The 144,179-nt window shown below is 40.2% G+C and overlaps 1 protein-coding gene across 3 annotated transcripts; it reads right to left on the bottom strand.

The window, feature by feature from the left end:
- Positions 1–75,679: 75,679 nt before the first annotated feature.
- LOC124255293 (protein mono-ADP-ribosyltransferase PARP3-like) lies at positions 75,680–142,913 on the bottom strand. 3 transcript variants are annotated; one of them, XM_046689187.1, is made up of 7 exons: positions 142,799–142,913; positions 115,785–115,926; positions 114,373–114,498; positions 98,186–98,362; positions 84,886–85,197; positions 81,318–81,374; positions 75,680–77,117 (listed from the first exon to the last, which is right to left on the bottom strand). In XM_046689187.1, exons 2-7 carry the CDS (start codon positions 115,911–115,913, stop codon positions 77,043–77,045), a joined length of 876 nt encoding a protein of 291 aa, XP_046545143.1. In that variant the 5' UTR covers positions 115,914–115,926; positions 142,799–142,913; the 3' UTR covers positions 75,680–77,042. The 3 variants fall into 3 exon arrangements, with proteins under 3 accessions (XP_046545143.1, XP_046545126.1, XP_046545135.1); XM_046689170.1 differs by lacking the exon at positions 142,799–142,913 and adding an exon at positions 121,171–121,362; XM_046689179.1 differs by lacking the exon at positions 142,799–142,913 and adding an exon at positions 118,710–118,961.
- Between the last annotated feature and the right edge of the window lie 1,266 nt (positions 142,914–144,179).

The following is a 144,179-nucleotide window of genomic DNA, read 5'->3' as shown; positions in this document are numbered from 1 at the left end:
CAGGAGATGTTCTGAAGGACCCAAGACAAAGTCTCAGACCTTGATGGTGGACTGAATCTAAGAGTTTTAGGTTGCTTTTGCAGGCTCCACCATAAACGATGGAGCCATAATCAAGCTTCGAGCGGACAAGTGATCTGTAAAGGTGTAGGAGCGTAGCTTGATCCCCTCCCCACCTTGAATTAGACACGACTTTCAATAAATCAAGTGCCTTCAGGCATTTAGTTTTGAGAGATTTGATATGCGGAAGAAAAGTTAAATGGGAGTCGAAAATGAGACCTAAGAACTTGGCCTCTTTTACAACCTTGATGGGAGTGCCATTTAAAAACAGTTCTGGGTCTTTATGTGGTTTATATTTACGGCAGAAATGTATGCAATTAGTTTTGAAAAGCCGTTTTCAAGACACCATTTATGTATTTTATTTAAACACAACTGCAGTTGCCGTTCTATAGTATGCATATTCTTACCGCGACAAGAAATGTTAAAATCATCCACAAAAAGTGATCCATCAATTGAATCGTTTAAAACCTTGGATAAACTGTTGATCTTAATGCTAAATAAAGTTACGGACAAAATACTACCTTGGGGGACACCCTGATCCTGATTATAATGGTCAGACAGGGTTGAACCCACTCGGACCTGAAATTGCCTGTCTTTTAAAAACTGTGATATAAAAAGAGGTAAACGGCCTCTCAATCCAAAATCATGTAAATCCTTTAAAATGCCATGCTTCCAGGTGGTATCGTACGCTTTCTCAAGATCAAAGAATATCGATACGGCATGTTGTTTATTTACTATTGCATTTTAACAAAGGATTCTAGTCGTACCAAATGATCAATGGTACTACGATTTTCCTGAAACCACATTGAATATTGGTTATAAGGTTATTGGTTTCAAGATACCATGTTAATCTATTGTTTACCATTCGTTCCATGGTTTTACAGACACAACTCGTTAAAGAGATTGGTCTGTAATTAGACGGATCAGTACGATCCCGGCCAGGTTTTGGAATGGGGACTACAATGGCATTACGCCAGGAAGTTGGGAAATTCCTGTAGTCCATATCATATCAAATATATTGAGCAGTGTTACCAAACACGATTCGGGCAAATGCTTTAGGAGCTGATAGTGGACATCATCAGCCCCTGTAGCTGTATCATGAGCTTGCTCAAGAGCGGTATGTAGCTCATGGAGTGAAAATAATTCATTATAATCTTCACCATTGTCGGAGTTAAAATTTATTCTTTTCTTCTCCTGTTGTTTCTGGTGTTTTTGAAACTCAGGGACATAATTTGATGATGAAGAATGTTTGGCAAGCGTTTCGCCAAGTTTATTTGCTATGTCAGTTTTATGAGTTAAGAGATTATCACCATCCTTCAGATGGTGCACAGTAGATTTAGAACCTTTGCCCTTTATTCTTTGGACCATGTTCCACACCTTGGACATAGGTGTACGTGAATTTATTTTGGAAACATAGTTCCTCCAAGACTGACGCTTATGCTGTTTAAATGCGCGTCGAGCCTTGGCATTCAAAATTTTAACTTTGTCTAAATTATGGACAGTAGGATGTTTGCGAAAAACTTTTCAGCTTTCTTCCTACTTTTCTGGCCTGTTTACACTCATTAGTAAACCATGGTTTACGAATATGTGGAATTGCAGAGGACTTGGGGATAGTGTGGTCAGCAATGTCATTGAGCATATCAGAAAACAGCTGTATAGGATCTTCAATGTTCTGAAATAGGTCATACTTCAAACGTTCAACACACAGAGTCTCATACAATGACCAATCAGCCCTGGCGAAGTTCCTTCTTGATAAAGGTGGATCATCACCAGGGTTTATTGTTTTGAGAATGGTTGGGAAATGATCACTCCCACACAGGTCATCATGGACCATCCATTCAAATTCATTATATAACGTTGAGTCGGTGAGTGACAGATCCAGGGAAGAATATGTTCCCGTAGCTGGATGTAGGTAAGTGGCTGAGTCGTCATTGAAAATACATAAATTGTTATCGGAAATGAATTCCTCAAGGATTTTACCTTTAGTATTAATGTGGGCACTTCCCCAAAGCGGGTTGTGTCCGTTAAGATCGCCCATGATGAGGCATGGCTTCGGAAGTTGATCATACAGGTTTTGAAGATCGGATTGTTGGATAGTAGAAGAAGGGGGGGGATATACAAACTGCACAGTGTTAAGGCAATGCTCAAAGTCAGACGAACAGCGACAGCCTGGAGATTGGTATGAAGGGAAACAGGGCTATGGATAATACCCTGCCGTACCAAAATTGAAGCACCTCCAGTTGCTCTTTCTCCTTGAGGAGAGAAACAGTGATAATCAATATATTGTCGTAAATTAAAAGTGTCTGTAGACTTTATATATGTCTCCTGAAGACATAATGCTGCTGGTCGAAAATCCTGTATCAGTAAGTGTATCTCATTGAAATTATTTTTCAGACCTCTACAATTCCACTGAATTAAAGAGTCATAACTCATGTTGATGGTGGCAGTACTGGGGATCTACTTTTTCCAGTCCGAGGCGACTTGCTTCTGTCGCGTGCACGCGAATGAGGGGAGATATCCATATCTTCCAGTATATCATATGTATTATGAACCTCAAGAGAGGAAACATGAGAAGATTCAACATTCTGGAGTGCTCTGATCTTTTTTAGTCTCTTTTTTTCTTTGGCAGTTAACTTTACTGTGTCAGGCTCAGTTTCTGGTTCAGTCTGAGACGAAGATGTAGAAACTGACTGATTTCTCTGGGGGGAGACATCAAGGATAACCTGTTTATCCTTGACCCACGAGATGTCAGTCTGGCACGATATTGAAGAAGTAACAATTCTAGGGGGTGGAGTTGAGGAAGAAATTGCTGCCGAGTAAGTTTTAACTGAAGAAGACGGAGCTGCTGTAGATAGGACAAGTAATTTGGCTTCTGAGTATGTGATGTTTTTGGTATGCTTTATTTTCAAGATTTTTGACTCAAATTCAAAAGTTGGACAAGACTTGGAGGAAGCCATATGCTCTCCTTTGCAGTTAGCACATTTCAAATCATGTGTGCACTCGGAGCTGTCATGTGCTCCACTGCAACGGCAACATACTGCCTCCTTGCCACGACAGAACTTGGCCCCATGACCAAACTTTTGACATTTGAAGCATCGAAGTGGATGTGGTACATAAACATCCACGCCGATATTGAAGTATCCTGCTTTGATACATTTTGGTATAACTGGGAAAGAAAAGGTAAATAGATAAGTATGCGTTTTCACAATATTGCCATCTTGAGTTTTCCTTGTGAAACGTTTGACCTGTGTTACTCCTTGGTTTTTCAGTTCTGCAGCTATCTCTTCCTCGCTCATGTCAGTCAGACAACGAGCTAGATCCCTTACAATGCCTCTGCTCGAGTTCAGTGTCTTGTGCACTGAAACAACAACCTGTGTATTTACAAACTGCTGTAAACCAAGCAGATTGACAGATTGCTGCCTCCTTACACATTCCACTAAAATGGAACCGTTTCGAAGGCGTGTTACATTTTTTTACTTCTCCGCAGGCACTTGGAATGCCTTTGGAGATAGCAAATGGATTTAATTTCAATGGGTTTCCATCCGAAGATGATATCACAATGAACCGAGGCCAAGCATCTGTAATGTCAGAAGGAACATCTTCATCGGATGAAGAAGAGTCTACATGACGACGTTTATTTGTCTTGCTAGAACCAGAAGAATTTGTTTGAGACATGGTGTGGTAATATAATTCAGCATCCCTGCTCCCCACCCGCCACGGAGTGTCAACAAGGACGATGTCGCAGTGGAAACCAGCCTGCAACAACAGGGATACAGAGATGTTATACTCCAGCAAATATAGACGTGAAAAGCTATGAGATCCAAAAGAATATGTGTCAGGCTGGTTCGGCCCATAACACTATTCCCAAGAAATATAGATTGCAGAGGTCTTTATAGCCAGATTGGCCCATGAGCCACCGCCTTCTGGCATGGGACTCTAGGCAGTGTAATATTTCAACAATTTGTTCAATAGAATTCGGAAAAGCCAAACCACATAATCACAGAAAAATGTGCAAAATTTCTTACCATGAACAGGGCACGGCGTGACCAGCCGATTGGTAGAACCGGGCCAGTTCTACCACCCGTCTAGGTGAAGTAAGGGGCAAAGTGGTGTGTTGGGCAACAGGAACACCTGGTCCTGGTTCCAGTGCCCTCAACCACCAGCCTCCCGTCCTCCACCGACACAGGGGCGCAACCCACGGCAAACGGGTTGGTGGACCTAATATCCCCCCGGGTCCACAACGGGGGTTGAAGGGCGCTTAGCGTGACCCAGCACCCACCACGAGGAGGTGGCCCTTCATGGGTGCCAGCGTGCAAAAGCACACATATAAAAATGATTATTATTAAAAGCATGGTGATACATTTCAAAATGTAGAAAATGCGGTTGAACAATAAATGTAAATATATCTAAAATTTCAATTTTTAGTGATGTCAATAATATGCCCCGAACTTATTACTTCGAAATTCTTTCTTGAAACACCTTTTGTAGAGTTTCTGGTGTCAAAATGGCGTCAGTCATAAGCGACACAGTTAAGGCGGATGATCTTTCAAAATGAGATAGACTACGGTACCTGAACCATCTCACCACGATACATCTACTCCGCGCAGCCTTTAATTAACATATGGTATATTTGGGATTACACTTTCTGAGTAAAGTACAACTTCTAGTACTTTTTGAGTTGAGCCCCATCCGGGATTCGAACTCACACCCTCAGACTCAGGCACCTAATCGCCAGCACACAAAGTCAGACGCCTAACCTGCTCATTGTGATTACACAATGCCATTTAGAAAGTGGTCAAATGTAACATATGTTATACTTGGGATTACACTTTCTTAGTAAAGTACAAATTCTAGTACTTTTTGGGTTGAGCCCCATCCGGGATTCGAACCCACACCCTCAGAGTCAGCCACCTAATCGCCAGCACACAAAGCCAGCCGCCTAACCCGCTCAGCTACCGCGACTTCCACAAACACGGAATTCGGACAACTGGTAGTCTAGACTGCGGGCTTTGTGTACCCCTCTGATAAGTGTTAATTGGCACGGCTCCCACGGCCGAAAGCTATGATTACACAATGCCATTTAGAAAGTGGTCAAATGTAACATATGTTATATTTGGGATTACACTCTTTTGTGTGCTGGCGATTAGGTGCCTGACTCTAAGGGTGCGAGTTCGAATCCCGGATTGGGCTCAACTAAAAACGTACTAGAATTTGTACTTTACTAAGAAAGTGTAATCCCAAATATAACATATGTTACATTTGACCACTTTCTAAATGGCATTGTGTAATCATAGCCTTTAGTTAGCTACATAGACAGGCATCTATCTGTGAGTGAGTGAGTGAGTGAGTTATTATTTAACGTCACATCGGCAATATTTCAGCCATATCGTGACGAGAACATTTGACATTGTAATAGAATATATATAGTTATTATAAAAAACCTGCCGACGAAGGACAGTAAAAATACTAGATAATCACAGATATCAATATAAAACTAGCGAACAAAGCTAAAATATTCCAATTAAAGAAGACAATACAATGTAAAAATGGGCTATAGATCGCCAACAACTGAAGGTAGATCACCATACTAAGGCCCATGGGGGCTTACATTACTTTTGCTACCTGCATGGACCCTAGCTGGATTTACACCATCCCTTCAGCCATTGGCGTTTATACTGAGATTTAGCCATACATTAAAATGACAAAAATACTACGATTAAAAACCTGGTAGGCTGAAATTTACTTGAAATGTTTTGGGACTTACGTACCCTCTCAGGAGGACAATAATTTTACGCTACGTCAACCCCCTTTGAGGGCACAGCCACTAACAATCTAAGTTAACAATCTAAACTACCAATCATTAAAATACATCTACTTACAGATCATATTAATCAAAAATCAGTGATCAAATCAATTTCTTTTAAAAAAAAACAAGAATTAAATGAACATGAACAGTGTTAAAAAGATCCTTAACAGTTTTAACATTAAAATATTTATCCCTTATGATGGAGAATTCGACACAGTCAAGCAGGAGATGCTTGACTGTGACTTTCATCACAAGGGATACAAAACGGAGGATCTTCACCTTTCAACAAGTAGTTGTGAGTATACCTTGTATGGCCAATGCGACATCGTCGCATAATGACCTCTTCAAATCTGGACTGACAACCCAAGTAAGTGTAACCAATATAAGGTTTTATTTCATGTAGTTTATTAATACCTACTTGAGTGTCCCACTTCTTCTGCATCAGATCACGGATGTAAGTTCCAATGCAAGCTTTGTAATCAGAGTAAGGAATAAGAAGTGGTGTCACAGATTTGTTGAGTGCTGCCTTAGCAGCAAGATCAGCCATTGTGTTCCCAGAAATGCCAACGTGGCTGGGTAACCAACAAAGACGATGTCGCATTGGCCAGTAGCAAGTTCATTATACAATTCAATAATTTCTAATAAAAGTGGATGCTTACAAGAAAGATTTTAATAGCCTGAAGACAAGAAGAGAGTCAGAAAAGATGATATATTGTTTATGTTTGGGATGTCGTTGAATATATTTAAGAGCCGTTAATATGGCGTTTGCTTCTGCTGTAAAAATGGAGCTGTTATCTGGTATTCTAGAAGATATTGTTCTGGATCCAATGACCGTGGCACATGACACCGCGCCACCGTCCTTGGACCCATCTGTAAATAAGGATTTGTGTGTATTATATTTAGTTTTTAGTTGATTATATTCTTGTTTATATTGTAATTCATTAGTTTCAGATTTCTTAAACTGTGTCAAAGTAAGGTCAACTTCAGGCCTAACCAGTTGCCAAGGAGGAGAAGAAAGAAGACGGGAAGGAGCTATATTTCCCAGCTCAATGCCGGCAGCGGACAGGAATGGCTTAATTCTGTCCCCAAGAGGCGGAACAAGAGAAGGTTTTTTATTGTATAAATCCTCATAGACGGGATGAAAGACACAGTTAAATGCAGGGTTAGACTCGCTAGAATATAGTTTAGTAATGTATTGTAAGGATAATTTTTATCCGACGTTGTTTAAGAGAAGGCTCATCTGCTTCAACATATAGACTATCAATAGGAGAGGTTCTAAAGGACCCAAGACAAAGTCTTAGGCCTTGGTGGTGGACAGAATCAAGAAGTTTTAAGTTGCTTTTGCAGGCTCCACCATATACGATGGAGCCATAATCAAGCTTCGAGCGGACCAATGATCGATATAGGTGGAGCAGGGTAGCTTGATCCCTTCCCCACTTTGAGTTGGAAACAACTTTCAACAAATCAAGTGCCTTCAGGCATTTGGCTTTAAGTGATTTAATATGCGGCAAAAAGGTTAAATGGGAGTCGAAAATTAGACCCAAGAATTTGGCCTCCTTAACAACTTTGATGGGAGTGCCATTTAAAGATAGTTCTGGATCTTTATGCGGTTTATATTTTCTACAAAAGTGTAGACAATTAGTTTTGGATTTGGAAAATTTAAAACCGTTTTCAAGACACCACTTATTTATTTTATTTAAACACAACTGCAATTGCCGTTCAATAGTATGCATATTTTTACCACGACAAGAAATGTTAAAATCATCCACAAAAAGTGATCCATCAATAGAATCGTTTAAAACCTTGGATAAACTGTTAATCTTGATACTAAATAAGGTGACAGACAAAATGCTGCCTTGAGGGACACCCTGATCCTGATTGTAATGATCAGACAGGGTTGAACCCACTCGGACTTGAAATTGTCTGTCTTTCAAAAACCGTGATATAAAAAGAGGCAAACGGCCTCTCAAACCAAAGTCATGTAAATCCCTCAAAATTCCATGCTTCCAGGTCGTATCATAAGCTTTCTCAAGATCAAAGAAAATTGATACAGCATGTTGTTTACTTACTATAGCATTCTTAACAAAGGATACCAAGCGTACCAAATGATCAATGGTACTACGATTTTTCCTGAAACCACATTGAATATTGCTTATAAGGTTATTGGTTTCAAGATACCAAGTTAGTCTATTATTCACCACACGTTCCATGGTTTTACAAACACAGCTAGTTAAAGAGATCGGTCTGTAATTAGACGGATCTGTATGATCCTTGCCAGGTTTTGGTATTGGGACTACAATGGCATTACGCCATGAAGGAGGAAATTCTCCAGACGTACATATTTTGTCAAATATATCTAAAAGTGTCATCAGACATGGTTCCGGTAAGTGAGTGAGTGAGTGAGTTAATATTTAACGTCACATCGGCAATATTTCAGCCATATCGTGACGAGAACATTTGATATTGAAATGAAATATATGTATATTATAAAAACCTGCCGACGAAGGACAGTAAAACAACTAGAATATCACAGATATGTATGTAAAACTAGTAATTAAATCTAAAACGTTATAACTATAGGGGACAACAATACAGTTTGAAAAATGGACTATAAATCGCCAATAACTGAAGGTAGATCACCAGACCAGGGACCATGGGGACTTACAGTACTTTTGCTACCTGCATGGACCCTAGACGGATTTACACCATCCCTTCAGCCATTGGCGACAGAAGAGAAATCTAGCCATAAATTAAAAGCACACATATTCTACGATTAAAAACCTGGTACACTTAAATTGACTAAATGTTTTGGGACTTACGTACCCTCTCAGGAGGACAATAATTTTACAATACTTCAACCCCCTTTGAGGGTACAGCCACTAACAATCTCAGTTACTAATTCAAACTACCAATAATAAAATATATATCTATTTACAAATCACTTAACAAATCTAATTCTTTTAAAAAAGCAATAATTAAATGAACACTGACATTATTAAAAAGATCCTTCATAGTGTTTACTTTGAAATAGATATCCCTTGTGATGGAATATTCGATGCAGTCAAGCAAGACATGCTTGACTGTGATTCTTTCATCACAAGGGATGCAAAACGGAGGATCTTCGCCTTTAAGCAAATATTCATGGGTATACCTTTGTATGGCCAATGCGACATCGCCGCATAATGACCTCTTCAAATCTGGACTGACAACCCAAGTAAGTGTAACCAATGTAGGGTTTTATTTCATGTAATTTATTGATACCTACTTGGGTGTCCCACTTCTTCTGCATCAGATCACGGATATAGGTTCTAATACAAGCTTTGTAATCAGAGTAAGGAATAAGAAGTGGTGTCACAGATTTGTTGAGTGCTGCCTTGGCAGCAATATCAGCCATTGTGTTCCCAGAAATGCCAACGTGGCTGGGTAACCAACAAAAGACGATGTCGCATTGGCCAGTAGCAAGTTCATTGTACAATTCAATAATTTCTAACAAAAGTGGATGTTTGCAAGAAAGATTTTTAATAGCCTGAAGACACGAAAGAGAATCTGAAAAGATGATATATTGTTGATATTTAGGGTGTTTATTAATATATTTAAGAGCTGTTAGTATTGCGTTTGCTTCTGCTGTGAAAATTGAACTGTCATTGGGTAGTCTGGAAGATATTGTTTTGGACCCAATGACAGTGGCACAAGCAACCGCGCCACCATCCTTGGATCCATCTGTATATAAGGATTTATAGGTATTATATTTATTTCTTATTTGACTAAATTCTTGTTTATACTGTAAATCATTAGTTTCGGATTTTTTTAAATGTGGTTAATGTTAAGTCAACGTCTGGCCTCACCAATTGCCAAGGCGGAGAAGAAAGAAGACGGGAAGGAGCTATATTTTCCAGCTCAATGCCGGCAGCAGAAATGAAAGGCTTAATTCTGTGCCCAAGAGGCGGAACAAGAGAAGGTTTTTTTGTTGTATAAATCCTCATAGAGGGGATTAAAGACACAGTTGAATGCAGGGTTAGAATCGCTAGAATAGAGTGAGTGAGTGAGTTATTATTTAACGTCACATCGGCAATATTTCAGCCATATCGTGACGAGAACATTCGATATTAGAATGAAATATATGTATATTATAAAAAAAAAACCTGCCGACGAAGGGCAGTAAAACAACTAGAATATCACAGATATCAATATAAAACTAGCGAAAAAAGCTAAAATATTCCAATTAAAGAAGACAATACAATGTAAAAATGGGCTATAGATCGCCAACACCAGAAGGTAGATCACCAAACTAGGGACCATGGGGACTTACAGTACCTTGGCTACCTGCATGGACCCTAGTTGGATTTACACCATCCCTTCAGCTGCTGGCGATTGTAAGGAATGTTAGCTACAATTAAAATTACAAGAATGCTACGATTAAAAACCTGGTATTCTTAAATTGACTTTGAATGTTTTGGGACTTACGTACCCCCTCAGGAGGACAATAATTTTACGCTACGTCAACCCCCTTTGAGGGTACAGCCACTAACAATCTAAGTTGCTAATCTAAACTACCAATAATAAAATATATACCTATTTACAAATCAGTCAACAAATCTAATTTTTTTAAAAATGCAAGAATTAAATGAGAGCTGACATTTGTAAAAAAGATCCTTCAGTGTTTTGGATGTGAAATAGATATCCCTTGTGATGGAGTACTCAACACAGTCAAGCAAGACATGCTTGACCGTGATTCGTTCATCACAAAGGGATACAAAACGGAGGATCCTCACCTTTTAATAGGTACTCATGCGTATATCTTGTGTGGCCAATACGACATCGTCGTATGATGACCTCTTCAAATCTGGACTGACAACCCAAGTAAGTGTAACCGATATAGGGTTTTATTGCATGTAATTTATTAATACCTACTTGGGTGTCCCACTTCTTTTGCATCAGATCACGGATGTAAGATCTAATGCAAGCTTTATAATCAGAGTATGGGAGCAGAAGTGGTGTCACAGATTTGTTGAGGGCTGCTATAGCAGCAATATCAGCCATCATGTTCCCAGAAATGCCAACGTGGCTGGGTAACCAACAAAGACGATGTCGCACTGGCCAGTAGCAAGCTCATTATACAATTCAATAATTTCTAATAAAAGTGGATGTTTGCAAGAAATATTTTTAATAGCCTGAAGACACGAAAGAGAATCTGAAAAGATGATATATTGTTTATATTTACGGTGTTTATTAATATATTTAAGAGCTGTTAGTATTGCGTTTGCTTCTGCTGTGAAAATTGAACTGTCATTGGGTAGTCTGGAAGATATTGTTTTGGACCCAATGACAGTGGCACAAGCAACCGCGCCACCATCCTTGGATCCATCTGTATATAAGGATTTATAGGTATTATATTTATTTCTTATTTGACTAAATTCTTGTTTATACTGTAAATCATTAGTTTCGGATTTTTTAAATGTGGTTAATGTTAAGTCAACGTCTGGCCTCACCAATTGCCAAGGCGGAGAAGAAAGAAGACGGGAAGGAGCTATATTTTCCAGCTCAATGCCGGCAGCAGAAATGAAAGGCTTAATTCTGTGCCCAAGAGGCGGAACAAGAGAAGGTTTTTTGTTGTATAAATCCTCATAGAGGGGATTAAAGACACAGTTGAATGCAGGGTTAGAATCGCTAGAATAGAGTTTAGTAACGTATTGTAAGGATAATTTTATCCGACGTTGTGTAAGAGAAGGCTCATCTGCTTCAACATAGAGACTATCAATAGGAGAGGTTCTAAAGGACCCAAGACAAAGTCTTAGGCCTTGGTGGTGAACAGAATCAAGAAGTTTTAGGTTGCTTTTGCAGGCTCCACCATATACGATGGAGCCATAATCAAGTTTCGAGCGAACCAATGATCTATATAGGTGGAGAAGGGTAGCTTGATCCCCTCCCCACCTTGAATTAGACACAACTTTCAACAAATCAAGTGCCTTCAGGCATTTAGTTTTTTAGGGATTTAATATGTGGCAAAAAGGTTAAATGGGAGTCGAAAATTAGACCCAAGAATTTGGCCTCCTTAACAACTTTGATGGGAGTGCCATTTAAGGATAGTTCAGGATCTTTATGCGGTTTATATTTTCTACAAAAGTGTAGACAATTAGTTTTGGACTTGGAAAATTTAAAGCCGTTTTCAAGACACCATTTATGTATTTTATTTAAACACAACTGCAATTGCCGTTCAATAGTATGCATATTTTTACCACGACAAGAAATATTAAAATCATCCACAAAAAAGTGATCCATCAATTGAATCGTTTAAAACCTTGGATAAACTGTTAATCTTGATACTAAATAAGGTGACAGACAAAATGCTGCCTTGAGGGACACCCTGATCCTGATTGTAATGATCAGACAGGGTTGAACCCACTCGGACTTGAAATTGTCTGTCTTTCAAAAACCGTGATATAAAAAGAGGCAAACGGCCTCTCAAACCAAAGTCATGTAAATCCCTCAAAATTCCATGCTTCCAGGTCGTATCATAAGCTTTCTCAAGATCAAAGAAAATTGATACAGCATGTTGTTTACTTACTATAGCATTCTTAACAAAGGATACCAAGCGTACCAAATGATCAATGGTACTACGATTTTTCCTGAAACCACATTGAATATTGCTTATAAGGTTATTGGTTTCAAGATACCAAGTTAGTCTATTATTCACCACACGTTCCATGGTTTTACAAACACAGCTAGTTAAAGAGATCGGTCTGTAATTAGACGGATCTGTATGATCCTTGCCAGGTTTTGGTATTGGGACTACAATGGCATTACGCCATGAAGGAGGAAATTCTCCAGACGTCCATATTTTGTCAAATATATCTAAAAGTGTCATCAGACATGGTTCCGGTAAGTGTTTCAGTTGCTGGTAATGTATATTGTCATCACCCGCTGCAGTGTCATGAGCTTGCTCAAGAGCAGTATGTAGCTCATGTAATGAAAACACTTCATTATAATCTTCACCGTTATTTGATTCGAAATTAAGTTTGGTCTTTTCCTTTTGTTTCTGATATCTCTGAAACCCCAGGGACATAATTTGCCGATGATGAATTTTTGGCAAGGGTTTCGCCAATTTTATTTGCAATGTCAGATTTATCAGTTATCAAGTTATCACCATCTTTAAGATGGTGTACAGCTGATTTTGAACCTTTGCCTTTTATTCGCTGAACCATGTTCCAAACCTTAGACATTGGCGTGCGCGAATTAATTTTGGAGACATAATTTCTCCAAGATTGTCGTTTTTTTTGTTTAAAGGTACGACGCGCCTTTGCATTGAGTATTTTAAATTTATTTAAGTTATGGACAGTTGGATGATGGCGGAAATAACGCTCTGCCTTTTTCCTCGCTTTTCTGGCTTGTCTACAATCTGTATTAAACCATGGTTTTCGTACATGTGGAGTCGTAGAGGACTTGGGTATAGACTCATCAGCTATTTCATTTAAAACATCAGAAAAGGTTTGAATGGGATCAGTTATATCACTGAAACAATCAGGTCGCAGTTTCGATTTACAGTTAGTTTGAAATGAAGACCAGTTAGCCTTCGAAAAGTTCCATCTTGTGTACGAAGGAGAATGAGATGGAGTTATTTCTGAAAGGAAAGTTGGGAAGTGGTCACTTCCACAAAGATCATTATGAGCAGACCAATCAAATTCATTCAGGAGGTTAGAATCTGCAAGAGACAAATCCAGAGAGGAATAAGTGCCAGTTGCAGGATGCAGATAGGTGCTTGAATCATCATTAAATATGCACAGGTCATTATTGGAAATGAAGTCTTCAATTATTTTACCTTTAGTATTAATGTTAGTACTGCCCCAGAGTGGATTGTGACCGTTTAGGTCACCCATGATAACACATGGCTTCGGGAGTTGATCATAGAGTGATTGAAGATCAGTCAGATGAAGTGTCGATGACGGCGGAATATACAGAGAGCATAACGTAAATGCTACACCCAGTGTAAGTCGCACTGCAACAGCTTGGAGATTAGTGTTAAGAGTAACAGGGCTGTGAATAACATTCTGTCGTATAAGGATAGTAGAACCTCCAGTGGCTCTATCACCTGGAGAGGAAAAATAATTATAGGCTTCAAACTGACGTAAGTTAAAATTATCTGTCTGTTTCAGATACGTCTCTTGCAGACGGAATGCTGATGGCGTTAAATCCTGGACTAATAGCTGGAGTTCATGAAGATTAGTCTTCAGGCCTCTGCAATTCCACTGAATAATATGTGAAGAACCTATTTCTTCGGTGGGTTTATCGGGGATCTACCCCTTGCTTTCCTTGAGGGCGACGAGCTGTGTGCCCTAATTTGGATGTTTTCGGACACATCCATGTCCTCTAATGATCCAAACTTGTTAAACAGTTGGATTTTGTCATTCGAACCTTTGGAGGCTCTGTCACTTTGACATTTGTGCGAATCATTACTAGTTTTGATTTTACCTTTGGACTGATGTTTCCCATTTTTTTGACATTGATGTTTTGGAATGGACTGTGAGTCTGCTGCTGCTGATGATTGTTCCTGTGTAGATGATGGAGACTGAACTTGAGGGAGTGATTCAGCAGTCTGAGTGGACTGGTTGGGAGAGTATACTTCAGGGTTAGCTGTATCCACCCATGTCAGATCAGTTTGGCACAGTGTTGATGACGTGGACACAGTAATATTAGTTGCTTCGTGGCCGAGTACAGAGGGTGTTCTCGTAACTGAGGCATACGATGCAGTTGGTTCTGTTATTGGAACAACAAGTTTCTTAGCATCAGCAAAACTGATATTCTGTGTGAATTTAATTTTGTTAATTTCCATTTGTTGCTTCCAGAGTGGACATTGTTTAGAAAAAGATGAATGTGTTCCAGAGCAGTTCGTGCATTTTTTAATGTTGTTAGTGCAGTCCTCAGTAACATGGGTTTTCTCACTACAATGGGCACATGTTACAGCGTTTGTGCAGGTATTGACACCGTGGCCGTACTTTTGGCACTTGAAACATCTCAATGGATTTGGAATATAGGTATCAACACTAATATTGCAATATCCTGCTCTAACTGATCGTGGAATGACTGGAGAAGAAAAGTGGAAGAGATAGGTGTTAGTAGGTTTTGTTTCAGAGTGAATCCGGGTTGTAAATCTTTTAACGAAAGTCACTCCTTGCTCTTTCATTTCTGATACGATGTCAAGTTCAGTCATATCAGTAAACAATCGGTCTCGATCTCTGACAATCCCTTTGCTCGTATTCAGAGTTCTGTGTGGAGTAACGGAAACCTGAACTCCAACAAACAACTCGGTTGACAACAGGTTGGTTGATTGTTGTTTCCTGTTACATTCTATAAGAAGGGAGCCTGAACGCAATCTTTTGACATTCTTTACGTCACCTGCGATACCATGTATACCTTTTGATACGGCAAAAGGGTTTAATTTTATGGGTGACTTGTCAAGAGTCTCGATCACGAGAAATCGTGGCCAATATTCGATTGACGTGGACGGTCGTGGTTCATCATCAGTACTGTCAAGCTGACGTTTGTTTCTTTTAAGGGGGGGCTGTGTAGTCCATAGTTAGTTTAATTTGGTTCATCATCTGAGCTCCCCACCCACCATGGAGTATCACAATGACAATGCTAAAAACAAGTGGGCTTCCGACTTGCAGCACCAAGGATACTCAGATGATATACTCCAGCAGAAGAATTATAAATAATTAATCTACTAGATTGGCCCATGAGCCACCGCCTTCTGGGCATAAGACTCTAGACAAAGGTCATAAGATCAAAATTTCAAAATCTAAATATATTAAATGAACAACGAGAGCCAAGACCAAAATTGAAACAATTCCAAATCAAATTTGTGCAATTACAAAGATAAATATATACTCCATGCACAGGGCTTGGCGTGACCAGCCGATTGGTTGAACCGGGCCAATTCAACCACCCGTCTAGGTGAAGTAAGGGTCGAAGTGGTGTATTGGGCAAAGGAACGCTGTTCCTGGAGCCCTTGCCCTCAACCACCAGAATCCCGTCCTCCACCGACACAGGGGGCGCAACCCACGGCAAACGGGTTGGTGGACCATATATCCCCCCGGGTCCACAACGGGGGTTGAAGGGCGCTTAGCGTGACCCAGCACCCACCACGAGGAGGTGGCCCTTCATGGGTGCCTGTTTTCTTGAATTAACAAATGTACTTATCACGTCTGTTTTATTGAATTAACAAATGTACTTATCACGTCTGTTTTCTTGAACTAACAAATGTACTTATCACGTCTGTTTTCTTGAATTAACAAATGTACTTATCACGTCTGTTTTCATTCATTTCACAGCAAGACGTTCCTTTTCAAAAGGAACTCAATACCATAATTCGATCTGTAAGTGTCTCTATTGGGTGTGTGTACAATCTATTCAATACTGTTAGTTATATACACTTAGTTATATATTGGTTGTGCACGTTTGTGATTATTATTATGTTACAGTGCCGAGATATTTTCTTTTGCTAAAATTCGAATTTCGTTCACTGTTGGTTGTTTTAAAGAACATAATGATTGATATGGGAAGTAGTTTACGTTTTTCACGTCACCTGCTGCCTTCTCGGGTGTTGATTTCAGGAAGAAACTCAGAGGCTATCCCCAGTTCAAGATATTGCTTGTTGAACGAGTTGTGTGTATTCACCAGCTGGGGCTTTGTTACATAACCCTTTGCGACAGAGTGGAGTCGTGGCGATATTTCAGGATGGGTTCCATTGTTTCAAGCGGCTGATGTCAGTGTTCTTTAGCCGCCGCACAAGACAACGTCAACTGTCAGCTGGCTACTGACCGCCCCCATTGTCCCAGGGCTTGTTGCCCTGATTGGTCAATGTCCGAGTATAAAACAAAGTTCCCTTGACAGCTACGTCGCGTTTACCGTTCACTTGTGTTCATATCGCATCAATATTCTCGCTGTAGTATCCTCACTGATTCTCCCGCTCTGTCAACATGAACAGATTTCTGTAAGGTTTGGGCCTGATGTCAGACACTCCTCCAGCTCCACAGGCCGGATCGCAAGCACCCCAAGCAGGACCATCGAGCCAGGTGACAAGAGGTACCCCTGTCGGCAACCAGCGACCATCGTCCACCACCTCGACTCCATTTTCCACCCCAATGACGTCCACGCCATATTGTACGCCAGGACAGGGGACTGGGGCAACTGACGAAGTGGCGACTCAGTTGGACGTGAGTGAACATAATACTTTTGTGTAGTCTTTGTAAATTTACTAAATTTACTTTATCACGTTCAAGTTGACATGCATGCTGACTGTATCCATGTGTCTTTCGTCTGTGTTTGTGCCAATTGAAGTTTCCAAGCTAACATTGTATTTTCAAGCCTAGACTTTCCAGGAAGGTTTTACGTTGTTCTAACTATTTCTAAGATGTGAAAAGAAATCAAGCAGTCTTAACAAAATACCGACAGTAACCATGGGATAGAACCCGGCGTGACAAGCCAAAGCCTTAGCCACTAGGTTACTCTGCCGTCACCGTAACAAACGCAATATACAAGTAGTGAGTTAAATTTTACGCAGCACTCAGCGATATTGCAGCTATATTGGGACTGTAATATACAAGTAAGATAGGTTGACACATACCAGCTTCTAAAGGGTGGTTTCACAGTCAATTATTAAGAAATGGGATGAAAGGAAACCAATTTTTTTCAAAATTTTCCACATCATTGTTTCTTTTAGAATTTTATTTTCTGCAACAATGATGAATTCTAAGGTTTTCAGATAGTTATTTAATTTGGGAATCGTATATGGTTTAGTATTTTGTTGTCTTGTGAAGTACCAAACCAGATATTTTGATTTCTTTATTGAAGTATTTATTGATGCTACTTTATACCACTAAATCTACTATATCACTTTCAAGTTTGCATGCATGCTGTATCCATGTGTCTTTTGTCTGTGTTGGTGCTAATTGAAGTTTACAACCTAATATTGTATTTGCAAGCCTAGACAGTACGAGTTCCGCCCGTTCCGAGTTGAAATGTATTCTATATATTATGATTATTTCTAGTGGTTAGGGTAACAAAATATGGTAGGAGTTCCCCCGCAACCACCGCTTGAAATGTATTCTATCTATTATGATTAATTCTAGTGGTAGGGTTTAGGTTTAGAATTAGCATTATGTTAGGGTTAGGGTAGGCTTTCTATAAAACACATCGGAAAGACTTCCTCCCGTATGCCCCATTCAAATTTCGTTAGGCAAAGGTAGATTTTCATACTAAAAGAGCAAAAAGGGGCGCTGTATCATTTTTTATTTTATTTTTTTTTGGGGGTGGTGGGGGTGGGGGTGTTGGAAGCGTTTAATGGTGGTTTAAAAGTTTTTGGGGTAAAGTAAAAAGTTGGGGGGTCGGGCTGTACACAACAGAACCTCTGCATGAACTGCATCTTCCTTTATGCCTCGTCTACCATCTGACCGAACTTTCTCGTCGACAGTCGTCATCTAATTCAATTACTTCCGCCTCCGGGAGTGAGTGGATACTGTTTGCCTTACAACTTCATTTAAATGTACTCACTATTTTTTGCAGATTCTGACGGGATACGGTCCTGGGTCCTCTGTGTCTCGAGTCCTCCGCTTTACCGACGGCGCTACAGCGACTGATGACGTCTTAGAATTGAACTGTAATACTTGCGTTTGATAGTTTGATTGATGGGAGTGTGTATGTTGGAAAAGTTCATGAGTGTCCTTCATGGACAGTGTTGCTGGTACATTTCATGCTTTATAAAGTTGTGGACGATTTTAACGAGATTAAAGGTTTATAAAGTTGAATGAGAGTGTTTTGTTTGTCATTACCATAGCTATGTCTTAAAGAAGGCTGGATTTCTCAGACGATTCGGATTGTAACATAGAACCAAGAAAGTTAAAGTGAAGGTTCCAGACCACAGTTCCTCCTCGTCTTCACCTCTGGATTACTTGTTTGATTCCACATCGGATAGTGATTTACAGGCAAACATAGAGAGTGTGAATCAGAGTGCATCGTTATTCCCCCATCTCGATGCTTAACGATAATGTAATTTACCCTGACATCCCACCTCAACCCCTGGACCCAGTACCCAAAAAACTGTAGGATTGAACTTTTTAACTCTTTGCACTAAGATTTCTACCGGGGAATCATCCAGAAAATTCTGTCAGGATAATTATTTACTACCCAAAAACAGTAGGTGCAGAAATTGCAAGGCCGATGTGAGTAAAATACAAATTGGGAATCGAAAAATCACCGCTTCCCACAATTTCGATTTCAGTGCAATAAGAAGAAATGTAAACAATTTAATAAAAACACTATTCCCCTGAGAAAAAACACCTGGTTTGAAGGAAGCCATATTTCCTTGAGAAAATCACTCCTCCTTTATTGTTTCGCGCAAAAATTATCTTATGAACAGACTTCCAGAGAGACCTCAATTCCCCACGAGGTAGATGGCTATAGCGAGATAACCTCAACAGAAACAATATCGGATTACTTCAATTACATTCGTGAGGCTTGTGTCGAGGACATCGAACTTACCAAATTCTTTTTATGAAACCGGTTTTGGTTTGAAACCAGAATGTTTTTTAAAAATACGCTTGTCAATGTTATGCAGGTAGTGGGTAATAAATAAAACACCACACTTGGTCTCATTATCAACGAATTATAATGCTTGAAATCATACTGTAAGTCGATCTGTAAGTATCTCTATTTGGTGTGTGTACAATCTATACAATACTGAATGTCCTTTGATTATATGTTTGTGCACGTGTGTGATTATTAGTTACAGTGCCCAGACATAATATTTTCTTTTGCTAAAATTCGAATTTCGTTCACTGCTTTTTTTTTTAAAAGAACATAATGATTTATATGGGAAGTAGTTTACGTTTTTCACGTCACCTGCTGCCTTCTCGGGTGTTGATTTCAGGAAGAAACTCAGAGGCTATCCCCAGTTCAGGATATTGCTTGTTGAACGAGTTGTGTGTGTTCGCCAGCTGGGGCGTTGTTACATAACCCTTTGCGACAGATATTTCAGGCTGGGTTCCATTTTTTCAAGCGGCTGATGTCAGTGTTCTTTTGCCACCGCACGAGACAACGTCAACTCTCAGCTGCTGGCTGCTGACCACCCCCATTGTCCCAGGGCTTGTTGCCCTGATTAGTCAATAGCCGAGTATAAAACAAAGTTCCCTTGGCAGCTACGTCGCGTTTACCGTTCACTAGTGTTCATATCGCATCAATATTCTCGCTGTATTATTCTCACTGATTCTCCCGCTCTGTCAACATGAACAGATTTCTGTAAGGTTTTGGCCTGATGTCAGACACTCCTCCAGCTCCACAGGCCGGACCGCAAGCACCCCAAGCAGGACCATCGAGCCAGGTGACAAGAGGTACCCCTGTCGGCAACCAGCGACCTTCTTCCACCACCTCGATTCCATTTTCCACCACAATGACGACCACGCCGTACTGTACGGTCAGGGACTGGGACAAGCCGGTGTGGCGGCTCAATTGGATGTGCGTAAACATAATACTTTTGTGTAGTCTTTGTACCGATACTGCTATTTGTTTTTGTTTATTCCCATAGTTACATATATACAAACATTATTATTGTAACAAAAGTGAGTAAAAACCTTTTTATTTTCTGCAACAATGATGAATTCTAAGGTTTTCAGATAGTTATTTAATTTGGGAATCGTATATGGTTTAGTATTTTGTTGTCTTGTGAAGTACCAAACCAGATATTTTGATATTTTGATTTCTTTATTGAAGTATTTATTGATGCTACTTTATACCACTAAATCTACTATATCACTTTCAAGTTTGCATGCATGCTGTATCCATGTGCCTTTTGTCTGTGTTGGTGCTAATTGAAGTTTACAACCTAATATTGTATTTGCAAGCCTAGACAGTACGAGTTCCGCCCGTTCCGAGTTGAAATGTATAATTAACACGTCACAATTTAATTCTGGACTCACAAAAGTCCAGAAACTCTCCGCACTGTGGGCACTTTCTGACAAGGGATTTGACCAAATTAAACATGCAGTTGTTATGAACATATGCCAAGGATGAAAAAATGAAAAACAATTTTTTCGAAAACTTTAAATTTAAACTCGCTCGCCCATGGGCCTGCCCATGGGCGAACAGTGGCTCCATGGGCCGGCCCATGGGCGAGAATGTTTAATTTCGATCAGAATTCATGTTTTGGAGGTTGTAAATGAATGAGTGTATGTTTATAAGCATCATGTCACAAATTTCAACTCATATTGACTTAAATCGATTAAATTAGAGCGATATTACAAAATCTCGCCCATGGGCGAAAAACATTTTAGCCCATGGGCGAGAATGTTTAATTTCGCTCAGAATTCATGTTTTGGAGGTTGTAAATGAATGAGTGTATGTTTATAAGCATCATGACACAAATTTCAACTCATTTTGACTTAATTCGACTAACGTAGAGCGATATTAAAAAATCTCGCCCATGGGCGAAAGATATGTTGGCCCATGGGCGAGAATATTTCCTTTTACTCAAAATACATGTTTTTACATGTTTTGAAGGTTGTAAATGAATGAGTGTATGTTTATAAGCATCATGTCACAAATTTCAACTCATTTTGACTTAAATCGACTAACTTAGAACGATATTAAAAAATCTCGCCCATGGGCTAAAAACATTTTGGCCCATGGGCGGGAATATTTCCTTTTACTCAAAATACATGTTTTTCCATGTTTTGGATGTTGTAAATGAATGAGTGTATGTTTATAAGCATCATGACACAAATTTCAACTCATTTTGACTTAATTCGACTAACTTGGGGCGATATTAAAAAATCTCGCCCATGGGCGAAAAACATTTTGGCCCATGGGCGGGAATATTTCCTTTTACTCAAAATACATGTTTTCCCATGTTTTGGATGTTGTAAATGAATGAGTGTATGTTTATAAGCATCATGACACAAATTTCAACTCATTTTGACTTAATTCGACTAACTTGGGGCGATATTAAAAAATCTCGCCCATGGGCGAAAAACATTTTGGCCCATGGGCGAGAATATTTCCTTTTTCTCAAAATACATGTTTTCCCATGTTTTGGATGTTGTAAATGAATGAGTGTATGTTTATAAGCATCATGTCACAAATTTCAACTCATTTTGACTTAACTCGACTAACTTAGAGCGATATTACAAAATCTCGCCCATGGGCGAAAATATGTTGGCCCATGGGCGAGAATGTTTAATTTCGATCAGAATTCATGTTTTGGAGGTTATAAATGAATGAGTGTATATTTATAAGCATCATGTCACAAATTTCAACTCATTTTGACTTAATTTGACTAACTTAGAGCGATATTAAAAAATCTCGCCCATGGGCGAAAAAAACATTTTGGCCCATGGGCGAGAATATTTCCTTTTACTCAAAATACATGTTTTTCCATGTTTTGAAGGTTGTAAATGAATGAGTGTATGTTTATAAGCATCATGTCACAAATTTCAACTCCTTTTGACTTAATTCGACTAACTTAGAGCGATATTACAAAATCTCGCCCATGGGCGAAAATATGTTGGCCCATGGGCGAGAATGTTTAATTTCGATCCGAATTCATGTTTTGGAGGTTATAAATGAATGAGTGTATATTTATAAGCATCATGACACAAATTTCAACTCATTTTGACTTAATTTGACTTAATCCATTTTCAACTCTTGTTCTCTTAAAAGTGGCTTTCTATCAGCACATCCCAATCCGACCATCTGTCATTAATTCCCCGCATGAGCTATCAGTTGCATTGAAAGCTCTGGCCTATTGTTTCGTTACTTAATTGTTTCACGGATAGGTATGTACAGCAAGGAGAGTTCTATATGATATCATTTGCTTGATAACGGTGTTAGTAGCTACACCGAAACGTCGCTCATATCATATTAAAGAAGGTGTATATCCATAGAACTCTCCTTGTGGTTCATCACACCACCTTCTTGGTTGGTTGCTTGGGAGATTTTACAAGCGCTTCCAGCGGGGCTGATTTCGCACTTGGGGCTTTACTGAAGGGCCTGAAAATATAAGAAAAAGGGTGATTTTTGAATTTATAGCCTAAAAGTTGGGAATTTTGAAATTTTGAATTTGGAATAATATGGTAGGGAGAGAGGGGGAGGTAAGGAGGTTTGGTATTTAATTTAGTGATTTAGTGATGATTTTTTTTTTTTTTTGGGGATTTGTGGTATGTTTAATTTTTATATATGATTTTAGATACGGGCCAGGAGGCCTGAATCTTTAGGTAGGTGCCTAAGGCTGTGAATATTTGGGTTTGGTTTAGAGGGTTTAGTATTTGATTTATTTCATTTGGATTGATTTTGTTATTGATGAGTGTTGTTTGTAGGATGCTGCGTTGTAGGTTGTAGTGGGGGCATTGAGTGAGTATGTGGGTGATTGTTTCTGGGTGATTGCAGTGTGGGCAGTTTGGGTTGGATTTAATTTTGATTTTGTTAAGGAGGAATTTAGCTTAGTATGGCCTGATTGTAATTTAGTAATGGCCCTATCGATATTTTGGTTTTATGGTATTTTTGTATTTGGATAAGGGGATGGGTAAAATATTTTTGGTGTGTTTGGCGGTAGAAGAATTAGCATATTGTTTTGCCATTGTAGTTTAAAAGTGTCTTTTAATAAGGCTTTTAATTTCCTGTTTTGAGTGGAATATTGGAAGAGTTACGTTGTTTAATGTTAGTCCCTGTTTAGCTGCTGAGTCCGCCTTTTTCGTTACCGAATATACCTACGTGGGCGGGGACCCAGAGTAGTTTGATTGTTTTACCTTTTGGTTTAGGTTTTGGATAGTGTTAAGTATTTGGGAGATAATGTCACTGCGGTTTTGGTAGTTTTGTTTTTAGTGCCTGAAGGGCGCTGAGGGAATCAGATAATATTAATATTTTGTTTTGTTGGTTTATTATTGGTTGTTTAAGGGCTACCAGTATTGCCATTAGTTCGGCCGTAAAGACCGATTGATTATTGGGAAGGCGATGTGATTGTGATGCTTGGGTGGGTTGTGAGAGGTGGATGCCTATTGCTGTGGTGCATGCAGATGGATCCTTGGACCCGTCTGTGTATATGTGGCACCAGTCAGGCCAATTGTGGTGGATGTAGTGTAGTGCAGTTGTTTTGTTTGGTTTGGATTTTGTTTGGTTGTGATGAGGTGGAGGTGGGTGTTGATGTGGGGTGTTGGGAGTTGTGGGATGTAGGGGATGTTTGTGGGTTTGTTGGGTAGAGTAGTATTTTGTAGGTTTGTATTTTGTATGAGGTTGTTTATGCGGATTGAAATGGGGGCCGTTAAAGGGTGTTTTTTTATTAATGCTAGTTTTTGGGGGTATTTTTTTGTTTGAGTATTTGTTGTATTAATGGGTCCTGCGTGGACGCGGCCCAGAAATTTAATGTTAGTTGGTCTCTTCTTAGGTTTAATGGGATTTCTCCCGTTAGCGCCAGAAGGGCTTCTAATGAGGTGCCTGTTTGGGTGCGGGTGGCTACTTTTAGGGCTTGTAGTTGAATTTGGTTAAGTTTTGCGTTTAGGGAAGGTTTGAGGGAGTTATAGATAGGGAGCCGTAATCTAGTTTGGATCTGATTAGGGCTGTATATATTTGCATTAAAAGTTTGTTTGTTTGCTCCCAGCTGGTGCCGGAGATTGCTCGCATGACATTAAGGTCTTTGGAGCACCTTTTTGTTAGATAGTTTATGTGGGGTTCCCACGTTAGATGTTGGTCGAAGATTAGCCCTAGGAATTTTGTTTGTTTTTCGAAAGTTTATTTGTTGTTTTTGAGGGTATAGGTTGGGGTAGATTGGTGCCATAGATTTGTGTTTAAAGACTACGCCTGTAGTTTTATCTGCATTAAGTTTAAATCCCCATTTGTCGGCCCATTGGTCGACTTTATTTAGTGCTTTTTGGAGTAATTTGTATGCTGTTGTTGGGTTATTGCAGCGGACCCATAGTGAGCTGTCGTCTGCGAATTTTGATGTATTTACTTTTGGGGAGACGCCCTCGAATAGGTCGTCTACCATTATATTGAAGAGAGTGGGGCTTAGGATGCTGCCTTGTGGGGTGCCATTTTCGAGGTTAAAGTTATCCGAATGGAAGTTTTCAACCCCGACAGTTATTTGTCTATCTTTTAGGAAATCTTGAATGTAATTTATTATGTTGCCTGTGAGACCTTTATTAAGTAGTTTTGAGATTAGCCCGTTATGCCATACCATATCGAAGGCTTTTGAGAAATCTAAGAATATACCTATGGTGTAGTGTTTATTTAATTGTCCTGTTTTTATTTCCTGTTCTAACCGAGCTAGGTTATTTAGGGTTGACTTACCAGAAGTGAAGCCACTTTGGTCTTGTTTTAATGGATTTTGTTTTAGGTGGTGTTCCAAACGGTTTTTGACCATAGCTTCCATTATTTTGCATAAGTTGGAGGTTAGGGAGATGGGTCTATAGGAGTTTGGGTCGGTTGGTGGTTTGTTTGGTTTTGGGACCGGTATAACTAAAGCCTGTTTCCAGTTATGAGGTAGTTTACCTGCCTGCCATATGAGGTTGTAGAGTTTAAGGAGGATGTTTTTTAGATTAGTGGGTAATCTATTAATGATTTGGTAGGATGTAAGATCCAGACCTGGGGCGGTGCCCTTTTTTTTATTGTTTAGAACAAATTGGAGTTCCTCCATAGTGAAGGGTTGGTTAATGGGTTTATTGTCTATTGTTTGTTTAGGAATTGGGGGGATTTTATTTTTGTTTGTTTTAAAGGTGTCACTATTGTTTTTATTGCTACTGGCTTGGGAGAAGTGAGCGGCTAACATATTAGCTTTTTGTTTGGGGTGTTTTTTATTGTTAATTGGGGGTATTTTGCTACGGCGCTTGCCCCCCCGGATTAGTTTAAGTTGATCCCATAATTGTTTAGAGTTTGTTTTGTTATTGAAGCCCTGACAGAAGTTTTCCCAGTGTTTTTGTTTAGTGTCCTTAATTAATGTATGGACCTGGTTTTTGATTTGCCTGGCTTGGGGTAGTAGGTTTTTGTTACGTTTAGCCTTGTTTAGGGCTGATTTACGTTTTTTGCGGGCTAATTTGATTTCCTCGGTCCACCACGGGACTGAGGGTTTGTTTATTTTGGGAATGGCAAAGGGAATAGAGTCCTTAGCTATTTTAATTATTGTGTTGGTTAGATTATCCGAGAAGATTTGGGGTCTTTATTTTCAAGGCTTTCTGGGTTGATTTGTTTACAGTTATTTGTGAATTTATTCCAGTCCGCCTTGTTGAAGAAGAATTTTGGGTTAGGGGTTTGATTTTTAGTATGTTGGGGGGATGGTATAAGGTTATTTATGTTTATGGATATGGGGAAATGGTCACTACCCCAGGAGTCATCGAATACTGCCCACTCAATATCACTTGCTATATCCGGGGTGGTGATTGTTAAGTCTATTGCTGAGAAGGTGTTATGGTGTGCGTCAAACCTAGTTGGGATATTTGTATTATGGATTACATAATCGTTATTTGTGATCCAGTTGGCGAGTAGTTCACCACTAGGATCGGTTTTATCGTTTATTCCCCAGTTGGGGTGGTGAGCGTTAAAATCGCCTAGGAATATTGTGGGGCCGGAGGTTAGATTTTGTAGGTAGTTTAGGTCCTCTATTTGAAGTTTTTGTGTTATTCTATGGTATATGTTAATTAGGTTTAGTTTTTGTTTTCGTATGTTAAAGTTATACCCTGAGCCTCTAGGTTAGGAGTGTTTACTTCGAAGGTGTTATGGTTTAACTCATTTTGTATGAAGAAGGCTAAGCCACCTGAGCTGCGGCCTGGGCGGATTTTAGGCCTATCTTTCCTGATTGTTGTGTATCCTGGGAGGTTATAATTACTTTTGGGCCCGAAGTGGGTTTCCTGAATTAGGATGACTTGGGGGGTTATTTGTTTTAGCTTGGTAAGGGCTTTTAATTCGTTGCCGTGGGACGGGAGCCCACCCGCGTTCCATTGTATTATTTGCATGAATGTTAATATTAGGTTTATTGCAAGGATTATTTGATAGAGGTAGGCCCTACCCATGGTTTTATTGAATTTGGGCTTTAAGGTTATTTACTTGGGTGGTGAGTTGGTGGGGCACCAGGGTGGTTAAGTTAAGTTTTTTTGCTAGTTTAAATATTTTGCGAGTTGATATATTGGGGGTTGAAGCTACTGTGGCTATGAATATAACTAATTTGTTAGAGGTGGTGTTTTTTGGCAAAGGAGTGAGTGAGTTAATATTTAACGTCACATCGGCAATATTTCAGCCATATCGTGACGAGAACATTTGATATTGGAGTGAAATATAGGTAAATTATAAAAATCTGCCGACGAAGGGCAGTAAAACAACTAGAATATCACAGATATACATGTAAAACTAGTAATTAAATCTAAAACATTTTAACTTTAGGGGACAGCACAATATAAAAATAGGCAATAGATCGCCAACAACTGAAGGTAGATCACCATACTAGGGACCATGGGGACTTACATTACTTTTGCTACCTGCATGGACCCTAGCTGGATTTACACCATCCCTTCAGCTGCTGGCGATTGTAAGAAATGTTAGCCAAAATTAAAAGAACAAGTATACTACGTTTAAAAATCCTGGCAAGTTTTAATTGACTTTGAAAGTTTTGGGACTTACGTACCCTCTCAGGAGGACAATAATTTTACGCTACGTCAACCCCCCTTTAAGGGTACAGCCACTAACAATCTCAGTTACTAATACAAACTACCAACAATATAATATTTAACTATTTACAGATCAGTCCACAAATCTAATTCTTTTAAAAATTCAACTATTAAATGATAATTAACATTATTAAAAAAGATCCTTCAATGTCTTGACATTAAAATATTTATCCCTTGTGATGGAATATTCAACACAGTCAAGCAGGACATGCTTGACTGTGATTCTTTCATCACAAGGGATGCAAAACGGAGGATCTTCGCCTTTCAGTAAATATTGGTGAGTATATCTAGTGTGGCCAATGCGACATCGTCGCATAATGACCTCTTCAAATCTGGACTGACAACCCAAGTAGGTGTAACCAATGTAGGGTTTTATTGCATGTAATTTATTAATACCTACTTGGGTGTCCCACTTCTTTTGCATCAGATCGCGGATGTATGCTCTAATGCTGGCTTTATAATCAGAGTATGGGATAAGAAGTGGTGTCACAGATTTGTTGAGGGCTGCCTTAGCAGCAATATCAGCCATCGTGTTCCCAGAAATGCCAACGTGGCTGGGCAACCAACAAAAGACGATGTCGCATTGGCCAGTAGCAAGTTCATTGTACAATTCAATAATTTCTAATAAAAGTGGATGTTTGCAAGAAAGATTTTTAATAGCCTGAAGACACGAAAGAGAATCTGAAAAGATGATATATTGTTTATATCTACGGTGTTTATTAATATATTTAAGAGCTGTTAATATGGCGTTTGCTTCTGCTGTGAATATAGAGCTGTTATTTGGTAGTCGAGAAGATATTGTTCGGGATCCAATGACAGTGGCACATGCCACCGCGCCACCATCCTTGGACCCATCTGTAAATAAGGATTTATGAGTATTATATTTATTTTTTAACTGATTATATTCTTGTTTATATTCTAAGTCATTAGTTACAGATTTCTTAAACTTTGTCAGAGTTAGGTCAACTTCAGGCCTCACCAGTTGCCAAGGAGGAGAAGAAAGAAGACGGGAAGGAGATATATTTTCCAGCTCAATGCCGGCAGCAGAAATGAAGGGCTTAATTCTGTGTCCAAGAGGCGGAACAAGAGACGGTTTTTTGTTGTATAAATCCTCGTAGAGGGGGATTAAAGACACAGTTAAATGCAGGGTTAGACTCGCTAGAATATAGTTTAGTTATGTATTGTAAAGATAATTTGATACGACGTTGTGTTAGAGAGGGCTCATCTGCTTCAACATATAGACTGTCAATAGGAGAGGTTCTAAAGGACCCAAGACAAAGTCTTAGGCCTTGGTGGTGGACAGAATCAAGTAGTTTTAGGTTGCTTTTGCAGGCTCCACCATATACGATGGAGCCATAATCAAGTTTCGAGCGGACCAATGATCGATATAGGTGGAGGAGGGTAGCTTGATCCCCCTCCCCACTTAGAATTGGAAACAACTTTCAACAAGTCAAGTGCCTTCAGGCATTTAGTTTTAAGTGCTTTAATATGTGGTAGAAACGTTAAGTGTGAGTCAAAAATAATACCCAAGAACTTGGCCTCCTTCACAACTTTGATAGGAGTGCCATTTAGAGATAGTTCCGGTCTTTATGCGGCTTATATTTTCTACAAAAGTGTAGACAATTAGTTTTGACTTGGAAAATTTAAAACCGTTTTCAAGACACCATTTATGTATTTTATTTAAACACAGCTGCAATTGCCGTTCAATAGTATGCATATTCTTACCACGACAAGAAATATTAAAATCATCCACAAAAGTGATCCATCTATTGAATCATTTAAAACCTTGGATAAACTGTTAATTTTGATGCTAAAAAGTGTGACAGACAAAATACTGCCTTGTGGGACACCCTGATCCTGATTATAATGGTCAGACAGGGTAGAACCCACGCGGACTTGAAATTGCCTGTCAGCTAAAACTTGGATATAAATTGAGGCAAACGGCCTCTCAATCCAAAATCGTGTAAATCTCTTAAAATACCATGTTTCCATGTAGTGTCATATGCTTTTTCTAAATCAAAAAAGATTGACACTGCATGTTGTTTATTAATTATGGCATTTTTTACAAAAGATTCTAAACGCACTAAATGGTCGATGGTACTACGGTTTTTACGGAAACCACATTGTATATTAGTTATAAGGTTATTGGTTTCCAAGTACCAAACAAGTCGATTGTTGATCATGCGTTCCATGGTTTTGCAAACGCAACTAGTGAGTGAAATTGGTCTATAATTTGAGGGATCTGTATGATCCCGTCCAGGTTTAGGTATGGGAACAATAATAGCATCCCGCCACGACGAAGGAAAATTTCCAGATGTCCAAATGTCGTCAAAATGTGTAAGAGCGTCTCTAAACATGATTCAGGTAAGTGCTTCAGGAGTTGATAATGTATGTTATCAGCCCCTGAAGCAGTATCATGAGCCTGATCAAGAGCAGTATGTAGCTCATGTATCGAAAAGGTCTCATTGTAGTCTTCCCATTATCAGAATTAAAATTAATAGCTTTCTTTTCTTGCTGTTTTGATATTTTTTGGAATTCAGGTACATAATTAGATGAGGAAGAATGTTTAACCAACGTCTCACCAAGTTTATTAGCAATATCAGATTTATTAGTAAGTAATTCGTTTCCATCTTTGAGATGGTGAATGCTAGACTTAGAGCCCTTACCCTTGATTTTCTGGATCATATTCCACACCTTGGATATAGGTGTGCGAGAATTAATTTTTGATATATAATTTCGCCAAGATAGGCGTTTACTTTGCTTAAAAGTACGTCGTGCTTTGGCGTTTAAAATTTTATATTTGTCCAAATTGTGGACCATAGGATGGCGACGGAAATAGTGCTCGGCTTTCTTCCGTGCCTTCCTAGCCTGTTTGCAGTCATTGGTAAACCATGGTTTTCGTACGTGAGGAATTGCAGAGGACTTTGGGATACACTCATCAGCTATGTTATTTAGTTCATCTGAAAAACATTGTATGGCATCAGGAATGTCATTGAAAAGTTCAGGTTTGAGTTTGTCAGTACAAAGATTTTCATATAAAGGCCAGTTAGCCTTTTTAAAATTCCATCTTGATGAAGGAAGAACATCAGATGGATTCACAGGTTTCAGTATTGTTGGGAAATGGTCACTTCCACAGAGGTCATCGTGGACTGACCATTCGAATTCACTCAATAGGTTGGGGTCAGTAATAGACAAATCAAGAGCTGAATATGTTCCTGTGCCAGGATGTAAATACGTATTTGAGCCGTCATTATAAATGCATAAATCATTATTGGAAATAAATTCCTCAAGTAATTTACCTTTGGTGTTTGTATGAGTGCCACCCCAGAGCGGGTTGTGGCCATTTAAATCACCCATGATTATACAGGGTTTAGGTAATTGATCATAAAGAGCTTGCAGATCGGTTAGTTGTACAGCCGATGAAGGTGGAATGTACAAAGAGCATAAAGTAAAAGCAACCTGTAATGTAAGTCGAACTGCAACGACTTGAAGATTTGTTTTAAGTGGAACTGGGCTATGGATCACAGTGTTCCTCACCAGGATGGATGATCCACCAGAAGCTCTATCACCCGGAGGAGAAAAACAGTGATATGCATTGAAATGACGGAAGTCAAAGTTATCTGTTTGTTTCAGATACGTTTCTTGGATGCAGAACGCTGAAGGTGTAAAATCTTGGTTTAATAGATGAAAATCATTTAAATTATTCCGGAGTCCTCTACAATTCCATTGAATTATAGGTGAAGACATTATTTCTTCGGAGGATGAACGGGAGATCTACCCCTTACCTTCCTTGAGGGTGACAAGCTATGAGTCCTACCATGGCTCTGGTCGGACACATCCATGTCCTCAAGGGATCCAAACTTATTATAAATTTGGACCTGGTTATTTGACCCCTTTCGGGGTCTGTTGCTGACTCTTTTGTTTTCATAGTTAGGTTTGGATGGATATTTCACAGTCGCTTTCGCACTTGTGTCAGATGATTTAGATGGTTGGTTCTGAGATAAGGATTTGTCCTTCTCAGAAGACGCCTTTGACTGAATGATGGTTTGTGGAGGTGTGGTTTGAACACTGGAAGTCACCTTTGGAGGTCTCGCTTGAATTTCGGAAGTTATCAAGGTTGGGGCAGAAGTCCTAGCCCACGTATAGTCGGTTTGGCAACCAACTGAAGTACATGAGACATGTTTTGATGTAGAAGCCTGAACAGAAGCAGAAACAGTGGCAGCATAACTCGGACCTGATTGTTCTCGTGTAAGAACAATCTGTTTTGCTTCAAAGAATGACACGTTTCGCTCATGCTTTACTCGCGAAATTCTTGATTGCAACTTCCAGGAAGGACATTCCTTGGATGAAGAAGGATGGCAACCCGCGCAGTTGACACAAACAGGTGTTTTGTCACAAAGACTACTGTCCTCGCATGTTCCCGCACATCGATGACATGCAGCTGGATTGTTGCAAGACTTGGCCCCGTGACCATACTTCTGACAAGTGTAACACCTTAAGGGGTTGGGATAAAAGCCTCCACCCTCAAGTTGCAATAACCTGCTTTCAGAGATTGTGGGTGAACTGGCAAACAAAATGTAAATAGGTAAGTGTTAGTTTTGATAACTTCGTTATTCTTTTTGACTGTAAAGCGTTTGACCTGACTTACACCTTGGGAGTGCAGTTCAGTCATGATATCAATTTCGCTCATGTCTGAAAGGCAACGTCCAGTATCCCGGACGATGCCCTTGCTGCTATTTAGCGTCCTGTGAGGGGACACCTCCACAGGAACATTTGCTAAAGACTTTGTTTTGAGCAGAATATTTGACTGTATTTGTTTCCTGCACTCGATTAGCAAGGAACCAGATCTCAACTTTTTTATTTCCTTTACGTCTCCGGCCAAACCTTCAATGCCCTTTGATACAGCAAAGGGATTCAATTTTAAAGAGCCACCGTCAGGATCACACATAACTAGAAAACGAGGCCAATTATCCGGATTGTTAGAGATTGCTTGACCGTCATCATCTGAAGACAACGAATCGTCAGATTCGTGTGAGCGTTTTTGAGTGGGGTGCCATGATAGAAATATATATGATTCGTCCTCCTAGCTCCCCACCCACCATGGAGTGTCAACAAGGACGATGCCTCAATGTCTGTGGATCTCCAGCAGACGGCACCAAGGATACTAGGAGGGTATACTCAAGCAGAAAAAATCTTGAAAAGATAAATCCCACCAGATTGGCCCATGAGCCACCGCCTTCTGGGCATTGAGACTCTAGGCAAAGGTCATGATAAACATATTCCAAAATTAGTGTAAAGGAACAAAGGCTGCCAAGACCGAAATTTCAACAATTCCAAATCAAATTTTGTGCAATTACATATAATCAATGCACAGGGCTTGGCGTGACCAGCCGATTGATAGAACCGGGCCAGTTCTACCTCCCGTCTAGGTGAAGTCAGGGCCGAAGTGGTGTGTTGGGCAGAGGAACACTGTTCCTGGAACCAGTGCCCTCAACCACCAGACTACCTTCCTCCACCGACACAGGGGCGCAACCCACGGCAAACGGGTTGGTGGACCAAAATATCCCCCCCGGGTCCACAACGGGGGGTTGAAAGGCGCTTAGCGTGACCCAGCACCCACCACGAGGAGGTGGCCTTTCATGGGTGCCGGAAGGGATGGGGAAATGGGGTTTGGGGTGGGGAGGAGGGAAAGGGTGAGGGTGGGGGAGGGTTATTTTGCCTAGTTTTAGGGTTATAGTTAGGGTATATTTTGGGGTTTAAGACCTTTTTTTTATGTATTTTGAATGGACACTGGCTGCTTGCTGAAGTATGCCCATGGGATTGACACCACCTTCTAAATGCCACTTAAACATGTGATAGGTATGTAGTACTCCAAATTCACCATATGTGCGTGACTGTCCTCTCCGACGTCCGCGCCCACCTCTCAACCTAGCAATCTCGATCCACTTTCTGCTCACTATCAAGCCATCTATAACTTCACCTCTCTCTCCTACCACCTGTCTTCTCAGAGGTCCGCGCGCCTCTCTTTTCCTTCATTATTTCACACCAACTCTACCTGCCAACAACTACTGTCTCCTCCGAGGTCCGCGCGCCTCCAGCCACCACCGACTCCCGCCGCCTCTCAGCACGGTCAAACTCCACGGTCAAGGCTTCCCATAGCCCCTCAATTACTACACTCGCTCAGCCTGCCTTGCCCCCCTCAATGCTCCCATACCACCCCTTCACCCCACCCACCCTAGAAGGACTTACATGGTCCCTTCATACGGTGGCGGTTGGGCACAAATTTAGCCATCACTTAAAAACACAAGTATCCTACTATTATAAACCTGGTATATCTAAATTTACTTCAAATGTTGTGAGACTTACGTGCCCTCTCAAGAAGACAAAACTGTGAAACCCGTGAAGGTCCGGGTTAGAATTGGCCTTCAATAACCCATGCTTATCGTAAGAGGTGACCAACGGGATCGGGTGGTCAGGCTCGCTGGCTTGGTTGACACGTGTCATCGGTTCCCGGTTGCGCCGAACCCGTGAAGATCCGGGTTAGAATTGATCTTCAGTAACCCATGCTTGTCGTACGAGGCGACTAACGGGATTGGGTGGTCAGGCTTGCTGACTTGGTTGACACATGTCATCGGTTCCCAATTGCGCTGATCGATGCTCATGCTGTTGATCACTGGATTGTCTGGTCCAGGCTCGATTATTTACAGACCGCTGCCATATAGTTGGAATATTGCTGAGTGCAGCTTAAAACTAAACTCACTCATCCAACTGCTCAAATCGATGCTCAATTTGTTGATCACTGGATCGTCTGGTCCAGACTCGAATATTTACAGACAGCCGCCATATAGCTGGAATATTGCTGAGTGCAGCCTAAAACTAAACTCACTCGCTCACTCACTCCAAACTGTGAAAATTAAGAACACCTCTAGCTACCAACAATGTCAACAAGAACATAATGGAGTCCCTACATCAATACATCTTCAATACTAAACGAATTGATAAATTATTCTAGACCAATATCTGTACACAAATAATTAAATGTAACTGCAAGTTCAAGGTTCATAAGCACGTCCATTGCACATTTACCCTACCTCATGTGATAATATCTATCTATGATTGATTCACGTGACCTTGAACAAATGGTGGACGGAAAAAAGTCATAGGAAAAAAGTCATTGAAGAAAGGACATAGAAAAAATAACTATCATAAAACATCATGTTCTCCAGTTATTTACTGTGTTTATACTATTTCACTTTCAAGTTAATTATTCCTTTAGTGTGACGCTGTAAGCAATTGGATCTTATCAAAACAGTAGAAATGAACAGATTATTATTGTGGGATTGTGGGATTAAAAGTCACAAGTCACATGATTGTTTGTTTAACTAGCTTTGAGCTTGACGATATCACACCGATTAATGAACTCATGGGATTATCAGTTAATGCTTTTACTCAAATGGCTTCCTTCTAGCAGCTAATATACGACCCCCCTGGCCGTAGGACTGTGATCCAACCTCTTCACGGCATTGGCTGGAACATTCGGTTAAATAAAATATGCAAGGACAACTGACTGATGTAGTGCTGTTGCAGATGAAAGTGTTATGATGACTTTTTTTTGTTGATGTCATGTATTTTACTTGAATGATAACATTAATTTTATATGTTAGGTTCAAATGTGGTAGTGCTGTTGATGATAATATTGTTATGACTTGTTAAATAAATACATTATCAATACTGACCTTTTTTGATTTTATGACTATTTCGCTATGACTTTTTTTCCTACCCAAAGCTTTTACTTTTTTCCATGACTTTTTTCGACAACCAAACAAATTACAATGTATGCCTGGTGCACGGTTGTGCACTGCTTGGGTGGTGTTGTACAAATCATCAGGCAGAATAAATCATTTATATCCCGCCCCATGGGAAAAAAACGGTATCTTCCCATAAGATAGACCTCCCAAAAGACAGACCGCTTAAAACAGCACATTTTATGGTTGGTTGCATAAGGCTTAATGAAGCTGTACCCTTGAAAATATGCATCCACGGCAGTCAGTGAACCGTGAAGCAGTGGTTCAAATCGACTAGTCAGTATCATGTTAGTGAAATATATGACTGAATTTCATGCTATATTTACATGAAGAGAGATTTAAGATATTTTTGCCTAAGGTTATGTATTTATATGGTTTATTAAAAATCTTTCTATGATGTATATTTTGACCCTCTAGATAACAGCGTCTCATAAGCCTGTTAAGGCTGGATGTATGTAAATCATTATGCGTTTATTTTATATGTATTTTATATCTTGTTTACATACATGGGACACTTTAATAAACTATGTCTACCTGTCTGTCTGTCTTTAAACATTCGTCAAGATAAATTCTGTTCACTATTGTGATAACGTGCGTCCCGTTTTATCCACCTAGCCGAAGGCGTCAATGACAGTTTGCTACTACTTATGATAGGAATTAATCTGACGTTTTTGTGTATCCAGTTCTTGTGTATTCTGTTATATTATACATGTGCCGGTGAGGTATTAATAAAAGCAATGTTTTGCTTGTTTACCAAACCAGATTCACTGAGAATATAAATATGTTTAGACCATATGTTCAAAACTGAAATACAATATGAACATGCACACAATAGCAAAATTGAAAGGCACATCTTGCCAAACAAGGTTTTCAAGAGAATATACACATAAATGTGCACGTCTTGAGAAAGGTCAAAGTTCCTATTCCTATCTCAGTAAACAGGGTTGTTCAATCACACATATAAACACATCAATTTTGCATGACAAATAAGTTAATGCACAAAAGAGAATTTAACACCATTTCGACACCTTATAATACAATCAATTCGAGATTTCCTTAGAATGTACGATATTTGGCTGCGCAATAAGCGCAGTCAGTCATTTTTAAAAAAACACCCTCACGAGCACCTGTACATCTCACACCTAGCCCAGGGTGATCAACGGATTGTATATATTTGGAAAGCAAAATACACTTGAAAGTCGTGGCTGTTTAACTCCAATACACAAGACCAACGGATGGGACACAACGGCGCAAATTGTCGCAGGCGCTTTGCGGAAATTACGTAACTGAACGCGGAGATACACTAAACGTCATCGTTCCGCTCCGTGACCTCGTCTTTGCGAGCTACACTGTAATAATCAACTGAGGTGAAACTCAGAATGATGAAATTGGAAATGAGGAAGAAACCAGCTAAATCAACATGTGGATGACAACACAATAACTTGAAAATCGCTCATGAATTCGTATGACAATGCAATATCTGTTGAGACCATGATAATTTGAACAACAGAGAAAGTTATATGGATATACAACTTCTTTATTATAATGTAAGCGGCGTTTCGGCGGTGTACCCCCAACAGGCAGCAGGGGTTACCTGGGATAAGAGGACACACATGAATGAGTGTGCAGGGCAGGTTGTTCCGTGTGTAATATGGTCCAGGGTATTTAGGCTGCCCATAAAATTGACGCTGTGACTTCATTCATTCATGTATTTCAATATACATATCATCATCATCATCATCAATCTCATCAACAGTATTATGAAATACAACCATTAGGCAATATTAGCACTACCATCATGATACAAACATACATTATTACAAAATATCACATTATACACAATATCACAAGCATACATCATTATTCATAGTCCCACAAGGTGAGACACACCGTAAGCAAGTGGAGTCTCGACACCATCTTGCAGCAGTCTATCCTAGCCGTTCTTCAAGCTGGCGATATTTGTTTTTCTTAGGTTTCACACAACCACCACCCTGGAACTGCATCAATGTTATTTCTGTGAAGTTCCTTATCAGATTGATATGTCAACGAGATAAGTGATGTGTTCAGTTTAAACATAACACCAATCATTAATTTAATCACTCACTCGTGTTAGTGTCAGTTCAGGTGAACCGTAATCCCATAAACCCAGTGAGGCATGAAGTCCCACATAGCCTAATGAACGGTACCTACCTAATTGAATAATTTTAGGCCTCGTGGGACGACACTAAAAAGTGTATCACCTGTTGTTTCAAGAGATTAGCATGGTTCAGTGACTTGAAACCTTTGAAAAATATCTGCTGGCAAACTGGGGACACCCCGTTTCGGCGTAGCTGCTAAAACCGTTATCAAGCAAGTGATGTCTACTGGGTAGACCCGTAAGTTAGACCAGAGACCATATAATAGATCTATTATATGGTCTCTGGTTAGACCTTTGGGTTGAGGTAAAAATCCTTGGATGTTTGATGTTGTGATGACGGTGTTGTTTTAAGGGAATAGGACACTAGCTTTCTACCAAATGTAAAATGTGTGTTACATCAGCTCACCCAGGAAACGAAATAAGACACGTGTACCAGAATGTGAGGGAATTTGTAAGTTATGGCAAATGCACAATTAGACTCCAAAGTTTTCCCTACATTTCGTGGTGGAAGATACCTTTGTGTAAATGGTTATATGTTCATAGTGAAAAAGAGGAAAAGGGAAGAATGGATCTCGTGCAAATGCATGCAGAAAGACTGCATACGGATCAACACTCTCAACTGTGTTAACGACATAGTTTCTAAAATGCCAAGAGACCACAACCACGGACCTGTACATAACGAAGTCAAGGTAAATCTTTTCGACTGTAGCAAAATATTGACAATTTTTAAATAGGTAAAAGCAAACTCAATCTTGAATATATTGTGTATTCCTCATTGCCTAATGTAAAGACTACATATTAATACTATGGATATTTTAATGTATAGTTTAAACATGTTTTCTTCAAGTAATCATGACGGGATTGGCAAACAAACATAAACATGCATGTCAAAGCCGCTCCAGAACAATAATACAATTACATAGATAGTGATGTACACTGTGTGCAAAACATAATCAGTTAGACGTCCGATCAGTTAGACGTCCCAGACACGTCAAATCAACAAAAGTTATGGTTGGTTGCACTCAGGTACACTGCACTGTTAACTTTATTGGGTAATGGATTGATCCAAAGTTATGTGCTTAAGAATATATTAAGCGATATAATTAATAGGGCTGTAATGATGCATCAAACTATCGATGAATTGCAATTATTCCGAAAGCAATTAATCGATGGTAGAAATGAAAAACTATCGATGCATCGATAGTATGTGTGACTATCGATAGTTAAGTGATGGTTATTTATTCTTATTAAATATATGTGTTGTTTTTTTATTTTTTTAATTGTTTAGGTGCAAACTTGCAGCTTCATTTAGTTTATGTTTTAACTGTTTACTCGATCTTGGTTTCAAGTTTCTTGTCAGTTATTCATAGGGGGGAGCAGAGGAAGCCCAACAACCCGTCGTATCCACCTCTGTACCTCTGGGAGTAACTCAATTAGTTACATGGGAAATCTATAATCCTGTTTTGATCAAAGTGAACATTATGAACACAAACTGTGAGAAGCCGAAGTCAATAAACATTAGTATTTTGATCAAAGTATTTCTGCACAAAAAGTAACAAGCTCATAATTAGTGTTAAAATATACCACTAACCACTAATATGAAAACATCTCGTTAGTCTATGGGATAGGTCTATTACGTCAGTGGGTAAAACTAGGTTTGTAATCACAGTCACGCCTGATTGATCCAAAGTTGTCTGATAATTGGCGTGTCTGACAAATGGGATGTCTAACTTATGAGAGCAAAAGCATACATGGAATTGGAGACCCCCTTCTTCATCTCGGTTAAATGTGTGTTTAGCATTAATAAATCCTAAATAAAAAAACCCAACTTGCTTATATATACAGGATGTACAGGAGGACTGCAGCTGTCACAATGGATTGACATGAGAGTGACGATGAGAGCTATCGGGATAGGTTTGTATGTTGAGGTACACTATCTTCTTATAAGTTTTCATTACTATCAATGCATCCCACTAATATATGATAACATTCATGATTACAGCACTCCATGTCCAGCTCGTTAAACAACATAATAAAAATACAATTATTATAATAAACTCACTCCCTAAAACCTCTGGCGAAGAATAGCCGTGACGGGCAGATGGGAATTACAAAGTAATTGATCACAAAATATTAAAACGAAACGTGCGAAACTGGGTAGGTACACCTCGCAAGTGTGGGGTTGCCCATGATAGAATTTATTCCACAATGAATACTATGACGACATACCGAATGTCACGTAGAATAAAAACACAGTTTTGATGCTTTTTTTTCCTTTGTGAGGAGGTTTGACAAGGCCTTTAGCTCCTGAGTGGTGACGTGTGACGTCCGAGGCAGGAAGTGACAGTGTATTGACTTCTTTCCTTAATTACCCAGTTGGGGCTCCCTAATTGACCTTTATTTGTTCTGAAGCAGCGTGGACTATTTATTTTATTTGGAAGTGGTTATTGGCAAATGTCAATAGGATTGACAAGACATATTTCAATACAGTTAAAGCTCTCACAATACTGTTTATGTTACAAGAATTACAAATTAAAAGTAATATTTCATATTCAACAATTTCTTAATTTTGATTGTTCCGACGTGTATGTTTTGATAATATATGTTCGTGCACGCATACCATTGACGAGCCACATTTCCATTTGCACTGAGTTATTTTGCATGTTGTACGTTAACAAATTAATAAATAAGATACTGTACTGGGTCTTATCTTGCCGTGATTTCTGAATCAATGTATCATTGAAGCAGTATGTCAGATACAGTTTCCAACACAAGGTAGTACCTTTGCCTATACAATATCACGTCATACTGTAGTTAGATAACTTGTTCCATGGCATTACTTCTAATGTTTTAAGTGCCTAGTGACTACATATGATGATGATTATGAGTTTAACGTCGGCTTCTGGCTGTAGCCAATAACACCGACAGGGTAGGTGGGAGCTAAAGTAATAATTAATATGTTCATAATAAGGGATAAACCACCATACCCCATAAATGTAAATGATGGGGTGTTAACCTAAGTGAATTTTGAATGAAAACGGCTACAAACATGATAATAAATAAAAAGCCGTGATTAGGAAGGGAAAATAAAAAAATAATGTAGTTTGATGTAATTAGATGAGAAGAGATGGGAAATGACAGTGAAGTTTGTTATGGTTGGTGCTGAGAGGCGGCGGGAGTCGGTGGTGGCTGGAGGCGCGCGGACCTCGGAGGAGACAGTAGTTGTTGGGAGGTAGAGTTGGTGTGAAATAATGAAGGAAAAGAGAGGCGCGCGGACCTCTGAGAAGACAGGTGGTTAGAGAGAGGTGAAGTTATAGATGGCTTGATAGTGAGCAGAAAGTGGATCGAGATTGCTAGGTTGAGAGGTGGGCGCGGACGTCGGAGAGGACAGTCACGCACATATGGTGAATTTGGAGTGATTACATACCCATCCGTGAAACAATGAAGTAATGAAACAAAAAGGCGAGAGCAGTCTGCACTCCAGCCTGACAACACCTCTCTCCAGCTCCCAGCCAGAGACCACAGCCAACCGCGCCAGCCTACCAAGCCTCCACCAACCAGCACAACTGCTAAGTATCTTTTTTTTTTCATAAAACCCACTAGGTTAAAACTAAACCATGGAACCCACCATGGGCTCCAAAACCTCCTACGCAAAAACCCTAACCTCTCCCCCCTTAAATCAACCCAAAACAAACCCCACCCAAACTGCAGCAAAAAACACCCAAAATAATGAGGACTACCCTCAATTGCCCCAACAAACTATCAACCCCATACCCCCAACCTTCAACCCCCCATCCAAACGTAAAAGGGCTCAGTCACCTAACAACCCCCAAACAAACCCACCCCCCCCCAATCCAACTCAAACCAAAATCCAACAGTCACACTACTACTATTCGCAATGGTGCAAGGGGTCCTCCTGTCCAAGGAACTATCCAAGGACAGGATTGGTACCTTCTTTGCCAGCCATGGCATAAAACTCACCACAATTAAACCATTCGGGCGAGGGTACCTAATTAAATTTCTAAACCAAACCGCCGCCACACTCGCCCGAACCAAATTTCCAAAATCCACGGCGTCCAAATTTCATACCAAACCCCCCTCTGGGAAACTCAATCCCGTGGGACTATACTGTTCTCCCCTAAGGAGGACGATCTCCAATACTACCTTACCGAAGCAAACAAAATCTCTAACCAACCCAAAATCCTATCGGCATCACGCATCACGCGCACCGCTTCGGAGGGTAGTAAAATAAATACCAGGGTAGTCATTTTAACTTTCGGCACCCCAAACCTACCGTCCCACATTCACTTCGGCGCATACACTAGGTCAGTACAACAATGCGCAAAACGGTTAACCCAATGCCTTAACTGCCTAAAATACAACCACACAACCTCTGAATGCACCGCTCCCAAACGCTGTACCACATGTGGAAGCGGACAGTGTAGTGGCGAGGACAGTCCCAACTGCATCTCCTACTGCATCTTCTGTCAATCCCATGGGCATACTTCAGCAAGCAGCCAGTGTCCATTCAAAATACATAAAAAAAGGTCTTAAACCCCAAAATATACCCTAACTATAACCCTAAAACTAGGCAAAATAACCCTCCCCACCCTCACCCTTTCCCTCCTCCCCACCCCAAACCCCCATTTCCCCATCCCTTCCACACCCCCTCCAGTCCCATCTACTCCCCCCACCACCCCGCCCCAAGCTGGTCGTACCAACCCCCTCCCAAGGTTCAACCAACCCACCGCCAAAACCCAACCCTCCCACCACCACCCGCCCCAAAACCCATCCCATCCCCAAGCCCAACCCCTCCACCCTCCCTCCACAACGTCTAAGCCTTCCTGCTCCCAACCCCGGCTAAACGTTCCCTATCCTACCCCAACATCCCCCAACCAACCACCAAATAACCAACAAACAAAAACAACCAAATCCAAACCAACCTTTAAAACTACCAAACTACTAAGCTCAAAAATTAACTACTCCCCCTTTGCCAAAAACACCACCTCTAACAAATTAGTTATATTCATAGCCACAGTAGCTTCAACCCCCAATATATCAACTCGCAAAATATTTAAACTAGCAAAAAAACTTAACTTAACCACCCTGGTGCCCCACCAACTCACCACCCAAGTAAATAACCTTAAAGCCCAAATTCAATAAAACCATGGGTAGGGCCTACCTCTATCAAATAATCCTTGCAATAAACCTAATATTAACATTCATGCAAATAATACAATGGAACGCGGGTGGGCTCCCGTCCCACGGCAACGAATTAAAAGCCCTTACCAAGCTAAAACAAATAACCCCCCCAAGTCATCCTAATTCAGGAAACCCACTTCGGGCCCAAAAGTAATTATAACCTCCCAGGATACACAACAATCAGGAAAGATAGGCCTAAAATCCGCCCAGGCCGCAGCTCAGGTGGCTTAGCCTTCTTCATACAAAATGAGTTAAACCATAACACCTTCGAAGTAAACACTCCTAACCTAGAGGCTCAGGGTATAACTTTAACATACGAAAACAAAAAAACTAAACCTAATTAACATATACCATAGAATAACACAAAAACTTCAAATAGAGGACCTAAACTACCTACAAAATCTAACCTCCGGCCCCACAATATTCCTAGGCGATTTTAACGCTCACCACCCCAACTGGGGAATAAACGATAAAACCGATCCCAGTGGTGAACTACTCGCCAACTGGATCACAAATAACGATTATGTAATCCATAATACAAATATCCCAACTAGGTTTGACGCACACCATAACACCTTCTCAGCAATAGACTTAACAATCACCACCCGGAAATAGCAAGTGATATTGAGTGGGCAGTATTCGATGACTCCTGGGGTAGTGACCATTTCCCCATATCCATAAACATAAATAACCTTATACCATCCCCCCAACATACTGAAAATCAAACCCCTAACCCAAAATTCTTCTTCAACAAGGCGGACTGGAATAAATTCACAAATAACTGTAAACAAATCAACCCAGAAAGCCTTGAAAATAAAGACCCCCAAATCTTCTCGGATAATCTAACCAACACAATAATTAAAATAGCTAAGGACTCTATTCCCTTTGCCATTCCCAAAATAAACAAACCCTCAGTCCCGTGGTGGACCGAGGAAATCAAATTAGCCCGCAAAAAACGTAAATCAGCCCTAAACAAGGCTAAACGTAACAAAAACCTACTACCCCAAGCCAGGCAAATCAAAAACCAGGTCCATGCATTAATTAAGGACACTAAACAAAAACACTGGGAAAACTTCTGTCAGGGCTTCAATAACAAAACAAACTCTAAACAATTATGGGATCAACTTAAACTAATCCGGGGGGGCAAGCGCCGTAGCAAAATACCCCAATTAACAATAAAAACACCCCAAACAAAAGCTAATATGTTAGCCGCTCACTTCTCCCAAGCCAGTAGCAATAAAACAATAGTGACACCTTTAAAACAAACAAAAATAAAATCCCCCAATTCCTAAACAAACAATAGACAATAAACCCATTAACCAACCCTTCACTATGGAGGAACTCCAATTTGTTCTAAACAATAAAAAGGGCACCGCCCCAGGTCTGGATCTTACATCCTACCAAATCATTAATAGATTACCCACTAATCTAAAACATCCTCCTTAAACTCTACAACCTCATATGGCAGGCAGGTAAACTACCTCATAACTGGAAACAGGCTTTAGTTATACCGGTCCCAAAACCAAACAAACCACCAACCGACCCAAACTCCTATAGACCCATCTCCTAACCTCCAACTTATGCAAAATAATGGAAGCTATGGTCAAAACCGTTTGGAACACCACCTAAAACAAAATCCATTAAAACAAGACCAAAGTGGCTTCACTTCTGGTAAGTCAACCCTAAATAACCTAGCTCGGTTAGAACAGGAAATAAAAACAGGACAATTAAATAAACACTACACCATAGGTATATTTCTTAGATTTCTCAAAAGCCTTCGATATGGTATGGCATAACGGGCTAATCTCAAAACTACTTAATAAAGGTCTCACAGGCAACATAATAAATTACATTCAAGATTTCCTAAAAGATAGACAAATAACTGTCGGGGTTGAAAACTTCCATTCGGATAACTTTAACCTCGAAAATGGCACCCCACAAGGCAGCATCCTAAGCCCCACTCTCTTCAATATAATGGTAGACGACCTATTCGAGGGCGTCTCCCCAAAAAATAAATACATCAAAATTCGCAGACGACAGCTCACTATGGGTCCGCTGCAATAACCCAACAACAGCATACAAATTACTCCAAAAAGCACTAAATAAAGTCGACCAATGGGCCGACAAATGGGGATTTAAACTTAATGCAGATAAAACTACAGGCGTAGTCTTTAAACACAAATCTATGGCACCAATCTACCCCAACCTATACCTCAAAAAACAACAAATAAACTTCCAAAACAAACAAAATTCCTAGGGCTAATCTTCGACCAACATCTAACGTGGGAACCCCACATAAACTATCTAACAAATAGGTGCTCCAAAGACCTTAATGTCATGCGAGCAATCTCCGGCACCAGCTGGGGAGCAAACAAACAAACTTTAATGCAAATATATACAGCCCTAATCAGATCCAAACTAGATTACGGCTCCCCTATCTATAACTCCCTCAAACCTTCCCTAAACGCAAAACTTAACCAAATTCAACTACAAGCCCTAAAAGTAGCCACCCGCACCCAAAAAGGCACCTCATTAGAAGCCCTTCTGGCGCTAACGGGAGAAATCCCATTAAACCTAAGAAGAGACCAACTAACATTAAATTTCTGGGCCGCGTCCACGCAGGACCCATTAATACAACAAATACTCAAACAAATATACCCCCCAAAAAAACTAGCATTAATAAAAAAACACCCTTTAACGGCCCCCATTTCAACCCGCATAAACAACCTCATACAAAATACAAACCTACAAAATACTACTCTACCCAACAAACCCACAAACATCCCCTACATCCCACAACTCCCAACACCCCACATCAACACCCACCTCCACCTCATCACAACCAAACAAAATCCAAACCAAACAAAAACAACCGCACTACACTACATCCACCACAATTGGCCCGACTGGTGCCACATATACACAGACGGGTCCAAGGATCCATCTGCATGCACCACAGCAATAGGCATCCACCTCTCACAACCCACCCAAGCATCACAATCACATCGCCTTCCCAATAATCAATCGGTCTTTACGGCCGAACTAATGGCAATACTGGTAGCCCTTAAACAACCAATAATAAACCAACAAAACAAAATATTAATATTATCTGATTCCCTCAGCGCCCTTCAGGCACTAAAAACAAAACTACCAAAACCGCAGTGACATTATCTCCCAAATACTTAACACTATCCAAAACCTAAACCAAAAAGGTAAAACAATCAAACTACTCTGGGTCCCCGCCCACGTAGGTATATTCGGTAACGAAAAGGCGGACTCAGCAGCTAAACAGGGACTAACATTAAACAACGTAACTCTTCCAATATTCCACTCAAAACAGGAAATTAAAAGCCTTATTAAAAGACACTTTAAACTACAATGGCAAAAACAATATGCTAATTCTTCTTCCGCCAAACACACCAAAATATTTTACCCATCCCTTATCCAAATACAAAAATACCATAAAACCAAAAATATAGATAGGGCCATTACTAAATTACAATCAGGCCATACTAAGCTAAATTCCCTCCTTAACAAAATCAAAATTAAATCCAACCCAAACTGCCCACACTGCAATCACCCAGAAACAATCACCCACATACTCACTCCAATGCCCCACTACAACCTACAACGCAGCATCCTACAAACAACACTCATCAATAACAAAATCAATCCAAATGAAATAAATCAAATACTAAACCCTCTAAACCAAACCCAAATATTCACAGCCTTAGGCACCTACCTAAAGATTCAGGCCTCCTGGCCCGTATCTAAAATCATATATAAAAATTAAACATACCACAAATCCCCAAAAAAAAAAAATCACTAAATCACTAAATTAAATACCAAACCTCCTTACCTCCCCCTCTCTCCCTACCATATTATTCCAAATTCAAAATTTCAAAATTCCCAACTTTTAGGCTATAAATTCAAAAATCACCCTTTTTCTTATATTTTCAGGCCCTTCAGTAAAGCCCCAAGTGCGAAATCAGCCCCGCTGGAAGCGCTTGTAAAATCTCCCAAGCAACAACAACAACGCGAGAGCTTTCAATACAACTGATAGCTCATGACAGGTAATAAATGACGGATGGTCGGATTGGGATGTGCTGATAGTAATAGCCTGGGAAAGCCACTTTTAAGAAAACAAGAGTTGAAAATGGTTTGGCTCAACCGGCAATGGGTATGGTTGAGTGATCGTGTGAATGTGGGTTTCCCGGCAATGCGCTATTAGCTAATCCATGTTACCGTAAATAATGCAGATTTTTAAATATCGCTCTAAATAAGCCGATTTAAGTCAAAATGAATTGAAATTTGTGTCATGATGTTTATAAACATACGCTCATTCATTTACAACCTTCAAAACATGGGAAAACATGTATTTTGAGTAAAAGTTCATATTCTCGCCCATGGGCCAACATATGTTTCGCCCATGGGCGAGATTTTTTAATATCGCTCTAAGTTAGTCGAATTAAGTCAAAATGAGTTGAAATTTGTGTCATGATGCTTATAAACATACACTCATTCATTTACAACCTCCAAAACATGAATTTTGAGCGAAATTAAACATTCTCGCCCATGGGCTAAAATGTTTTTCGCCCATGGGCGAGATTTTTTAATATCGTTCTAAGTTAGTCGATTTAAGTCAAAATGAGTTGAAATTTGTGACATGATGCTTATAAACATACACTCATTCATTTACAACCTTCAAAACATGGAAAAACATGTATTTTGAGTAAAAGGAAATATTCTCGCCCATGGGCCAACATATTTTTCGCCCATGGGCGAGATTTTTTAATATCGCTCTAAGTTAGTCGAATTAAGTCAAAATGAGTTGAAATTTGTGTCATGATGCTTATAAACATACACTCATTCATTTACAACCTCCAAAACATGAATTTTGATTGAAATTAAACATTCTCGCCCATGGGCTAAAATGTTTTTCGCCCATGGGCGAGATTTTTTAATATCGTTCTAAGTTAGTCGATTTAAGTCAAAATGAGTTGAAATTTGTGACATGATGCTTATAAACATACACTCATTCATTTACAACCTTCAAAACATGGAAAAACATGTATTTTGAGTAAAAGGATATATTCTCGCCCATGGGCCAAAATGTTTTTCGCCCATGGGCGAGATTTTTTAATATCGCTTTAAGTTAGTCGAATTAAGTCAAAATGAGTTGAAATTTGTGTCATGATGCTTATAAACATACACTCATTCATTTACAACCTTCAAAACATGGAAAAACATGTATTTTGAGTAAAAGGATATATTCTCGCCCATGGGCCAAAATGTTTTTCGCCCATGGGCGAGATTTTTTAATATCGCTCTAAGTTAGTCGAATTAAGTCAAAATGAGTTGAAATTTGTGACATGATGCTTATAAACATACACTCATTCATTTACAACCTTCAAAACATGGAAAAACATGTATTTTGAGTAAAAGGATATATTCTCGCCCATGGGCCAAAATGTTTTTCGCCCATGGGCGAGATTTTTTAATATCGCTCTAAGTTAGTCGAATTAAGTCAAAATGAATTGAAATTTGTTTCATGATACCCATAAGTATACACGCATTCATTTACAAAATCCAAAACATGGGAAAACATGTATTTTGAGTAAAAGGAAATATTCTCGCCCATGGGCCAACATATCTTTTGCCCATGGGCGAGATTTTTAAATATCGTTCTAAGCTAGTCGATTTAAGTCAAAATGAGTTGAAATTTGTGACATGATGCTTATAAACATACACTCATTCATTTACAACCTTCAAAACATGTAAAAACATGTATTTTGAGTAAAAGGAAATATTCTCGCCCATGGGCCAACATATTTTTCGCCCATGGGCGAGATTTTTTAATATCGCTCTAAGTTAGTCGAATTAAGTCAAAATGAGTTGAAATTTGTGTCATGATGCTTATAAACATACATTCATTCATTTATAACCTCCAAAACATGAATTCTGATCGAAATTAAACATTCTCGCCCATGGGCCGGCCCATGGGCCACTGTTCGCCCATGGGCAGGCCCATGGGCGAGCGAGTTTAAATTTAAAGTTTTCGAAAAAAATTTTTTTCATTTTTTCATCCTTGGCATATGTTCATAACAACTGCATGTTTAATTTGGTCAAATCCCTTGTCAGAAAGTGCCCACAGTGCGGAGAGTTTCTGGACTTTTGGGAGTCCAGAATTAAATTGTGACGTGTTTAATAATTCTATATATTATGATTATTTCTAGTGGTTAGGGTTTAGAATTAGCATTATGTTAGAGTTAGGGTTAGGGTAGGCTTTCTATAAAACACTTCTATTCTTAGGCATAGAATGATAAAAAAACGGGCGTCAAGGGCGGAAATCTTTCCCAAAATATCGCCTACGGAAGTTTGACGTAATACGTAATTGACGTATTTTTACTGACGTAATACTACAAAGATTAGTGAAGGCGGTATGAAACCAAACTCACTCACTACTGATGCGGTTGCAAAGTATGATGATATTAATACACACTATACCATTAAAGTAAACTGGTTCGTCCATCAGGTGATAAGTAAGGTGGTACACTGAAGTGTATCAAGGAGTATCATGTTATTGACATATATCTGACCTGTCTGACATTTCTTTTGTCACAGGCTAACGATGCAGCCGAGTTGAGAAGACTCCGTGAAGAAAACCGAAGACTGAAAGATGAAATCAGGCGTCTGAAGGGAACAGTAAATCAATTGAATTTACTGAGTTTAGGCGTGACGCGACTTTTAACAGTATTTACGTTACAAGACGTTATCTTCTTGCGGGAGGCGTTGATCATGTCGATAATGAAACCGGGCCTTCGACGTGATGAGCGATGAGCACCCTCGAAGTTGTCATGGGAGCAGAGAAACAACTCGTTCTTCGAACTCGTTTCTCTTCTCCCGTGACATCTTCTCGTTCAATACAAAACATCCAAATGTACTAGTATGACGTTCTATATAATTATTTATTAACTTACTGCCAGTGGTGGAATATGTAAACTGACAGAACGTGAACCTTTGGATTTGAGAATACCTTCGGAATATACATCAATTTTAAGTACAGCTGCATGGAAATATTATGTACATTATTGTCCTTACCAATGACACAATGTTGCATGTGAAACCAGACTTGGAGTTATCGAAACATGAGTATACCAGTGCCGCTACTGAAAAGTAGACGAAGTAATCGCGGGTAGTTTGTCAAAACATTTGCTGGCAGTTCAGTATTTGCATACAGGCATTGTAAGGCAAGGCACGGCACACTAGCTACGATTCGGGTGCATATAATTGTTGATCTGGCAACAGAATGTCAGATAAACGACATTACACCAATGGCATGTATTCAATGTCCATGTGTTCTGCAGTGTCACAGTTGTAGTCTGTTTTGTATCATACACTTACAGTTATAATGTCCTTGAAAATATGGTAAACATATATTTTTCCTTATCCTGATTCATATTAATTTGCTTCTCTCTACTATTACCCGAAACGTAGTGACAACCTCTGTGTTCATGCTCCCAATAACTATATGGTAAACATATATTTGGTTCATAGGTGTAATATCATCGAAAATAAGACAATTATAGTTCCAGCCCATAACAGTTGCAATGTCATTGTAATGGTTGTGTTATATTATTGAAAGTGCAAATCTAGTATTATGTATAACGGTTGTAAAGATAATTGAAAATCTGGTATTGATTCGTCATATTGTTTCATAGGATTGAACAGGACTGTGTGAATGCGCTCTATATTGATACTACGTTAGTCACTTAACGTATTCACATTTGTTTTGTCTTTGCAGTTGGACACAACGCCAACTGCAGCACCATCGGCAGCTCCGACAGCAGCTCCATTAGCAACAACAACAACAACAACAGCAGCAGCAGCAGCAGCTCTGACAACAGCTTCATCGGCAGCTCCGACAGCAGCACCATCAGCATTTCCATTAGGCACAGCAACAACCGCAGCAGCACCGGTGACCATGAATGTGGCGACACAAACTCTTACAGCAATGAGTATGCTATTGGAGTTCATCACTGGGAGCTTGGTTTTCACTCGCATTGAGAGGCATGTATCCTCAATAGCTGAAAGTCTTTAGTTTCGCTTGACACAGCTTTGGTGTTTCGTCCGTCCGCACATTATACTTCCGCGCTGATTCTTCAATACGAGTTCACCTTCCAAGTAGGAGCTTCTCAGAAGTGATTTGTTTTCCACACTGTCAAATATATCTGAAGCATATTAGCAACTGTTTACGTTTTATGTGTTTTTATTTCGCTCTGGAGTATTCAAGGACTATGTTCTAACTGATCAAGGCGAACTCTGGGGCTTGTAATGCATATGATATGCTAATGAAACTGCTCTACATTGCTTTATTCTTCACAAAGAATTCTGAGCCCGTTTCACATTGGTACATTAAAGCAGTTCTACCTATTGCATTTCATAACTTTAACAACCCTTCATGAGTCCTTTTCATGTTCTTTGTTTTCATTCAGGCTCAGGCAGATGATGAAGCGAGGCAGAGACGTAATGCTAGGTATAGGCAAAGGGAAGTAAGACAACAGCAACTTCAAAGGCAGCACCAACAGCAACAATGATTTCAACTTCAACAACAGCACCGACAGCAACAGCCCCTACAGCAGCAACAACCCCTACAGCAGCGACAGCAGCAACAGCCACTACAGCAACACCCACGTCTACAACAGCAGCAGCACCACCACCGACAGCAGCAAGAATCCCCATACAAGGAGCTGCTATGTCTTTTCGATGAGGAGAAGAGGACTTCGGTGAGATGTCTTACCTGACTTTTGAGAATGACGATTTTAACATTCCTAAACTGCCAATGCTGGTTGTAAGAGCCCAGACGGCCTTCTTGTTAGTGTACAAGAGGGTGCAGGTCGTTGCTCATCCTATTAATCTCAGAATGCCCTTAAATAGACCTTGTTGACTTCAGCGCACAATAATATTCACTCCTAATTACCAAATAATCTTCAAACCTGGTGATGAAACAATTTTCCTGTTGTTGTGGTTGGTCCTTAACTGTTCTCAGTTAAGCGTCAAAATGTTCCTTGTGTTAGTAGTCTTTCGCTCCCTGGAGACGCAGATTGACAAATCCAAGACTTTCATTTATCCTCAGTCTGACACCCACGATGAAACTGGTCATGTGCAATAGGGAGCACCATATGTTAAGTAGATCCAAGGGTAAAAGTTACCATGCCCCATGGACTGGAGATAATGTCTAAGTATTGTTTGTTTCCTTGTAGACAAGGGGCCGCGTATGGAAGCCAGCCAGTGTCGTCCAGGTGGCGTTGGGAGGAGGAGTGACCAGTAAGTTGAACGCTATGTGTTTCTAATCTTTCTGTTAATGGGTTCTCACATTCGCATTGGGTATATACCATATGAAGTAACACCTATGATGGTGACTATGATGTTTTCATCTTTGTCTCTCCACATGTGAAGAAACTTGTTTTCTTCAGATGTCATTACCGTACAACAACGTGTCTTCATCAGAAAAAGACAAGGTTAGATGTGTCGTTCATCAGGTTCGCCAGCAGTCCTATGTCACCATCCTTAGTTGTCATCCTTAGCTGTCATCGACACCCTGCATCTGCAGCCACTCCCCGAAGTTGGCATTCTCAGTCGACCTGCATTCTCAATCGGTTGTCCCAGTAATCAACTATAACACTGCATCAGTCCCTCCCCGACCGTTGACTACAACACTGTCCTTCTGCTTTATCTCCAGGTATACAGTTGTGATAATCAAACCACATACAACTTTTAAGAATCATTTCCTGAGTGCAGATGGTTTCATCATTTACCTTGGCCGCTGCCTTGAACTATTTTTGCTTCGCGTTCGGAAAATGCTCTAGTCATCCAATATCACAACTTTTTCTCTAGGAACGTTCAAGTTAATTCAACATCTTTAACAAGGGCTTGAGAATAGGACGTATATAGTATTGGTCCACAACAGTTGTAATGTCATTGAATATAAGTATAGCAATGGTTGTGTAAATATCTTTGAAAGTGCAAATATAGTAAAATTTAATTACAATTTCTTGAGTGAATGAGTTAAGTTTTATCGTCACATCGGCCATATCGTGACGAAAACAGTTTACACAACAAAAAGTGAAAACATTTTGAAGATTAAAACCTGTCGACGATGGACAGTAAAAATACTAGAGAATCACAGATATGAATATCAAACTAGCGAGCAAAGCTAAAACATTCCAATTAAAGAAGACAATACAGTATAAAACACGGGCCATAGATCGCCAACAACTGAAGGTAGATCACCATACTAGGAACCATGGGGACTTACATTACTTTTGCTACCTGCATGGACCCAAGCTGGATTTACACCATCCCTTCAGCCGCTTGCGATTGGAGGAAATATAGCCGACAGTTAAAATAACAAAAATACAACGTTCAAAATGTGGTAAATTTATATTTTACTTTGAAAGGGACTTACGTACCCTCTCAGGAGGACAATAATTTTACAGTACTTTAACCCCCTTTGAGGGTACAGCCACCAACAATCTTAGTTACTAATCTAAACTACCAATCTTTGAAATATATCTATTTACAAAACACATTAACCAGAATTCATCAAATAAATGAATTTCTTTAAAAAAAACCCAATAATTAAATGAAAATTAACATTTGTAAAAAGATCCTTAACTGTTTTCACATTGAAATATTTATCCCTTATGATGGAGAATTCAACACAGTCAATGCTTGACTGTAACTCTCTAATCACAAGGCATACAAAACGGAGGATGTTCACCTTTTAACAGGCATTTGTGAGTATGACGCGTGTTACGCAGTGTTCTATAAATAAATATCTCAACACTGTGACTAATCTATATCAACTTTAATTCTGTTTCGTTTTGCACAAATGTATACAGTTGGTACACTGTTCACTGACTGTAACGAAAAACTATTGATAGGCGTTACAGAATGCAGCCTATCAACTGGCGAGTTATAATGCAAATATATAACGACAGGCCGTCTAATATACGACCGCTCGCCAGTCAAGTTCTAACACTATATTTTAGGACAGGTCGTCGAAAGCACGAACGCTAAAGTCCGAAGTTCTAACAAATCTGTTCAAAACTGCTATCGGAGAAACCTCGTGCAGGTTCAACTCCACGTGTTTCACGCAGTGAAATCTTCCGAGAAGTACATTGCGTTTGCGCGAATGTTCGTATTTCAGAAACATAAACGCACGCGTGGTATTCTACGTTTACAAACACAGTTTTCCAGAACAACGCGTATGGCCAATGCGACAGCGTAGCAAAATGACCTCTTCAAATCTGGACTGACAACCGAAGTAGGTGTAACCAATATAAGGTTTAATTTCATGTAATTTATTGATACCTACCTGGGCGTCCGACTTCTTCTGCAACAGATCACGGATGTAGCTTCTAATGCTAGCTTTGTAATCAGAGTATGTGATAAGAAGTGGTGTCACAGAGTTATTAAGTGATGCCTTGGTAGCAAGATCAGCCATTGTATTCCCAGAAATGCCAACATGGCTGGGTAACCAACAAAAGACAATGTCGCATTGGCCAGTAGCAAGATCATTATACAATTCAATAATTTCTATTAAAAGTGGATGTTTACAAGAAAGATTTTTAAAAGCCTGAAGACACGAAAGAGAATCGGAAAAGATTATGCACTGTCTGTATTTACGATGTTTATTAATATATTTAAGAGCTGTTAATATGGCGTTAGCTTCTGCTGTAAAATTAGAGCTGTTATCTGTTAGTCGAGAAAATATTGTTCTGGACCCAATGACTGTGGCACAAGCTACTGCGCCACCATCCTTGGACCCATCTGTAAATAAGGATTTGTATGTATTATATTTACTTTTTAATTGATTATATTCTTGTTTATATTGCAATTCAGTAGTGTCTGATTTCTTAAGGTCAGTGTGAGGTCAACCTGTGCCCTCACTATTTGCCAAGGAGGAGAAGAAAGAGTGAGTGAGTTAAAATTTAACGTCACATCGGCAATATTTCAGCCATATCGTGACGAGGACAATTACTTTTATACATAGAAAGTAATGGTAAACTGTTAAAACCTGTCAACGAAGGACAGTAACATAACTAGATTATCACAGATTCGAATTTAAAACTAGTAATGAAATCTAAAACATTTCAACTATAGGGGACAACACAATATAAAAATAGGCTATACATCGCCAACAACTGAAGGTATATCACCAAACTAGGGACCATGGGGACTTACAGTACCTTTGCTACCTGCATGGACCCTAGTTGGATTTACACCATCTCTTCAGCCATTGGTGATAGAAGAGAAATATAGCCATAAATTAAAAGCACACATATTCTAAGATTAAAAAGGTGGCAAGTTTAAATTTACTTTAAATGTGTTGGGACTTACGTACCCTCTCAGGAGGACAATAATTTTACGCTACTTCAACCCCCTTTGAGGGTACAGCCACTAACAATCTCAGTTACTAATCTAAACTACCAACAATAAAATATTTAGCTATTTACAGATCAGTCAACAAATCTAATTCTTTTAAAAAATCTATTAAATGATAATTAACATTATAAAAAAGATCCTTCAATGTTTTGACATTGAAATACTTATGCCTTATGATGGAATATTCAACACAGTCAAGCAGGACATGCTTGACTGTGATTCTTTCATCACAAGGGATGCAAAACGGAGGATCTTCGCCTTTCAGTAAATATTCGTGAGTATATATAGTGTGGCCAATGCGACATCGTCGCACAATGACCTCTTCAAATCTGGATTGACAACCCAAGTAGGTGTAACCAAGATAAGGTTTTATTTCATGTAATTTATTTATACCTACCTGGGTGTTCGACGTCTTCTGCATCAGATCACGGATGTAGGATCATTGTGTTCCCAGAAATGCCAACATGGCTGGGTAACCAACAGAAGACGATGTCGCATTGGCCAGTAGCAAGATCATTATATAATTCGATTATTTCAATTAAAAGTGGATGTTTGCAAGATAGATTTTTAATAGCCTGAAGGCAAGAAAGAGAGTCAGAAAAGATTATATATTGTTTATGTTTAGGATGTCTTTGAATATATTTAAGAGCTGTTAAGATGGCGTTTGCTTCAGCTGTAAATATAGAGCTGTTATCCGGTATTCTAGAAGATATTGTTCTGGATCCAATGACAGTGGCACATGCCACTGCGCCACCGTCCTTGGACCCGTCTGTAAATAAGGATTTATATGTATTATATTTACTTTTTAATTGATTATACTCTTGTTTATATTGTAATTCATTAGTTTCTGATTTTTTAAACTTTGTCAGAGTTAGGTCAACTTGTGGCCTAACCAATTGCCAAGGAGGAGAAGAAAGAAGACGAGAAGGAGCTATATTATCCAGCTCAATGCCGGCAGCAGTAATGGATGGCTTCATTCTGAGCCCAAGAGGCGGAACAAGAGAAGATTTCTTGTTGTACAAATCCTCATAAAGAGGATTAAAGACACAGTGAAATGCAGGATTAAACTCGTTAGAATATATTTTGGTAATATATTGTAACGATAATTTTATACGGCGTTGGGTAAGAGATGGTTCATCTGCCTCGACGTAGACTGTCAACAGGAGATGTTCTGAATGACCCAAGACAAAGTCTCAGACCTTGGTGGTGGACAGAATCTAATAGTTGCTTTTACAGGCTCCACCATATACGATGGAACCATAATAAAGCTTCGAGCGAGCCGGGTGATCTATATAGGTGTAGGAGGGTAGTTTGGTCCCCTCCCCACTTTGAATTAGAAACGACTTTCAATAAATCGAGTGCCTTCAGGCATTTAGTTTTTAGGGATTTGATATGCGGAAGAAAGGTTAAATGGGAGTCGAAAGTAAGACCCAAGAATTTAGCCTCCTTTACAACTTTGATGGGTGTGCCATTTAAAAACAGTTCTGGGTCTTTATGTGGTTTATATTTACGGCAGAGATGTATGCAATTAGTTTTTGATTTAGAAAATTTAAAGCCGTTTTCAAGACACCATTTATTTTTTTTGTTTAAACACAACTGTAGTTGCCGTTCAATAGTATGCATATTCTTACCGCGACAAGAAGTGTTAAAATCATCCACAAAAAGTGATCCATCGATTGAATCATATAAAACCTTGGATAAACTGTTGATCTTAATACTAAACAATGTTACAGACAAAATACTGCCTTGTCGGACACCCTGATCCTGATTATAATGGTCAGACAGGGTTGAACCCACTCGGACTTGAAATTGCTTGTCTGTTAAAAACTGTGATATAAAAAGAGGTAAACGACCCCTCAAACCAAAATCATGTAAGTCCTTCAAAATGCCATGCTTCCAGGTCGTATCATAAGCTTTCCCGAGATCAAAGAAAATTGATACTGCATGTTGTTTAGTTACAATTGCATTTTTAACAAAAGATTCTAAACGTACCATATTCATCAATGGTACTAAAAAGTTTCCTGAAACCACATTGGATATTTGATATAAGGTTATTGGTTTCAAGATACCAAGTTAATCTATTATTCACTATTCTTTCAACGGTTTTACAGACACAGCTGGTTAGAGATATAGGTCTGTAATTCGATGGATCTGTATGATCTCGGCCAGGTTTTGGTATTAGGATTACAATGGCGTTACGCCATGAAGGAGGAAATTCTCCAGACGTCCATATTTGGCCAAATATATCTAAAAGTGTCAACAGACATGTTTCAGGTAAGTGTTTCAGTAGCTGGTAATGTATATTGTCATCACCCCTTGCAGTGTCATGAGCTTTGTCAAGAGCAGTATGTGGCTCATGTAATGAAAACACTTCATTATAATCTTCACCGTTATTTGATTCGAAATTAAGTTTTGTCTTTTCCTGATATCTCTGACACTCAGGGACATAATTTGCCGATGATGAAGTTTTGGCAAGAATTTCGCCAATTTTATTTGCAATTTTAGATTTGTTAGTTATTAAATTATCACCATCTTTAAGATGGTGAACAGCCGATTTTGAACCTTTGCCTTTTATTCTCTGAACCATGTTCCACACCTTAGACATAGGCGTGGGTGAATTTATATTGGAGACATACTTCTAAGATTGTCATTTGTTTTCTTTGAAGGTACGACGTGCCTTCGCATTAAGTATTTTAAATTAATTTAAGTTAGGGACAGTTGGATGGTGACGGAAATAATGTTCTGCCTTTTCTTCGCTTCTCTGGCTTGTCTACAATCTGTATAAAACCATGGTTTAGATATATGTGGAGTTGTAGAAGACTTTGGTATACACTCATCAGCTATTTCCTTCAAACCGTCAGCAAAAATCTGAATGGGATCAGTTACGTCACTGAAACATTCAGGTTGTAGTTTCGATTTACACATATTTTGAAATATGGACCAGTTAGCCTTTGAAAAAGTCCATCTTGTGTACGACAGAGAATCAGATAGAGTTGTTTCTAACAGGATAGTTGGGAAGTGGTCACTTCCACAAAGGTCATTTTCAACAGACCAATCAAATAATAAGGATATAGGATAGTAGAACCTCCAGTGACCCTTTCACCCAGAGGGGAAAAATAATGATAGGCTTCAAACTGATGTAAGCTAAAATTATCTGTCTGTTTCAGATACGTTTCTTGCACACAGAAGGCTGATGGTGTTAAATCCTGGATTAATAGTTGTATTATATTAAGATTGGTCCGTAGTCCTCTACAGTTCCACTGCACGATATTTTCAAAAAGACCTATCTTTTAGGTGGATTAATTGATTGTGACAGCCCTAGAATGGACGTTTTCGGACACGTCCATGTCCTCAAGTGATCCGTATTTGTTAAATAATTTAATTTTATCATCTGATCCTTTTGGGGCTCTGCCACTTTTTATTTCTTTTAAGAATCTGCCTTGGTTTGCTTTTGCTTTTGACGTTTGTGTTAGATTGAGACCTTTGAGTTGACTGAGAAAATGTGTCACGATCATGAGATGGTTCTGCTTGGATTTGGGCCATGGCAGAAAGTGGTTCCGCAGTTTGTGAAGACATAGCAGGTGACAAAATCTTAGGAGAATCAGTTTTGAGCCAAGTTAAATTCGTCTTACAGCTTACAGATGATTTGGCTATTGGAGGTGTTGAATCACACGATGTTTTGGCTATGGATGCATATGTTTCCTTAATTTCAGATCTTAAGACAAGGGACCCGTGAAGAGCCAACTCCTCGTGCTGGGTGCTGGGTAACGCTAAACGCTCTTCAAGCCCCCGTTGTGGACCCAGGGGTATATTTGGTCCACCAACCCGTTTGCCTTTGGTTGCGCCCCTGTGTCGTTGGAGGAAGGGATTCTGGTGGTTGAGGGCACCGGTCCCAGGAACAGTGTTCCTTTGCTCAACACACCACTTCGGCCCTGATTTCACCTAGACGGGTGGTTGAATGAGCCCGGTTCAACCAATCGGCTGGTCACGCCAAGCCCTGTGCATGGAGTATATATATATATATATGTAATTGCACAAATTTGATTTGGAATTGTTTCAATTTTGGTCTTGGCTCTCGTTGTTCATTTAACACTTTTAGATTTTGAAATTTGATCTTATGAACTTTGCCTAGAGTCTTATGCCCAGAAGGCGGTGGCTCATGGGCCAATCTGATGGAGTATACCATCTCAGTATCCTTGGTGCTGCCAGTCGGAGACCCACTGGTATATAGCATTGTCCTTGTGATACTCCGTGGGGGGTGGGGCGCTGAGATGGTGAACTTTCTATTATTAACCATGGCTCAACCCAAAAAACATAAACGAGCACTGGAGGAGTGTTTGTCCTCTGATGAGGACAGTTCCATAAACCGATTCCCGGATACATGGAGTAGCTTTTTGGTTGTATCTTCTACTGATGGTGAACCACTAAAACTAAATCCATTTGCCACATCAAAGCACTTTATGGACTTGTTGGTGATGTCCAAGATGTTAAAAAGATTAGATCTGGGTTCCTCCTCATAGAGTGTAAAACGGCCAAACAATCAGCTACCCTCATAGCCACAAAACAGCTTGTGAATACTGCAGTTTCGGTTTCACCTCAAGTCTCTGAACAGCAGCAAAGGCATCTTGAGAGACAGAGACCGCTGGCCTGCCGACATGAGTGAAACAGAAATCGTCACAGAATTACAAAATCAAGGAGTGACTCATGTTAAACGGTTCACGTTTAAGAAAATTGAGAAACTCTTTAATTATTTAACTATTTTTTTTTTTTTTCACAACCCCAACATCCAAAGTCTATCAGATCAGGATATTGTAACATCGGAGTGGAACAATATATTCCAAATCCACTTCGTTGTTACAAATGTCAAAAGTTTGGACACGGTGCCCAATCCTGCAGGAATCGTGTGACATGTTACAGATGTGGTGAAGAAGCTTACGAAGGTTCTGACTGTTCCTCTTTTCCAAAATGTGTCAATTGTCTTGGAGATCATATGTCTTCATCAAAGTCATGTCAAATCTGGAAACGTGAATATGAAATTGTCAAAAAACAAAATTCAAAAGAATGTAACCTACCAGGAGGCAAAACGTTTAGTAAATGCAGTCTCACCGCCATCATCAGGTATTACATACTCTGCAGCTGGTGTTCGCCCCCCCTGCTAAATCTGTTATGTCTGTTGCATGTCAGACAGATATCAACTGGGCTAAAGGTGACAAATACACAATAATCACATCAGTTTCTACTGTTGACGAGAATCATGCAACATCAGCGTGTCAGACTGAACCACGAACAATGTCTCCTGTAGTGAAAAATCTTAGCCATAAAGTAGATCACAGGCAGAAAGCTGACAGAGTACATTAGGGCTCACGTGACCCTGTACAAATCTAATACATTTCAAATCTTAGAAGACATAGACCTCTCCCCTCATCCACGTGAGCGAAATAGAAGCAGTTCGCCTCGGAAGGGGAAAAGTAATCCCCAATACTGCCACCCGCTATAACATGAATTATAACCCCTTCATCCAATGGAATTGCAGAGGACCAAGTTTAATGAAGTACAATTACTAGCACAAGACTTTACACCATCAGCATTTAGTTTTCAAGAAACATACTTAAAACAAAATGATAAGTTCGAATTGCATCATTACCATTCCTACCATTCTTTTTCACCTACAGGTGACAAAGCCACTGGTGGATCTTCCATTGTGGTGAGACATAGCATTATCCACAGCCCTGTACCTGTTAAAACCAATCTTCAGGCTGTTACTGTTCGTCTTACTTTACATATAACCATTACTCTCTGTTCCTTGTATACCACCCGTGAAGGTCCCGGGTTAGAATTGGTCTTCAGTAACCCATGCTTGTCGTAAAAGGCGAGTATGCTTGTCGTAAGAGGCGACTAACGGGATCGGGTGGTCAGGCTCGTTGACTTGGTTGACACATGTCATCTTTTCCCAATTGCGCAGATCGATGCTCATGCTGTTGATCACTGGATTGTCTGGTCCAGACTCGATTATTTACAGACCGCCACAATATAGCTGGAATATTGCTGAGTCCGGCGTAAAACTAAACTCACTCACTCACTCACTTCTTGTATACCAGTCCGATCTTCAAGATTTATTTGACCAACTACCAAAGCCCTGTATCATAATGGGTGATCTCAATTGACATAACCCACTGTGGGGAAGTACTGATATCAACAACAAAGGAAAATTCTTGAAGATTGTATCTCTTATAATAATTTATGCATATTCAACGACGGCTCTAACACATATTTACATCCTGCAACGGGAACTTATTCTTCTTTAGATTTGTCAATCACTGATTCAAATGTTTATAATGAATTCGAATGGTCAGTCCATGATGATCTTTGTGGGAGTGACCATTTTCCCACAGTACTTACAACAATTAACCCTACCGATGATCCTCCTTTAACAAGATGGAATTCTTCCAAGGCCAATTGGCCCTTATTTCAGGCTACCTGCCTCGAAAAACTAAAACCTGACCTTTTCATGGATGTTCCTGATCCAAATAAAATGTTTTCTGACAAACTAAAACATATAGCTGATGACACTATTCCTAAGTCCTCTGTAAACCCACACATACGTAAACCATGGTTTAATGCTGAATGCAAACAAGCTAGGAAGAGTAAGGAGGAAAGCAGAGAAATATTTTTGCTGCCATCCTACAGTACATAACTTAAATAATGTAAATTCAGTTATGCTAAGGTTCGACGAACGTTTAAGCACGTTAAGCGTCATACGTGGAAAAATTACGTTTCCAAAATGAATTCCCGTACTCCTATGTTAAGGGTATGGAATATGATCCAAAAAATCAAAGGCAAGGGTTCAAATCTAGTTACTGTAGTATTCAACATCTCAAAGATGATAATGTCATACTAACTGCAAAATGTGATATTGCAAACAAGTTGGGTGACACTTTGGCTAAACATTCGTCTTCCTCAAATTATAATCCAAAATTTCAGGCTTATCAAACACAAGAAGAAAAGAAAAAAGTAAATTTTCAGTCTGATAATGGTGAAGATTATAATGAGGTATTTTCATTACATAAACTTCACACTGCTTTATCACAAGCTCATGATACTGCAACGGGACCTGATGATATCCATTACCAACTTTTAAAACACTTGGCTGGAAACTTTACTTAACATTTTTTACCATATTTGGATAACGGGACATTTTCCTCCTTCATGCAACGCCATAGTTGTTCCTATCCCAAAGCCTGGCAGGGATCATACAGATCCATCTAATTATCGACCTATATCCTTAACTAGCTGTGTTTGTAAAACCATGGAGCGAATGGTCAATAATCGCTTAGTTTGGTTTCTAGAAACCAACAATGTAAACACTTATATACAATGTGGTTTCCGTAGAAACCGAAGTACAGCTGACCACTTGGTTTGTTTGGAATCATTTGTTAAAAATTCTTTTATTAAAAAACAACATGCTGTATCCATCGTTTTTTGATCTTGAAAAAGCTTATGATACCACTTGAAAGCATGGTATTTTAAAAGATTTACAAGCTTTGGGGTTGAGAGGTCGCTTGCCTCAATTTATAACTAATTTTCAGACAGACAGTTTCAAGTCCGTGTGGGATTGTCAGACTTCTGTAATCAAGACCAAGGTGTTCCACAGGGCAGTATTTTCTCTGTGACTTTATTTAGCATTAAGACAAATAGCCTTTCAAAGGTTTTAAGTGATTCACTTGATGGATCACTATTTGTGGATGATTTCAATGTTTCTTGTAGAGGTAGAAATATGCAAACAATAGAGGGACAATTACAAATTTGTCTCAATAAATTGAAAAATGGTCACATGAAAACGGGTTTAAATTTTCGAGAACAAAAACTAATTGTATACATTTCTGCAGAAAGTATAAACCGCAGAAAGTATAAACCGCAGAAAGATCCAGAATTATTTTTAAACGGCACCCCTATCAAAGTTGTAAAGGAGGCCAAGTTCTTGGGTCTTATTTTCGACTCACATTTAACTTTTCTGCCACACATTAAATCACTTCAAGCCAAATGCCTGAAGGCACTTGATCTGTTAAAAGTCGTTTCAAATTGGGGAGGGGACCAAACTACCCTACTACACCTATACAGATCTCTTATCCGGTCGAAACTTGGATAAAATTATCCTTACAGTATATAACCAAATCATAATCAGAGTCTAACCCTGCATTTAACTGTGTTTTTAATTCTCGTTAGGAGGATCTATACAATAAAATGTCTTCTCTTGTTCAGCCTCTGGGACTAAGAGTCAAACCTTTCCTTTCTGCTGCTGGCATTGAGCTAGAAAATATATCTCCTTCCCGTTTACTTTCTTCTCCTCCTTGGCAGTTAGTTAGACCAGAAGTTGACCTAGCGCTAACAACATTTAAAAGTCGGAAACAAATGAATTACAATATAGAAAAGAATATAATCAATTAAAAAGTAAATATGGTACATACAAATCTTTATTTACAGATGGGTCCAAGGATGGTGGCGCAGTAGCTTGTGCCACTGTCATTGGATCCAAAACAATATCTTCTCGATTACCAGATAACAGCTCTATTTTCACAGCAGAAGCTAACGCCATATTTAAAGCTCTTAAATATATTAATAAACATCGTAAATATAAACAATACATAATATTTTCTGATTCTCTTTCATGCCATTAAAAATCTCTCTTGTAAACATCCACTTTTAATAGAAATTATTGAATTGTATAATGATCTTGCTACTGGCCAATGCGACATCCTCTTTTGCTGGTTACCTAGCCATGTTGGCATTTCTGGGAATACAATGGCTGATCTTGCTACCAAGGCATCACTTAATAACTCTGTGACACCACTTCTTATCCCATACTCTGATTACAAAGCTAGCATTAGAAGCTACATCCGTGATCTGATGCAGAAGAAATGGGACACCCAGGTAGGTATAAATAAATTACATGAAACAAAACCCTATATTGGTTACACGTACTTGGGTTGTCAGTCCAGATCTGAGGAGGTCATTATGCGACGATGTCGCATTGGCCATACGCGTTATACGGTTAAGTACCTGTTAAAAGGTGAACATTCTCCGTTTTGTATCCCTTGTGATGTTAGCGTCACAGTCAAACATGTCCTGCTTGACTGTGCTGAATTTAATCGTAGTATTTTTGCCATTTTAATGGATGGCTAACTCTCAGTATAAACGCCAATGGCTGAAACGATGGTGTAAATCCAGCTAGGGTCCATGCAGGTAGCAGAGGTACTGTAAGTCCCCATGGTCCCTACTATGGTGATGTACCTTCAGTGTTTTTATATTTTATTGTCCAAAGAGTGCTATCAGTTTTAACTTTCCACACTAGTTTTAGTTGTAATTGTGATTGTGATATTCTAGTTGTTTTGCTGTCCTTCGTCGACAGGTTTTTATAATATACATATATTCCATTTCAATGTCACGATATGGCTAAAATATTGCCGATGTGACGTTAAACAATAACTCACTCACTCACAAGACCAGCTTTCTGGCATCAGAAAAACTAATGTTTTGGGTGAACTTTATCTTATTGATCTCCATCTGCTGTTTCCAGATCGGACACTCTTTTGAGAATGATAAGTGATTGCTTGCACAGTTGGTTCACTTCTGAAAGTCACTGTCACAATCTTCTGTTGTATGTGTCTTCTCACCACAGTGAGCACACACAACATACAATGTGCAAGTAGTAACACAATGACCAAACCTCTTGCATTAAAGGATTTGGTATGTAGGTGTCAAAATTAATGTGTCAATATCCCGCCTTTACTGATCTGGGAGCATTTGGAGAGGAAAACGAAAACAGGTACGTGTTAGTCTGAATGGTTTCCTGGTTTTTATGTGTTGTAAAACGCTTAACGTATGTGACGCCTTGATCGTTCATTTCTGAAACAATATCAAGTTCAGACATGTTGGCAAACAATCATTCTCTTTCTCTGATGATTCCGTTGCTGGTGTCCTTTGAGGAGATACTGATACTTGAATGCTAACGAATATTTCAGGTTAGTTGCCTGTTGTCTTTTGCTGCACTCAACGAGCAATGCACCTGAACGTAAACGTTTGATATTTTTAATGTCACTGGCAATGCCTTGTATGCCTTTCTGTATTGCAACAGGGTTCAACTTTAATCTTGTGCTATCTTGAGTCTCAATCGCGAGAAAACGTGGCCAGTAATCAATGGATGTGGACAGTCGTTGGTCGTTACCATCTGGATCAGTGTCAAGTGGACGTTTTTTTAAGGGGGGTTTTCGTATGCCATGGTTAGTTGTTAAATGGTTCATCATCCGAGCTCCCCACCCTCCACGGAGTATCACAAGGACAATGCTAAACATAAGCGGATCTCCGACTTGCAGCACCAAGGATACTCGGGTGATATACTCCAGCAGAAAAACTAAAAGATTAATTCTTCTACCAGATTGGCCCATGAGCCTCCGATTTCTAGCATAAGACTCTAGGCAAAGTTCACGATAAACATATTAAAAAAATCAAATGATGTTACATGAACAAAGGGTGCCAAGACCAAAATTTAAACAATTCCAAATCAAATGTTGTGCAATTACATAAAATCCATGCACCAGCCGATTTATTGAACCGGGCCTATTCAACCACCCGTCTAGGTGACGTAAGTGGTGTGTTGGGCAAAGGAACGCTGTTCCTGGGACCAGTGCCTTCAACCACCAGACTCCCTTCCTCCACCGACACAGGGGCGCAACCCACGGCAAACAGGTTGGTGGACCAAATATACCCCCGGGTCCACATGGGGTTTGAAGAGCTCTTAGCGTTACCCAGCACCCACCACGAGGAGGTGGCTCTTCACGGGTGCCAACAATTTCTTGAACAGTTGTAAAGATCATTGAACAAGTTTGTTATTGATTGTCGTATTGTTTCATAGTGTTGAATCTAGCGTGTGTGAATGTTCACTATTTTTAAACGTATGTAAGTCACCCTGTGCATTACGCTTATTTTATTCCAGACTGAAGCAACACTGACCACAGGTGTGACAGCTCCAACAACAGCTCTCATAGCAGCACCAATGGCAACCGTAACGATTATGGTCACAGAAACGCCCTCAACAGCAGCATCGGTGAATATAGATGTGGGGACTCAACTTCTTTCAGCAGTGAGTATGCTATTCCCGTTGATCATAGATCACTGGCAGTTTGGTTTTCACTAACATTGAGATGCATGCATTCTCGATAGCTGGATTAGTCTTCAGCTTCGGACTCTAGTGCATATTTTCAGTTAGTCCGAGAGTACTTTGGTGAGATTTCTTACCTGACTTTGGAGAATGATTCTGCCACTGTTTCTCGTAGCAACCCAATACCACTCGTATTTCGTTCGTGTACCACAAGTGTGGAGGTGGTTGCTGAATATGTGAATTGAAGTGATCGGCGAAAGGGTCTAAGTATTGTTTGTTTTCTTGTAGGAGAGGGGAAGAATACAGAAGCCGGCCAGTGTTGTCCAGGTGGCGTTGGGAGGAGGAGTGACGTGTAAGTTGAGTGAGTGAATGAGTTTAGTTTTATGCCGCACTCAGCAATATTACAGCTATATGGCAGCGGACGTGTAAGTTGAACACCATGTGTTACTACACTTGAAATTCATGGGTTCTTGCATTTGCAGTGGGTATGTGACATATGAAGTAACAGCTAAAATGTTGACTATGGCGTAACAATGCTTACATGTTTGTCCGTATATACGCACTTGAACCGAACCTTTCTTTCTTCAAATGACATTGTCACACAACAATGGGCCTTCCTCAGAAACAGACAACGTTAGGTGTCTCGGTCAGTCATCATTCGCCCTCCTTAGCAGTCTTCCACCGTCAACCACCGAACTTGTCATCCTCTGTTGGCATCCATCACCCCGGTAATCCAATGGTCAACCACACGCTGCCATCAGTCCCTCCATGACCGCAAGCCACTCCCAGAGTGTATGCAAAGTATGGCTTCAATTTTCAATAGTCAGTCGAATATGAAAGACATTGAGGAACACACACGTTTCTTCATCAACAAGAGCTATTATTCTAGTATAATTATTCTAGTCCTAAAAATTGTTTTCGTTTTCTCCCCAGGTGTGTTGAAAGTCCAGAGCTTGTTTGCCGCTACCATTTACCCTGCATCATGTGCAGGAATCCATACCACTTCATACACAATTATATATAAATTTCAACAATCATGGTATCCCATAAAGATGCGAAATCAATCTCCACTTCCTTTTTACATGTCCACGAGGGCTCTTGAGAATTACCTTTTTGGGGCCAAATCAGCCAACTCGTTGATGGTGTATCGTGTACCTACTTATAAGCGGACAGCTTTGAGGTTTTGAGGGGTGTTTCATGTTTCATGGCTCACACTCCTACATGAAACACCCGCTAACACCTTCTAGCTGAATGATGACTCGGTGGTATTTGTAAGCATTGTCTCAGTTGGTTGTATTTGGAGAGCATGTTTAAAGGCAACTGTCAACAGGAAATTCAATACCACTGCCACGAGAATGTGAGATCATACTGATATTTTGTTTACACGTTGAACCGTATAATGTTGTTCGGTTTCTCGTAGTAGTTAACTTATCCTTGATACTGGGAATAGAGGACGGAGTATGATCCTCATCATGTGCGGTCATATGGTTAGTATCATGAAGTGCTTTGCTCATCTTACCTGTCTTATCGGATCCAAATGTGTCAAATGCTGTCTCATCAGATGCAATATGCGGAACACTGTCCCAAGTCTACCAACATTGACAAATTCTAGGGCTTCCACCTGAGATGGTTCAAATCAAAATCTTTGCCAACCACTGAGATATACTTCCCGATCTCCACCAAGCACTCAGATCTATGTACAGATCTAACAAACATGGAAATAATGATGAGACTCTTCCAGATGCTGCAAAACATCACATCTCAAGCATGGATGTCTGACTCCAGAAGGTGAGTTTCAAACTATACATGCAATAATGAATTACCGAACTGTAGTTTCTATATATATGCCTTTTCTTTGTACATATTTGTTCCCAAACGCATCATTCTTTCCATCGCCTTATCTAAAAAGAACCCCGATCACATGGCCTATACCCTACCACTGGAAAAGTGAACTTTGAAACAGCCTCAGGTGTTATATTTCGATTCACATATATTCATCAACCTATCTCAGACTTTCTGACAAGAAGAGTGGCTTCAACTTTCCAATAGTCAACAATATTCAATAGTCTGAAAAGGAAAAAAAGACTGGTTTTAGGCTGTTACTCTGTATCCCTATAATTTACACAACTTCAAATAGCATATGTCGAAATAACCCGCATCGGCCTAACTGGGCGTTCAGTGGGTTGCATAATAGGACATTCAGAAAAGCTGACAAAACTTAGAAAAAAATACGAATAGTTGCTGAAAACAATAGATCACACTATTGATGACAATTAGGTCGCTCAGCCAGATGAGTCGACGGACCGTCGTCATACTCTTCCACTATCTTCTTCGCTACTGTTCTCTCCTCAATATTTGGAATGGCGTAAGCTTCTGTCCATTTTGTGAATGCATCGGTAACCACCAAGATGTACTTGTTACCAGACTCTGTACAATCGAGCGGTCCCATAATATCAGTTGTTAGTCGCTCCATAGGTGAGCCAGTTACATACTGCTTCAAGGGTCGTTTCCGAGCAGTACACTTGTCACACTTAGTACAGTGTTGTCTAATGTCTCTTTTCATGTCAATTCAATAATACGACTGTTGGATGTTTTGGAGAGTTTTCTCCACCCCTAGGTGGCCTCCTAATGGAGAATCATGAATCATGAATCATGAGGATAAGGCGACGTTTACAAGTTGGCTTGACAATCTGCCAGTGCCATCATTGTTCTCCCATCTCCTATGGAGTACCCCTTGTCTAATAGACAATCGATCATATTGTCCCCACAGAGCCTTGCAAGCATTTGAAGTTCCAGACACCTCCTTCCACTGCGGCTTGATATTATTAGCTCTAGCTTTGTAGATGAGTGCAATATCATTATCCATTAACTGAAGATTTTTCAATTCATCGGGCGACAGTTGTTCATAATGAACAGCTTGGGTCATACTCCCTGCCTCTACCAACTTGGACCTAGTCACTGCACCACAAAAGCTTGAAGATGAATCAAGACCAGCGCATTGTTTGCTGCAAGGTCCATTCTCCCGTTTGCATTGAGGACATGGTACACAAGGTCGACGACTTAAGGCATCCGCTTTCCAATGAATGCACCCTGGTCTATGAATCTCCTGTAGGTCATAATTGCTTAGCTCTTGCAACCACCTGGCCATCTGATTTACAGGTTTCTTAATCCGCTTGGCCCAAACCACAGCAGAATTATCAGTTCTAATAATGACAGGCCGTGGGAATACATATGGATGCCAATACCGGCAAGCAGTCACCACCACAAGAAGTTCATGTTGGGTAACACAGTAGTTACTCTCAGCTGCAGAGAGAGTCTTACTGAAGTATCCCAGAACAACTTCCCCACCTTCCTGTACTTGTGATAACACTGCGCCGAGCCCTTCACCTGAAGCATCAGTGTCAATGATAACTTGGCCATCTGGTTGAGGAAAACCAAGAATCGGAGCGGAAGTGAGAGCGATTTTTAAGCTCATAAAAGCTTCTTCACTCCACTGAAACTCAACTAGTTCACTAGTAAGTCTGGTTAAGGGTCTTGCAATTTTAGAAAAGTTTTGAACAAACCGCCTGTAGCAGTTTGCCAAACCCAAAAACCTCAAAACATCTTTTCGACATTTTGGTGTAGGCTATTCTATTACAGCCTCAATTTTTTCAGGTTGTGTGTGGATTCCATCTGCTGAAATCACATGTCCTAAAAAGTTCACTTTGGTCTGAAACAAGTGACATTTCTTTGGCTTAAGCTTTAATCCAGCTGCTGTAAGTCTGTCTAAGACCATTTTGAATCGTTGGAGAGTTTGCTCAAAATTAGTTCCAAAGACAATTATGTCATCAAGGAAACAGAGGCATTCTTCCCATTGTAGACCTCTGAGCACTGTCTCCATCAACCGTTCAAACACACTCGGTGCATTGCACAGACCAAATGGCATAACAGTCCACTCATATAACCCCGATCTTGTGACAAATGCATTCTTTTCATGATCTTTAGAGTCCATCTCTGCCTTCCAATATCAGGCTTGTAGGTCCATAGTGCAGAATAGTTTCGCACCACCTAGACTATCAATACAGTCTTCAATACTCGGTAGAGGGTATGAATCTTTTTTAGTTGAAAGATTCAACAACCGGTAGTCACAACAAAATCTGTAACGGCCATCACTACGTTGCACTAAAACAGTTGGTGAAGCCCATGGACTAGTAGAGGGTGTAATCACACCTTGCTCCAACATCCAAGCAACTTCTTTTTGCTCTACTTCACGTTTTGCAAGTGCCTGGCGTCTAGGGGCCTGTTTAATTGGTTGCGCATCACCTGTATTGATAGTGTGCTTTACCAACCCAGTGCGCCCTAAATCATCATCATTCTTAGCAAAAGTACTCTGATAACTACCCAGGACATTTTTAAATTACTCCTGTTGAGATTCATCAAGATTAGATTTACTTCTGTCATACAGATCTTTCAGATAATCAGGAATCACTGCATCTTTTACCTGAAGCTTTGCAATTCTCTTAATGTTTTTGTTTGAGGACAAAGTAACACCTTGACATTGAGCCAAAATTCTACTAGAAGCCAGAGTAACTGGGTTGTCTGTCACATTAATGAGTTTAACATATGCTGCATTAGCCCTTTCCACAACACTGTTACTCGTGAGAAGACCACATTGTGCTAAAATCTCCTTACATGGCTCTAGAAGAACATTATTGTTCTGTTGATTATTGGGTAATGACAGTTTAACATAAGACACTGACTGTGGTGGAAGCAAGGTATCTTCAGCTACTACTGCAGTTCTGTCAGCTGCAAGAGTAGGTAACCAAACTCCCTGTTACTTGATCCTGTGATCTGCAATATCAACTACAGCACCTACACCAGTGAGTATGTCCATTCCCAAAATACCATCAACTTCGAACGAGTTCTCAATCTCAGCTACAAGAAATTCTTCCTGGGTAGGTTCCATGTCTTCTATTAAATTCAACAATGCCTTGAATATTCCCTTTACAGGAAATGAGGTTCCATTAACGGCCTCCAAGGACAAAGTAATAGGATTCAGTGAAACAGAATGAGGAAGACGCTTGTAAGATCTCAGAGATATCAAAGACACTTGGCTACCAGTATCCACTAACAAAGTAACGTAAGTATTATCCAGTTTGATATTCACTAACTGGCCTTCATCACCTATTTTAAAACAAGGTCTCATCATTGCAATAACTTGCTGAGAATCAGCTGTGAGAGAATTTTGTGGTTGCGCCACTGCTGCAATCACCTCCATTTCCAGCTGACCACTTGAGTGTGTTAACTTAGGATTCAAGTCATCCGCCAAATCCTGATCTAAGTCCCTGCGCATGCTGCGGGGTTGCTCTACCAGTTGACTGACACACACTGTGATGTCCAATGTCCTTGTCTATGACAGATTGAACAAAATGAATTTGCTCTCTTGTCATGCCTAGATGGACTCTGAGCGCTTCGCATGCCGCTATTTTTGGTACGCCCTGGACTGCCATAAGGAGTTTGACTCATTGAACTGTTTTGTCCCTTTGAACTACCACTTTCTTGCATTTGAGACAATCTGTCAACATTTTTTTGAAAGTCTGCCAGCTGTTTCGAAAAAACATTAAAGATCACATATACTCTAGGGGGATACAAATACATAAATCACTAACTGGCATCGCTATAAATGAAATCCCGTCATTAAAACTACTCACTTCGGTCTTTAATTAACTTAAATCGACCTTTTTGACAACAGTGCACAATTCTCACCTGCGAACGAAGTTTCAACCAATCAGAGGGGGCGTCTTTGTGACGTCATATGAGGAATAGATATGAGTGCCGATGCAGAATTCATCTACATTTCAGGGGGTAAATTATCTTGTTTACAGGTTTGTATAAACCTGAAATCGTGACAACTGTTGTAGAAAATGAAAGCTATATTTTATTCTACTGTCGTTTAATTATGTCTCCTGCTTTGCCTAGTTTCCGAGTTACAACTTGTTTTGATAGACGATTCTATCAAAATCGCTTGGTATCGTTAGGCCTTATTTGTATAATGACTGATCCAAATTGATCCCATTTCTGTGGTTTTTTTACCTCGATATTTAATCATGTCATGTAAAAATCTGTTTGTATTCTCAAAACAGTGTTTTCACATGCAACACAGCAATTAATACTCCCTTGTTGTAACCCGTGTTAGGTGGTATAAACCTACACGTTATTTGTCATCATTCACTTGATGGTCAGTTAATGAATTTATAACAGGTATAATTAGTGGTAACACACTTAGATTACCCGACAAATGTTCCCATTTGGCATTTCTTGCGTCTGGAGTGAATATTCAACATTATAAACATCGATCAAAGGATTAACCGATAACACGCTGGTTGATTAATTACTTTTATTTTACACAGCGGATTTGTCAAAAGGTAGTGTTTATGTATGTAGATTTACTAATCTATACTGAATACACTCTGTCGTGTCGGTGTCTGCGTAAAAACAACGTCCTTCTTTCAAAGGATTAACCGGCAATACATTGATTGATTGCTCATTATTGGCTAACTAAATTACTGTTTTTAAAGAAAGGCGGACATTATGCAATTAGTTGCCAGGTGTGCTATCTTGGGTAACCAATGAGACTATACACCAATGTGAAATACCTGAAAAGATTTATCACTTTTTCGCATATTAAACTGTTTAAGACACATCACTTGGAACAGCTGCAGATGAATGGCATATCACTCGTTTATGTGGATCTTGATGGATACATTCCTCGAACAAGGTAATAGCCTGACATTGTTCCTATAACTTTAATCTGTTTTAATTGTAATATTTGCATTTTGTTTTTATTCATTTGTCGTAGCATTCAACAAATCGTTTTTTTCGCTGTGAAGTGTAATGAGACAGACAACATACACTAGGTTGTGTGTGCGAATTATGATTCACATTGGCAAACTATAAAATGTGTAGATATTACAATTCTGTTATAAATTCACTATAAGTATCAGCAGATCGTCTGCTTTTTATTTAGTTTCAAAATGCATACAAGTTTAAACTATTTAGGATTATAAGACCAAATATAAAGACGTACATTGACTAGTATCTACATACTGGTGAGTGGACATTAACCATGTGAATGTAGCAAGAAATTTATCGCGCAGTATTGTGACTTTGACCCCCACCTCGCTTCCGTGGAAGAAATCGTTATGTTTTAAGTTGTGTCATGCAAAATCCTTTTGGTTATGATTCAAATACATATTTAACTACGAGTAGAAAGTAGTTTTGATTTTCTAACTTGATGAAAACAAACCATAATCTCACTAATTCTAACAGGCTTTAGCCCGTCACTTTATGATTTTCAAAAATGGCGGCGCCCTGTCGCGACATACGCCAGTCTGAGGATAAATGGTATTTAGGTTTGTTTTCACCGAGTTACAAAATCAAAACTACTTTCTACTGGTAGTAAAAAGGTATTTGATTGATGGCCAATAGGATTTTGCATAACATGATTATAACATAACAATTTCTCTCGTGGCAGCGAAGTGGGTGTCAATATAATACTATTTACAATATTATTGTTACTTCGACCACAACCTCACTTCCGAGGAAGAAATCATTATGTTACAAGCTGTGTCATGGAAAATCTTTATGGTCATCAATCATATACATATTTTACTACAACTAGTAAGTAGTTTTTATTCTTTAACTTCCGTGAAGCGATCTGACCACAAGTAAGATATCGTTTCAGGCTTCCACAACGCTCGCTTTGCACTCACAAACATAACCCATTTAGCACGAACTGCGGGTCCTGTGGAAATCTGTGCATGGTGACACCATCGTCCAACCCCTAGGAGCAATTGACGACAAAGCAATGATTAGGCACGTCGTCGTTGATGTCGAGAAATCATCAAAATGATGAGCGTGCTACACACTTTCTATACAACTAACTGAAAATCGTTCCTCATATGACGTCACTGCAGTGCTCTGGCGACAGAGTTACGTAACCTGTCTGTGGTTTCGTTGGCAGGCGAGAGTGAAGCAGGTGACTTTTTGGCAAGTTTTTTAAGAATGAATTTTGTGTTTCGCATAAGTCTAACCACGAATCTTTCACATGTAATAGTTAAAAGAGTACAAAAAAACAAAGTTTATTTGTTCTTTAAGTTTATCCTCAGTTCTATCCGGCGACTCAAAATGTACTTTCTTCTCCGCAGGTTGTGTGTATGCAGTGGCTTTCACAGACCTGTGAGTGGTCCGACAGATTGGTCCGCTCAATACAGACTCATACCTTTCTTTAACATCAATTGCTCCTTGTAGTGTGCAAACACTCTGGTCAAGGAACCGGAGATGGAGATCTTTGTCAACTGCTCTTTTTCAGAGCATCTAGCGCCAATCTCTCCTGGAGGCCATCATCCAGGTCAGGATAGGCTTCCTGGACAAGTCGCCAAACATCATCTCTCAAGTCTGCTATTGACTCCCCAGGGTTATGATTTCGGTTTAGTAATTCTTCCTGCTTAACCTCAGGAAAACTTCTACCATATCGTCTCTGAAGGGTATCTGCAAGCCATTGGTAGTCATTGCGACTACGCTCAGGTAACCTGGCATAAAACACCTGTGCTGCTCCTTCCAGAGCGCATCCTAGCATATCAGCACACTGCTGGTCAGTCCAATGTGATTGCCTAGCCACATTCCTAAATTGAGCCTCAAAGGCAGCATAATCCCCCCTTACCACTGAAATTTGGCAAGTGCAAAGAGATCCGCGCCACAGGAGTAGCTCTAGAATCAGTTTGTCTGACATCCATGGCATTAACCCGCTCCGCTAAGCTCAAAACTGTGTTTGAGAGCGGTGCCATGATGTTAATAATGTTCATCTCATTGTGACTGGCCATTTGCTGAGAAGGATGGTCATTCCTTCCAAGAGGTCTGTATGACACATTGTCATACAAAGATGGTGAGCAGTACTTTTGCCTGTTCGAGTCAAGCGACTGCGAATCACACTGAAAATGTTGCTGCCTGCCATGACCCTGCAAGTCGCCTTCACTGAAAGACCTACTCGGATCAACAGCCCTGGCGCGCTATCTTCTCTGGTGGCACCATCTTCCAATGGTCTGCGACATTCTCTCGCGACCTAGATACTGTTTTGATTATCCACAATACATTTGGTACGTGACCTTAAGTTAGTTGCAGGGCCTTCCATTGCATTGAGTTTATCAGAAAAACTATTTTGATAATCATCCATAATTACACTAATAAGCTGAGTTAAATTTCCACATCATATGTATTTATACAAAAAGAGAGGGGGGTGGGGAACGTGGTAGTCAGGATATATTTTATGTCCCATCCCAACCGTCAGTTTTGAAGATATATGTAAAAACGGATTAAAAGAAAATTCTAACAAATAAATAAAGTCAGTGAATCTTTACTCGCTGTTGTTGTTATTTATTTTACAGATGACAATAGCAATTCAAGGATAGGCAACTGCAAGAGTGAATAAAACTTTGCTAGTTTACCAACTTGTCCGTTATGACAGTTCAGAGTACTGTAGATCTATTATTCCTGTAACTTCCAAATTTTCAATTTCACAAGAATAACTTCTGTGCGCAAAGGCAGAGCCAAGAATGCAGCACTGTAGTTATTAGTAATTCAAATATAAAACTCTAATAATGCAAAATTTCCTAGAAAATATCTCGGCCCAAAAACACTACAACTTACGTTGAGTCTGTTGTCTCTCTAACTGCTTTAGAACGAGAGTACACTATATGACGTCATCGTACTTCCGGTAATGCATGTAGCAGAAGACGCCGAACGTTAGAGCGAGAAGAATGCGATCTAAGATCCAAATAAGACGTGACATTAAATTTAATGGATATAGTTTACCAGTTACCACCTCCAGGAACACGCCTGCGTAAGTACTATTTAAATATCCATTTATATTTTAGCAGATTTAATGTATAAACAATCTCTGAATCAACAACACGTTTTGATGACGTAATCGCCTGGAGATCGGCGGACAATTTGAGCATATCTCTGGAGCGAATCATAACCATTAAATCTTACGACAAAATACATTAATATGAACTTGTAACTACAATATACATTGTTTTTACACACAATACATGTATGTAATAAGATGTAATCATGTTTTGAGAAGTTAACAAACATGAACATGATCTCGGAAGCGTGATAAACATACAAAGTCCTCGATCATTTACGACCTGACTATTACAATAGCCCCGTTTTTTAAAGAAGACTGGTCCCAAGTTAACATATTTACATTAATACAGCTAAATAATCCTATTGTTTTCTCTCTCTTGCAGTTTGCCCTTACAGTTAAAAAGTGAGCATAAAAAAACGAACCTGGTTTTGTTGCATAACAATACAATTCAAACAATACAATTATGCATTTCAGATAAATACATGTTACAAATATCATGTACATACATTAATAATTCCTTACCAGGAAATCACAAGAGAAAATATAAGAAGACGAAAAGAAATGTGATAAGAACATCAGAGAAAATGAAATAAAATTGAAATTCTCCACGCTGAGACACAGTATGCACCCCTTGTCTCATTTATCCTATGTGTGTTGGCTGCCACTGCCCTGAGACATGCTTCAAATATAAGCATCAGCTGCGCGACGCTGGTCCAACTGTTGCTGAAAACGCCTCCCCTCAGCTGACTGCAGCACCGCCATCGCCTCCCAGCCTTTGGTGATGAATTCATCCAGCTGGAGCCTGTTAGTTGGGATGTCTTGGCAGGATGGTCACTGCGCCCCAGGCCGAGTAGCAGGGGCCTGTTGCAGGATAGTGATGCGCTCTCGAACAGCTGCAATTTCCATCTGCAGATCAGAGATACAATTACTAATACAGGATTTTAAACCGTAAGCATTATGTCTACAAGAGACATATTTAAAGAATACAGATAACCTTAATTTAAGACAGTACAGTGATTATCACTCCTTTTCTCCTCTGGGAGATAAAGCTACTAGGGGTGCTTCCATTTTAGTGCGGCAGGGTATTATTCATAGCCCTGTCTCACTTAATATGAATCTTCAGACTGTAGCTGTCCGTCTGACCCTGCACATTGCATTGACCCTGTGCAGCTTGTATATCCCTTCTTCTTCTGAAATTCGACATTCAGATCTTCAAAATCTCATGTCTCATCATGGGTGACCTGAACGGACACAGCCGCTTTGGAGAAGTGCCAACACAAATAATAAAGGTGAAATCATCGAGGAATTCATTTCAGATTATAATTTATTTATGTATTTTCAATGTTGATTCAGCCACTTATCTTCATCCAGCTACGGGAACATATTCTTCCCTGGATCCATCACTCACCGATTCAACCTTATATAATGAACTTGAATGGATGGTCCATGATGACTTATGTGGGAGTGATCACTTTCCCACCATTCTAAAAACAATCAAACCTGGTGATGATCCACCATTATCAAGAAGGAACTTCGCCAGGGCTGACTGATCATTATATGAGACTCTGTGTGTTTAACACTTGAATCATGATCTTTTTAGGAATAGTGAAGATCCTATACAGTTCTTTTCAGATATACTAAATTACATTGCTGACAAAACAATTCTTAAGTCCTCTGCAGTTCCACATATTTGTAAACCATGGTTTAATCATGAATGTAAACAGGCCAGAAAATGTAGGAAGAAAGCCGAAAAATATTTTTGCTGACATGAAAAATCGTAGTACATTGATCATTTGGTACGTTTAGTATTCCTTTGTTAAAAATGCTATGGTCAATAAACAACATGCAGTATCGATATTCTTTGATCTCGAGAAAGCATACGATACCATCTGGAAGCATGGCATTTTGAAGGATTTACATGACTTCGGTTTGAGGGGTCGTTTACCTTTTTTCTCACAGTTTTTAACAGACAGCCAATTTCAAGTCCGAGTGGGTTCAACCCTGTCTGATCATTACAACCAGGATCAGGTTGTCCCACAAGGCAGTATTTTGTCTGTCAACTTATTTAGTATCAAGATCAACAGTTGATCCAACGTTTTAAATGATACAATCGATGGATCACTTTTAGTAAGCTTAGAAGCATCAAGCCTATTCATGTACTACTACATTAGATTTTGATTTCAGCATTTGTTGAAATTTTGTTGACTGGAGACAACTCTGTGACTGAAAAACAACAGATTCATTCATGCATTTCAAAATAGAATCATTTAGAATTCTGAACGTTTTGTAAAATATAAGTGTGGAGTGGATGATTTGTTGGTAAGCAATTAAGTTCAATTGAATGTGAAATATTAAATGAAGACTTTATAAACATAACAACATACTGTCAATAATATGTATTTTCATACTAAGAGATTTTGAAACTGAATGAATCAAATGAATGAATGAATGAATGAATACTCTTTATTTCCCCCAGTGATTTGGAGAGTACATTAGATTATATTAGTTGTCAGTCGCACTGACGACAGAGACAATACATATGACAATTCAGTTCAACAGGGTTTTCACAACAAAAGAGAAATATAAAGAGCTGTATTTACATGGTGTGTGACATAATTTCACAGATATAATATACACCTTAAGTTCCATGAGCTGACATTTTTAGCCACGATGCTCATGAATGTTGCCCAGCTGTCAAGTGTCATATCATGGACCACATCCGTAATGGCACCGAGGTATGTCAGGACCTTAGCTTCATCACTAGCAGTGTCCTCGAGTCTGACATAGGTGTCAAGGTTGAGGTTATCAAACAACGTCTCACTTAGCACATTTCTTTGTTCAATGAGGCTTTCACAGTAAAGCAATTGATGCTTAACAATGTCTTCACTTTCGCAGTCACAGAGCAGACATTGTCCCGATGTTACAGGTAATATGCCGAGCATAACCAGGGCATAAACAGGAGGAGATGCGATACCATACCATACACACAGATTCCAGAGACGATGTGGAGCAAGCTGGGTGTGAATATCACTAAACCTATGCATATCAGGACGTTGTTGCAAAGTGTTTCTCCATTTAATATTTTCAAATCTACACACGGTTCGTTTGACTGTGCTTTCCCATATACTTTTACATGGGAATTCTCCGGTTTTGATAAATTTGTCTAGTACGCCTGATAACCCATACTTCTTGGCTACATTTAGTAGATCATGTGTTATGGATCTGGTACTATGTGTGGTAGTGGTGGCATACTGGCACAGTCTCAGATAGAAGATCGGCTTCACAATGGCTGTGCCGGCTGCTCTACAGAGTCGTCCTAGGAAGAGAAGCTTCATCTTGTCTATTCTGCCCAGCATTGTCCTTAATCCAAGGACCTGGATTGTAGCACCTGTAGACGACCTCTTGTGGAGATTCTGGACTCGCCACAAGCAAAGTACCAAGCAAAGTTTCCATTTCGTTGATTTCACAATTGCTGATATTTGGCCAGAGTTCACATGCATAGAAAGCAGATGGGAAGATTACTCTTTGCCAGATATTCGAAGAAGATATTGGGCTAAATCCTCCAGCTCTGAGGCCAACTTCTCTTAGGGAGTTGATTGTCTGTCTTGCTTTAGTACAAGCTCGAGTAGTTCGTCCACTTGCTTTCTCTGTGTGTATCAGAGAGCCAGCATAAATCGTGCTAGTATGGATCGGCAATGTCACGGCTCCAATTTGGAAGACAGATCTATTACATTGTCTTCTGTCGTTGATGAAAGACAAGACACAGCTCTTACTGGCGTTATATGTCAGTCTCCAGCGGAGGGCATACTGGTGGATAGCAGCAAGGGACATGTTCAGTCCATGTGCAGTAGTACTGGCAACAGTAGTATCATCAGCCAATAATACTGAGGGGATGTGCTCCTTACCAACGATTAGCCCGTATTGTAAATCATCAAGTTGGGATATCAGGTCATTGATATGAGACTCTGTGTGTTTAACACTTGAATCATGATCTTTTTAGGAATAGTGAAGATCCTATACAGTTCTTTTCAGATATACTAAATTACATTGCTGACAAAACAATTCTTAAGTCCTCTGCAGTTCCACATATTTGTAAACCATGGTTTAATCATGAATGTAAACAGGCCAGAAAATGTAGGAAGAAAGCCGAAAAATATTTTTGCTGACATGAAAAATCGTAGTACATTGATCATTTGGTACGTTTAGTATTCCTTTGTTAAAAATGCTATGGTCAATAAACAACATGCAGTATCGATATTCTTTGATCTCGAGAAAGCATACGATACCATCTGGAAGCATGGCATTTTGAAGGATTTACATGACTTCGGTTTGAGGGGTCGTTTACCTTTTTTCTCACAGTTTTTAACAGACAGCCAATTTCAAGTCCGAGTGGGTTCAACCCTGTCTGATCATTACAACCAGGATCAGGTTGTCCCACAAAGCAGTATTTTGTCTGTCAACTTATTTAGTATCAAGATCAACAGTTGATCCAACGTTTTAAATGATACAATCGATGGATCACTTTTAGTAAGCTTAGAAGCATCAAGCCTATTCATGTACTACTACATTAGATTTTGATTTCAGCATTTGTTGAAATTTTGTTGACTGGAGACAACTCTGTGACTGAAAAACAACAGATTCATTCATGCATTTCAAAATAGAATCATTTAGAATTCTGAACGTTTTGTAAAATATAAGTGTGGAGTGGATGATTTGTTGGTAAGCAATTAAGTTCAATTGAATGTGAAATATTAAATGAAGACTTTATAAACATAATAACATACTGTCAATAATATGTATTTTCATACTAAGAGATTTTGAAACTGAATGAATCAAATGAATTGTTTGAGGTCTCAACTTTGAATTGGAGGAAGGGGGAAACATCTGTTTTTACGAGTAAACACTTTCTAGTTAACATGTGTGAAGTTTGAACCTAGCATGTAATCTTTAAGAGATAGGCTCCGGACAAAGTTTTGGGATGGAAGGAAGGACAGAATGAACACAATGAACCCCTATTACATCGTAAGCGGGAGTATAAAAACGGAATCCAAATCAGAAATTACATCTAAATAAGGCACAAAGAAAATATTTCCAAAGATGACTTACAGCTGTAATATCCATGACTTTCTGTAGACTTTGAAGCAGCTCGATATCTCCAAGCACCTTAAACCCACATCATAACATACATTAACAGTACCAAACCCTGTCTTCTTTCAGGAGCTGTGGAGGTCAAGGTCATTTGCTGAAGTCAGTTCCTGGAGTTACTCAAAATTTCTCATTAATGAATGTTGTTTTATGTACAATTCCGAATTAAAGATGAAAATGATATGAATTCAGATCATTTCATTCAGATTGTGATAAATTAGCATCATTAATGAAATATGTACACCAAAAACACCATCATAGTTTTACAATGAAATGAAAGTACAATACTCTGAAGAGTCCGGTATCAGATATTTCCACTATCTATATGTAGCCGTGTATTTGTGCAATGGTGATGAAATGAATTTTGTTCAAATGATGGATAAAGCTCTTGCTGAGGGTCAAGCCTGAGAAAGGGAAAAGATGTTTCCATCTGAGCAACAGCAAGTGGAGTCATAAAATTTAAATCAAGTAAATAATTTTAACAAATTTTAACAATAAATATTAAATAGTTTAAAATATCACAGTAAATAATATGTTATCAATTTAAATACCAGAATAAAGTTTTTGCAATTTTGAACAAAAATGAAAGCACATGGTTTCAGCCATGTTTATAATTTACATTAATTGTGAAACTAATATATTTAACTAAATTTATATAATTATCAATTAAATATTACTTTTAATATTATACTATTATTATTATTTCAATAACATTTTGCACCTTTTTATAGGGATTTATAAAGTAATGAGGCAGATGGAAACAGATTAGAAAAATGAGAAAGGGAAAAGATGTTTCCAGCTCAGCAACTGCATGTGGAGTGAGATGGAAAACAGGTGGCCAAAGGAAGTAAGGTCAGAGGACACAATAGCCAAGAAAGTCTTTGATGTGACCTAAAAATAGAAATGGGAAAATCCCAAAGAATGGGCTATCTGGCTAAGAATAGCGAGGAAGTGAAGGGAAATCCTTGTTGACAAGGCTCCAGGAAACAGAAGGTGATGTGAGGTGAAATTGGGTTTTACGTCACGCTTGAGAATATTTCGCTCATATGACGACGTACATGCGTGTGTATGTGTATGTGTATGTGTATGTGCATGTGCGGCAGCTTGTACTAGCCCAGGGGGGAACAGAAGGAAAAGGTGAAGATGTATAGAGGCGGCATTCAACGGCAAGACTCTGACAACATGGAACAAATGAACATTTAACATATAATGATATTTATGAAACATGATGAAATGAATTGTAATGAGATTTAGTTTTCAGGCAATGTTAATAAAAACAGTGCTATATATAAATGACATGCACTTTTATACAAAAAGTCTATTCCCTTACACCTTCTCACTCACACCATCTCGAAATGAAAAAGAGGTTTATTCATCAATTTATAAGGGTCATTCTCAAAATTTGCCCAACTTTTGGTTAGTAACACATTGCTCTGAAAATATTGTTTCAATTTTTTTTTCAAAAATCATATTATGAAAGAAAAATGTATTTTGTTCCTCATAATGATGTAAAATGGTGTACCTGTTTGTTATTTTTGGGACAAAATTGGGTTTTTGTCATCATTTTGAAAGAAAAACCACTGTCAGTGGACAGCGACATTACTTTGCAGTACCATAAAGTTTAAATTCCAGGGTATTTATACATATTTTTTAAAGATTTATAATGAAACACCAATATTAAAAACACATTCCTGCATGAAATATTGAAAACAAAATGAAAATCACATATTTACAATGAAAACAATGACTGTCCAAAATGTCACTGTCAGCGGTGTAACGAATATAAACATGTGACATTAATAATTATCTCGTTTGAGTAAAAAATATGAAACACTAAATGGTCCCTTTGCTGATGACTTTCTTCTCGTGGCAGAAGTTTTGTGGAGGCCAAATTTTATTTTGATGTGGAAGTTTGATGCAGTTGGTGAGTCTACTTCATATCATAACTTTTTATCGAGTCAGTGGTGTAACCTTGATTTCTTATTAATGTGTTCTTTTTCATAACAATGTTTATTTAAAGTACATCAAAGTTGCTAAAACATCAACATTTATGCCAGGTGGTCTGTGGTTAGGGAGCATTAATTGTTATAAAGTTCATAAAAGTGGGAATAGGTCAGTGGTGTAACTGTCAGTGGTATAACATGGGAAAATGTTACGCCACTGACAATTTTTGTTACACCACTGACAAAATGTTCATTTAAGTCACTTGTTCACAAAACTCAACTGCTTTGCATTGTATTTATCCAGTATATTTTATGACCATTAACTCATGTAAAGTCTGTGAAGGTAATTTGTTCTGGTATATTAGTATATAAAGTTCAGAAAAATCAGTGGTGTAACAAAAAATGTCATTGGTGTAACAGTATTACTACAATATGTTCATTTTATATTATTTTAATAATAATATTTTTGAAAAGCCTTTTAAAATCTGAGTGTTCAAAAGTTGCTATTGAGCTGTTCAATTCTATTAATGATCAATTAAAGGCAATTAATTTGAATTTATCGTTGAAGTTAATTCAATAAAAATCAGTGGTGTAACAAAAAATGTCATTGGTGTAACAATATTACTACAATTTGTTAATTTTATTGCTTTTGTATATTATTTTTTAAAAACCTTTTAAAATCTGAGTGTTCAGAATTTGCTGTTGAGCTGTTTAAATCTGTTAATTATCAATTAAAGGCAATTAATTTGGATTTATATTTAGAGTGAGGTAAAGAAAAATCAGTGGTGTAACACAACATGTCATTGGTGTCACAGTATTCTTTGAATTTGTACATTTTAATCTTAACTGTTGATATCATTTGTTTTCCAACACCACATGTTGGAAAGCCGTTCTCCAATGATGATTATTAAGTAATCCAAAGCATCATATGGCTGTTGATTTGGTTTACTGTTCCAGTAAGTTGCAGAAAGTTCAGTGGTGTAACAGGCAGGATATAAAAAAATATCAGTGGTGTAACATGCATATTTGCTAACATTTAATTATTTCAAAAGAATAATTTAACAGTTAGACTGATATTTTATGATAACTGAAAACAGCTTTAATAGCACTGTGTACATAAAACATGATCAGTCTTAAGTATACAAGTTATTTCAGAAAAAAATATCATATGTTACCATTACATTCTTCTCACACCAAGCCCTTTTTGCCAAATTTACAATTAAATATGTGAGAATAATGAAACGATTTAATTTATATTTGAAAATAGAAAAAGTTTGTAAATAATGACAAATGTGAAAAATTTCTTATCTGACATCAAAGTTTGAAAAAAGAATACTTTTATGCTTGTTACACCACTGACAGTTTTTTTCAGTGGATACTTTAAAAAAGTTTATTTTAAAAATATTTTATTACTTTCCTGTGTGCAAATTATCATGACCGCATTCTTTAATGTGTTGACCATTCAAAACAATAATGAGATAATTCAGTATGATGCTTTGTATTTTCATATTTTTCATAGCATGAATTTGGCCTTTTTTTGAGAATGACCCATAAACATTAAGGAAGAACCAGAAGTCACAACTTACAGCCAACATGTCCATCTTCTTCTGAAGAGTCTCTGAGTCAGCAATAGATGGCAGATGAATCTGGCGAGCATAGGCGTGTGGAATCACTGTGTAGAACCTCGACGACAGTTCCCTGAGTTTGTCTGCTGCTTGGTTGCCCTCCAACTCTTCTTCAATCTCATTCAACACCTCAAAGCCTTTAGCTCTCTGTGCCTTGCTCAGTTTACCCAGCGGCATATTCACTCCAGTGTCGAGACTGAGATTCTCCAGTTTCTGTGTAGACTCAACTAGACTGGCTTCCTCTACCCTTCTTCCACTGGTGACTACCACAGGCTGAAACACAGATTCATAGGTAAGAAGTATGTAATTTTCCCTGAAGTACCAAGAACAAACTATGTAAAGACTTGGAATATATGTGACACCTGATACGAGTAAAACTATCTTCCAAAATTTGAACATTTTAACTATACATTTTACATTTATAATACTTATCCTATCTCACGACTTGTACTCTCTCAAGTTTGACAGGTGAGTGGAAACGAACTGCAAACAAAGCCTTTCCTGCCTCCTTGTACCATTTGCCTAAACACTTCCCCATTGCTCCCTTCTGGACAGCTTCTTGAGCCCCTGTGAAGAATGCAGCTTGTCCCTTGACTGACTGACTGACTGACTGAGTTTGGTTTTATGCCGCTTTTAGCAATATTCCAGCAACATCACGGCGGGGGACACCAGAAATGGGCTGTCCCTTGACTGATTTAGTGGCCCCCAGATTGATTGTGTTGGTGTTTTCCTCATATTGGCAGTGCCCTGCCCCTTTTAATCAGCGCCCTTCCCTTTTCATTTAGCGCCCTGCCCTTTCGTATCACCCCATTATCTGCCCTTTGAAAAATCCAATATTTTACAATAAGTCAGGAGTTAGCTCCTTTCCCAGATGTTTTTTGTTGTGTAATAAAACTACCTATTTAAGTCATGGTGATTTCGGCTTTGTTCATTTTCATTCTGATACACAGTGCCAACCACAAGTAAGAGCAAAGAGGAAAAGAGTAGATGCTGTGAAGGCTGAAGCAAGGAAGTGTCGTCGACTTTTGGATTTCTTCACGCCGAACAGGTCATTTTGAACCTAAAGTGTCAAAATTAGAAAACATTTCCATTGTCATTTGTCAACCCAACAAGCTGATTCAAATCGCAATGAAAATAAGACGAACTAGATTGTTCAAATGAAACAAATCCCTCAAACGTTGATTCATGGCCTCAGTTTCTCGTGATCGAAGCTACAGATTTTCTACCGATTAAATTAAACCTGTTTGCCATTTCCAAGGCTATTTCGGGAATTTGTGGAGAGGTAAAAAATGTTACCCGTCTCTGTAGTGGGTTGCTTCTTGTGGAGTGTGCACGTAGGCCATAATCACTAAAACGAACATCTATCTGGTGACCTTTTTGTCGATCTTCCCTTCCAAAATCAATAAAAGCAGGTTATTTTAACATTGGAGTGGATGTGTATGGTCCCAATCTGTTCCGATGTTACAAATGTCAACATTTCGGTCATGAATCGCAGTCAGTTCAGAAGTCTGTGGTGTGTCACCATTGTGGTGACAACCATGAGAATACCACCGACTGTCAGAAAGATTACAAATGTGCCAACTGTAACGGTCCACATTCTGCATCATCCAAGTCCTGTCTGGCTATCAAAGGGAGTCACAAATCATGAAAATTAAAACTGAAAAAAACATCTCTTACTTCGATGTAAAAAAACTATGGAGTCATCAATCTTTAGATCAGTCAACTGTCACATACTCTGCTGCTGTCACTCATTCTGCAGAAATGTCCTCTACTGCATGTCAGACTGACTGGACTTGGGTCAAGTCAGCTCAACCTATTCAACTTCAGCCCCGACACAGACTACCACAGTCACTCGATCTCCGTCTAGTTCCCAGACAGATGAAACTGATCCCGAGACACCATCAGAAAAGTCTGTATCAAAACCAGTGAAAAAGAAGAAAGGAAAACAATTAACAAGAGACAAACTACATACTGTCCCTTCACCTTCAGAGGTTCCAACGGGCGGTGGGGTAGACTAGTGGTTAAAGTGTTGGCTCGTCACGCCGAAGACCCGGGTTCGAATCCCCACATGGGTACAATGTGTGAAGCCCATTTCTGGTGTGCCCCGCCGTGATGTTGCTGAAATATTGCTAAAAGCGGCGTAAAACCAAACTCAGTCAGTCAGAGGTTCCAACACAGAATACATTCGGGCCTCTTGATATGGAGATTACTCTGTCCTCACAGGACAGGAGGAGGAATAGTTCCTCCCCACATTCCCGTGAACGATCGCCAATTGAAGCACCATGACTCAATTGTCGACTTTAATGCAGTGGAAATGCAGAGGACGGAAAAATAACTTTAATGAGATACAATTACTAATACAGGATTTTAAACCGTCAGCATGATGTCTACAAGAGACATATTTAGAGAATACAGATAACCTTAATTTAAGACAGTACAGTGATTATCACTCCTTTTCTCCTCTGGGAGATAAAGCTACTGGGGGTGCTTCCATTTTAGTGCAGCAGGGTATTATACATAGCCCTGTCTCACTTAATATGAATCTTTCGACTGTAGCTGTCCATGTGACCCTGCACGTTGCATTGACCCTGTTCAGCTTGTATATCCATCCTTCTTCTGAAATTCGACATTCAGATCTTCAAAATCTCATGTCTCATCATGGGTGACCTGAACGGACACAACCCGCTTTGGGGAAGTGCCAACACAAATAATAAAGGTGAAATCATCGAGGAATTCATTTCAGATTATAATTTATTTATGTATTTTCAATGTTGATTCAGCCACTTATCTTCATCCAGCTACGGGAACATATTCTTCCCTGGATCTATCACTCACCGATTCAAAAATGCTATAGCCAATAAACAACATGCAGTATCGATATTCTTTGAACTCGAGAAAGCATACGATACCATCTGGAAGCATGGCATTTTGAAGGATTTACATGACTTCGGTTTGAGGGGTCGTTTACCTCTTTTTCTCAGTTTTTAACAGACAGGCAATTTCAAGTCCGAGTGGGTAGTATCAAGATCAACAGTTGATCCAATGTTTTAAATGATACAATCGATGGATCACTTTTTGAGGATGATTTTAATATTTCTTGTCGCGGTAAGAATATGCATACCATTGAACAGCAACTACAGTTGTGTTTAAACAAAATAAATAAATGGTGTCAGACGACTAGACCGCTCAGCCACCGCCGAAAACCGCAGTGGCTGAGCGGTCTAGGCATCTGACTTTGTGTGCTGGCGATTAGGTGCCTGACTGAGGGTGTGGGTTCGAATCCCAGATGGGACTCAACGCCAAAAAGTACTAGAATCTGTACTTTACTAAGAAAGAGTAATTCCAAATATAACATATGTTAAACAATGAGCAAGCTGCAATGAATGTCAATACAGATTTCTATTACAATGCATTTGAGTCACAAATATAAAAACATTAACTCACCAGAGGCTTGACATTTACACTGAGAGCAGACATACTGATTGAAGGTTGTTTACAATGACAACAGCTATGTTGATCAGACGATGACAATGGCAGACAGATGTATAAATCCAGTCATGTGTTACGAAAGCCATCGAAAACAAGACAGTAGGTCAAAACAAACACAAGAGATTGCCCCAAGGGAGGCAATTCTGAAGCACTATAAAAAAGTCATGCCGCTACAAAACTACTGCCATAGAACATATATGATGTGAGATGTGAGCCAAAACCCACACTCAAAACTTTCAACATTGTGACCCTTAATGACTATCACTTAATCAATGATAATACAAATTACAAAAAAACACACTCTCATAACAACTGGGTATATCTGTTGAGTTTTTATTTACTTTATTTCCAACAGTCGGACAGCGGGTCACAGATTACCCTATGTCAGTAGATCAGTTTTCCACCGCAACCTTTGACCTAAGATGAAAACACACAGCTAATCAGGTTTCCCTGTCTCACCCTGATGTACAGAAAGCCCCAGTAAAATTAAAACTTTTTCGACCTTAATCTGGCCCGCCCCTGCTTTGAAACCATCACCAGAGTCACCATCGGAGATGAAAAGGGGAAACGGCTCGGTTTAAGCTCAACTGGTTTATTGTTTTAACGATCTCTTTAACTTTAACTTTAATGCTCAGTTCCGAACAACATCGAATCACCCTTGCTCCTTTGCATAAGCTTAGTCAAGGATGTATTCAGCATCTTGGGAGCAGAACACATCGAAATCCACTGGCATTTCACTCTTCCCTGATGAGATTGTTTATTAGAGTAGAGGACAGCAAGCATGAGTGTTGATCATCTCTGCACTGTAGTACAACACTTACTTCTAAGTCTATGATGAAGTCACGCAAGGTGCTGGAATTAGAGAATAACCAACTCGGTATGAGTGATTATGGGAAATATGCCTGAGTTGAAATAATGTTCACGATATTAACGTTAACAATATTTCAATGATGGCACATTTCCCATAATCACTCGTACCGAATTGGTTGTTCTATTTATTACCCATAATGTAATTTTAAAAGAAGAACAACGAAATAAAAACCACCCAGAGACAGGAGTTGTGACCTCAAACAGCTGATTCGTATTCATGTGCATATTAAACTTCTTCCAGTGGTAATAACATAACTACTCTATGGAAAATATTACCTTGTAAAATCACTTTAAAATACAACAACAAAAAATTTATGGAATAATTTATCAAAAATTATGTTTTAAATGCAATATCATTGTACTTAATCACAGCTCAAACGTTATTTGATCAAGTCAGTGCCGCTGAACATTGTTCATTCACGACTGACATGTGTCTTGTGACAGATGACGGTGTAGTGTTGAAACACGCAAAAACCTGTCAATTTTTGGGAAAGTCAACGGTTAAAAGTTGGGAAAGACAACCATCACACGAATACATCTTGATAAAGTTTTCTGTCAAGAAACACCACAAGTTTGAAGATTAAACAACAATTTGTTCTGTGGAAGGCGTGTTACAGTCAAGTCATTGGTCCCAGTAGAGTACAGCAGTTCCAAGAAGGAATACGCCTCTTTGTAGCAGATGGTCGACTGACAGAGGAGTCATTCGAGATGTCGAAGTGGAATACACAACCATAAATTCGACCTGAGAATAGTGTATGTACAGAATGAAGATTTACAGCATGCAACAAAGACTGTGACGGACTCAATTGTCACACTTTCAGGTAACATCTTTTGTCGGTATCTTGCTGCTTTTATTTCCCCGAAATCAGTTTTAACAACAAACAGGTTGTAGGAATTCCAGGGCTCTAAAATTCTTATCACTCTTCCTATTAGGTCAGGGCAGTGGGGTAGCCTAATGGTTAAAGCGTTGGCTCGTCACGCCGAAGACCCAGGTTCGAATCCCCACATGGGTACAATGTGTGAAGCCCATTTCTGGTGTCACGTGCCGTGATGTTGCTGGAATTATTTGCTAAAAGCGGCGTAAAACCAAACTCAGTCAGTCAGTCAGTCCTATTAGGTCACCGTCAACTTTAACTAGGTCATTGACCTTGATCGGGGTTAGCCTAATGGAGGCCATGTGTGTTTACAAACAATGCAAACGATTGTGTGTTTCTTTAAGGTTATTTATTAAAAAAAGACAACTATTTCTAACAAAATTTTATTACAAAATATTAATGTCTAATGAAAAATGTATTCATATTCTTTAACCTTTTCTAAATCTCAAAATGTGTGCATGAGTACAGCACATTCTAGTTATCAATGAAACAGTAAAAGCTTAGCTGACCAATCAACGTTGAGAATCACTGAAATAATCACCTGTGTATTCAAGCCTGTTTTGGTAAAAATACCCTAATATATAACTAGTTGAGCAGATCTGGTGCCCAAAGGAAGTAGAACGAACATGCAGTGGAGTTCACACATCTCTATTCGGTATTTACAAGGTAACAACAAATCTGCAAGCGGATGAGGTCCCTCTATCTGGATTTTCAGGCCGAAGACAGCTGCTGTGCCAGTACCAAAGGACCCTCGACGTCAGTGAGGGCTGAGAGGTCACATAGGTAGTCGGAAGTGAAGACAGTGGCGGAATTCCAGAAGCATCCTTCCATGATCGCAGCCAGAGAGCAGTTGCTGTGGTGAGCCATGGTAGACACTAACGCCCAATTCTCGTGAGGGTTTGACACAGCTCGAGGAGGAAGCTTGCAGGATGGTCGATCTCATCCAGTAGGGTGGCGTTGTTCGTGAGACTTTTGCTTTAGAGGCTGTAAATATTGGGATGAATAGACACTTGCATACTCTGACAGTCATGCAAGGCAGCGATATAGATTTTCAATGCTGTAACTGGGCAGGGCTAGAGATCTTCGGTGTTGTCAGGATGTTGGAATCGTGGCAACTAATTCTTCTCTATGAAGTCCCAGCGGAGACCGAGAAAAACCTTGCCATGTTTCTTCCGCTCAAACTGAACCTGGTTGATGTCAAGCGCATGGAGTTCTGAGGTTCAAGCAGCAGTAGCCAAGGCTACCAGAACAAAAGTTTTGAAAGTGATGAACTCGAAGTCTTTATTGTCAAGTTGTTCATAATCATTGGAAACATTGAGGTTGCAGGATGACGGAGAGGTCCCAGGCTAGAGGTCGAAAACTCTTCGATTGGTCAGCCAGCTTTAAGAGTGCAGTAGAGACTGGAGTTTGGGCACACTTTATATCTTGACTCCCGTAGCCTTCGCTATCACATTAATGACAGTAGCTAAATACGTGGCTAGCATGGATGCCTTCATTTTCTTGGACATGCGCAGATGATGAAGGTACTCTGCAACGGCCTGGCCGATGCAGTATTAGGAGAAGTAATGCCCTTCATTCTGCAGTAGTCTTCAAACGTCTTCCATTTATCATCATAGAGTGATTGTGTGGAAGTGTGATGCGCCATAGTGATTGTTGTAGTGACTCTCCTAGAATATCCTTTAGTGATCCAGGATTTTTGCAGATCCACCAAACGTGCACATTAAGCATCCATAGAGTCATTCAGAGTGTGGGAGGACCAGTATGTCAGCTTGACTGGGTAGAGCTACTGGGGTGGGATTGGCGAATCCTTGTAGTTTACGAACCAACTCCGGACTGGCCAATAAGGTGAGACCAAAACCAATGTTATCTCCTTGGTTGACCGAAGCTTCTGTAGCACTCTGGGAAGGAGAGCTGGTGGTGGAAACACATAACCATTTAGACCCTCACATGAGATTGCAAGAGCGTCTGGCTCCCATGTCATCTCATCTGGGATGGGAGACACAATCTGGGAGTTGGTTGTTGAATCTGGTTACAAACAGATCTATCTCAGAATTGGTGATTGGTAGGCAGGTAGATCTGAAGATCTGTGGAAGTAGTTTCCATTCGGTTAGAACGGGAGAGAACGGCGGTAATGACGTTCCTAACCTCTGGTATGAGTCTGGCTCTTGCTGTGATGCTCAGGGAGTCTTATCAGTTGAAAAAAATAGACAGCCCACTCCAGGAGGTGCAACTAACTGGTTGACCCCATCTGGTTGATGTACCAGAACATGGCTGAGGTGTCTGATTGAATCAGAAGGCTACTGGACTGAAGGTCTTGTGACCAATATCTTATGGCTAATATGGCTGCCTTGAACTCAAGTTCATTTATGTGAAGGGACTGTTTGTTTGTTGACTACAGCCCTGCCACTTGAATATTGAGTAGATGAGCCTCTGAGTGAAGTATCTATGAGCAGGTGATGAGTGGGTTTGGACGGCATCAAATGGACATCTCAGCAAACGTTCAGTTCGTCGAGCCACCAACGTAGAAACGAAGATTGATGAAACGGTGTCTGGGAATCATTGATCCTCAGATATAGCCATAGAAATCTCTGGATCGGTTGAAGTTGACCTTTGTGAGGGCCTGTGCTCGAGTGAGTAATCCAAGTAACTTTTGCCATTGGTGCAGAGAACTCTACTTAGATAGCACCTTAGGTATCATGCATTGAATCTTGTTCCACCTGTCTTGGGGAACGAACATCTTCCTCAGACGAGTGTCGAATACTGCTCTGATGAACTGAAGTTGCTGGGTTGGTAGCAACTGGTTTTTTCTGTTGAGGTTTTCGAGGTTGATTATGCACCCTAGCTGGTTAAGTGAGGTGAGGTGAAATTGGGTTTAACGTCGTGCTTGAGAATATTTCGCTCATATGACGACGTGCATGCGTGTGTATGTGTATGTGCGGCTGCTTGTACTAGCCCAGACTGAAGCTGGTTTTATAGTGCTAGCCCACTGAGATACCATGCCGCAGTGAAGCATGAATACCCCTCTCAGACACATTATACTGACTCCGAGCCGACCAGTCCTTGTTGTACCCATGAATGCCGAGCGCCAGACAGGGACCAACAAGTACCATATTTTAACGTCTTTTGGTATGACGCGGCCGGGGATCGAACCCGCGACCTTCCGCTCTCCGGGCGGACGCTCTAACCACTACACCACGGAGGCGGTCAGCTGGTTAAGTAGTTCGGTGGTGAACTGCAGATGTTGAAGTAGGAATCCCAGATCCTGTTGAGTTTGAATGAAGTCGTCTATGTAGGCCTCGAACAAGATGCCTTGGCAGTGTAGGTGAGGTGAGGTGAAATTGGGTTTAATGTCGTACTTGAGTATATTTCGCTCATATGACGACATGCATGCGTGTGCATGTGTATGTGCGCCTGCTTGTACCAGCCCAGACTTAAGCTGCTTTTATACTGCTAGCCCACTGAGATACCACGCTGCAGTGAAGCATGAATATCCCACTCAGACACATTACACTGACTCCGAGCCGAACAGTCCTTGTTGTACCCATTAAAGCCGAGCGCCAGGCAGGGACCAACAAGTACGATATTTTACTGTCTTTTGGTATGACGTGGTCAGGGATAGAACCCGCGACCTTCCGCTCTCCGGCAGTATAGGATTATAGGAAGCAAGTGATGGGCTTCGTGATGTTAGTAAATAGACACTGGTCCGTAGAAATGCTAAAATGAAGGACTTTCCACTGGTAGTGGATGCCCTCAAAGATAAACGGAAAGATCAGGACATGCAGGTAGGTGTCTTGGTGATCGAGGTTGATCATGAAGTCTCCTGTCTTCAGAATGGTTCATAAGAGGCTGACCGATACCATTCTGAAGTGCGGCTGAAGGTACTGAACGTTAAACATCTTCATGTTGAAGATGAGACGAAGTTTGTACGAATCCTTCTTGGGGACAGGAAAGATTCGGAGAGTAGAAGCTGGGAGTGTCAGGTGATGGGCCGAGACGTTCGATCGCTAGCTTCTCTGTGAAGGTACCAATGGTAGTTCGAAAAGTTGTCATCTGTGCTGCTGGATAGGTTCAACGAACTGGATCGGTGGTCAGTGGAGGGGATCCCAAGATTGGTAGCTTGTCCCCAGGTTGAGTGTAGCTAGTACAAAGGGGTCTGCTAAAAGAGTCCAATTGCGAGCAAACAGGCTAATCTTTCTGCCTACTGGTGTCTTTGCAATCGGGACGACTGGGGATGGTTGGGAAGATGTCTGACAGTCACTGCTTGCCCAAACCGGCGCCACAAGCTGAGTTGGGCTTAAATGCTTGCTTAATGGTGGTGGATCTACCAGGTAACCTTGATCTGCCTCGAAAAGAACTGTTGGTTCGAAAGTATGGTTGCTGGTCTGGATTAGAGGGCGTATACTGAGCTGAACGTCTGTTTGAGACATTCTTGTAATTTTTGGAGTTTGAGTAGCTCCACAGAAACCTGGAACTGAATCTTCTGATTCACCTTAACAGAGGCCTCATGGATAACACTGTTGAAGAGATACAGGGCTGCCCAAGTCTGTCTCTGGATCCCTTTAGTGTTTGTCCCACATAGTGTGATTTAAAACTCCTCTTGTTCTAACAGTTAGGATATACCCTAAGAAGTGCGAGATCTGATTCAGGACCGTCTGAAACTGCTTGTGAACGATTCTCATGGCTCCTCTGATGTAGGCTTGGTTGTTCGTCAATGCATGTTCAACTGCCGAAGCTGCCCCATCAATGGTGGACAAAATGAGGTTAATGGCAGCTAAGGTGCAACGAATAGCCATATCCATGTGAGCCAATTGGTGATCCTCTATGAGAAATGGCGTATTGTTATGCTTCGGACACAACGTTGCAATATCCTCGTCCATGCCCGGAGAAGTAATCAGTTTGGAGAATCCGTGTACATAAGTCGTTCATAAGGAAAATCTCAGCATGGAAATCCATCTTGGACCCTTTTCAAGTACTACGGACTGATGTACACCTCTTTGAAGCAGTGTTACCCAAGCCGGTAGGCAAGCTATTTTCGTATTAGAATTCCCATAAGTTGTTGGATCAAAGGAAATTTTCTTTTCGTCAAAGGTGTTTCTGATAAATGTGTCATTGATTTGTTTTTTCGAGTCATAAGCATAACAAAGTTTGAAGCAGTAATTTTCCCCTTCCTGGCTTTGTACCACACATCAGACTTGCATTGAGACATTGTATTTTTTTCTAAATTGTGGGACTCGTCAAGTGAAAGTTCCAAATCTTGTGACTGATGTTTTATAACTGCAATTGCCTCCAGTACGGGTAAGTTGCCATTTTTTTGGAATGTGACATCACCTCACCCGTCCTCCATCTTTGGAGCCACTATTGGTCTAATTAGGGGTTTGCCTGTAAAGCGAAGCAGAAGTTTATACAAGGGGGTTAATAAGATGGTTTTACTTTCTTAAGTCTCAAATTGAAAACAAATGTTGTGGGCGAAGTGTGTTTAGCTTTAGGACAACATAAACCAATTGGAACCATATTCATGCTTGCAAACTGTTTTATATGTTTGCTATGCATAAATAAATGTCATGCTGAAATCTACCTGTGACCCTTAACTTCTTTTGAGTAGTATATAATTCAGAAGAAAATACATTTACATTATTCTATTCCCGCTGTGCATAATAACGGATATTATATTTACCACATAAATTTCTATCTAGAAATAAGTTCTTAAATAAATGTAACATAATCATGCGGGATAACATGGGATAACTCACCCACATTTGCAGCTACAAAGGGTGTCAGTGAACGATTTGTGTATTCTGTCAAGGGATAAGTTGATTACATGAGGAGATTCGTTTTTTTTGTAGAGTTCTATAAATCCTCCCACAAATCGACACGATAGTATCATGAAATGAATCAAAAGTAACGGAATGAAGGTATGAGGCCGAACCAAAAGCCACACCAGATTGTTTTTGCCTCAAAGTCGGTTCATTAGGCAAATATTTCGGGCCAATGTCATCAGGAATGTCTCGAAACGATATCACGACTGCCATTTTAACAGTTGGTTTTGAAAGCCGTGTTGTCAGACCTTTCAAGAGTTATCTCCCTTACTCTTTGGGGCCTGGTTAACTCTCCACTGGTGATCCGTTAATTAACAAGGGATTAGGTCTTGGGTTGTACAAAGAACATCACCCAACAGTTATCTAGCCTTGTGGACATTTCCAAAATTGTAATTTTTTGTAAATCTCGTAATTTCCAAAATTGTAAATGTCTTGTAAACCTCATCTGTACAAGACATATACAAGATTATAAATGGGGACTTGTTTTCCAGTGTTTTGTCCCAACTGCAAAGTCCGGGACAGTCAGTACATGATGTGTGTGGGTCTGATCAAGATAAAGTCTCTCCGTATTGCTTACAGTATTTTTTATTTCTTGAAGAAGAATCTTTTTATCCCCCTCAAAGCGTTTTGCGGGGGGTATTAAAATGGACTCCGTCCGTGCGTCCGTCAGTGCACATTTGTCTTTTCCGGAGCATAACTCTAGAACCCTTCAATGTTTCTTCACCAAACTTGGCACATAGATAGATCTGGTGGTGAACTGGTGCCTTTTGGTAGTTTGGGATTTCTGAATAAAATATTTTTGGCGTTTCCATAGCATCAAGTTCGACTTTGACTGAAATTGGTGGTTGTGCTCTTTTCCGGAGCAGAACTCTAAAACCGTTCACTATTTCATCACCAAACTTGGCACATAGATAGATCTGGTGGTGTACTGGTGCCTTTTGGTAGTTTTGGAATTCTGAATAAAATATTTTTGGCGTTTCCATGGCAACAAGTTCGACTTTGACTGAAATTGGTGGTTGTGCTCTTTTCCGGAGCAGAACTCTAAAACCATTCAATATTTCTTCACCAAACTTGGCACATAGATAGATCTGGTGGTGTACTGGTGCCTTTTGGTAGTTTTGGAATTCTGAATAAAATATTTTTGGTGTTTCCATGGTAACAAGTTTGACTAAAACTGAAATTAGTGGTAGTGCTCTTTTCCGGAGCAGATTTTTAAAACCGTTCACTATTTCATCACCAAACTTGGCACATAGATAGATCTGGTGGTGTACTGGTGCCTTTTGGTAGTTTTGGAATTCTGAATAAAATATTTTTGGCGTTTTCATGGCAACAAGTTTGACTTTGACTGAAATTGGTGGTAGTGCTCTTTTCCGGAGCAGAACTCTAAAACCGTTCAATATTTCTTCATCAAACTTGGCACATAGATAGATCTGGTGGTGTACTGGTGCCTTTTGGTAGTTTTGGAATTCTGAATAAAATATTTTTGGTGTTTCCATGGCAACAAGTTTGACTTAGACTGAAATTGGTGATAGTGCTCCTTTCTGGAGCAGAAACTTTCAAAACCTTTCAATACTCTCCTTCCACTTTTCTATATACACACCTAAATATTTGACATAATCATAACTCGTAGACATAATCATGAAGAGTATTTTGCCATTGCGGGGGATATTGATGACTTTGTCTTCTTGTTTGCCCATGCTTGTTTCTCTTTCAATTTCAAATTTTTCCCCTTCAATTTATAGTATGTCTGCACTTCTGTGCCACAATGACCAGACAAAGGGGCCACTAAATCAGTCAAGGGACAAGCTGCATTCTTCACAGGAGCTTAATAAGCTGTCCAGAAGGGAGCAGTGGGGAAGTGTATGGGCAAATGGTACAAAGAGGCAGGAACGAACGGCTTTGTTTGCAGTTCGTTACCACTCACCTGTCAAACTTGAGAGAGTACAAGTCGTGAGATAGGATAATTTTAAAAATGTTGTGTTGATCATATAACAGATGCATAGATCAAAGCTCTTGCGGTCAATCCCTGGATTTTCTGGTCCTGGTTTGTAGAAATCCCTCATTAATGAATATTGCTGAATTTGCTTTTCAATAACAAACAAGCATTGTATGTATCATGGTTTCCTGTGAAAGCCACATTAACTGAACCTGAATGCCGGCAACACAGACTGCTTCATGAGGGATACAACATCATCTACATGAATTACTTACAACATCTTCCTCCTCATCATTTGCCATCTCAATGAGAGTGTACTTCTCTGGCTTGGGCTCGAAGCTGTGGCGGTTGGCCCATGTGTTCTTGGTTTTTTCTTTGAACTTTTCCTCAAAATCTGTCACTGCTGCGTCACGGTCCTTGTGTGGATTTAAACAATTTCGATTAGACTCCCCCTTTAAAACAAAACAGGAAAACTCCATCACTTAAATTACTCTCCACTCTTCAACAAAAACAGGGAACACACACAGCATGGAGAATTAATAACATGAGCTTTTAAAAGTGTATTCAATAGTTTCATAGCAATAAATTTTACATTGGTTTTACACTGATGGTGTACCTAACAGATCACAGAACTTTCAAAGGGTGAGCTAGTAGTAGAAGTAATGGGGGTATGAGATCACTTTCAAGAAAGGTCGCTGTAAAGCTTTATTTCATTAATAAAGCTTTGTCAGGCCCTTAGATCTCGCCCCCATCGTGCCTACTACTTTTGAATCCCCAGTTAACTTCCCGACCCCACGTGCCACTTCCTGATCACGTGATAGCTCTATGCCACGTTGACAGGAGGTAACATTGTGCCGTACGGTATGATCAATAATTCCTCTCTAACGAGCCCTCTCCCTGGCCCATCCCTCAAGTAGTATAAGTTCGGCTCGTCGGCTTTGATGTCCACTTTATCTATGTTGTAAGTTTTGACTGACCATATCAGATCGGTGGCTCGCTTACGGCTATCACCCTCGTGTTCCCCCGGCTGGTATAGGTACCTCACTAGGGCCCTATCTGGTATCTGTTTCTCCTTCCCACGCAATGGTGCAGCCGACTCAGCCACTATTGATTTTAGTTTGATAGCGTCAGCTGGTTTCTTGCCGGTTAGACGGTTGATTTCATGGTTGATGGCAGACACCACCTGGGGTAACCGCGCTACCCATTCAGTTGATCGTTTCCCCGGGTTGGTTATCTCTCTCGCATACTGATGTCCGAATAAGCGCTCAGCCAAAGTCCTATTGAATCTCTCAACAATGGCTTGGCTGCGATGGGCTCCGGCCGTGCCACGCCTGACCTTTGTATCGTGTTTGTCCAGCAGGTGTGACACGACACCCATGAACTCCCGCCCGGGGTCAACTTGCAGCTCTGTGGGCCACGTCAGCGGACTGCGTTTGTATATGCGTTCGAATCCGCGGGATACCTGGGCCGAGTCTTTCGCGGTTAAGGGTTCGGCTTCCTTGTAGCGACTGGCCACGTCCACGACGGTTAAGGCATATTTGTACCTCTTATCGTGGGGTTGGAACAGGAGGTCGGCCTGGTGAACGCTATTGGGTATGTTAACACCGAACTTCCTTCTAGGCACGTAGCGTGGTGCCGGTAAATAGATCTGCCACAGGGCTTGTTTTTCAAGCCACACTTTGGCCTCCTCCGAGGGTACTCGCGCCATTTTAGCCAGCTTATGTACGGCACTAGCTCCTTTCCAGTACCCACGGGGGCTGTAGTAAATAGCCTCAAACTTTCTCTGGTTCCGTGACATCGTTGTCACAGGGTATCGTGTTTATATACACTTATGTTCTTGGTTCAATTTTCTCATGCCCGTACGCGTACGTGTTTATCCCATCAATAGCTATCAAACGTTTAGTGTCCATCGGCGACAGGGACGTCTTGTTTATAGTCAGTCCGTATATCCTATGCCCATCACTTCTAAGCGTGTTCATTTTATGCCTGAAGGTCTTGAACAGGGCTTCCTTGAATCTGGCGTGTTTGATGTGTTGTTTCACCACGTACTTCTTAACACCCTTCGCCTTTCGGATCTCACCATTGTCGGCCTTCAGGATGGAGTACATCTTGGGTCTCAAGCCTATGTACTCGGCTATGGGCGTGCCAGCACACTCGTCTTTCATCTTACCTAGGACCTTTTTATTTACCGTGCTGTGTATGGCATGGTCCTTGGGGTAGTCGCTGGTGTCGTACAAATCGAGGCGTTTTTTCATGTCCTCGTACACGTCCTCGGTTCGAATCTCCATCAGCAGGGAATCCGTGTCAGTGTACAGCACTTCACACCCGTCGTCGTACTGTTTTTCAGTTCGTTGTAGTAAAAGTCGCATACATCAGGTGTTTGATAAATCGAGGATGCTCATCCCCACATAAACAGGCCGGTTGAATTTGATGTGGCTTTTCTTCATGTGTAGGGCAACCAGGTCGTCGGTGAATATCTTGCTCCGGTTGAATGCCGGGCTGGCTATCAGTCTCCTGAGCTTGTCTTCCTCATTTGACCAAACCAGCTTCACGGTCACGCGTTTCCGTAGGTTCTCCATCGTCTTACCGAACACCGAGTTGTTCATGAGCTTGTAGAGATTTTTCTCAAAGTCACAGGTGGCCAGCTTTCGCAGGTCCGTGTTCATTCTGATGTAAGGCTCCATCCAGGGGCTCTGGTTGAACACGAGCACCCTGTGTATTTTGGTCAGCCTCATACCCAACGACAGGTACACCTGTAGGTTGCGATAGTGAACGATGTACTTGGTCTTATTCATTAAGTTGGGCATGAGTTTTTCAACGTCTGCCACCCGCCCACCTAACAAGATATGTTGGTACTCAGACATCCAGTCTGGGTTAACCCTCATACGTTCGAGGGCCAGTGGGTAGCTGTTGTGTGATGTGTGTAATGCCTTGGGGTATTCCAAGTCCACCTCGAGGATATAACCTTTGTTCGAATCTGGCGCGATGCTCATAACATCGACCTCGTGCGATGCCCATTCGAACCCCCCTGTGGGTATATACTGGCTCATGGCCCAGCCGTACAGGTTGTTGGCGTCGAGGTAGAGAATATGATTGGTTGGCTTGCTCGGATCGTAGCCCTTCACGTATTGATTATTTGCTTTCGCGTATCGTTTGGTAGCCATGGAAATCCCACCTCGCAAGCCTTTCTCAATGAATAGGTGCATGTTGTAATCGGTGAGCAATTCCAACTTTTTCAACAATGCATCCCACGACAGACCTGGGCTGGTGTAGTACCATGCGGGGTTCAAGTTGATACTGCTTGAAACACGTCCGCCTAAACGTCTCAAACACATCGGCTAGCAGCAGTACATCTGTCCTCAAGTACAGGTCGTGATAGTCACCCAGATTCTTACAGCCCAGTTTATTCCATATGTTAATCACGTGCGAGTAATCGTCTTGGGATATTGTCGAGTCGGTCAGGTTGCTGTAAAATTCTCTGATGGGGGGTAGTCGGGTCTCGGCGAACTTGGCCCAGCCATCCATGTACTCGTAGGGGTACACACCCTTCCTCATCAGCAGGGGTCGAGTCTCGGCGTCGGTATATCGATCGGTGATGGGGAAGGTATCGTTGGCCTTGACCAGACTGTCGAGTGACGACAGGAGGAATTGAACCGAGTCGATGAACCTCAGGCCATTCAAGCTGAAGGAGATGTATCTCTCCATGTTGTTGGGGATGCATGTCAGGTTGCCGTCGACTTTCGCGATGGCCTGCATGATTAAGTGAGAGTCATACCCTCTCAAGTTGTGGAAGACCACGGGGATGTTTATTGTCTTGGGGGTGATTCTAAGCTTGAGGTTACACACGCTGTGAGCGGCGCCTCTATACTTACCGGTGACGTGGCAGTGATCTCTCACCGAATCACCGTTCAGTGGTGAGTCACACACGTGGCAGTGAGTGCTGCAGGCGTGAGCTAGCTAGTCGGTTTGGGTCATACCCATGGGAGCAACTGTATACAGCGCATTCCTGATAGTTTTTTCTTACTCCTGCAAACACTTTAGAATCTTTTCAGCCGCGTCGGGACCCCTATACACTACCGGAGCTTTCGTTTTCCCATCACAACGGACGACCACATATCCAAACCCACAGGCCTCATGCTCCTGTGTCTTTTGTGTGGCTTGGGTACCCCCGGCAGACTCAACGGGTTTGACCAAGGCTTCAAAGTCGGCGTAGATGACATAAGGCACAGACATTTGGTTCTTGTGGTTGTCGAATTTTAGGATATTGTCAGCTTCCTTAGGCATGTCGACTCGTATGGCTGTCTGCCCCACGCCTTGGCAATCCCCCCGGTGCGATTCTAATAAATCAGCTCGTGTGAAGCCGTGTAGGCACCGTTCGCAGAAGTGACTCTTTTCTCGGTGTGCCGATTGGTCGTACAACAGCCTGCTAAAGTGTTTTATCCACGCGTGGTGGTACTTATCACCTCGCTGGATCATGAATATATTGATAACGCGGCGACCCAGTTGGGGTTCCCCCAACGAACTGACCCTGTGCACTATTGTTGTGTTACCTTCGTGTCCAAAGACGTTTATGGCTATATTATTCTGTTTTTCTATTTTAGTGATCTGAGATATGGGGGTTGGTTCATCTGTACCATCCCAGTTGAGCCCATCGTCTTGGGGATAACTAGAAGGCCTGTTCGAATTGGTGTCAGCTGGAAACAAGGCTGACCTGATAGCTAACCTCAGGCAATCGTCTCCTCTATTCTTGACGTTGACCATTGCCTGTTTTTTCTTATAGTAGGGGGGCAAGTCTAGGTATGACCCGCCTCTGAACGGCACGTAGTTAGCTATGTCTAGATAGACATTATCGATTTTATCAACAACCCACCCGGGCCCCATGTGTGTGTAGCGTTCTAGGTATTCTCGTATCTGCTGAAAACTGGTATCGATTGATGCGTCTATAGTCTCTGTATGAGTCACGACTTCTTGTTTACCTCGGAAGTAAGGCTGAACGTACTCAGTGACCCCAGCCCCCTGCTGTTTATCGAGTGACATTTTCACTGTGATTTGAAACTTTATACTTCCCAGATCGTTTAGTTCCTGATTGACTTTATCAGCGATTAGCGGCTTGATATCGGCGATGTCTATGTTCCTATCAACATGCATTTGCCAGCCTCTCAAATAGTTACCTACAGCCCACTCAGTGGGCATGAACTCTAGGTCAATAGCTCTATTCTGCCGTAATAGTTCTACAAGCTGTGGCTTCCTCATACGGGAATAACCAGCTAACCCCAAATCCAAGCCTCTACTTTTAATTGTTTTACAGTGGGGAGCTGAACGTGAACGGGGTCGTTTAATAATGCGACTAACCCGGCTCTCCCCAGGCGGGAATAACCCGTCAACCCTAGCTCTTTTGCTCGGAGTTTTAGTTGTCTTACCGTAGGAGGGGCCTGTAGGCCTAGTAACCTCAACAACTGTGGTTTCCTTATTCTAGAATAACCAATTAAACCTCTCTGCTTGGCGATCTGCTTGAGCTCGCGAGTAGTAGACATAGTTGCGTACACACCTAAGTATATCGATCTGTAATTGGGCCGCCGGCAAGGGAGGTAACTCCTCCAACCTTGATAAAAAAAATAGTGAGGCGCCCATAAAATCCTTAGTAAATATCTAGATAGACCTTATCGATTATACCCTCGACCCATCCGGAACATGTGCAGCATAGTAGGGTGTTTTGTATTACTTGCAACGAGTCGTCAACAAGTATATCTATCTCCCCATGCACATCTACTCGGCCACCATCAAAGTAATTCCAAGTGTGCCCAGCCCACGGTACATCAAACCCTACTTTCACCATGATTGTAAACGAGCACCCCTTATATAGTTCGCTAACAATCACGGGTTTGAGGACACTGATATCTATACTTTCCCCCACATCCATCTGCCAGCTTCTCAGGCAACTTTCCCTGGGCTCAATTTCCACAAACATAGTTATACCTAGGTGTGCCCACAGCCTCTAATTGGGGCCTTACACTGCTATCCTGAGGAGGCGTCTACTTTCTTTTCTGTAGTCTTTTTTCTTCTCATAGATGAGATGATGCCTGACTACGTTTGCTCCGTGAGCTTTGCATAGGCAGTAGTGCCCTTTCACCCCGTTACCACACACAGAACACGTGTAGTTAGGGCTTCCCATGTGGAAACAACAGTACCCCTCAGTCCTGCATCTCCTACCACAGGCCTCTGTCTTCCCCATAAGTACGTATTCGCATCGGTACGGAGCAGGTCTCATCTTTTGGTATACTTATATTCTTAGTATAATTGTTGCAGTCGCTGCTAGACCCAGCACGATAAAGATTAATTCCCGGTCCATTTGCCCCGGGGGATGGTGTGTAGTACTGAGCGAGTGTGGGCTTAGGAGGGAGTGGTTCTAGCTGTTTGCCTGTTAGTAGGTAGTATTCTCTCGCTGCGTCGTCGACATCGTGGAATTTTTTAACGGCATGGTTCTCACGCCTGAGTTGTTCGTTAATGTAATCGATCCTCTGGACACGTTTTTTCGCGTACTCAGATTGCGCTGCTTGTAATTTCTCAACAGCCAGGTCATGCCGCTTCCGTTCAGTCTGTGACTCTCGTAGTTTCGAGAAGAGGAAATTACTCCCTGAAAATGCCAGAGCATTTACTAACGCCCCGCCGACCATCATGGCGATCGTAGCCATCCTATTATATATTAGCACATTTACTTCAAAATATTTTCCGGGTAGGATCCCTTGTTTTACTAGGATGTCCTTGGTGGCCATCGCCATACCCAGGTTCATTATGAGCATACCCATATCCTGCAGGTTGAAATCTAGCTTGATAGTCGGTTGTTTAAGCACCATTTTGGTCAACTGAGCGTACCCTACAGCTAGACTGGCGACCACTGTGGCGTGGTATGCGTCGTTTACGAACGTTTTCCCCTCAGACATTATGTATATGATAAAAAATATATAAATTATAACATGATATGTGGGTTGACCTCTAATTGTGGGGGTTCCTCCCGGGGCTCCCTGGGTGCTTGTTTATTATATAACCATGAGATAGCCACGGCAGCAGTTGCGCCTGCAATCAACAAGAGTGGAGCCGGGCTCCACGTGTTACTTTAATGTTGGTTAGACCACTTTTTTTAACCGGCAACTACTCTCTTAGGGTTCTTCTGCCTGGTGACTGTAGGGGTCACGGGAGGGGTTTCCTCCAGTGGGGTTTCCTCCCTGGGGGTTTGGGGTGGGGTCTCCTCCTGTGCAGTATCCATCTATACTATTATTATTATTTTCCCCCTCCTTAAATTGGCAATGCTTTGCCGTGATAATCGCCGCCGTCACCGGGGCTAAAAACATACCGTATTTGTGGTACAACATGCAGCTGATAGAGCTCAAGGCGTGTTCAATAAAACGGTCTTTCTCGAGGTCCTCCCACAGGTAAAGTCGGTGTTCCTGGGGAATGGGAAGGAAGTACGACGCAATACCAGTGTATATCTGGGTCATAGCCAATCCTATAGTTTTCGTCATCTCGGCCCCGAGTCTAGCCTCGTATCTCGCGTACAGCTTATCGATTTCTTCGGCTGACATTTTGTGAATTTTATCGGGAGTGTAGTCCCCAAAGTAATGTTTGGCTTTGCCACCAACAGCCAATGCCACCAATCTCTCTCGCTTGTCATCGTCCCCTCGCTTATCATCGTCCCCTGGCACCAACAGTTGTTCGAGCAGTTCATCACACTCCATCTTATAATGTAACAAGCAAGTTTTAGTTTTAACAATATAATACCCGATGCAGGTGAAACACAGCGAAATGAAGGTTAAATTGCACACGACGAACACTTCAAAAAAAGTCATAGCTTAGCTTTGCTTAGCATTTGCTTAGATTTGCTTAGCATTTGCTTAGCATTTACTTAGCATTGCTTAGCATTTGCTTAGCAAAGCTAAGCTAAAACACCCTATACGGCACGGGTTGGTCGGTCTTGAGCACGAGCTTAGCATGTTTAGTTTCAGCGAGCTGTTTCTTCACCCGTTCCTGTTCTAATTTGCTCATCACATCGTTCTCTCTCAAACACTCCTCGAACGAATCCCTGTCCTTGCTGTGAAATAAGGCCACCCATCGCGTCTGCTCCCTGAGGTCTTTAAACACCGAGTTGAACTTCTGCATTAGCACCCAGACGCTGTGCTTTGCGTGCCGGCCGGAGAAGGCCAGGTACGATAGCATGTCTCTCTTTTTTGTTATCTCACGATTAGCGCTGCAGTCGTCCAGTATGAACAGCGTCGACTCCCCTTTAAATTTGTTGTGATAAGCTTTCAACCAGTCCTGCAGACGTGTCCCCGGGTCGACTCTGTGTACGTCCGGGTCCGTCATCACCCAAGGTCTTTCGGTGTACGTTCTATTCATGTGTAGAGTAGGGCACATGATAACGATATTGTCGAACACATCCCGGTAGTACCCCTCCAACATATCCAACACGAAAACGGTCTTCCCACAGCCCGTCTGCCCGCACACTATGGCGCAGTGTGGGTCGCGGGGCAAATCAATAGATGGCTTGCACGAATCTCCCATTGTCTATATTAAGTTGCGCGTCCATAATCACGTACAGATATAATTTCAACTTGCCCGCGGGTTGAGCCTTCTTGGTAATCTGGATTGTTATCCCCTCGCTGCCGTTAATGAGATGCGATGCGCGATCCACGGATGACGATAAACTGCACGGGGGTCGCTACCATGCAGTTTATCGTCATCCGTGGATCGCATGTCCAACCACAGCGCGTACTTGGTGGTCAGGTATTCGCCGATCTGCACGGAGGATAGGTCCAGGTCTTTGGTTATGTGGTGTTGTTTGGCCAGTAGCTTTTTTATCTCATCCCACTGCTGGTATGCCCTCATACCATGACTGAACAGCTGGTTGGGCACGCCCTCGATGGTCACTTCCACCTTTTCAATCTCGGGGTTGAAAAACTTCTCGCTCTCCCTTCGGAACGGCTCGTAATCCTCCACAGGGACGACCAGGATGCCTTTCATCGATCGCGCCGGCACGTTCAGGTTGATATTCCACACGGTGTCGCTCTTATCCCGCACGACCGATCTATGCCTCAGTATGCGATCGTACAGGATGGCCACCTTCCCCGAGTACTGGCTTCAAACCTGCCTGGCCAGCTCCGGGCTAGTGACCATGTCGAACTCCAGAGAGATGTTGTCTATGGTGTAACTGGCCTCATCACCGTTCAGCGTACGCACGACTTTGCTGTAGTCGTTAAACGTTAGCTCGTATTCAAGCCTATCACCCAGCGCGGCCTGGTAAAACGGCGCGTGCCCCGTGAGCAACTCGAAGTCGAGCGGCACGCAGAACCTGTTCCCGTACGCTTGGGCGATGGCCTTTTCACCGTCCGAGATCTTGTCTAGCTGGTCTGCCGTGAAGCCATACCCCATGCGCAAACCGGGGTGATTTGCTGATGCCCTGGTACACGTCATTAACGCGTTCTCCCTCACTTTTCCAGAGGTCCCCGTAGCAGTGAAACACGTCGCTGTCGTCGATGCTCAGCACCTCGTTACCGCTGATCTTGATGGTGGTTTTCTTGATGATGGCTCGGCCTACGTTCCGCACTAGCTCGCGTTTGTCGTTGTCGGAGGTCAGCGTGAGGTTGAACGCCAGTCGAACCGTGCCTGGTACGATAAGGTCATGCTCGCCCAGGTTTGGGAATCTAACCAGCAGCGTTTGATTCTGGTCTATCTTGCTGGGATTGTTGGTGATGGTCACCGACTGGCGCACGGCTCTGACGCCTAGAGGCTCTCTTGATCTTCGAAAAGGATCCTACCATACATTGTTATATAAATGAAATATATAAGTTTTAATACTAAATAATGGCTGAAGGCGGTCATGAGGACATCCCGATGGATGATATGTGGGATGATAGTGCCCAGGCGTTCGGGGAGGATGACACCACATTCACGAACAACCCCTTAAGTGCTGAACTTGTACAGCCGGCCGTCGACGATTATTATGGCGCAGTTGAAAAGAGAGACAACATGAAGCCGTTGGTACGAGACTATGCCAAGTTCACCATTGATAAGAAGGGCACGCTGCGATTGAAGGCTCACCCGGGGGTCAATATCATGAAAAAAGATGAGAAGCCGTATGCTTTGTCAACACTCACCAGTCGCCCTGGTGGGAGTCAACTGATCCGTGATGAACTTGGCTTCATAGATTACGGTGGCGCACGGCCTAAGCTTCCCCCGAAGGTCGTCCAAGATCTGCAAGCAGCCAGGGCCGAACTCAGTAATACCGGGGACATACCCCAACGTGCTAAAGAAACGTCGGACAGCGTCGAAAAACTGTTGGCCACGTACCATGCCCACCCCTTGCCGGCCTCGAATTTACCCTGAGGGAACTGCGAGGCCTAGACGAAGCCTTGAAACATGTACGAGGAGAACTCGTGAACAACATGGGGAAACTGAACGAAGTCGACGAGCACATCGCTCGCGTGAAAATAAAACTTGCCGAATCGGACGGTGATATGAAACGTCGTATCGAGGAGAGAATAAAAAACTTGGAAGACGAGAGACGGACTCGGTTGGAATCCGCTTCCTCGAACCGGGAAGCCCTCCGATCACAAATCAGTCGTGTATGGGAAACCATCGATCGAGTCCTAAATGAGGACACCACGCTAGCTGACAGGATCCGAATCCTCTTCCGAGAGCAAGGCATCACCATCGCCAGCATTCTGACTGCATTGGGCTTCATCATATCAACCCTGGTGGTGTCATTGAGTGGGGGTACCCCCACACCCCCAAGTGGTGGCGTCAAAGACTGGATAAAAAAACACCTGAAATCCCTCGGGGAGGCCCTGGCTAAACTGGCTGGTAAGGCCGCCGAAGCCCTACCCGGCACCCTGGGTAGCATCGTCTCGTGGCTCCTGAGCGCTCTGGCTTAAACTGCCACGTGGCTCGGCCAAAACCCTATGGGCAATCATCGTCGCCGTTGCGGGTTTGGTGTACGTAGCGGCTAAGGAATTTTTAACCAAATAAGTCCCAAACCGACCGCGACCCCACCAACCACCAGGGCTGTTTTACGATCGATGTGCTGCTGATTGGATTGTGCGGGCTGTGGGTGTGTGTGTTGAACCCTAGGCTCTGGGGGTGGCGCCACTATACCCGTTTCACCGGTCGTGGGTGGCGGGACGTGGGAGACGTTGACATCGGGGTTGACGCCCAACTTTTGGTCCGCCGTGGCTATGACTATTTCGTTGTTGTAGCCCACCACTTTTTTTACTCTCAGTTGCATATCGCTCGGAGCTATGTACAGTCCCACGTCGACTTTCGACCTGGCGTATTCCAACACGTCTTGGTAGCGTTTGATGGCACTCGGGAGATCAACTGGAGCATTGATAGCATCCTCAACGTTAACAACGAACTGTTTCTGAGCGTCGTAAGCAGTCCCCTTACCGAGGATATTGGAACGCGTTTGCGTCTGCGCACCCAACAGCGTCCACACGTACGTTCGAATCGAGTCGTTCAACCTGATTACACCGGCACGAGTAAACCCTCTCGACATGTCCAACATGAACTTTTTCCAGTCATCCGCTTCTCCCTGCTCGAACCTCCAGACTCGGTAATCCTTGCTGTTGTCGAAAGCCATGTAACGGCCATCCCACTCATTTGTTGTTAGGTGATGATACGACTTGTACCCCCATTCTTTCATCTTCTCGCTGGCATCCACGAGGGGCATGTTGTGAACGATGGGGATACCCAACCCGTGGTTCGGTCCCGGCAAACGCCAATCGGTCTTCAGGTTTAGTTCGAATTCGTTGCAAATACGTTCGTAGGCCCGTCTATCATACTGGTTGTTTACTGCGTCCCACACCTTGTCCTGTGGGAGTGGAGCGCTGATCTCATTGAGGATACGTCTGATCTGGTAGTACATGTGGAACGTGAACACAGACTGACTCAGTGGTCCACGCAGAGTGTCGGTCAATGTCACACCACACCCCGTTGTAGCGCATCACACGGCGAAGTTGAGTTGATTCTGCCAGAACTGCATCGGGTTGTTGAACCAAGCGTGGACTGCCTTGACGTTAGTCACCGAAAGCTTATACCGGTTGAACACATCTATAAACTGGGCGTCGAAATACAGCCCATCAGCGACCACGATCTTGTGTGGGAAATCTGTGTCCAGTTTAGGGTAAAACACTCCAGGGGAGTAAAACACTCCTTGGGAGTACATTTTAAAACTATTATATAATGGGTATATATACTCTAACATGTACGTAACACTTCCAGGAATAACGAGCGGCGAGGCCGTTCATCTGATGCACGCGATTGATAACACGTCGGGTCAACTCGAAGTCGCACTCTGCGATATCACCTACCTACCGCGATGGAATAACATCAACGCCAGCAACAACAAGCTGTTCGTCAGTGGAGCTCGCAGCCAGATAACCGACGGCTACTACAGCGTGTGCTCTCTAAGCGGTGAGGTCTTCAAGCCCCTGGGAGCCGAACTCAAGATGAACGACTCAAACGGCACAGTGGTGTTAATCAACAACGGAAGAAACTCCTTGAGGCTCGGTCGACCATTGGCGAGGACACTCGGCATGTCGCCTGACGAGATAAAACCAACAACTACCGTCACAGGCACGAAGTTACCCGACCTAGTACCGTACCGAGAGCTGTGCATTCATCTCGGCCAGGTGAGCACAACGGACAACATTCAAGGTGGGCACTACTGAGAGCCGTACCGGTGAAAACGGGGAAATACAACGACGGTAGAACCGAGTCATTTTCACCGCGGCAATATAAGAGGTTAACCCGGGGCAACATCCCTGAGCTGATAATATCGGTGTTAGATATAAATCATAATCCCGTGAATATAGGATACCTCAGCATAACGCTGCACATAAAATGACCAGCGCACAAGGCCCCGGGATGAGGTTGAAAAAATGCATCAATGCGGGGATCTCCGACCTCGGGGACACACGCGGTTTCGACGACCCCGGAGTAGATGGTAAATTGTACGCCTTGCAACTGAAAAACAATATTTACAAACGCGTTGAAGTCCCCTCCGGTGGAGCCCTAGGTGATATAGTAGATACCTCAAGAGCGGTCATCAACACTTGGTACGCTCTAGTCAACACCGGTGATGATAAATGGATAGTATACCCATCGTTCGGGGGCAAACTGTTCGACTTAGAAGATGTTGAGAGCACTACCGTCGCCCGAAACAAGCCATATACGCTCGTCTTCACCGACGGTGACAAGTTGGTGTTGTTACCAGCTAAAGGCGACTGGTTTCTCAATATTAGGCTCGGCTCCCCCTACGTGTTCACGGATAACAAAGACAACTACCTAAACAAAGTCGTGAACAACGGAACCCTGCTCGTGGCTTACGTCCCGGCTCAGAGGCGTAGTGTAGTCATCAGCCCAGTCGCCAGTATGGCAGCCCACATGCTATCGAGTAAACCGGGAGTGCAAGACGTGACATTGCAGTTGGTGTCTGAATTCGCTGGCGTGGTCAACGTCCTGGCGAGCCTACCGGAGAACGCCACTCTGATGATCAAAGTCTACCTAGGGGAACCATCGCAGGATGAAGTCGAAATCGTGAAGGGGGTCAAACTCGGTTGGGAGAAACGGCGCCAGTATCAGGTTTGCACTGTTTACGTGCAGGTGGGTGTCGATTCCAACACCAGTCTGCAGGGGGTCATCATGGCCGTGGAAGACACGATATCACTAACCAAGATCTTTCTACCCGACAACATACACTTCATGGGGGGTGAAGTGCACCCCTGAACTATTATCAGAAAAACAATTGGAAACTATATCGTAATAGTATTATAGCAATGGCCAATCGGCATCGGCCCAACGCTACGCTCACGACCTAGGAGACACGGAGGGGTTCGATCTGCCCGGCGAGGAAGACGCCTGTATGCCCTACGCTTGAAAGGTAACGTGTATAGGCGGGCAGCAATAGTCGATCGCCCCAACGTCACACTTAACGATCTAGGAGACATGGAGGGGTTCGATCTGCCCGGCAAGGAAGACGCCTCGTACGTCCTGCTATTAAGAGACGGCGTCTACATACGGCAGCCTCTGGCATCCTTTAAAGAACCCAAATGGCTGATCAACATAATCCTCACCTCACCTTACATCTCTTTAAACGAACATGCCCGTGTCACCAAAATTAAGAACACCGGCTTCACCCTCACGTCTTTCATACTGAGTTATGGAGAGGTGCTAGCTTGCCCAATACACCACCGCCCGGGCAACCTGTTAATGTCATCCGTGGAGTCAGAGTTGAGGTCCGATACCGTATTAGTTCTGGCACCAGGCTCCACACTCATCATAGAAGTCATGCTTAGGGGTGTTATTAAGGATTTAGGCCTGCGCCTTTTACCTGGGGTGACAGTACATTGGGATGGCTCATTAGCCCCCATACATTGCCGTATCGTCATACAATTGGGGGAATACCCACGGAGATTACTGTGGTTAGTATAGACCAAAAGTTACCTATTAGCGTTTCCCGTATCTTCGTACACCCGGATCTAAACCTTATAAGCCTCAAGTACGTTGAACGACTATTAACAAAAGCCCAATTAGAAAATATCTGGTAAGATATATTATATGCACACAGGATGGGGCTATACCCAGTCGTAGAGGAAGTAGCGCAGACCCTGGAAACCGTAGACGGGTTCCGCTTGAGACAGTTATGTGATGTAAAACGCCAACTAGAACAAGACCGTGACACTCGGAAAGCACTATATAAGAAGTACCATAGAGCTTTCAATGCCGTGGACTGGACTGATACTGCCCTTATGGCAACCAGCATGGGACTAGGGGCGGCAGGTGTTGGGTTGTTAGCTACCATCATGGCTGCACCTATAGTGCTAGGCATTGAAATAACAGCTGGGGTGGCAGGGGTGTTAGGGTTGGTGCTTAAGTTTGCATCACGCAAATTGCACCGTAAGGCATTGAAACACGATGAAATCAGGGTTCTGGCCGAAGCAAAGCTGAACACGGTAAGTGAGCGTATTTCCACGGCACTCACTGACAGTAAGATCTCAGAGGAGGAGTTTCGTTCAATCCTCTCTGAATCCTCTCTGAATTCACAAAATATAACAAAATGAAACAAGAGATTCGATCCAAGTCTTGTAAGTCTGCTATCAGCGAGGACGAGAAAAAAAAGTACATAGAACAGGGAGTACGAAAAGCCCAGCAAGCCTTTATTACGAACACCAAAGAGATCATAGGCGATTCACATTAAACTGTTATATCGAGGTCAACGCGGCATAGAGCTATCACGTGATCAGGAAGTGGCCCTTTGGGTCGGGAAGTTAACTGGGGATTCAAAAGTAGTAGGCACGATAGGGGCGAGATCTAAGGGCCTGACAAAGCTTTATTAATGAAATAAAGCTTTACAGCGACCTTTCTTGAAAGTGATCTCATACCCCCATTACTTCTACTACTTGAGCTTCATGTCAAAAGCAAAAGTAGTCGTTCAATTCCCTGCAAGCCATTGATGTGTGACAACGACCATTCCAATCATCATTTTGCTGAAACCATTTTTTGCTTAGTGGGTTCAAGGATTTTTTTTTGAAAATATGAGTTTGGAACGAAATATAAAATAAACATTTCCATTCTTGTCTTTCTTCAAAAGGGTATCTTGATACTTTGACCAAGTGGTTGAAGTTAAACTTCACCAAATATAATATTGTAACAAATCAACTTTTAAACATTTCTTTTATACATGCATGATATCATCACTATTTGATAGAAGGTTTTACCTTGACTCACAAACACTGGATAGTGATTCATCAAGACATGCTCATGATATGGTGGGAATTGTACAATCAACTACTGTGTATGGATGTAGGGAGGGTTTTGTCCCTTTGTATTCAAGAACCTTAGTGTTTAGGAGAATAGTAACAATCCAAACAAGCCAAAATATGTAAGCAAGGCTCACTAATACCCCTGACTGAAACTCCCAACTGATGAACAGTTAGTAATGATTATTCATGACAAAAATAGAAGATTTATGTCAAACTCCAATAAACAAAAGGCCATTTCCTAAATCTGAAACAAATCCACTAAATGATTATAAAGTTACTGGTTGAACAAATTTGATGTGACACTTTTTCCCGTGTTCAGCAGATGTAATTTGTGATAAGTCTTGATAAATTAAAAACATCACAACATTTCTTTGCACTGTACCTCTCCTTTGCACAAACGAATATGTTTTCCAAAAATGAAAACATTTTGAACAATATTTTTCAAATTCTTAAATATCATGGTCAAAATTTGCATGGCACCTCTCCTTTAGACTTAGAAGGTGGTCACCAAATTTGATTTTCCTATTCTAATTAAGTCCTTGGAATACACTTGATGAAAAGAAATCTCATCTAGTGCTAAAAGTTTCATAAACCCAAATCAGTCACTCCGAGAAGTTGCAAGTAACAAGACACCATCGTGCTACACCTACCACCCTGTCCCATCTGGTCCAGGTGTAGTACTTCCCACCGCGGGTCAGCACCTGTATCACGTAGTACTTGTTGTTGTTCTTCTGGATGTTAGTCTGGTTCAGCATGCAGTCGTAGTCTTCCACCACCTGTACACAACATCAGCATGCAGCAACTACATCAACAATCTAGGAAACACACAGATTCCAAACAGATTGCCTTTGGGGAAAAAAAAAATCATGATTTTTGCTGAAAGCTGGTATTCATGTGTAGGGTAAAGCACAACTCCGAGGTTATGCTTGGCAAAGTAAGAGCCGAGGCAGTAGGGTGGGGAGAAGTCTTACTTCTCTCCACCCGATGGTCGAGGGCTTACTTTCCCTATTGGTGAGCCATTGCCACTCCCCATAACCTTAGGGTATTACAATTTTTATCCAACATCAAACTTATGAAGTGGCACTGAACACAATCTTCACAATGCAAATTCTGAATGGAAATGAAGATATTAGTTTCATACTGCTTAATGGAGTATCTGAACTGGTTCATCCTTCGCAGTCAAGGATACCTTGTAATGTTAGTGTAACAATGTAACAGATTGTTAAATAGCGATGGATTCCTTTTCACAAGCACCTGGTGTCATCACTATTTGAGAGTGATTCACAAACACATGCACATGATACAGTTGGAATTGTACAATGCTCCCTGTTGTTGGCAGAGATATCTTATATATAGAAAGGATTTTGTCAAATAGGGACCGTTCATGATTTATGGCTAGGGGGGTGATGATGATTTTATGGAGATGCCTGTACAATGTGAATGAACCCACCCCCACCCTAAAATTTATGTATAAAATAAGAGAAACCCCCCTCCCCTTCCCATAATTTCTAGGCATAATTTTAAACATATATACTTATGTACAAAATCCCTCGACATCTCTCCCCTTCCCCTCCCCAAACAAAATTGGCAACCCTCCAAATCTTACAAGACAGGTGTAACACTAAATGGGCAATGGGTTTTTAGAACAAAGTAGAGATTTAATGCACAGGATAAATGACGCTGCAAGGCTCTGAAATAGATCATATTGTTTAATCTCGCACTTAGTGATTATAGCGTTTGCTCATCACAACCCGGGACTCCCCAAGTGGGTACAATGTGTGAAGCCCATTTCTGTTGTCCCTGCCATGATGTTGCTGGAATATTGCTAAAAGAGGTGTAAAACCTCACTCACTTACTCACTCACTACCAATATTCCACCTTTACAATGGAGGTCTGTACGTAATCAAATCTGGTCCAGACATCCCAGTGACATCATGATAATGGATACTGGGATACAGTGACATGCACAAACAACTTAAATCAGCCAGTCTGACCATCCGATTCTGTTATACGCTTTTTAACCCTGATCTTCCTTGGGGAAATCCACAACTAGTCAGCTTACCTCATAGGAGGCACTCTCTTTAATGTAGGAGTCAGGTTTGGGAGATTTCTTCTTGCCCCCATCCACAGCCTTCAGCTTCTCGATGAATTCCATCCAAGTGTCTGCCTCTTCCTCCCCATTGGTGGCCATAATTTACTTTTATCTGTAAACAAAAGAGGTGCTGTGATAAACATTGTTAAAGCAGAATCTGGAATTCTCAACATAATTGTATTGTGTGAGGGTAGCATTATATAAAATAGCATTGTGATAAATATCTGATACACTACTATCCTCACACAATGGTATGTTATACACTACTATCTTCATAAAACACTATGCTATAAAATACTATCCTCACACAATACATATTGTATAACAAAGCATTGTGTGAGGGTAATATTGTATAACATTATTTTGTGGGGATGGTATTGTTGAAGATAGCATTGACTGCAGATATCATGAGATAGCATTGTGTGAGGATCATACTGTACAAGATAGCATCGTATAAGAACTGTATTTGGTGAGGGTAGTGTTGTGTAAGGCTAATGTACGGTAGTGAGATGTGGATGGGTGCAGATTCGGGCTTGTTAGTGGTGGGTTTTGGTGATGGGTTGAGGGTGGATTTTATGACTCGGTCAACAAGTTTAGTGGGGTAATTGTTAATTTGGGTGAAAACGTGGCGAAGGTGTTGGAGCTCGGGTCCAGGTGAGGCAGAGGACAGAATGATAGTGTCAACGCGTGGATTACGCGTCGACTGAGGAATTAGCTCATGTTTAAGATGAGGTGTACATTCAATACGTTGACAAAGATGAAGGCATAGTTGAGTTCAAACTTCTTTAGTTACATGTCAAACAAATATACATGACATATATGAGGTGAGCGGAGTACCTGCTCAACCCCAGGGCTTTTTTTTTCTTACGAGCGGCATTATCCTGCTCGTCCCAACATACAGTCCAAATACCGGACTCGTTATCCCTCGCCATCTAGATGTGAGCATACTAAGTATATATACAGTTTTTGACAACAATGGACAGGCGATGACTCATCAATGGACAGACAATAGCACTCCTTGACCAGTTGATGTGATGGCAGACACGGCCAAGGGGGATTACCGATGACGGTTAAAAATGTCATACAGTAATTAATGGTCTGACAAGTCAATGTACAATGCGGTAGTGATAAGGATGTACAGTAGTGATTAAGATTACAGGTTAGCGTCATATATATATTACAATAAAGTCTCACATGTCTTGACAACATAGTTTTGGACTTTTTAAATATTTGGACGATGGCTGTCCTGAATTAGTCACTATAAGAATAGCACGGCGGGTAAGGGTAGAGATTATGCCGGTTTTAGTTCTGAGAGAATGGTTAGAATCAAAGTGAATGTATTGGTCAATGTGTGTGGGTTTATGGTAAACAGAGGTTTGAATAGTGTTGTCAGCAGTGCAGGTGACCAGAACGTCAAGGAAAGGAAGTTGTGAGTTGTTTTCAGTTTCGATAGTAAACTGAATTCAGAGATGCTGTTGGTTAAGGTGTTGGAGAAGGACAGTGGGATCGTAATTTTGGGAAAGGATGACAAAGGTGTCATCAACCTTCCTGAACCAGCAGGTTGGTTTGTTTGGTGACGTGCGGAGTGCTTGTTGCTGGGAAGAGGTCATATAGATTTCAGAAAGAGAGAGTGGTGAGCCCATGGGTAGGCCATGGATCTGCTCAAAGATGTCATCACCCCAGGTAAAGTAGGTGGAAGTGATGGAGTCAGATATGAGATGGATGATAGTCAGTGGAAAACTTTGTGTCAAGAGGAGTTTCAAGGTTATCAAATTTGTAGAGTGCGTGAGTGAGTGAGTTAAAGTTTATTGTCACAGCGGCAGTATTTCAGCCATATCGTGACTTAAGATAGTTATAAATTCATGACAAATGCGCAAAGTTTAAAAACCTGTTGACAAAGGACAGTAAAACCAACTAGTATATCACAGTAATAGGAAATGAAACTAGCGTATATCTCTAAAATAGGATTTCAAATTAGGACAATACAATATAAAATAAAATAAGGCTGAGGATCGCCAACAACTGAAGGTAGATCACCATAGTGAGGGACCATGGGGACTTACAGTACTTTGGCTACCTGCATGGAACTAAGCTGGATTTATACCATCCCTTCAGCAGTTGGCGATTGTACTGATATTTAGCCATAATAAAACAACAAATATTCTACGATTAAAAAGGTATGTAGAACTAAATTGACTTGGGAAGTTTTGGGACTTACGTATCCTCTCAGGAGGACAATAATTTTACAGTACTTAAACCCCCTTAGAGACAGCCACTAACTATCTTAGTTGGTAATTTATTCTACCGATTATAAAATATCATTTATCTATTCACACAACATATAAATCAAAATTTATCAATCAATTCTAATTCTTTTAAAAACTTAATGATTAAATGATAGTTAATTTTACTAAAAAGATCCTTCACAGTTTTAACATTGAAATATTTATCCCTTCTGATTGAAAAATCAATGCAGGACATGCTTGACCGTGATTCTCTCATCACAAGGAATGTAAAATGGAGGATCCTCACCTTTTAGCAAATATTCGTGGGTGTATCTGGAGTGGCCAATGTGACATCGTCGCATGATGACCTCTAAATCTGGACTGACAACCCAAGTAAGTGTAACCGATAGTTGGTTTAATTTCATGTAACTTATTTATGCCTACTTGGGTGTTCCACTTCTGCATTAGATCACGAATGTATAATCGAATGGTTGCCTTGTAATCGGAGTATGGAATAACGCGGCTGGGTAACCAACAAAAGACAATGTCGCATTGGCCAGTAGCAAGATCATTATACAATTCAATAATTTCAATTAAAAGTGGATGTTTACAAGAGTTGGTTCAGATCTCCCAACATTGGACATAATGACCACTAATCAACAGAACCTACCTTACTCGGCGGAATTGGTGCTCAAAATGAGCGGCATCCTGTTATCAGTGCGCATGTCAGACAAGCCCACAAGATTCCAGAAGGCTGATGCAATCATTGCCTGCTACCCAGGTGCCTCATTGATTTTCAGCAATCTAGCGTGACAAGATTTATGTCGCCTTGACCTGTACTTCCTAGACAACTTCGATCAAATAATATTGGGGACAACAAACAATGGTTGACACCATGTTTTTTACAATCGGTAGGGCATTATTTGACCAGGATGTAATTTCAATGAAATTTGTAGAGAAACTCTGTCAATGAAGTCTGTTTATCCTTTGCCTTATCCAGTTAAGGACAAAGGTGGAAATGAAGATCTTTTGAAGGTTTGAGATTATCTCTTACAAATGTATACATATTTTCATATTGATGACCCTATGTGTTGTCAAGAATTTGATAATAGTATATATATGTAGTAATATGGGGCTTGAAATTTAGTTTTTAACCCCTCAACTGCTTTAGGAAATTACAACACTGTATAAATAACCCAGAAGCTAAATGAGGTAGAAACAGTGGAAACTTATGAATTAACAATGCTTGAAAAAAATTAAATGGGAAATTAAACACAACACTCAGCTGAGATATAAAGAAAAACACAAAAATTTATCAAGGAATTATTTACTCTGAAAACTGATATGAATGAGTGAGATGGAAAATGACTTTTCAGATGCAGTGATGGTTTACTAAGCAATTTCAAGGAAACCTTTCATGAGCTAGAAATACTAATTACAGAATTTCAAAAGGGTATCAGAGAAAACTTCAGAAGTTCAGGCATGTTATCAAGTCATTCAGAAAATAAACTTTATCATGGAGAAATAACAAGATGAGATACACAGAAAACTGATGTGACACAGAATGCAATAGTAGAATGGGGAAAAAAATATCCAAGTATTTCTCACATCAAAAAGAAATTCAATTAGCTGTTGTTCAACACAAAAGTGAAAGGAAAGGAAGTTGTGAGTTGTTTTCAGTTTCGATAGTAAACTGAATTCAGGGATGCTGTTGGTTAAGGTGTTGGAGAAGGACAGTGGGATCGTAATTTTGGTAAAGGATGACAAAGGTGTCATCAACCTTCCTGAACCAGTAGGTTGGTTTGTTTGGTGACGTGCGGAGTGCTTGTTGCTGGGAAGAGGTCATATAGATTTCAGAAAGAGAGAGTGGGGAGCCCATGGGTAGGCCATGGATCTGCTCAAAGATGTCATCACCCCAGGTAAAGTAGGTGGAAGTGATGGAGTCAGATATAAGATGGATGACAGTCAGTGGAAAAGTTGGTGTCAAGAGGAGTTTCAAGGTTATCAAATTTGTAGAGTGCGTGAGTGAGTGAGTTAAAGTTTATTGTCACAGCGGCAGTATTTCAGCCATATCGTGACTTAAGATAGTTATGAATTCATGACAAATGCTCAAAGTTTAAAAACCTGTTGACAAAGGACAGTAAAACCAACTAGTATATCACAGTAATAGGAAATAAAACTAACGTATATCTCTAAAATAGGATTTCAAATTAGGACAGTACAATATAAAATAAAATAAGGCTGAGGATCGCCAACAACTGAAGGTAGATCACCATAGTGAGGGACCATGGGGACTTACAGTACTTTGGCTACCTGCATGGAACTAAGCTGGATTTATACCATCCCTTCAGCAGTTGGCGATTGTACTGATATTTAGCCATAATAAAACAACAAATATTCTACGATTAAAAAGGTATGTAGAACTAAATTGACTTGGGAAGTTTTGGGACTTACGTATCCTCTCAGGAGGATAATAATTTTACAGTACTTAAACCCCCTTAGAGACAGCCACTAACTATCTTAGTTGGTAATTTATTCTACCGATTATAAAATATCATTTATCTATTCACAAAACATATAAATCAAAATTTATCAATCAATTCTAATTCTTTTAAAAACTTAATGATTAAATGATAGTTAATTTTACTAAAAAGATCCTTCACAGTTTTAACATTGAAATATTTATCCCTTCTGATTGAAAAATCAATGCAGGACATGCTTGACCGTGATTCTCTCATCACAAGGAATGTAAAATGGAGGATCCTCACCTTTTAGCAAATATTCGTGGGTGTATCTGGAGTGGCCAATGTGACATCGTCGCATGATGACCTCTAAATCTGGACTGACAACCCAAGTAAGTGTAACCGATAGTTGGTTTTATTTCATGTAACTTATTTATGCCTTCTTGGGTGTTCCACTTCTGCATTAGATCACGAATGTATAATCGAATGGTTGCCTTGTAATCGGAGTATGGAATAATGCGGCTGGGTAACCAACAAAAGACAATGTCGCATTGGCCAGTAGCAAGATCATTATACAATTCAATAATTTCAATTAAAAGTGGATGTTTACAAGAGTTGGTTCAGATCTCCCAATATTCGACATAATGACCACTAATCAACAGAACCTACCTTACTCGGCGGAATTGGTGCTCAAAATGAGCGGCATCCTGTTATCAGTGCGCATGTCAGACAAGCCCACAAGATTCCAGAAGGCTGATGCAATCATTGCCTGCTACCCAGGTGCCTCATTGATTTTCAGCAATCTAGCGTGACAAGATTTATGTCGCCTTGACCTGTACTTCCTAGACAACTTCGATCAAATAATATTGGGTACAACAAACAATGGTCGACACCATGTTTTTTACAATCGGTAGGGCATTATTTGACCAGGATGTAATTTCGATGAAATTTGTAGAGAAACTCTTGTCAATGAAGTCTATTTATCCTTTGCCTTATCCAGTTAAGGACAAAGGTGGAAATGGAAATCTATTGAAGGTTTGAGATTATCTTTTACAAATGTATACATATTTTCATATTGATGACCCTATGTGTTGTCAAGAATTTGATAATAGTATATTATGTAGTAACATGGGGCTTGAAATTTAGTTTTTAACCCCTCAACTGATTTAGGAAATTACAACACTGTATAAATAACCCAAGAGCTAAATGAGGGAGAAACAGTGGAAACTTATGAATTAACAATGCTTGAAAAAATTAAAAAGAGAAATTAAACACAACACTCAGCTGAGATATAAAGAAAAACACAAAAAATTTATCAAGGAATTATTTGCTCTGAAAACTGATATGAATGAGTGAGATGGAAAATGACTTTTCAGATACAGTGATGGTTTACTAAGCAATTTCAAGGAAACCTTTCATGAGCTAGAAATACTAATTACAGAATTTCAAAAGGGTATCAGAGAAAACTTCAGAAGTTCAGGCATGTTATCAAGTCTTTCAGAAAATAAACTTTATCATGGAGAAATAACAAGATGAGATACACAGAAAACTGATGTGACACAGAATGCAATAGTAGAATGGGGAAAAAAATATCCAAGTATTTCTCACATCAAAAAGAAATTCAAATAGCTGTTGTTCAACACAAAAGTGGGGAAAACCGGATGAAAACTGGTATCAAATGAATAAAGAATTTCTATGAAATATTATATTTCACCTCTTTTCTCTATATTGTGGATAAGACAGAAATGAAGAATAGCTAACACTACTGAAATAACAAACTAAACCATTTATATTTCAAAAAATGAATTGAAAAGCAAAATACTTTCCAAAAAGTAGCTGGTGCTGTTTAAGCTAAGAAAAATAACAGACCATTGATGTTTCCTAAAGAAAAAGGTTTTTGTAAGATACTGATTTACAGAAATAAGGATTACAGATACATGTATATCAAACGTACAGAAAAAAACAATATCAACCCAATGCCATTAACAATCAATAGAGATGTCATTACATGTATTCCTAAATGCATCTTTTTGCCCTGAAATTTTTTAACAAGACTGATTTTTGATGTCCTTTTTCAATTACATCAATTTATTGAAGGTATTTACTAATGTCTGCATGACTCAGAAGAACCCTAAAAGGGTAGTTTGAAATTATTGCATTAGTTTATAACATGTCCAGATTATTAAGCTAACATTGACATATGTCAATGTGTACCAACTTTGATAAAGCTAGCATGTATAGTTTAGGAGATCTGCTCCGGACAAGATGACTGTATAGCCACAGCCTAAGTCACGCTTCCATGAAAAATGAAATTTTCAATTTACAATTTCATGTAATGTTACTCTTTACTCCCAAGTATGTAATGTTACTCTTTACTCCCAAGTATGTAATGTTACTCTTTACTCCCAAGTAGTTGCATTGAACACATGAACAAGACCTCTCATATATATTAGGAATGATACACTACACAAAATCCTGAGAAACTGAAGTACAGTCCTCAACTTTATTAATTACCCACTAGGCCAATAGCCAAGTCTGGTAAAATTTGTTTTTGTCTTGTAAGAACACACACACTTCTAGTCCATAAAGTGTGATTGAAAATGCTGAAAATGCCAATTCAGTGTCATTTTCAGTCCAGCAAACATGAGAGATTTTAGCCAGACTGTAATTAAGTGTGTTAACCAAAGTTTATGGTGCCAGAAACAGCCTCTATAATTCACATATTGCACAGATAAACATAACTAAATGCAAAGTTCTGTCATTCCTATTTAAAAATGTCCATGGTCTGTAAGAGACAAGGTAGTGAGTCTAATAGGCTAGTGGGTAGTGGTCAGTGTTTCTTCAAACTCACCAACGTATGTCTAACAAAAAATGTATTCTCCTTACAACCTATTCTCATAAAATGTGCACCATTCGTAACATTGTGGTTTCACCTATTCATTAAATGAATATATTTGGCGACCAGCAAGGTAGGTGTCTGGGATATTGTTAATGATCTGTTATTCATGCGTGACTCACTGTAAAATGTGCATGTCTCCAATGATAGTATAACATTTTGTGTTAATATTTCAAAGTAAATATTCATCAAGTGTGACCAAACCAGATTACATTTTCGACATAAGGTATTGTCCCTTTCGTCCATACCGAGAACATATCTTCATGTGGTGTTAGAATTGATGTTTGATATGATGTCTCCATAAAAGTGTTATCCATGAAACCCCATGAAAATGACCATCTGATAATTTTTTTATATTATATCCATTCATTACATAGTATTCCTCATTTACAGTTTGGGGCAATAACAATCTCATAGCCACTAAATTTCAGCCCATTTCTTACCATCATGCTTACCTGAGTAGAACTGATCACACGCTAATTTTATGGATCTGAGGTCATGGAATGAACTCTGCTGAACATTACATGATTATTTACTTTTAATTGACTTTATTTTATTATCTTTATTGATATTCTACATGAAACTAAACGGTTTGGATGTATTTTCAGGAATTTTTCACTGTGCTTATGTCCCGTCTGTACTTTAAATAATGAATGAAAGGAAGAAGCAGTAAATCACTTTTGTATCTTCAAATGTATCTCTGTGTAATAGTACAGCAACATTGAACCAGTTATTTTTCTAAATTTCTATATAGATATGGTAGTGTTACGGTTACATAGATTACAAGATTTGTATTCAAGTTGTATAATGGCCACGTCTTGTTGTTTATCACAATATAATACAGATGAAACTTATGTGAAATATATTTACAGTAGCACCTATTTTAAAAAGACCTGTATAGTGAGTTTGATGATCAGTTTATGCAAATTAGTTTACCCAATTATGGGTACCAAATTGCAATTGGCAATCTTCGCTTTCTCCTTCGCATATGACTTTTGATAGTTGGAATTTTGTGAACAGTAAAGGATGTTCTAACAATAAAATGACTTATCATTTAAAAAAACAGAACTTTGATTTTTAACCAGTTCCAGTTATCAGTTTACATACCTTGCTCGGGGAATGTATCCATCAATATCCACATAAAGGAATGAGATGCCATTCATCTGCAGCTGACATAGAATCCTGTTCCATGTCATGTGTCTTTTAACAGTCTAATATGTGAAAAAGTGATCTATCGTTTCAGGTTTTTCACATTGGTCTATCCCATTGGTCACCCAAGATAGCACACCTGGCAACTAATCGCATGATGTCCACCATTAGTTAGCCAATAATAATCAATCAAGGTTTGGGCGGTTAATACTTTGAAGGAAGGACATTGTTTTTACAAAGAGACTTTACGACAGGGTATATTCAGTATAGATTAGTAAATGTACATACATTAACACTACCTTTTGACAAATCCGCCGTGCAGGATAAAAATAATTAATCAATCAGCGTATTATCGGTTAATCCTTTGATCGATGTTTGTTTGTAACTCAGCTGATAATTCCTCTTACTGCATTTCCCACGCCAATGCGCATATTACATAAGATGTAATACATTTGCCACATCAGACCTCAATTTATAATGATGAGTATTTACTCCAGACACAAGAAATGCCAAATGGGAACCTTTGTCGGGTAATCTGAGAGATGTTCTCACTAATTATACCTGTTATAAATTCATTAACTGACCATCAAGTGAATGATGACAAATAACATGTGTAGATTTACCACCAAACATGGGTTGCAGCAAGAGAGTAGTAATCGCTGTATTACATGCAGGTTGATTGTCTGAAAAAAAACCTTATGGGCCGACACTGTTTTGAGGATACGAACAGATCAAACTTCATTGTTACATAAGAAATATATATAAGCATTTGCTGTGTACTTATATAGAAACTGTATATACCTAAGTACCTTAGTAAAATTTCAGATATTTTTTGCAATGGCAAAGTGGGGTTGTTTAGTTTATGGATTCAAATATATCAAATTTGTGTTTTTGATATCGTAGCATACGTAATAGACATCATATTTTTACATGATTAAATATTGAGGTAAGAAACACAGAAATAGGATCAAATTGGATCAGTCACTAAACCATCCAAACATTTGAAAATCTGAAAAAGCCTACACTGCTGGGATACTTTATTACCATCAGACAAGAACTACCGAGGATATTTTCAAATAAAGGCATCTGATGGGCATCCACCCTTCCTAATGTCCTACTGATTAGGTTGAAGAAATTCTGCCAAGGTGGACAGTAGCCAAGTCCCCATGTCCGTCAGGGTCGAGGGAGCAGGGGCTGACCAGTTTGCAACTAGGTTTCGTAATTAGACTGTTGGCTGGAAACATTAATCGCTCTGGATCAGTGGCCCTTTAAATATGTGGGTGGTGTCTTCAGGTAAGTTGCAGGTGTGCACAAGCCATTTGGATGTCTATTATGTTTGTGAAGGGTGTGATTGAGATTCGTGATGAGTCTTGTTATGCATTTATCAATAATTAAGGTGTTGTAGAATGTGGGGATTTTTTTGATGGGAGATTTGATTAAAGATGTAACCCATGTGGATATTATCCTGAAAGCTTGTGTTTAATGTATGCGAGTTAAGGAGTTGTTTGAGTTCTGTTTTGGAGGTGTGAAAGGTGATTGAGGGTGATTTGTATGTTGTTGCGAGTTTGGCTTCTGTGTCTGCTGTGATGTTTCCTTTAATGTGAGTGTGCCCAGGTATCCACAGGAATTTAATGTTTTCTTTTAAGTGTTTGAGTGAGTGTAGCTGAAGGAACATATTGTGTATTAGGTCGTTTCGAGAATTTGAATGCATGCTTTGTCTGATAGAACTAAGTGAGTCGAATAGAATGAGAAAGTTTGTATGTTGCAGGGATGGTATTAGGTGCACTCACTGTGCAGTGAGGATTGCAGTGAGTTCAGCTGTGTGTGAGGTTATATCCCAAAACTTCCACATCCCAATACTACCACACATTGTGAAAACAACACCTCAATACCCCTTTTTACGTAATACAATAGCCCAGGAAGTGCACTGAACTGAAACAACAGATAATGATATATCACCTGACTTAGCAGAGTAGAGATTTTAGTAGAGAAGAGAGCAGTTAGTTAATAAATCTGAAATATATATGTTACAGTCAGATCACATTCTGCACTATACCACCAAAATAAAAATAATCAAATACATTTTATCTGGGTCCCGTCACATATCGGAGTCCATGGCAACGAAATGGCAGACCAAGCTGCCAAACTTGGACTCCACTCAAAAAACAAAATAAAAATACCTTACTCCAAAACAGACCTAACAAATAAAGTTAACAATATAATAATAAATAAAGTCAATTATAACTGGCAAATAATAGGAAAATATTATCCATTCTATCAAATTCAACAACACTAAATACATTTTGGGACTTAATTTTTTTAGGAATCTCCTGTTATTTTTGTTCTTTCTTTTTCTCGTTTCATCGAGGAGTCTGTTGTTGTTATCAGTGTGTCTTATCTACAATCTGCCTAAATTTCTACCTCCCATATGTTATTCTATCATGTGTGTACCATTATGTACTTATAATGTATTGATAAGGTCTCGTAAGCCCATGTATGGCTGGACACACTTCTTTTAAAACTGTTTTATGTGATTCTGTATTTTACTGTAAATGTTGTGCATGGGACACTTTAACCAACATGTACTACTACTACTACTACTACTACTACTACTACTACTACTACTACTACTACTACTACTACTACTACTACTACTACTACTACTACTACATCATTGTACAAAATTAATGGATTAAACCAAACAGAAATGTTGTTGTTATAAGCTGTGGAAGTTTTGGGAGGATACCGTGTGTGATGGAGGTATGTTTAGTATAGTGCAATTTGTTTGTTTGTTTGATGTGATTTTTGTTTTTTTAGTTTTGTTGTTGTTGTTTGTTTTGTTTTGTTTTTGTTGTTTTTGTTTGTTTGTTTGTTGGTTGTTGTGTGTGTGTGTGTGTGTGTGTGTGTGTGTGTGTGTGTGTGTGTGTGTGTGTGTGTGTGTGCGTGCGTGCGTGCGTGTGTGTGTGTGTGTCAGACTCGCATTTTGGACAAAGTTGAGGTGATCTGCAAGAGTTTGTGGTGTGGATGTAGGAGAAGGAGTGTTTACAATTTGAATGGGGTTTTTTTTCTTTGGGGGGGGGCTTTGTATGAGAGGGCGCCAAAGGGGATGTGGGTAGGGAGGGTGATTGTTTTAAAAGTAAGGAAGGTAGTTTGTTTGTTGGGCTTGATTGATGATGAGTGTTTGGTGTATATGGTTTTTAATTCTGTGATGTTTGGTGGAGTGGGGATGGTGTTGGCTATTTGTATGTACTGTTGGATGTCTGCTAGGGGAAGAGTATAAGGGTTTTATTCAATGTGAATAACCCCCTTAACCTTGTGTGTCTGCCACCTTGGAGTGTACATAGGCGGATCCAGAGAGACCGGGGGAAATGGGGGTGGTGGATGGGTGGGTGGTGGTGGATGAGTGGGTGGTGGATTTGTGGGAGGGGTGGGTTGTGTTGTGTGCAGGGGTGCGCGCACCTCCTTCCTCCCCCAACCCCTTTGTCCTGAAAGTTTATTAAATGACCATTGAAACTCATGAAAATTAGGTGTGCACCCTTCCTTTCTCAAAAAAGCTGTATACGCCCCTGGTTTATTGGTTTATGTGTTTGCCATCAGTAATTGTGAGTTTGAGTGGGTTGTTTAGTGCTTTTTGGTCCATGAATGTAATTTCAAAGCCTCTTTCACAATTGTTGATGTGTTTGTATTGAATATTTTCTTGATCGAGTCATAATGCAAATTTATTGATTATGTGTGATTAAGGAGGAAAATTTTGAAACAATGTTAACAATTAATAAAGCCTAACTACAACAGAAACTGTTTTATCATGTTTATAGCTAATCCTCACTGGGGTACCGATTTCAGACGATAACATACAGATGGTGACGCTTGGGCTGCACCCTTTGTAAAGCGAAAAGATCGTGTACTGTAAGTTTTGATGATTACTACAGTGAGAGGCCCCTAATGTTTCGCTCGAAAAGTTTTGTACAGCATGTGTCCCTCTTGAAGCAACACATTATTTTTCCCTGAATCGATTCAAAACCGCTGCTCGTAATTTTGGTTGGATGCACTTTAACTAAATTTGGTAGGGAGAATAACAATAACATTTTCTTCGAACTGTAAAAGATACAAAATACGTGGTACTTACCATAATTAGTTACAGTAACGAAATCGCTCTGTCTGAAGTGGACAGCTCTGAGAGTGAGACCAGCGAGAGCTATCTCGTCATGCATTTGTTTCATTCGTCGCTACTTGGAATGATAGTCAACCACCATTTCAGCAAGTTTTGACCTCTAGGACACGTCGAACCTCTATTGCAGCATCTCGAGGCACGGCAGCACGTCTCAGGCATCGTAATATTGCTGCGCATTTGAAATCGACCGTGCAACAAACTTTGATTGCCATCATTAAGCCGGAAGTACACTTAGGACCGTAATGATTGGCGTCAGCTAGTGGCGAAGCAGTAAAGGGAGATAACTGAGGAATGTTCCCATTGGCAAAGTAGTGGTACCTAGGTACACTTCAAAATGCTTGGAAAAATAACAAACTGGATGTTCAATTCCTGAATCATCCTCTTGAACCCACATCACTAGCATCAATTTGTAACTTAAATGTTTTCTCAAAATTTGGTGCCTGCAATACAGGAGAATTCATGAGTATGGCTTTGACTTGCAAATGCAGTCTGACAACTGCTATCCCACTGGAATTTCACCTTTGCCCCCAAGAGGTTGGTAAGTGGTGATACAACATCTGATAAATTTTGACAAAACTTTCTATACTAGGCACATAAAGAAACTGTGCATACAAAAATTTAAAATCTAAATTTATCAAACCTGTGTAGACACATAAGGATTTAATTTCAGAGATTAGTGACATGTATCCAACATGCATGCACGTGCCACGTTCCGTGATGTCAGTGGGATCGTCCTTGAGACGTGCAATACGTTGTTGCACGTGCATTCCAGGAAAGAGAAACAGAGCAAATGAATGCCACACAATACTGTCACTTTGGAAAGCTCAACCCTTGCCCTTGCGATCGTTCAAAAAATTAAACGGTTATTGAAACGCATAGCATACCAAGGCTCACGTCTGCACAACGTCATGAGGCCATTGTGATGGTCCGTTGGGGAATGTCTCAACAACAAGTGGCTGCACATTTCCACTGCCACCGGAACACCATTTCTGCACTGGTGAGACACTACCAGAACACAAATGACGTCATCGATCGGCCACGTTCTAGACGTCCACGTGTAACAACGCCAAGACAGGACAGATGGATATGGGTGACCGATCTTAGCCACAGGTTTCAGACTGCAGTGATGACTGCCCGAACCATCCCATGACTTCGCCGTATCCACCCCAACACAGTTCGACAACGTTTACGTCATCACGGGATCAGACCACGACGTCCCGCCATACAGCCTATCCTGACACAACGTCATCGACATGCTCGCCGAATGTGGTGCCGAAATCATGTCCGCAGACCCTTGTTTTGGTGGAGAAATGTTTTTACAGATGAGTCCAGGTTTAACATTTCCCATAGTGATGGACGTCAACATGCCTATAGACGCGTGGGAGAACGTTATGCACAGGCCTGTGTCTTGGAGAGGAATTGCTTTGGTGGTGGTTCCGTGATGATTTGGGGTGGAATAACAGCACGCCAAAGAACTCCTTTGATGATTGTTCAGGGCAACCTAACTGGTGCGGGCTACAGGGATCAGATTCTTCGACCTGTGGCAATTACTTTTCTGCAACGTCATGGCCCTGGGTTAACATTCCAACAGGACAATGCCCGCCCTCATACGGCAAGGGTTGCTATGGATTTCTTGCAACACCACAACGTTGACTTACTGCCTTGGCCTGCAAATTCACCGGATCTCTCCCCGATTGAGCATGTTTGGGACGAGATGGATCGACGTCTACGCCGTCTTCCTCATCTGCCAGATAACGTCCTTGACCTTGCAACAGAACTTGAGAGAATCTGGCGTGACATCCCACAAGCCTTCCTTGCACGTTTGATAGGCTCTATGCGTCGTCGATGCATTGCTGTTCTCAATGCCGATGGTGGACATACCCGTTATTGCGCTTGGGACATATATAATAGCCTGCCATGTTACGACGTAAATTGTAATAAAAACGCAAATTGTAATACTTGCAGCAAATTGTAATAAACTTGACGTAAATTGTAATAAAAACGTAAATTGTAATAAAAATTGACGTAAATTGTAATACGCAAATTGTAATAAAAATTGACGTAAATTGTAATAATTTTCGTTGCGGTAAAATGTAATAAATATTTACGTAAATTGTAATAACAGTTTTAATCACTCGTAAATACGCAGGTGTTTGTTTTTCGTTGCATTTCATACATCAAATAAGCTTGTTAGGGCGATAACTCAAGAAAGAAATGATGGATTTTGTTCAAATTTGGTACCAAGGTATATTGGCGAGATTCACCGACAAGTGAAATGGAGTGACCTTGAGATAATTTTGAAGGTCACAGCAAAAATCTGAGGGTTTTGCCAATATAAAGATTGTTAGCGCGATAACCCAGGAATGAATTGACAAATATTAGCTAAATGACGAAAATGATATTCGTCCTGATATATAATCGATATAAACTCTCCTCTGTATCATGTCTTTTCGCAAATATCTTTTTTAAGTTTTGATATGTATAAATATAAAGTGGGAGTGGGGTAGGGGTGGGTTTCTAACGGGTATATCTAACACACTTGCATGCATGTAGAGTCGGAGAGGTGGGTGGGTGTTCTAACGGGTATAACTACGAGGGACGTTCAAATAGTAGTCAGCCTCACCTAGAATATGATACAAATGCAGCTGTTTTTATGTTTTATTTTTCTACATATTATCTGTCAGCCTCAAGCAAATTGGTTTTGCTATGTTGCAGCCTCACGATCCCCATTTTGTGAGACTTTGTATATTGGCTTGGTACTCCCAAAAAACGTAAAATCTGCAATAAAATGCATCACAAACTTCAGGAAGCAAAGTATGCTATGTTTGAGATTGGTAGAAGTCGGCTAGAATCAAACTTAGATATTAAACTGCACAAATAAGCAATTTCAAAACTACAATCCCTTGTTCAAATGACTTCCCATTCTGTTTACTGAAAGAACTCGAGGAAGAAATGAAGGATTTTGTTCAAATTTGGTACCAAGGTTTATTGACTGTAGATTGGAGATTTACCGACACCACTTGAATTTAGTGACCTTGAGGTCATTTTAAAGGTCGCAGCAAAGGTGTAACAGTTTTGCACATGACAAGCTTGGTAGCCGCGAACTCAGGAAAGTATTAATAGATTTTGATCCAATTTTATATCAAGGTGTATTGGCGGGATTCCCCCAACACCAATTGATTGGGAAACTTGTGCTCATTTTAAGTTCACAGTGAAAAGTGTTTTGCACATGTCTAACTTTTTTGTGCGAAAATACAAGACAGAATTAACATGTTTTGCTTAAAGGTAGTACCAAGATGCGTTGGGAGTATCGTCTAACGCCAGTCGAATTCAGTGACCTTCGGATTATTTTCAAGGTCACAGCGAGTATTCTTGCGATATCTCCAAACCTAATGGATGGAATTTGTTCGCATATTGTATCAAGGCATCAGATGACAGTTTCGGTAACGTTTAGGTGTTTAGGTTTTTCAGGGTCAGACAGAGGATAATTTGCGACATTCAGATATCGACATGTGGCGGGGGTAATAGCTATGTTTGTGACAAACGCTTTGTCATTACTAATTTTCAATTTTTTGTTAGCATATGGTTTCTATAATTTCATGTTAATTCTACCAGCTGTGAAATTATTCGTGACACGTCTTAAAAAAGCCAGAGATTATTTGTGTATGTTTCGAAAATTAAAGTTAATTGTTTTTCATTATGGAGTTATTTTCGATGTTGACGCAAGGACATATTTTACGAGCAATAGCTTTCAATAATTTAATGTTATTTCTATTACATTTTGAAGTTCTTCATAGCATATCCCAAAATAACAGGATATTGTTTGTTTACGTTTTGAAATGTACGTTTCTTCTTCTTCATTTTCGAATTATTTTCAATGTTGACGCAAAGATATATTTGAAGTCAATCTTATGTTTTGATCATATGTGATTTATTATGATTTATGTTTCGGTCATACATTCATATATTGCGTTGTCATAGTTTAACCTGGTTCGTATTATTTTCTTCATCATATTACTACATATTATTGTATTTTTATGAGAGGGAATTTTAAGTTACATTTGCTAAGGATATCATAAATCGCTGGCGCCTGGTTATTCCTTGCCACATAACAGTCAATCTGTCTACTCATTTGTTGTATTTGATTGATGCATTTAAAATAAAATGTAGAAATGATATTGAATTGCATCATTTGCTTCAAGGAATCGATCAGATGTGCTCGTTATCAAAGTAAAGTCAAAACGTCTTTCTGTAAGGTATACAGTGGAAGTTGACACCTTAATTGTTATGGGTAGACCAAAGAAATCATTTATTTAGTTTCACCGCTCAAAATACAACAAAGAATTCAACGGATGGCATTAACCTCAAAGAATGATAATAACAATGCTTATAACATACGAGGGCAAACATATCGGGGATAATTTGTTTTCATGCGATATGCACCGGGTAAAATATCACTTTGTCATGGTGACATGACATCATGAACAATGTTATGACGTCACGTTGCTTCTAGGAAGCCGCCTTCTAAATACAACGATGACGGGAAGCCTGCCTTTGTTGGAAAGTAGATTATCGCGTAATTTCCGCAATTAAAGACTTAATAAGACTTAAAGACGGTAATAAATAGAAAATTATATTCGTGACCATAATATGCTAGGTTAACAAACTAAATATCGGCATATCCCTTCTCTGGTTCCGAAAATACTAAGATTTAGGCAGTTGTGTTGTAAACTGATATTTATCTTCTATAAAGTCGGCTATATTCAAACCATGAGAAATGTCGTCAAGTAATGTCTGATGACAGTTACCAACGTCCCAATAGTGTCCATATATTTTAGAAATCTATAACAATATTTCAAGCACAACCTCACTACTTTTTTTGATAAATGACAAAGGATTAATCAACCATATTAAAAGGTTTTCAGGCTTGAAGGACGAAGCTCATTAAAATCTATTGCCAGCTCCCTTTTAGAGACTGATAAAAGGTTCGAAAATGTGGGTCATAAATGCATGAAAGTTTTTTTTGTTGCTCATACCCGTTAGGCCTCCCGCCTCTACATGTATTTGAGATATAACCGTTAGAACCACCACCACCCCCTCTATGTCTTAAAGTATGCTAGATATAACCGTTAGAACACACCACACCACTTTTCTGCCCATTTATTCAATTGGGCTAAATCATAGTTGAGAGTTGCTTCTATGGATTTTACATATTTTCCCGCAACATCGATTGATGTGTCATCGGGCAACATTATTGTGATATTTTGTAAATTTCCAGGTAAATCATTGATATATACAAGGAACACAAATTAACCAAGGGCAGATCCTTGAGGAACCCCTGCAGTAACATTTAGTTTTTCATAATGTTCCATTAACAGAGACACACTGTCGTCTATCAGGGCCCGGTTGTTCAAAACTCGGTTATCTTTTAACCAGCCGTTAAGTACATTTAACCGACTGTTACCTAATAACAGAGGGCTATCTTGTTGTTCAAAACTCTGTTAACTTTTAACAGGGCCCGGTTGTTCAACACTCGGTTATCTTAACCGCCGGTTAACTCCTAGTCTGTCTCACAGTCCCTGAACCACATTATTTTCCCTACTGCCAAGCTCTCTCTGCGGTGCTAGAGCCCTAAATGAAGCAAGTCTAGATTTCCTCAGGTTCTGAATCTCTGGTCTCCCTAGGGCTCCTTTTCAATATAAATGGGCTTGTTTGTTACTATCAAAATTATATATATTCAGAGACTAAGCCTTAGTCTAGTTAACTCCTAACGGCCGGTTGAATCCTTAACCGGCCGTTAGGTAACCGAACGTTAAATATGCGTTGTTCAAAACATGGTCAGTCATGCCGTTAGCTAACGTCGCCGTCAAAGTTTAATAGTGTGGTTAACGTCACTGGTTAGCTTCCATATATCCCACAATTCCGTTTTCTGTTTACTTCCGGTTTACCAAAAATGGAATCGCGAAATGTCGCCTGCACCCCAAGGAAAAAGAGAAGTCGAAATGTCTTTGCTGACGAAGAGAATGTAATCCAGTCAATGGTTGAGACCAACTCTATAGTTTATCATAGGCATGCGAATGTCGTAGCGCTACGAACGCTTGTATTGGAACACAAGGTTCCAGACGTTTGCATACATATTTCAAAGACATATGATCCCAGCTCTGTGTGGGACTTACTTCAATTCCGACAACAGAAAAGACATTTTAATGAGAAACTGTAGCACAGCTATAGATAAAATATGATGAATCCATGAAAATACATGTAATATTAATACTAGAAGCATGTTTTCAGTGGATAGAATATTTACAAATATTACACACAGGAGTTACGCTTAGACGACTGCAGTCTTAATGAATCTTTGAATTCGCACAAGACCTATCGCTCACTTTTCACTCCTTAAATTGTCATGACTGTATGGCCAAGTCATTAAGATGCTATCAATATCATTTATTAATTATTTGCCAAGTCTGTCAAAAATTGTAATGTATGAACACACATTGCCAAATCTTTTAACATCAAACAATATAGATGTTGTATAATTAATACCATAGCTTTTATCTGAAATATGCACTCAATACCAATAGAAACTTAATATGTTACTAGCACCACGTGCAAGTAATCAAACTTTAATCGTACTATAGGCTCCAGGGCCAACACTGCTGAATAAAATCGATCTATTATCCGACCTTACTTTTGACAAAAATCTCATGAATAATACTGTGCAATATCGTCATTATCTGAACGCCTTCACATACGCATATTCCGGAAAGATGTCTTGAAAAACATGAACCTGCGTCTAATTTATAGATGAACATAATTTCCTCGAACCTCATTAATCAGGTGAACCTCCATTTAATGCAAAGATAGTTCTTTTCAATGTCTTCAAGGACGGAAAACATGTATAATATTTCATAAGTGTATTATAGAACGCTGCAACGATTCGGCAGAGAAATACTATTATGCCATAGTATTCCTTATATGAACCTAACAGTGTATAACATTAGCATTCAGATATTGTTATAAAATAAGTTAAAAATTCCAAATATTATCGTGTAATATGACAAGAGATAGTGTTGTGTTCGCTATGGGAAGGGATGCCAGACGGACATATCAAAACAAATCGGATAATTACTTGGAGTATAGATTTTCAAAAATAGCATATTAATTAACAATGATATCAGTTTTTAATAAAATCACTTATAATTCTGCAACGTTGCCGATAAGCCTGGAATCGTGTTCAGATGTTTTCATAAATACACTCACACGAACGCCCAAGTGCACTTTGCGCCCTATTGGGATAGTGTTTACAAAATCACGTTTCGCGAAGGCCGGCATTGATACGCCAATTACATCACTTGTATTTCATATTCAGCGGCGACAAATGAATCACTGCATTCTAAGGCTGGGACGGGTACTCGGGTAGTCCTATTTGTAGGAATCGAGTATCCGGAAAGGGAGAGAGCTCTGTAATGACAAGGGCAGAAAATAGCTTGTCTTTTTCATTTTTGACGTAACACACATTTACATCATTGAGTGAGTGAGTTTTACGCCGCTCTCAGCAATATTCCAGCTATATGGCGGCGGTCTGTAAATAATTGAGTCTGGACCAGACAATCCAGTGATCAACAACATGAGCATCGATGTGCGCAATTGAGAACCGATGACATATGTCAACCAAGTCAGCGAGTCTGACCACCCGATCCCGTTAGTCGCCTCTTACGACAAGCATGGGTTACTGAAGATCCATATTCTAACCCGGAAATTCACGGGTTTTTTACATCTTTGGTATTGTCCGATTAATGGAGCATAGTTTTAATGACTGTAATTTATCTGTGCATGAGCAGTGAGTAGTTAAGTTACAGTAGCAGCAGGAACAAAACGTTCGTTGTTATAACGAGGAATGTAAGTAATGGTGTTACTCTCTATATTGGTTAATGGGGAATTGTGGGAATTCAAAGATTCATTAAGACTGTAGCCGTCTAAGCGTAACTCTGTGTGTAATATTTAAACATTTTCTATCCACGGACAACATGCTTCTAATATTAATATTATTTTCATGGATTCATCATATTTTATCTATAGCTGTGGTATAGTTGTTCATTAAAATGTGGGGCACTGGGGTAGCCTAATGGTTAAAGCGTTGGCTCGTCACGCCGAAGACCCGGGTTCGAATCCCCACATGGGCACAATGTGTGAAGCCCATTTCTGGTGTCCCCCGCCGTGATGTTGCTGGAATATTGCTAAAAGCGGCGTAAAACCAAACTCAGTCAGTCAGTCAGTCAGTCAGTCATTAAAATGTCTTTTCTGTTGCTGGAATTGAAGTAAGTCCCACACAGAGCTGGGATCATATGTCTTTGAAATATAAATTATGCAAACGTCTGGAACCTTGTGTTCCAATTCAAAACGTTCGTAACGCTACGACATGCCTATGATAAACTATAGAGTTGGCCTCAACCATTGACTGGATTACATTCTCTTCGTCAGCAGAGAAGTTTCGACTTCTCTTTTTCCTTGGGGTGCAGGCGACATTTTGCGTTTCCATTTTTGGTAAACCGGAAGTAAACAGAAAACGGAACTATGGGATATATGGAAGCTAACCAGTGACGATAACCACACTGTTAAACTTTGACGGCGACGTTAGCTAACGACATGACTAACCATGTTTTGAACAACGCATATTTAACGTTCGGGGAATGGGTCCCGATGAAGTAGTAACCACCTGATTGAGTAGACTGAGGTGATAAATAGTTATCAAAAATAGATTAAATGTTTCCCTTGGCTATTCTTTTTAGATTATTTACTTTATTCCTTTGCTTTTTGTATTTAAATAGCTCAGAAGTATTCAGAGATCGAAATGCTTTTTTCCTTAGACGTTCTCATTTCTTTTAAGTATGTTACGAGGGGCGTTGAAAATGTAGTCAAACTAACTATATTCTCGATGTCCAATGTTTGAAAAAAAGCTTCCATTTTATTATGAAGGAATCATTAGCAAAGTCATATCCAAAATTTCATGTGGGTAATGTGGTTAACGAGATATTAGTCATCACAACATTGGGGTATTATGTTTCTTGCAAATTTGCAGAAAATGGAAAACGATCTCCCATTTGGTATCTAGTGATAGTAATAGTCCGCTTATATGGCGCTCACATCCAGGCACATTGCCTGCTCACGGCTCTACGTACATTACTATCCCCGATCATAGGACACTATCATAGTTTCCGATACTTTTTCAACTCCCTGGGGACTGTACAGCCATGCTGCCTGTTAGGCGCAATGAACTAAACACTCACATAGCCAGCAAATACTCACGGGTGCCCATTTTACAGCTGGGTGAACTGAGACAGTGTAGATCTAAGTATCTTGTCCAAGGATACTACGCAATGTGCCCATCTCGGGAACCGAACCTCGGTGCCTCCTCGAAACAGGGCCTTCAGCATGATAGGCAGACGCCTTACAACTGCACTATTGCGCTATCTTTTGGATAATGGTATACCTCAGATAGTATCATATAAACTGTGTTCAGCATAGTATTGATGACTTCCCGTCATCATCAACATTCAAAGATTTGGATTGCTTGATTTACATTTAGACGGGGACTGTTTTTAGGACACCCTCATTTTAAATTTTCAAAAACAGTGTGTCCAGATAAACAACATATTGAGAGCTGACACTTGTGTGACCATTCAGTATTTAGTTTGAACCCTTGACACCATGTATGAATAAGTGAAAACTTTAGCATGAGTTATATCCTTATGATGACGTCAACTGAAAGGGGGTGGGTAGTGTCTCCAAAACAAGCCCTTTCAGTAAACATGAAGGGGGAGTCACTTGAACAAGCGATTATAGTTTAAAATTGCTTTTTTGTGCGGTTTAATGTCTAAGTTTGACTTTTACCAATATACAACATGTTTTTTGCATATTTTGTTTTAATTGGTGTAGGGAGATTCCCGCCAATACACCTTGATATAAAATTGGATCAAAATCTATTAATACTTTCCTGAGTTCGCAGCTACCAAGCTTGGCATGTGCAAAACTGTTACACCTTCGCTGTGACCTTTAAAATGACCTCAAGGTCACTAAGTTCAAGTGGTGTCTCGTCAATAAACCTTGGTACAAAATTTGAACAAAATCTATCATTTCTTAATCGAGTTCTTTAAGTAAACCGAAGGGGGAGTCATTTGAACAAGCGATTGTAGTTTCAAATTGCCTTTTGTGCAGTTTAATATCTAAGTTTGATTCTAGCCGACCTCTACCAATCTTAAACATACAAAAATGTTTCTTGCATATTTTGTTTCCTGAAGTTTAATTTGTGATGCATTTCATTGCTAGTCAGCTAGGCTATTCCATTTGTCCGAACCACAACATACGGAGACAGATCATTTAGCAGACCGGGTGCTGTACTCTGGAATTGATTACCTGAAAATGTCAGAAAATCGGAAAATATCAATAGTTTCCGACCTTGTCGCAGAACCATCCTCTTCAAACGAGTATCGGACTAAGCGCACATGAGCAGGACTCTGGATATGTAGCGCTATACAAATGTCTAATTTGATTTGATTTGATTTGATATACCCGTTAGAAACACACACCCACGCCACCCCACTTTATATTTATACATATCAAAACCTCAAAAGATATTTGCGAAAAGACATGATACAGAGGACAGTAAGAGATCTTATATCGATTATATATCAAGACGAATATCATTTTCGTCATTTAGCTAAGATTTGTCAATTCTTTCCTGGGTTATCGCGCTAACAATCTTTATATTGGCAAAACCCTCAGATTTTTTGCTGTGACCTTCAAAATTATCTCAAGGTCACTCCATTTCACTTGTGTCGGTGAATCTCGCCAATATACATTGTACCTTGGTACCAAATTTGAACAAAATCCATCATTTCTTTCTTGAGTTATCGCCCTAACAAGCTTATTTGATGTATGAAATGCAACGAAAAACAAACACCTGCGTATTTACGAGTGATTAAAACTGTTATTACAATTTACGTAAATATTTATTACATTTTACCGCAACGAAAATTATTACAATTTACGTCAATTTTTATTACAATTTGCGTATTACAATTTACGTCAATTTTTATTACAATTTACGTTTTTATTACAATTTACGTCAAGTTTATTACAATTTGCTGCAAGTATTACAATTTGCGTTTTTTATTACAATTTACGTCGTAACATGGCAGGCTATTATATATGTCCCAAGCGCAATAACGGGTATGTCCACCATCGGCATTGAGAACAGCAATGCATCGACGACGCATAGAGCCTATCAAACGTGCAAGGAAGGCTTGTGGGATGTCACGCCAGATTCTCTCAAGTTCTGTTGCAAGGTCAAGGACGTTATCTGGCAGATGAGGAAGACGGCGTAGACGTCGATCCATCTCGTCCCAAACATGCTCAATCGGGGAGAGATCCGGTGAATTTGCAGGCCAAGGCAGTAAGTCCTACGAAGTGGAATGGCTTCAGGAAATCTGGTAGAGGCACACATAATAGCGAGAAGATACTGATTACCAGACTTTGTCTTAGGTAGTTGACCAACACAATCAAATGACTCTACGGAAAGGTTCCTCAAAAGCCGATATAGGTTTTAAAGGAGCGGTAGGAATTTTCTGATTTGGCTTTCCAACAATTTGGCATGCATGACAGGTTTTGCAAAATTCAGCCACATCTTGTCTCAAACTGGGCCAAAAGAATGTGCCAGAATTTTCTCACAAATTTTGTTTACACCCAGATGACCTGCCATGGGACTTTCATGTGCCAATGAAAGTACATGTTTTCGAAATAATTTCAGTATCACAATTTGATGATACAAATTTTACAATCTCCATTCATTGGCGACCTATATTTCCTGATCAGAATACCATCCTTGAAGTAATAACAAACTGGAACCTTGCTAACTTCCTCAAAAGAAACAGCCTTACTAGCCAACTTCTGCAATTCAACATCCTCACCCTGTGCACTAATAAGCTGCTCTCTGGAAAAAATGTGATCACCACCTAACACACTATCAGACTTATCAAGAAGACCTGAAGAGTTACCACTCTTTGATGATAAGACATCACCCTCTACCTCACAAAAAAGAATGATCCATGAAAGTATCTGACAAATCATAAATGGTATCATTCTGCAAAGAAGTCTTGGAAGAAATGCCTTTAGACATTGAACGAGTCACTGCACAAGAAGGAAACATACCCGGGAAATTCACCCTCCAACTTTTCTGTTCTAACTGAACTCTCCGGAGAAACAGTGACAATGGGATCAGCACCAACTTTGGCCCCCATAAGATCATTACCGATCAACAAATCGACACCCGGAACTGGGAGAGAGTCAAGAACACCAACTTTCACCTTATCAGAAATCAGATCTGAAGTCAAATTCACAAAATGGAGAGGAGCAGAAGAATTGCCACCAATACCCTGAAGCAAACAACTGAGTTCTGAAGACTCATCAGAAAAGGCTAAATATCTTTCAAAATCAGAGATTGAAGAGCTCCAGTATCCCTACCGTGGGGTAGAATTATCTCCCATAAGCAACACAGAACCCTTAGAAACAAATCTGGGGACTTACTCTCACAAATAAAACTCTCCTCAGAACCACCTGGAAAGAAAGGCTTAGGTGCGATAGACACAAAAGCGTTTGGGGAACCTGCAGCCTGATTTTTAAACTGGAGTTTGTAAGATGCAGAAATCAAATGACCTGGCTTCTTACAGTATGCACAAACAGGATCAGAACCACTGGTAGTCTTAGGTTTAGACTGAAAAGAATGTAACTGCTTGTCACAAGGATTTGAACCTGTTCTAACACCACTGTAACCTGCATGTCCAAATTCTTACACGGGGGAAAGCCCTTTTGGCCAGAAAACCGGAGACCTAAAAGAACTCTTGTGAGTCAAACAATAATCATCTGCCAACATCACTGCCTCATGTAAGTCATCATTATGTTCATCCAAATAAGTCTTGAGATCAGAATGAACACTCTGCTTGAAATATTCCATCAAAACTAACTGTCTCAAACCCTCAAAATCTGTGACTTCCTTAGACCCACACCACCAGTCAAACAAAGTTTCCTTTTCTCTAGCAAATTCTACAAAAGTCTCATAGTCCCTTTTATGAGCATTTCTGAACTTCTGACGATAAGCCTCAGGCACTAACTCATAAGCTTCTAAAAGTGTCTCTTTGACAAGATCATAGTCTGAGCTTTGCTGTGTTGACAAAGCCGAGTAAGCATCCTGAGCGTTACCTTTCAAAACAGTTTGCAGTAGCATAGTCCATGACTCTCTAGGCCACTTGAGGTTTTCAGCAATTTTCTCAAAATGTAGAAAATATTTGTGTACTTCTTTCTCATTAAAAGGAGGTACCAGTCTGGCATGCCTTGCAATGTCAAAAGAGGAAGAGTTTGACGGAGGAAAAGACTTTTCTAGCCTTTTCAGTTCAATTTCTCTGTCAATTTCCAATCTTCTTTCATCGATTTCCAATTTTCTCAATTCTCTTTCCTTTTGAATTTGTAACTGAATTTCAAGTTTTTTTTATTTCAAAAATTTCTGAATTTTCTTCTTTCACCATTTCCAAAACTTCATGCCCAAAAACTTCCTCATCAATTTTCAAAATCTGAAATTTCCTCATAGCAAGTTTGGCCTCAAGTTTGAAATGTGAAGAGATTTGCAATAAATCTGATTTGCGCAATCCACTGTCTATCTCAGGGGTAGGGGATCAAGAAACTTCTCAAGTTCAAACACCATTTTGCTGGTTTCACAATTAACTTGTTGCAAAATTGCTGAAATTTGAAATAAATTTCACAAAAGGTCTCAAAATGTCAAATGAATTCTATCCCAGGCCAGCCCCAATTTTGTTACGGTTAATGATTTGCCGTAACAAAAGGTATAAGAATCCCCACTGAACCAGCAAAATATAACACAAACAAGTCTAAAAAATATTCAATAATATATTGAGCAAACAATGAGCAAGCTACAATGAATCACCATACAGATATTTAGTACAATGCAGTTGAGTCACAAATCTAAGGTTATACCGTTATGGGTTACATAATATGGAATATTAACTCACCAGGGTCTTGAACTGTACAGTTAGAGCATATATTCACTGAATGAAAGTAGTTCAACGACAGAAAATAAGACACACAGTGTCAATCTTGAGTGTACACTGGAGTGAATGTCAGCTAAGTTGACGATAGTGACGAACCAAATTCGGTGCAGCACGGACTTCTCATCACAGCAAAAGCGCCTCTACTCTTAAATTTATCAAGGTACCAATAATTAGATATCAAAGACTCTATCTCAGTCACACAATCGCGTTAGCCTTGAGCAACCTGTCAGAAGCTCTCCTGTCGCATCTTTCCAAATTTCGGTACATTCCAATATGCAACTTAAAGGTAAACAATGACTTCCGAGAAAAGATCAAGGCCATGAGGTCGCTGCCATTATTCGGGTGGGGAAAGGGTCTACGGTTGAATTTTAATATGTGAACCAAGCGTTTTAAACTTATTTGAAATATGTTTTCCAATTTATCAGTTAATGATTGGTGATTAATGCATCGAAAAAATAAACGTTATTTGTTATTACTGAACCTGGTGTTTGTTAGTTATTGACGGCTTACCACTAATCACCCCGTTCCGGGCGATGCCACTTGAGATTGGAATGCGAGGCCGCGTCACGTACTGACGTTTATCCTAAGAAAGAGTTAATCCAACTGAAATTGTTCATAAGATTGTCATGGTAGACTGGAGATAAACCTACCGTGTTGGAAAATCAGAGGTATATAACGAAATTATAATAGCTCGAATCTTTTTTTATTTAAAACCTCACGCGTTCGCGTCCTTTTATAATTTTGTTATATATACCTCTGATTTTCCCACAGAGTATGTTTATCTCCTGCGTGGCTTAATTATTACTGTAAATAAACCCAAAAATATAAAACAGCAACTTGAGACTGACTCCTCCACTCAGGTCGGATATTTTTACTTGACAATGTAAACTCTGTCAAAAAAGAAACGCAACCCCTGTCCTCAGATATGAAAAATTCGTTTGAATGAAGTTATTGCTTCCAAACTAAATTTTATTCGAATGTATTGAAATTATACACGTAATTAATGAAGATTACCATCCAAACAACTGCATTTGTACGCATAAGTGTATTTTATTGCTTATTCCGTCACAACGCATGAAATAACCCTCATGGTGACTTCGCACAAAAAAAACACATGCAAATCATGAAAATGGCAGTTAATGTAGGGGTGTATAAAAGCCCATGTGCTTTCGTATTATATTCATTCATTTGTCGCCGAAAAGCTGTGTTAAAAATGCCACGATTGAGTGCTGCCGACCGAAATATCGCCATTGGTCGTGTTCAAGCCGGAGAAAGTTTTGGAACTGTTGCACGGCACCTAAATGTTCACAAAACAACGATATCCCGACTTTGGAGCCGCTAC

The sequence above is a fragment of the Haliotis rubra genome, unplaced genomic scaffold (genome assembly GCF_003918875.1).
Source record: "Haliotis rubra isolate DU_JTF1 unplaced genomic scaffold, ASM391887v1 Scf1152, whole genome shotgun sequence".
In the NCBI taxonomy this organism is placed as follows: Eukaryota; Metazoa; Mollusca; class Gastropoda; order Lepetellida; family Haliotidae; genus Haliotis; species Haliotis rubra.
The sequence above is the reverse complement of the archived record's forward strand: the minus strand, read 5'-3'. Positions and strand labels throughout refer to the sequence as shown.

What these genes read in the sequence shown, in the direction of transcription:
- LOC124255293 (XM_046689187.1), bottom strand. Translation starts at nt 115,913, where the DNA reads ATGGCCACCAATGGGGAGGAAGAGGCAGACACTTGGATGGAATTCATC. An exon ending in AAGAGAGTGCCTCCTATGAG is followed by an intron (nt 114,499 to 115,784) that starts GTAAGCTGACTA and finishes TGTTGTGTACAG; the next exon opens with GTGGTGGAAGACTACGACTG. An exon ending in GGACCAGATGGGACAGGGTG is followed by an intron (nt 98,363 to 114,372) that starts GTAGGTGTAGCA and finishes TTTGTTTTAAAG; the next exon opens with GGGGAGTCTAATCGAAATTG.